Source organism: Rattus rattus, chromosome 15, assembly GCF_011064425.1.
Source record: "Rattus rattus isolate New Zealand chromosome 15, Rrattus_CSIRO_v1, whole genome shotgun sequence".
Classification (NCBI taxonomy): domain Eukaryota; kingdom Metazoa; phylum Chordata; class Mammalia; order Rodentia; family Muridae; genus Rattus; species Rattus rattus.
The window spans coordinates 54879315-55023493 of record NC_046168.1 but is presented as its reverse complement, the minus strand read 5'-3'; the positions used below and the strand labels follow the sequence as shown (position 1 = coordinate 55023493).

Genomic DNA, 144179 nt, shown 5'->3' with positions numbered 1-144179 from the left:
AACGTTCTCTCCAGGAGGGGTTGGTGCTCATGAGATTCAGGAGGTCAACAAACCTCACAGGTCTGGGGAAAGCCAAAGCTTGCAAGATTCACTGGGGCCGCTTTGCACAGCGACAGCTGCAGAAAACACCTGCTGGGCTGGGCGGGAGGCTGAGCAGCAGCTGCTGGGAGGGGACCCTCTGCTCTGACCTGTCACTGGCAGGAAAACAAGTGGAGCTGGAGATGATCATGCTAAACAGTGTCAGCCAGAAACATAAAAACAGTACCGTGTGCTCCCTGAGATATGCAGGGAACTGCCTGCAAGCTGTGCACTGTTCCAGATGTGTGGGGAGAGCTCCAGATGTGCAGCTCTCGGGAGTCCTGCTGGGGTGGGCTTTGCAGTGATGCAGCTGCTCTTGACTCATTTCTGGTCCTGTAACTAACCCCTCACCCACACTCCTGCAGGAACCCCAATAAAAACTCGATTCGCCAAGTTGGATTTTGACGCCCTCGTTACTTTGGTCGGCCATGGGTTTCCTTCCTGGGGTAAGAGTGTGTGTGTGTGTGTGTGTGTGTGTGTGTGTGTGTGTGTGTGTGTGTGTGTGTGTGTGTGCTGCATTGAATCTCCCTATGAAAAGTGTCTCATAACGAAGGGTAAGAGATAAACTGGGCCAGAGTCAATCGTAGGAGAGATGGCTCAGCAGTTAGGAGAACTGACTGCTCCACCAGAGGTCCTCAGTTCAATTCTTAGCCACCACATGGTGGCTCACAACTACTCTGATGCCCTCTTCTGGCACATAGGTATACATGCAGATAGAGTACTCACACATTAAATAATTGTTTTTTAAAAGAGTCAATTGTAGGAAAAGTGGCATTGACTTTTTATTTTACACTTTTCTGTTTGTTTTTGAGACAAGGTCTCTTACTATGTAAGCCTGGCTTGGAACTTGTGATGTAGGCCAGGCTGACCTCAAACTTGCAACGTTTCTGATGCTTCTGTCCCTGAGTGATGGTACTACAGACATGTGGATACATGCCAACACATTCTATAAACAAGCTCTTGCTTGGCCCTGCTAGCTTTTTTTTTTTTTTTTTTTTCTTTTTTTTTCGGAGCTGGGGACCAAACCCAGGGCCTTACACTTGCTAGGCAAGCGCTCTACCACTGAGCTAAATCCCCAACCCCGGCCCTGCTAGCTTTGAACTGTCCATGAGACGGACCTCAGCCTACCAAGTCCCAGGATTTAAAAAGACATGGCTCAGTGGTTAAGAGCTCTAACCGTTCTTCCAGAGGTCCTGAGTTCAAATCCCAGCAGCCACATGATGACTCACAACCACCTGTAATAGAATCTTATATCCTCTTCCAGTGTGTCTGAAGACAGCTACAGTGTGCTTATATATAATAAATAAAATTAAAATATTACAAAAATTATAAAAAAAATGGTTACTGCCTCAAACCTGTTTCCACTTTTGTGTCTTTATAAAGATCAAACAGTGTGGAGGCCGCAGAGATGGCTAATGATTGAGAATACTTGGTGCTATTCCAGAGGACGGGGGTTCAGCTGACTGAGGGCTCCCACAGTGGTACTCTCACAACTGCCTGCCTGGTGCATATACATGGTTCTCTCTCTCTCTCTCTCTCTCTCTCTCTCTCTCTCTCACACACACACACACACACACACACACACACACACACACTTAAATCTACTATAGTAAGCCTAACATTTATACACAACAAGATGTACCCAACTGAAGAGTACGGAGACACTGGCTGTTCTGCAGAGGACCTGGCTGCAGTTCGCAGCACCCAGGTCAGGCTGCTTACACGTGCCTGCATCTCCAGTTCCAGGGTATCCATCATACTTAGGGTTTCCAATTCCTGCGAAGAGACACTGTGACCCCAGAAACTCTTATAAGTGAGGCTGGTTTAAGTTTCAATGATTCGGTTCACTGTTATCATGGTGGGAAGCATGGTGTGCAGGCAGATATGGCGCTGAAGAGGTCGCTGAGGGTTCCACATCTGGATCTGCAGGCTGCAGGAACTGAGAGTGCACCATAGGGCCTGGCTTAAGTATTTGAAACCTCAAAGCCCACCCCCAGTGACACACTTCCTCCAACAAGGCCACACCTCCTAATGCCACTTCCCAAACGTTCAAATCTAAGAGTCTACAGGGCCATTGTTGTTTAAACCACGACAGCATCTGCCTCCCTCTTCTGGCCACCAGGAGCACCTGCTCCCACTCAGGTACACACATATACATACAATGGGGAGAGGGACCAGATCAATGAGTTTTAAGAAACACGCGCAGTTAATAAATACTCTTCTGAAATTTAGAACCTTCCTATCATAAGATACCCTCTCTGCCTGGATGGTGATTAGCAGAGTCGGTTTCTGGTTGCCGGTTGGCTGGAAGTTGCCTCCAGCTCCTTGCCACGCTGTTTTCTAAGCTGCAGCTCACAATATCACCGCCCACCGCTTGCCTTGACAGTCAGGGAGTTATTTCTCTGGCTTGGAGGCTTTGGAGGTTTTATAATCTATAGGACCAAGTTTGGCCATAATCTCTTCATATACTTTTCTCCTTCCCGACTTCACCCTTGATTAGGAATTGTATTTCTCTGGGCTGTGCCCTTCATTCTGTTCCTTCAGACTTTCTCTGTGTGCTTCGGTTTACGTCATTTCTTTTTTTTCTTTTTCTTTTTTTTTTTTTTTTCAGAGCTGGGGACCGAACCCAGGGCCTTGCATTTGCTAGGAAAGCGCCCTACCACTGAGCTAAATCCCCAACCCCAGAACCATGCTTTTCAACTCTTGAAGTTCCATTTTATTGTGTGTGTGTGTGTGTGTGTGTGTGTGTGTGTGTGTGTGTGTGTGTGTGTGTAAGACAGGGTCTCAATATGTGGACCAGGCTAACTTCAAACTCAAAGAGATCCAACTGCTCCTGCCCCTTAATGCTAGGATTAGCCCAGTGGTGGTAGTGGTGATACACGCATTAGATCCAAGTAGGAGTAGGGGACAGTAGCAAGCAAATCTCTGACTTTGAGACCAGCTTGGTCTCCAGGACTACCAGGGCTACATTGAAAAACCCTGTCTCCAAAACAACAACAACAACAACAACAACAACAACAACAACAACAGACAGAGAAGACAGAGGAGAGAGACAGAGACTGAGAGAGACCAAGAGGGGAGGAGGAAAGGCGTGTGTCCTACCCCAGCTTCCCATTTCTCATTATTGTGCTTTTCTCCGCCTTATGGTCATGTTTTCTGTCAAATCTGTAAGGATATTTTGGCAGGGTGTTTGTTTATGTGTATGTCTTTCCTGCATGTATGACTGTGGACTAACTTTGTGACTGGTGCCAGAAACCAGAACAGGCACAGTATCGTCTTAGTGGGTACAGAATGACACAGTTCCTGCTCCAGGTACAGGGACAACAGGTGTGGGTCTCCAACAGTGTAGAGAGCCGCTGTGTGCATAAGGCTTGGTAGTATAATAATGTACATGCTCTACATTACTCCTTTAAGGAATGTCCTCCTTGTTAATGTTAATGACTCCATGATAATCAGGCAGCAGGAGTCTAGCAGACAAAGGTGTGGCTAATGTCTTAGCAAAATGGTATATGCCTTAAGGTTGGGGGAAAAAACTCTAAGAACATGAAAATATATTTCTCGATTGTGCAAAAACTAAGGATGTGATATGAATCATGAGGGACTTCACAAATCTAAAGGAACAGAGGCAGCTACACTATGAGCCAGCTTGTTAAAAAGATACAAAGACGGGATGATACAAGTGCAGGCAGATTCCGGAGTTCAAGCCCGGGACAGAGTAAGGTTAGGCCCAGATGTGGTAGAAATGGTCATTTCAGGAGGCGGTCCCACCCTGCTAGCTTAGCAACTGTGCTTAGCAGAGGCATGCAGATTTCTGAATTCTTTTGCAATGTTAAAACAAAATGTGTGCTGGGTATCCGGATGCTCATTCATAGGATAACCAAAAGGGAACCAGAAGTAAATGACTGGATTGATATGTAAAATGAAAGACTGGGCTTAAGATCTGTAGGAGATGAGCTATCCAGAGGAGAGAACTGCTGGGAGAACTGTCTTAAGCAGAACACACACACACACACACACACACACAGAGAGAGAGAGAGAGAGAGAGAGAGAGAGAGAGAGAGAGAGAGAGAGAGAGAACTGCTGTGTGGAGAGCTCCAGAGAAAGCAGATCAGAGAGAAAGGAAGAAGATCAGAGGGAGAGAGGGAGAGAGGGAGAGAGGGGGAGAGAACGCAGAACAGAAAGCTGGAAAGCTCTCTCCAGCACAGCAAAGGCCTCAGGTTGGACCATGATGAGACTTTGAGCCGTTTGTTTCACCATTCCCAGACACGCTCTCCACACCAAGCCTGGCCCTCGCCAAAAGATTGTTAACAGCAGGTGATAGGAGCAGCACCTTGGCCTCTGCAAGAGAGTGCTTTTCATTGCAGAGCCAGTTCTCCAGCCCTGTTGACTAGGTTTTTTTTTTTTTTTTTTTTTTTTTGGTTCTTTTTTTCGGAGCTGGGGACCGAACCCAGGGCCTTGCGCTTCCTAGGTAAGCGCTCTACCCGCTGAGCTAAATCCCCAGCCCCGACTAGGTATTTTTTTTAAGTGCTTGCTCACTAATTTGTTTTCTGTAATATTTCTGAATCAATTTGAAATTGGCTGCTTTTTTTTTTTTTTGCCTCGGTTTTTCTTGTTTCTTATGGCTTTAGTAATTTTTCATCCTGTGACAGACATTGAGGATATCAATTAAGACTTTTTTGTTTCCTCTCTCTTAAAAATCTATTAAAAATTTCAGGGGGTACCTGTTGGGGTCAGAGGGAAATCCAGGGGAGCTGGCTTTCTCCCTCGACCATGCAGGTTCTGGGAACTGAAGTCAGGCTTTCAAGCTCAGTGACAAGCACCTCTCCCCACTGGGCCATCTGTGAAGCTTGTCTGTCTTTGCATAAGGTCTAAACTGACCCAAAATTTACTAGTCAGTCCAGGCTGAACTAGCAATCCTCCTGACCCAATTTACCATGTGCTGGGATTATAGGCCACCAATGGGTCCGAGGGTGTCCAAATTTTAGGGTACTCTTTTTTTTTTTAAAGATTTATTTAATATATATACATATATATTAAACATATATATATGTTTGAGTACACTGTAGCTGTCTTCAGACACACTAGAAGAGGGCATCTAATCTCACTACAGATGGTTGTGAGCCTGTCTTAGCTTTTCACCTGTGTCCACTTCAGTTAAACACTCCTTCCCGTGTTTGCCCAAGCAAAACACCAACTGACTTTCCAAAGAGCCCTTAAGTTTCCACTTCAACGCTCTCTCCTCTCTATGACTCTAATCCCCAAATTCCAATGATAAGCACCCCAAACTCCAACCTTCTCAGCAAACCTGCCATGCTCTTGGGTCTCTCCTTCCTATGCCAGAATCCAGGCACTGCTCTCCCCACCACATTCCTATGCCAGAATCCAGGCACTGCTCTCCCCACCACACTGCCTAAAGTCAATGCCCCAGTGCTGTGTTTCAGTTTAGTTTCCTTTGTTCTGTGTGTGTGCACACACATAAACATGCATGTGCACCCACTCACATGTTCATACGTGTACACTCACTCACACATGCTAGAGAACTAAGTCAGGTAAGTATCTTCCTCAATATTTCTGCACTCAGGTTTCTTGCTTGTTTGTTTGTCTGTTTGTTTAGCACAGGGTCTCTCCCTAACTCTGAAGCTTGCCAATTTGGCTGAACTGGCTGACCAAAATAAGGCGTGGTGAATTCTTTGTCTCTGCCTGCTCAGCTCTGGGATTGGAGGCGCCTACCACGACACCACTCTTTCTTTAGGAGAGTACTACAGATCACACTCAGGTCTCGACAGCCAGAGAACTAGAGCGGGGACCAGCTATCGATCGAAGTTTAAGGTGGAAGACCACACCAACTTTTAAAATTAAGGTCTCACTGTGCAGCCCTGGCTGAACTTTCTGTGCAGACCAAGCTGGCCTGGGGTTCAGAGATTCACCTGCCTCCGCCTCCCAGGTGCTACGACTACAGGTGTGCACCATCATGCCCAGCCGTGTATCCGTTTAAAGGTACTTTTCAGGTATATCTGGGTGAGGCTGGAGAGGGGGCTCAGAAGTTATAAACACTTGCTGTTCTTCCGGAAGACCTGAGTTCCCAGCACCCTGGTTGGTTAACTGGCAACTACCTATAACGCCATCTCTGAGAGCTCCTGTGCCTCTGGCCTCTGCAGGCATCTGCACACACAGATACACATACATATAAAAATAAGACCAGGGCTAGAGGATGGCTCTACCGTTAAGAGCATTTACTGCTCTTGTGGAGAACCTGCATTTGGTCTCTAGCACCCGGAACTGCCTCAAGTGCCACTCCAGGGGATCGAAAGGTTCCATGAACACCTGCACTCACACGTGCATATACTCACACATATTTACACACATAATCAATCAATCAAATCTCAAAAATTACAATCTTAAAAAAAAAAGATGTATCTAGGTGATGAGATTTATATTTCTTTGTGGCTAAAAGTAGAACCTAACCGGTCATGGTGGCTCATGGCAGTAAGAATGTTTGAGGCAGAGGCAGGAGGATCATTTCAAATTAGAGAACAGCATAATCTACAGAGTGACTATCTCAACCCTCCTCCCCTAAATAAGTTACTTATGCAAACAAAAAAGTATGGATGTTTTTAATGCAAAATCTGGATATTCCTGGTGGTGGTAATTTATCTTCATGGTTATATCCTGATGCTGGCAAAGTATTTCAGCTTGTCTGAGAGGTGTCCCTGTCTTGTCCAGGTTGAACCAGAAGAATGTGGTTCAGCAACGATGTTTCATGCATTTATATTCTGGGTTTTTGTTTTGCTTTGTTTGGTTTGAAACATGGTCTTGCTAGCTATTTAGCTCATACTAGCCTGGAACTTACTATACAGGCTGCCTTTGAACTCTCAGTAGTAGTCCTCTGTTGTTGTAAAAATATAAAAAATAAAAAAGTATTGGTGTCTTTTACCTGCTAGGTCTGCACCACGGTGTCCCAAGATATCTGCTAGATATCTTGGTGGAAACACATCCCAGCCACACACTTTCCTACACTCAAACCCTCACATAAAAGAACACACAACACAATAATCTTTGACCCAATTGGTAAGATATAATTGCCCACTCAAACATACAATGTCCAGTACCATCCATCCCTTAGGAACATTGATAACAACCTGTAAATACACAGAGCAGAATCTTAACATCACCTGCCATGGCTTCTCACCCTCTCCTCTGTCTCCTCCTTTCTCCTCTAGTCTCTTCCTCTTCCTTCAAACTTCTCTCCCCCGCCCCCATCCTTCCTTCTCCTCCAATGACAGGCCTCCTTCTATCCTGTACCTGCCCCTCACCTGTACTTGACAAATTCAATGGGGAGGTGGTTCTGGTGAAGTCACCAGAGTTCTGAGTATGTGACTAGGCAGCTGTCCTCGGGGCAGTGGAATTAGCATCAAAATACAGATAACTTCAGGGCTAACCACAACAGACCTCCTGCCTCTGCCTCCCACTTGCTGGGATTATACCAGTGCATAGTACATCACAACGTGTAGCTTTTAAAGCCACAGCAATTTGAAAGATGCCTACAAGGCTGCAGTTGTGGTCAGTGTTGAAGTAGTTAATCTTCCTTGTGTAAGAACAAAGCAAAAATATAAAACACATGTTACTTAAAATTCAGCTTAGCTTTATGGTGATTCAGAATTTGTTTAATTAGTATTTAGAACTGAACATTGTTTATAGCTATTGGTATTTCAATAGATGCTCAAATGTTTCGAACATTTAAAGTTTAATAAGCCTCAGTTCTTTGAAGGAAAACACTGAGGTAATTAAATTTTCAATTACTTGTTTTTTTTAGGGATCCATGCAATTAATAAAAGCTAAGGCATTTAAGGCTCATTTTAAAAGTTAGTCAATGCTTCATCAATTAGCCGAACACATACTGGGTAATTTTTAATACAAGAGGCTCACCTTAGGCAAAGCAGAAACCTCTTTATAAAGTACATGAGGAAAAAAAAGTGCACAGCCTTCACCAAAGAGCCCCTTCCGATCAGCTGAGACTGGGTGAGAAACAGGAAAACTGGCTTTGGGCCCCACTTATCTGCAGTGTACAAAAGAGCGTGTGGCTCAGGCTTTCCAAAAAACCATCCCAGACATTAATCCAGTCAGTATTTGCTTCTAATTATGTTCACATTTAAAACACTGATGCTACTGCTCCTTACAACCTGCCTGGTCTCGGCATTTCAGAGGTTCTTGTATTTGAGTTGAACTTTTAAACAAACAAAAGCCACAGAGGTATACAAATTGGATATAACCTTATTTCTGTTACTTTTGTTTCTTTCCACAAGGTCTCACTCTGGTATCTCAGGCTGGCGTGGACCCTGACCTCTACCCTCTGACCTCTGCCTCCTAAGACCACAAGCACCCGCTACCATGCCCAGTTTATGCTGTGCTGAGGATGGAACTGAGGGTTTCCTGCATGCTATGGAGATGCTCTACCAATTGATCTATATCCCTAGCCCTTGGATATAGTCTTATTTTAATTAAACACTAAATTTTAAAATACTAGAAGAGAAAATCTGCCACCCAAAGTCACCAAGAGCATCAGTGTTTCATAGATTCTTTTTTTTTTTTTTTTTAATATTTATTATGTATACATCATACAGCTTTCTGCCTGCATATATACCTGCAAGCCAGGAGAGGGCATCAGACCTCATCACAGATGGTTGTGAGCCACCATGTGATTGCTGGGATTTGAACTCAGGACCTCTGGAAGAGCAGTCGGTGCTCTTAACCACTGAGCCATCTCTCCAGCCCTGTTTCATAGATTCTTGAGACACAAATCTGTATTCATCAGGGTTCTCCAGAGAGAAAAATCTGTAAGATACACCATATATATGCGAGTATGTATGAGCCTACACACACACACACACACACACACACACACACACACACACACACACACAGTGGGGTGGAAGGTGAGGCATCCTTTGGAGTCCTGGGGTGTCTGGGTGTCAGATGGCAGACTATGCATTTCCAATGTCTTACATAAAATGTAACAGTGTTTACACATAATCTTTACATACCTCCCACACCTAGAGTCATTTCTAGGTTATTTATCCATTATAAATTCTTCCTAAAGGAGGAAGCAAAGGCGTGAAGCACAGGAAGAGAGAAGAGAAAATTATCTTAAAGTATGTTACACTGTTTTTCAGGACTAAGGGCATGAATTCCTTCAATCCAAGTAACCAGTGGTAAATCTGAGACCACACTGGGCCACACCAGACACATGGAAACATTCTGGAAATCTTAATATAGTATCTTAATTAAACGATTACAATTCCCGTGGACAGCCGGTGCTCTTTGTAATGAATTCACCAGTCACCTCCTCCTCTCTACCCTTTCCCTTCCTCGGGACCACAGATCAACACAGTCCCATTGCATGTAACCCTGTGCATAGCTACACATCGCTTTGGCGCCATCTAGGGCCCAAAACAAAACAAACAAACAAAAAAGACTTGGATCTTTGACTTTGAAGCTTCAGAGAACTTGGGGTTTAGGGGTTTTTTTGTTTTGTTTTGTTTTGTTTTGTTTTTGTTTTTTTGTTTTGTTTTTGAGAGTATGTTACATATGGACAACAGATAATAAATTAATTACAGTTAGACAGCTTTTAATGTACAGACTCTAGGGGTTTGGAGATCTGTCTGATCAGAAAGAATGTGTCTGCTGCTGAGGGAGACAAAGTAGAGAGTGACAAGAAAAAACTCTGGGACAGTTTTCTGTCTCACTATAGTGTTCCATAGGTCTGGTCATAGGTCTGGGTTTGTTTTTTCCAAGTATAATGGAAATCCACTAAAAGAATCCCAGCCAAAGAGTAACGACCTACAATGAAGAGTGGAGAGAGGCAACCTCAACTGGACAGATAAAAGACTACTGAGGTGTGGCAGGCAAGGGCTCAGCGGGCATCAGGATGAGGGCAGTAACGTGAGCTATTAAAGTTATAGACTTAGAATAAAGACCATTTGTTGATGTTTTCCTTCTGCAAGGAGCTGTGGGAGACCGGGAGTTCTCGTTTAGATATTGTTGCACTACCTCAGAGTCAGAGAGGTGGGAAAGGGATAGGTGATGACAAAAGAGGTTGAAAGTAGGAACTGAGCCATCAGCGACCATTACATTCTCCATACAGCACCTTCCTGAAACAAGGGTCCCATACCAAGCAGAGTGGGCTAGAAGTAGTTTGGAGTTTTCCTATATATGGATGGAAATGAAAGCACGGAGATATGTAAATCCATTTAGGCCCGTGCTGTATTTATAAGCTTGGTGTGTATTTATGAAGCCAGTTTCACAAGTCCATCCTAGTTTGTTTCAGTAAGTCCAACTGGAGCCCAAGGGTCCACTTTCATTATGAGGCAGTGCTTCTGATTCTCATGCAGGTGGTTCCGGCTCAGAGCGGAGAGGGGCTTAAACAACGGCCAGAGTGAGGAAGTAGCAATTTCCAGGCTAGCCTGCTTCCTCTGGAACGTGCAGGGGTTAGAAGGTAGAGAGGATGCCTAAGGGGAGGTTGTGTATTTTGGGTGTGTGGCATTATTGGCACTTCAAAGAGTAGTAGAAGAACTGGAGAGATGGTTTGGCAGTTTGGAAACACTGGCTGCTCTTCCAGAGGTGTCTAGGCTCAGTTTCCAGCACATGTATTGCAGCTTACAAACCAGTAACTCCAGACCCTGGGACTCCAATGCACTCTTCCGGCACTGAATACGGGTGGTGCACAGACATACACACAGATAAAACACTCATACGCACAAAATAATTTGTTTTTTTTTTTAAGGTAAAAGACACGAGGGTAGTGATTCTTATCTACCCACTGTAGTCGTCCGTCACCTGTGGAGCTTTAAAAAAAAATCAATAGAAAGGACCCATCCTGGATCCTTGAGTAGACGCCAGATGTCCGTATTTCCTTGGCTTTAATTTTATTCATCTTTCCCCGCCACCCCCTCCCTCCCAGTACCCACAGTATTGTTTTGCTGCTCGGTGCCTGCAATACGGTAAGCTTTCGATTCATGTTCACTGTTGTGGAAATATTGCTGGCAGTAGCAGACGACCCACACCGCAGGACACCATGGGATGTATTGTAAATTCACGAAACCCTCGTTTGAAAAGGATCACAGTCAATTCTTTTACTTCAAACGGATACCCTGAAGGAGAAGGGCCGGCGTAAGGCCGATGAGCTCTAGACTTGGTAATGGCAACTGAGAACCTAAATCTAGAATTCTACCTCCAGGCCAATGCTTTGTTCGTTTGTTTCACTATGTATCCTTTCTAGCTGGCCTGGCACTTGCTATGTACACCAGGCTGATTTCGAACTCACAGAGGCCAGCCTGTTTCTACCCCGGATGCTGACCCTTAACTCAAAAAACCTCATTTTGCACACTTCAAACTCACATCAACAAGCAGCCTAACCTGACCCTCAAAATCCGATTTCCTTATGTCACAAACCGACCGTGCAGCTCTAATTCAAAAAGTTCAAAGTCATTCCCAAATCGTCCACGGTTCTCCCCTTAATGTATCCTGCTTAATGATCACCACTTCAAAGCCAGCCTCCCCAAGGAAACCTAGAGCTACTGCGCTTGCGCCACTTCAGCGGCCGCCTCTGTCGCCATAGCAACTAGAGACTCGCGAATCTGCCTGTTGTAACAAGAGTTCCTGGTACAACCCTGGGTTTTGCTTGTTTGGGGTAGCTTTCCTTACCGCCTCCCGCGCCTGGTGCGTGAGTTTGAGAGTCTGGTAAGAAAGCTCCATTAGACAATGAGTCAGGGACCACGAAGAGAGAAGAGTAGCGGGCCACTAGCTGACTTGTGTCTGCTGGAAACCGGACGCTTAACCAGCCCGCCCCCGTCGGGATTGGCCAGGGCCCAGACGTCCCAACCAATCACCGGCCACAGACGGATTCTTCAACGAGTCAATCAAGGTTAGACTAAGCGTTTGATCCAGAGCGTCTGCGTGATCCCAGTCAATCTAAAGGCGGAGAGGGTATGATTAGTAGAACCGTTGCAGGTGGGCTTTGCGAGTGTTGGGGTTCTCCTAGTTCATACTGTACTTGACCTTGGGTCTGGGCAGCTGTTGAGGGGGTTGGCTACGCGTAAAGGTTTGGGAATTATCCGCAGGTTTTCTTCGAAATCGTGCCCCAGCCTGAAAGGCTACCAACACTGTGACTGTCAGGGACTTTAGGAACATGAGTCTTGCACCAGGTTCCCTCTTTCATCTGCCTTTGCTTCAGACCAATTTCCGCTAAGAGTGATAGAATTTCCTCTCCTGTTTTCTTATAAACTCATTTATGACTTAAGTGTTTCCCCCCTTTTTAAAAAGGTGTGTGTTTGTAGATGGGGCGGGGGGGTGGAGGGGGAGGCTGCCCACACAGGTCAGAAGAGGGCATGTTCCCCTGGAGCTGGAGTTGCAGGCAGTTGTGAGTTGCTATGTGAGTGAGTGCAGGGCCCTCTGGCAGAGCAAGAAGCACTCTTGGCCACACTGTCATCTTTCCAGCCCCGCTTGTTTCTTGCTTCCAACTTTCTGAGGCAGGATCTCGTCGTGCAGTACAGGCTGACCCGGCACCCGCTATTTGAACTAGACTGACCTCTCTAACTTGCTGTGATGCCCCTGCCTCTGCCTGCATAGTCCTGAGATCTGCAGGTGTGAGCCACTGTACTGTTAATCTTTTCCCCTTTGCCTTTCTGTGCCAGAACTTTAGTGTCCCATCATTTTAGTGTCTGCCTTCTTCATCCACTCTCTGGTCCAGATATAAAATACTTAAGTGTTCTCCATCTTAAAAAAAAAAAAAAAGTATAATCTTCTAACTGTTGTACTGAGTTACCTCTCAGTCACTGGGAACATTCTGGAAGGACTAGTCTTAATTTCTTCACTTCCCATTGGCTTCTCATCACGTACTACCCCTGTTCTTTTGAAGTACACATGAACTTCAATAACATTGTTTTACACTCTATCTTTTTGGGGGGTGGGGAGAAACAGGGTCTCACATGTGGCAATCCTTCTGTCTCAGCCTTCTGGGTGCTGGTATTACAGGCATGAGCAACCTCACCCAGCCTTCTGATTCAAACTTGTCACTGTTTAAGACTGTTGACCACTACGTAAGAAGTACTAACCTCTATAACTCATTAAGCATCTATAGCACACAGGTTCTATGCCATTTAGAGTCTGTCTTAGTCAGGGTTTCTATTCCTGCACAAACATCATGACCAAGAAGCAAGTTGGGGAGGAAAGGGTTTATTCAGCTTACACTTCCACATCGCTGTTCATCACCAAAGGAAGTCAGGACTGGAACTCAAGCAGGGCAGGAAGCAGGAGCTGACGCAGAGGCCATAGAAGGATGTTTCTTACTGGCTTGCTTCCCCTGGCTTGCTCAACTTGCCTTCTTATAGAACCCAAGACCACCAGTCCAGGGATGGCATCACCCACAATGGGCTGGGTCCTCCCCCCACCCCACCTCCAACACTAGTTGAGAAAATGCCTTACAGCTGGGTCTCACGAAGGCATTTCCACAGCTGAGGCTCCTTTTCTGTGATAACTTCAGCTTGTGTCAAGTTGACACGTAAAACCAGCCAGTACAGGGTCCTACCTCATTTTCTTATGCTGCATTTTGTTGCCCTGTGAAGAGACTATTATTTTTCAATATGTGAGTGTGTATGTATATGCCTGTGAGTGACTATGACGCCTGCAGCGGGAGTCCCCTGAAGGCCGAGTTACAGGTGATTGTGGGCTGTTGCTGTGGGGGCTGGAACCACTCCGGTCCGCTGCAGAGCAGGATGCGCTCTTAACCACTGAGCCATCTCTTCGGCCCTGAGTTAGAGTCCGAGGACCTTCTATGTGCGACGCTGTTTTAGACAAACAACAAAACAGTTGTCAGTGTAAACGAAATGACTTTTATTGGGAAAGGGTGCCATCTAGGACTTTGGTGTGTAGAAAGAAGCCAGTGCCTAACTTAAAGTGTCAAAGGACAGGCTGGTTCTCCTCTTAGGAGCTCAGGGGACTGGCGGCTAAAGAGGACAGCGATGTTCATTTCCCATTCAAAACCTCCTAGGGCCCACATCGCATTCTTAAATCTCTGCGTTCTGTAAACAGAACAACAAAGCTGTAACCGTACATCTGGATACAGCGTGTCTCATCCTTCTTTCAAGCACTGTTCAGAAGAAAGGACTCTCTCAAAACAGTATTGTCTGTCGGTAAGTCCGGTGGTCACCCAAGTGCTCCAGTGGGGAACTACAAGACCAATGTTGTTTTCAGGTCTGTCTTAGTTAGGGTCCTATTGCTGTGAACAGACACCATGACCAAGGCAACTCTTATAAAGGACAACATTTAATTGGGGCTGGCTTACAGGTTCAGAGGTTCAGTCCATTATCATCAAGGTGGGAGCACGGCAGCATCCAGGCAGGCATGGTGCAGGAGGAGCTGAGTTCTACATCCTCACCCAAAGGAAGCCAGGAACAGGCTGAGCATCCCCATGCAGCTAGGAGGAGGGCCTCCAAGCCCACCCCCACAGTGACACACTTCCTCCAACAAGGTCACACCTAATAGTGCCAAACATACGCAAACCGTCACAAGGTCTTTGAACAGACACGTAGTCTTCAGCCCGTGGGAAAAGGAGTAGCTTAACTTTCAAGTCACAAAGGCTCTAGTGGCATAGCCAGGTTCCATACCACCTTACCTTAAGGATCCGAGAAAGTAAAAAGAAAGCTATTGGGGTTTGCCATTCCAGAAACCATTAATGAGCTGAGTGTGGTGGTCCATGCTTAAAGTCCTAACATTCAGGAGGCCGAAGCAGGAGGTTCTCCATGGGTTCAAATCCAGCCCAGATAAGGAGGGTCAAGGGAGGAGAAAACAGAGGGTGAGGGAAGGAGAGGCAAAACGTAAGTCTCAGGAGGTGGGTGTGGTTCCACGTGACGTCAGTCCTAATACCGGGTAGTGTTGAGTACTTGAGGCAGGGCCTTTGAGTCTGAGACCAGCTTGTGTGACATTTTGAGTTTTGGGCCTTTCCAGACTACACAATAAGTAGTTTAGAAAGAAATTGAAGGGCTGGAGAGATAGCTCAGCGGTTAAGAGCACTGAATGCTCTTCCAGAGGTCCTGAGTTCGAATCCCAGCAACCACATGGTGGTGCACAACCATCTGTAATGGGATCTGATGCCCTTTTCTGGTGTGTCTGAAGAACAGCTACAGTGTACTTAATAAATAAATAAATCTAAAAAAAAAGAAGTTGAAAAGGAATAAAAACAACTGAAGAGAACTCTGAAGGGGCAAATGCCAAAGGACGGAGATCAGGAAGGAGGTTAGGAAACAGGCCCTGGTTGTTCTACAGTAAGATCTTACCAGCCCTTCTCTGCACATCCTTTTGTGGTGTCCTAGAGCACCTAGACCCCCACCTCACCCCTTATGGAATGAACAGCATATCAGTCTTATCTCAGTCCATGCTAAAGTGTATTTTAACTACATATATTTACTGTATTTTAGCTAGGGCCTGCTTTGGAAAAAGCAGCAGAGGCAGAAGAGTGATTCGTATCCTTTCCTGTGGGGAAGTTTTGTTTTAATTTTGTGGTGATCTAGGGCCTCGCACATGCTAGCAGTGAGCTGCCACCTCACTACAGCCTCAGTCCTCAGGACTTTCATGGGGCTCTTTACTATATAATCCAGACATTTTGGCCTTCTCTCTCTCTCTCTCTCTCTCTCTCTCTCTCTCTCTCTCTCTCTCTCTCTCTCTCTCTCTCTCTCTCTCTCTCTGACCCCTGCTTCTCTGTCTTCGGGTCTGCATAACTTTAATACGGTTTGAATTGGCTTATACTTTCTCAGAGGAGAAAACCTACCAGCAGTGTTGAGGCCTGCCCCCTGCCCAGCACAGCTGTAGCCATTTTGTTCCATGCCCACCGGCTATTTCATATGGTTGCTGTAATACTCCTGTGCCATTACATTAGTGTGTACTTCCATTGCCTCAGAAGAATAACTCAGAGCAGGGTCATGCTGACCACACACTCCCTTATGTTCTGTATGTTAATATTGAATTCTTCAACTGTAATCTTCATGTAGGTCCCAACGAATTAAAGGTTGCTATAAACCATTATGTCCAAAATGGCTTGAGTCAGGGCCAACCATGGGGCAGCAATTCTAGCACCTGCGTATGAGCTCATTGTGGTCTTTGCAGTTTTAGCCTTTATAAGCTGACATAGAAAATTATTTGGGGTCATAGCCTCAGCCCCGAATTCTGAGCTACAGCTCTTATTGACCAGCCGAAGGTGTGCATTCAATAATCCATCCCTAGCTGAATGGGATTGGTGTCCGTGTGGTTTGCGGGGCAACTTCTGAACCCCAACGAGTAGGGCTTCGGAAGTCCTGTCTAAAATGATCCAGGGTCAGGGTTGGACCTTGCCTGTCACTGCCCTGTTCTAGGAAGCACTGGTTTTCCTATGTTAAATGTGCAGCTGTTCAAGGATTAAATGGAACCAGGCAAGAGTCCAGTTTCATTAAAGACCGGTTTGGGGCCTGGTGTGCTGGTGCATGTTTTTAATCCCAACTCTTGGAAAGCATAGTCTGGTGGGTCTCTGTGACTCTGCAACCATCCAAGTTGGCCTAGCTAGTTCCAGGCCAGCCAGGGATATATTGCCAGGCTGTTTCAAAAAGCAGCAGCAACCAAGCAAGACACTGACTTAGGATGGGCATGGTGGCACATACCCTTAGTCTTGGCACTCAGGAAACAAGGGTAGGCAGAGCTCCGTGAGTTCAAGGCCGGCCAGGTCTACATAGTAAATTCCAGCTAGCCAGGACTACTACATAGAAAGAACTTGTCTCCAAATTTTTTATATCATCATCATCATCATCATCATCATCATCATCATCATCATCATCATCATCATTATCATCATTAGAATGGTTTATCAGCAAAACAAATAACCCTTGCTATATTAGCTTTAAAACCTGGCCTGGGGATGTAGCTCAGAAGAGTGCTGTCAGGGATAGCATGTACTAGCCCTGGGTTCAATTCCCTCACTGAGAAAAGGCGGGCCAGCTAGCCAGACATATTGACTATCTGCAATCCTAGCACCACTGGAGAGAGCCTAAGGCAGGAGGATCTTGATTTCAGGCCAGCCTTGACTATAAAAGCAGACCTGTGGTGCACACCTCTGATTCCCAATTCTTGAAAGTGCCAGAGGCAAGTGGGATCTGTGAGTTCAAAGCCAGCCTGGTCTTCAGAGTGTGTTACAGGACAGTCGAGGCTACACAGAGAAACCCTGTCTTGAAAACACAAAACCAAATTAAACATACAAACAAAAGAAATGGAAAATAAAAACAGATTTTGTAGAGGGCCGCAATAACATTCGCCACCACTAGATGGCGCTGGCTTCCACTGCGCCCCACGTGGAAGGCCAGGTCAGTCAAGATGGCGCTAGCCTTTACCGCGCAAGCCGGCTCCCTATGGGGAGATTTACTGTGTGCGCATGTGCAAGAGTGCCTTCATGCCAGGTCTTTGCCCATTTCCGGGGCGTACCTGATGAGGTCATGAGTAAACAACCAATCAGGTGTGGGTGCACACAGGGGGATAAATAGGCGCCTGGCGCAAGCGGGCTTCCACCATGAGAGAGGAATAGACAAGAATAAAAGTCACTCATAGTAAGAATTTCTATGTCTCGCGTGCTCCTTGCAAGGGAAGTCGTATGGGACATCTGGTGCCAAAACCCGGGATAAAAACATCGCCGGTGCCACGGGAAGCCTCCATTTCGTGGGAGAAATTCAGAAGTTATGAGTGGGGTAAGACCCTGAGAGACCATGGCTAGCCTTGATCTGCTCCAACTCTTACCACTGCGGATTGCGGGCAGGTGCCGAGGTTGCTCTGGCAACCTCGGGCTTTTTCTATTGACCTTTGAGTTTCTAGCTACCACCAAACGGCTTCAGAGGTCGCGTGGGAACTGCTCAGTTAAAACAACAAAGCGGAGAGTGTTGGAACTAAGAAAAGATGGTCAAAAACAGGGGTAGTGAAAAGTTACAACGAGAAAAGGAAGCTGATCGATCTCAAGTAACAGTCCCCTCCAATTGGAGGTAAAATATTGGGGAAAGAATGCCCGGTAGAGAAGGGAGGAGGTAAAAGGAACACAGTATGTTGGCAGAAAAACTTTGTCTTGGTGCTTATAAAGGTGTATTTTTAAGCTCCGGTGGCGGCTCTCGGGGAAGCACAAGGCGTCCGCGCTGACTCGACAGCTTTACAGAGTCATGCTGATCAGATTTGATCGAGGCAGACCGCCTGAAGATTTATTCAGGAGAATCAAATAAAAGGACATCTCAGTGCCCGTGACACAGCCTGATGGAGTTTATGTAATTGGGTTGTGAGTAAAATATTCAGGGCTGTGTTTCACTTCCATACCATTGGCAAATGTCGGTCGTGCCGCTCAGATAATATATCTTAGTATCTTACAGGAATTGGGTCTAAACACGTTGGTGGACTAGTCCAGGAATTGAGACGATCCATCGCCCATATCAACTCCACCCGAATGGATAGTCACCGTGAACACCATCTGGTTTTTTCCCTCTTTGTCTATTGTTTGTCTCTGGTGCACCAGGATGTCTCCATGTCTGTCAGTTTATGTCTGTGATTTTTGTTTCTCGTTGTTTAAATGTTTTATGTTTCATGTTCAAAAAAAAAAAATGGTAAAAACCTTATCTGCGGCCGTATACACCTTGACTTGTTTTTTAACTCGTTAAAAGGGAACAAATGAATAGAAAAAGGTTTCAATCAGGTCTTTAAAGCCCTGTGCCTAGAGCCAGGTGTCTAGATTAGCTGGAGGAGCTGCTTAGAAGCTGGCTAAGCGCCTACACGGGCTGATCTTAACGGTGCTAACAGCTTCTCAGCTTCTTTTGTACAAGAGTTGATAGCTGTTTCTCTTAGAAAAATCCCTGACTGGTTAATTGACTCAACAGGTGACAAGGTGCATCTCTTAAAATCATAGCTAGAAAGGTAAAAATGGTGTTTGGTATATATATTAAGATATGTGTAGCCACTTCAATTTTGTTTCTCATTGGTTTTAAATGTATAAATATGCTCTGCTTGCCTTGGTTGTGGACTATTGGCTTTCAAGTTATTGGATATGGTTAAAAAGGTATAATATTGGTAACAGAAAGTTGGCTTAAAACTATAATTTAGATGAAGTAATTCTAGATACACGTGACATTGGGCCACCCTAGTGAGACAGGTCTAAATTGAGGTAATGTTTTTATAAAATTCTTATGCTAGAAACCAGGCTTCTAAAAGAATTTAGGACATTGTCTCAAAAGGTATTGGAGACCGCGCCATTGTGCGTTCAAATGTAGAATTGATAGTCAAACTTTACAAATAATAGATAGACTTGTGGTGCCTTGGTGACTAGATTGTTGTTGGGGGTTGAGTTTTGCTTTCCATAGGTGTGGCTTGCCCTGAAGTTATCTGTATTCTAATGCTAATTTCCACTGCCCGGAGAACAGCTGCCTAGTCACATACTAAGAGCTCAGGTGACCTTGTGGTGGTGGTCTGCTGTTACAAGGTGAATTTAAGATTGTGATTAAGGATTGCCAGTGTTACATTGACTAACTCAAATTTATTTATAATTGAGGAAAAATCAAACAGGTAGAGATTGTATTGGATAGAGATTGTTACAAGATTTATAAAGGATTGATGAGGTTTTAGAACTTATGAGAACATTACAGCTTGTTTGCTTACTCCAACTGCCATTTCAAGATAGATTTAGAGGATTGTTTTTATACAGTTTGTTTACATCCTGGCGATTGTGAGTTTTTATTTTGTGAGCTTGCTTATAATTTTAGAGAGCCCATAGAGTGATATCATTAAAAGTGGCTAACAGCCTTATATTATATAATTTTGTTACTTCTTCAATGTAAAAGGTTAGAACCTTAAATCTTTCAGTGTATATGAAAAATTTTACTACAAACTTTTGCTCTCAAAATGAGCTTTAATATTTGGGGAGTAGCATGTTACACTACTCCAAAAAAGAATATTTGAAGCTAATGTTAAGCTTCTAAGGATGTTAATTGGCTAAGTACCTCACCTTACCAGAGGACTTAGGTCTTTGTTATGCACATTGGAGATAAAGCTTCAGCTGTTTTAGTACAGAGTTGTGGACTGGAGTCATAGAAGTATTTTAAAAAGAAACCTGGTGAAACATACCTTAGTCCAAACAACAATTTAATTGGTTATTACAAAATACTGATATTTGGCCTATTACTTATACAAATTTCAGACAAAATTGATAATTTTACTCTTTACATGCTTTTGTAGAATATTTATAGGTGGTTCATCTAATGAAAAGGCTACAGATATAATTAGATCACTTGCTTATTCTCTTGAGTTTCTGCTGCTTCAGCACAGATTATTAATTTCCATGCTTTAGCCGCTGTTTTTAAAATGTTAAAAATCAAGCTTTCACTTCATATACTGATAGCCATTGTGTGGTTTGTGGTTTACAATTGATTTCAATCACTTAATGCTTTATTGGAGACAGGTTTTCTACTTGAAATCAGTGAGTGATTCCAGTGTAAATTGTCTGACAACTCACTGTCCTTTCAGTGCTCTGGCTCAGAGAACTAAACAAAACCATAGACCCAGCTCTTTGAAAATGATAATGGAGTTGATAACACACCCTCACGAAAAGAGGAAGACTCCATTTGCTTACTTTCAACGCCCAGCCTCACCCTGCCAACTCAGATTTCTAAATAAGGCTAAATCTGGACCTTGTTTACAGGATTTGACATTTCTAATTAATGCTTATGTTTAGGTAAATAAAGTTTGTGAGGTGCTGGAGAGATGGCTTAGTGGTTAAGAGCACTAAATACTGTTCCTTTATAGGACATTTAAGAACTCAAACTGGATTGCCTAGACTCCTTAACTAGAGAGGACAGATACCAGACAGATTAGGCCTTACATATAAGAAAAATTAGTAAAAAATCTCATTCTTTATATATCCAAAACAATAATGCTGGAAACAATAATTTGGTATACAAGTCAAATTATAAATACAAGTGCTCAGTGTCCTCAATTTAATCCTTGAGGACTTATCTTAATAAACAATATTTTAACAATTTTAATAAATAAATAGGGGGAGATATCCCTGAATGCTAATAATACTCCTTTTATTTCAATTTTAAAAAAATTTGGATGCCAAAGTTTATGGCACCCTACAACTAGGCATACTTCTGCCTAGGTGAAATAGAGAGATCCACATATTGACATGATCCTGTCCAGATATTTTATATGGGGAAGAGGGAATGTTTGTGTTTTTTCTACAGGATGCTACAAGAGTGTGCCAGCTGCCTGGGTGGTTGCTGAGACTTGCTGATCCTGGTTACATGAAGATTCAGCTCTCGTGGTTCGGGTCCCTAGAGTCATTCCTCTGCCCTGAAAGGAAGACGGAAGATCCCCTTCACCTTTTGTCATCACAGAAATCTTGCCGTTGCTGCAGTCAGTGTTACCGCTGCATGTGTTCCCGTCCACTGTGGCCTACGCTCAGACTCTGTACACTGCTGCTTGCTGATTCCAGCTGTTACCCTGTCCCTTCATTTCCCTGGTGACTCTTGCTGCCTTAACTGGTAACTGGTGTTGTCATTTTACAGACTGTAGCTTCACAGAAAGCCACCTGTGTAAAGCTACAATGACTGGAGAACTCTGTCCTGGTCATACAGATCTCAGAAATTGGTTCCATTGTCTGCTGGTTGTTCCAGAGAAAAATGACTGATCCTGAACTGTCCTGGAAAAGACCTTGACACTTTCGCTGCTATTGTAGCAGCCATTACTGCTACAGACATTGTGTCTGCAGTGTCTAAATTATCCTCCCCTATTGTTAGACAAGTACAATGGGTGAACTTTCTAGAGTAGTTACTAACAATTGGAAATTCTAAATTTCATTATAGGAGTGGCTTGACCATGGCCCTTGGTGGCAACAGCTGAGGAGGACCAAATGAGGTGCCCACTACTTATCGGGAGTGGCTCTGTTTGATGCAGCCCTATGCTGTGGATCAGTATTCATACCATGGTTGGTTTGCAAACTCAGATCTCAACTATAATGTGACAAGGCCGTTATTCACTCAAGCACTTGTGGCCATTGTACAAAGGGCCTCCCCTGGAATTTTAGTTATCTTGCTCAGGATTTACTCTGTATCTGAGTTCCCTGCTCCTGCACCCCAGGGACCTGCGGGACCATTGCACTGGGAGGAGAGGGTCTCTCTCTTTAAATTCTGAGTTCTCTGCTCTTGCACCCCATAGATCTGTGGATCATTGCACTGGGATTGAGAGAGACTCAGTGATTTCCTTTGATCAGCCCTTGCACATCGCTGAGGTTTCCCCATTGCACGCGATAGGGTGATCATGATTTGTTATAAAATAATTGATTTGTTATAAAATAAATAAATAGGGGGAGATGTAGAGGGCCGCAATAACATTCGCCACCACTAGATGGCGCTGGCTTCCACTGCGCCCCCCACGTGGAAGGCCAGGTCAGTCAAGATGGGCTTAGCCTTTACGCAAAACCCGGCTCCCTATGGGGAGATTTACTGTGTGCGCATGTGCAAGAGTGCCTTCATGCCAGGTCTTTGCCCATTTCCGGGCGTTTGATGAGGTCATGAGTAAACAACCAATCAGGTGTGGGTGCGTACACGGGGGATAAATAGGCGCGCCTGGCGGCGCAAGCGGGGCTTCCACCATGAGAGAGGAATAGACAAGAATAAAAGTCACTCATAATAAGAATTTCTATGTCTCGCGTGCTCCTTGCCGGCGGGAAGTCGTGCGTGGGACAAGATTTTCCTGCTCTCTGTTTTTTCCAAGTCCTGACTTAGAAGTCCTGACTCAGAAAAATACCTCTTTCCCTCCCCACTTCCCCTCCCCTGCCCCTTTCCTTCTCATAATTTTTCTTTTAAAGACAAAGTCTTACCTTGTAGCTTTGGCTGGCCTGAAACTCACTACGTAGACTAGCCTGGCTTGAATTCATAGACACCCACTTGCCTCTGCCTCCCCGGTGCTGGGATTAGAAGCTAGAGCCACCGCGCTCAACCTTCTGCCTTTTTTTTTTTTTTTTTTTTTTAAATTTAAATCATGTCTGCTTTCCCTAATACTCTGAGTTTCTCTCTGTCTCTAAAACTATCCCCTCAGGGCCATGTGTGTTTATCCATAGTGTTGCTGCCCCCTCCATAGGTTAATTCAAACCATCTCTCTCTCTCTCTCTCTCTCTCTCTCTCTCTCTCTCTCTCTCTCTCTCTCTCTCTCTCTCCTCTGGGCTGCTTGCCTGACCCTAAAGTTTTTCTTTTAACCACTAATAAAATTGTCCTCAGGCTTAAAAAGGCGCATATGTTACTGGAGGGAGTGGATGTGTGGTTATTGGGATCGTTATTCCAGAGAGCACTGAACAACGCCGTTCAAAAAGGGCTGTGACCCGTAGCCTCAGCAGCTGTCCCCTTCACTCAGAAGTGTCCCTGCCATTTGTATGAGTCACTTTAAAGCTTCTTCCCAAACTCAGAAGACTAAAATGTTTCTCTCCTGGCTGACAGATGGGCTCTTCTCCCAAATGAATCAGCCCTGGCTGTAGCGTATGATCTCATAATAGAAATCGGACTGTGAGAGCCGATGGGAGGAAGAACAGCCCTAACCTAAAGTATCCGGCTCTAACGCTCAGAAATGCCCAGGACATAGCTGTCAGTGGGTCTCAGGCGCTGAGCCGGCTCGCCCCGCAGTCTGAGCCTTAGTGTTTGTGCTGTTGACTACTGCGGTGACCCTCCTTGCTCCCTCTCCTCTCCCTACCTCCCTCCTCACATCTGTTTTGACCTCTAGATGGAAGTCCGTGTCTTACACCTTCCCCCCTTTGAAGTGAAAAGAAAAGCATCCATTCATTTAGACAACATTTGTTTCATACTTGTTATAAACCCATGTTTTTGGCGAAGACACTTGGACAGGGTCTGCCTTCATGGAACTTATGTTCTAGTAGGGAACGGATGGCTAGGGTTATTATACCCACAATCCATGAATTCATATGATTTAAGATAGTTAATTTCGTAAAGAAAATAAAGCAGTTTTAAGAAGGAAGATATGCTCACGGAGTGAAAAGGTCAACGAAACTCTGGGCTCGAGGACTGTGGTAGGGAATTAGATTCTCCTTTTTAGAATGAGGTAGGTTTTTTTTCTTCTATTTTCTGTCCCCCAAATCCAAGACTGTGTTTCTCTGTGTAGCTCTGGCTGCCTTGGAACTCACTCTGTAAACCAGACTTGGCCTCTAACCCAGAGATCTGCCTGCCTTTGCCTCCCAAGTGCTGGGATTAAAGGTGTGCACCCCCTACAACCACCACACACACACACACACACACACACACACACACACACACACACACACACACACACTGATGTAGTTTTAAACAAGGGTATGTTGGATGTGATTTCCTGATAGAATATTATTCTGGCTATTGGGAATGGTTTTACTGGAACAATATAGAGAACAAGGAGAGAGTGGGCCTGGTAGCTTATGTCTATAAAACCAAAACTTGGGGGTTGGGGATTTAGCTCAGTGGTAGAGCGCTTGCCTAGCAAGTGCAAGGCCCTGGGTTCGGTCCCCAGCTCCAAAAAATAGAAAAGAAAAGAAAAGAAAAAAAAAACAAAAAACAAAAACCAAAACTTGGGAGACAGAGGCAGGAAAATAGTCTGTCTTGAGCCCAGCTTGGGCTACACAGTATTTGGGCTCCACCGAAACAACGGAGGGGTGGTAGGAGAGACTGGAGAGATCGCCCAAAAGTTAAGAGTGTTACAGCTCTTGCAGAACATCCTGGCTCAGTCCCCAACTCCCATATGTTGGTTCACAACCACCTGTAACTCCGACTCCAAGTCACCTGACATCCTCCTCTGGGCTTCTGCATGCACTTGCTGGGCATCGAGTCATAAAGGCACACACTACAAAAAATACATCTAAACAAACAAAAACAAGGCAAGAGGCAGACATGGTGGTGCACATGGTTAGGCTGGTAGTTGGGCTGGAGAGATGGCTCAGTGGGTAAGGAATCATGCTGCACTTACAGAGGATCCCAGTCCAGCCAGTGCTACATATTAAGACTCTGTCTCAAAAAACAAGTTGGGGTTTCTATTGTTTTGCTAAAGCACTAGGACTTTTGCAGTTTAGGGAGGGAAAGCTTTATTTCCTCTCGCAGCTTGTGTGTGTAGTCTATCATCCGGGGAATTCAGGGCAGGAACTCGGGAGAGGCTACGCCTACTGGCTTGATTCTCATGCCTTGACCATCTGCCCAGAATGGGCACCATGCACGACGGTCTGGGTGGCCCCTCAGCATCCCCACCCCAATTCACTAACCATGAAACCGCCCCATGGGCTTGCCCACGGGCAAGTCTCACAAAGACATTGTCTCAATTGTGCTTTCCTCTTAGCAGGCTGCTCCAGTTTGTGTCAAGTTAACAGAAAACCTACCAGGAAAGACACCTGCCATAAACCTGACAACCTGAGTTTGATCCCAACCCAATTGGTGAGTATTAGTTACTTTTCATTAATTAATTAATTAATTTATTAATTATATATGAGTGCACTGTTGCTGTCTTCAGACACACCAGAAGAGGGCATCAGATCCCATAACAGACGGTTGTGAGCCAACATGTAGTTGCTGGGATTTGAACTCCGGACCTCTGGAAGAGCAGTCAGTGCTCTTAACCACTGAGCCATCTCTCCAGCCCATTAGTTACTTTTCTATTCTTGTGGTGAAACACCACGACCAAGGTGACTCATAGAAGGAAGAGTTTATTTGACTTATGGTTCCAGAAAGACAAGAATCACGGCGGGGAAGAATGGAAGCAAGCACTGGCATGGCAGCAGTGGGGGCGCATACACTTGGAGTTTTCGTTCCTACTTGTGTAACTGTTTGGGAAGGATCAGGAGGTGTGGCCTTGTTGGGGGAGGGGCTTTGAGGTTTCAGAAGCTGACACCATTGGAAGTTAGCTCTCTTTGCCTCGAGCTTGTGGATCAGGAAGTAAGATCTCAGCTACTGCTCCAGCTCCACCCCTACTCGCCTGCTACTATGTTCCTGCCCATAGCACTCATTGACTCTCTCTCTGAAACTGTAAGCCCCAAATACACTCTTTTTATAAGTTACCTTGATCATGATGCCTGGTTATAGCAAAAGAAAGTAACTAAGTAAAAAATTGCACACAAATTTGTGTGTGTGTGTGTGTGTTTGTGTGTGTGTGTGAAGCAGAGGCCGAGGGCTCACAGTGAACTGCAAACATGAAGCAAAAAGAGAGAGAAAAATAAGATGAGTCTTTAAACTCTCAAATCCGGCCCCATGACGTACTTCCTCCACACCTCCTAAGCCTGTGGTGACCAAGTATTCAAATATCATAGGTAATGGAAGGCATTGATCATGCATTCAGAGCACCACATGATAGAAGGGGGACATCTACACCCACAAGTTGTCCTCTAACCTCTACATGTATGCTGTGTTATGTGGCCAGTCACGTCCACACAACATCAATAAAAGTGAAGTGCAAAATTTCAACATACACACATACCAAGGAGGTAGTGCCATGTGGATATTTGTGAGTTTAAGGCCAACCTAGTCAACATGGTTGGTTCCAGGCCAGAGCTACACAGTGAGACCCTGCCTTAAAAAATTGCACACAAATTTGTGTGTGTGTGTGTGTGTGTGTGTGTACTCCACAATATATAGTATGTATTATTCCACGTTATATATTGTGTAAACCCCAGTCTGACTTACAGATCTTATCCCCTTTCCTCAGTTACTCACTTCTCCACTTTTGATAATTATCTTTCATAATGTATGCTGCTGCTGAAATTCTACCACAAATGCATATGACCATGGATGTACAGAATTTGCATTGTTTTTAATTTTGCATGGATAGTTGGCAACTCTTACAACTTCCTTCCTTCCTTCCTTCCTTCCTTCCTTCCTTCCTTCCTTCCTTCCTTCCTTCATCTGAGACAAAGGTCTCACTATGTTGCTCCAGGTGGCCTGGAAACCACACTTACACCAGGCTGGCTTTGAATTTGCAGTGATCCTGTTGCCTTAGCCTTCCATGTCCTGGAATTAGAGAACCACCATTATACCCAGCCCAGTTTAGCAATGTTTCTGAGATTTGTCCACTCTTCTATATGGTTCTGACCTATTCGTTTTCTTGTTTTATAAATTGCGTTCTTTTCAGGAATCTACTGCATTCTAGCCGACCATTCACTGGATTCATGGGTTTATTGTCATTGTTATCAGCAGCAATGAAGCGCATATTCTACTGTATATTGCTTTATGTGCTTGTGTATCAATGAGTTCTGTAGGTGAGGGCTGTATTTATTCAGGTCGGAGCCCAAATTCTGATTGGTCCTAGGTGGAGATTATGGTTGTGGGATTTCTTAAGATTAACAAACCTCAGAACATACAGAACATAAGGGTATGTGGTCATCATGGCCCTGCTCTGAGTCAAGTTATTTTTTTTCTGTCAACAATATGAAATAGCTGGCAGGCATGGAACAAAATGGCTACAGCTATGCTAGAGGGGTAAGCCTCAATGTGATATATATATATATATATATATATTATACACACACACACACACACACACACACATATGTGTGTATCTAGATATATATATGTGTGTGTATACATATACATACATACATGAATGAATATTTTGCCTGGGGAAACGTCAGGTCGACAAACTACAGCCAAGCAGAGGAATCTCTGTTGTGACCTTAGATAACATCTGATGACACTATTAGGCTGTGAGTTGGTGCAACCCAATGGTCTGCTGAGGTAACACATTCCAAAAGGCGCCACCTGATAGGCACAGGATGTTAGACTTTAGACCTGCAATATCCCAACCCTTTCCACAATGGATGGTGCTCAAGGCTCATCAGTCCTGGAGATGGAATGCAGGTGGTCAGGTTTGCTGGCCAACGCCCTAGCCCATTGAGTCATTTAGTCATTCCCTATTATCCCTTCAAAACTACCTGTTCCTTGTTTTGTGTGTTATCACTTCACTCATTGGCTTCTCATTTTTGCATAAAAGCAGATTTACTGTTATCCTATTATGTTACTGAACCTATGCCAAAATTCTATCTTGGTTCTAGAATCTAGGTTTGGTTTTTTTTTTTTTTCTTTTCTTTTTTTTTTCCGGAGCTGGGGACAGAACCCAGGGCCTTACGCTTGCTAGGCAAGCACTCTACCACTGAGCTAAATCCCCAACTCCTAGAATCTAGGTCTTTAAACTTATAATCTCCATTTTTTTTTTTTTTATTTGTCTGCTTGAAGCTGGGTCTTCTTACTAGGCATGTCGGGATGACTTGGTACTTACAATCTGTCTAAGTCACTTTTCTATTGCTGTGATAAAATGCTATGACCAAAGTAACTTACAGAAGGATAGATTTATCTCATGGCGCTAGAGGGATAAGAGTCCATCACCATCGCAGCTGGGAATTGCAGCAGCTGGCGCTGAGAGCTGAGGGCCCATACCTCAAACCACAGACAGGAAACAGAAAGCAAACTAGGATGCTATATGTCTTTTGAAAGCTAAAAACCACACCCCTATACAAGCCCCATGACATACTTCTTCCAGTAAGGCCAAACCTCCTAACTCAACTCCTTACTCAAACAGTACTGCCAACTGGAAGCAAATGTCAAGTACCTGAGGACTGTGGAATCCATTTCATCTCTCCCCAAAACTGTCCTCTAGCTTCATCCTCAGGAGTGGGGATACTGCAGACCACTATGCCCACAGGCTGTAAATCTATCCATTTTATCATACTGATAAATCAGAGAAAAGGAAGAAATCTACAAGTGAATGCATCCAAGTTATGTAAAAAGAGGCATAGAAAAGATAAATAGGAAGATGACTTATCCCTTATTAAGAACAAATATTCTGCCAGGCAGTGATAGCACATGTCTTTAATCCCAGCACTTAGTAAGAGGAGGCAGGGAGTTGCACCATTCCAGAGGATTAGGAGGTATGGCTTTGTTGGAAGAAGTGTGTACTGGGGGTGGGCTCTGAGGTTTCAAGTCCTTAGTCTCTCAGCCTATGATCAGGATGTAGCTCTCAGCTATTGCTCCAGCACTGCCTGCATGCCACCCTGCTCCCTGCTTTGCTCACGGACCAAACTTCCCAAGGTTTGAAAGCAAGGCCCCACTCAAATGCTTTCTCTTATAACTGTCTGGGCCATGGCGTCTCCACAGCAATATCCCACTGACTAAGACAGAAGTTGGTACCAGGACTGAAGCATTACTGTAACAGGCCAGAGCATGCTGCTTGTTGGTAGAGTGTGGACTTTGGGACTTTACAGGGCTTAATGGGCCATCCTAGAAGGAACATGGAAGACACTGGTTCTGAGAACAATGTAGATTATGACCGGCCCACCTCAAGAGGTTTTGGAGGGAAAGAATATTAGCAAGTGGCCTAGAGATCATTCTTGATGTATTTTGACCAAAAAATGTGGCTGTTTTTGCCCTTATCCTAAAACTCTGCCTTCTGCTAAATTGAGTTTTGGATTAATGGCTTTGGCAGAAAAGATTTTAAGACAGCATAGTACTGACTGTGTCCCATGGCTATTAGTAACTATTCTTATGCAGATCTACAATGATGAAAAGGGGCAAGCTGGACCAAGACATCCAGGTGTAGTTTGGGAGGAAAAGGAGCACCAGGAAGTGTTATGGAGCTAATCCTGTGCTGAAGGAGATAAACAGTTAAAAAAAAAAAAAAAGCTTGATGCCAAATGAAATAAAGTGAGTTGTAACCTTGGAGCAAGACCTCACCCAGCTAACCTTCCAACGTGTGGGAAAGAATTAGAGAAAAACTTAAGTAGTAAAGGAAACCGTCAACGACAGAGAGCTGGTGAAAATGTAATTGATGGAAGGGACCAAGCTCCAGCAATCAGAAGAACCTGGCAGTTTCTGCGATGTGGTTATGGCTTTAGAGCCAAGGATGCAAGAAGGGGCTTGTGGACTCTGCATCCGAGGCTATGGCTTCTCCATCCGAGGCTATGGAAAGTTGCTGAGGCCAGGTGTGTGGCAGGAGTGTCCCTGCATGGAGGCCCAGAGAGGCCATTGTGTGAAGCCCTGAAAGTGAAGCCTGGATTGTGTTGGAGGCCCCAAAATAACTGCAGATGCCAGAGTAGTGGATATCTGCCAAGGAGAGCTAACAGGGTGGGAATCAGCCCGAGAGAAAGAAGTGTTATAGTCAACAAGGCTGAAAGGAGCCGGAGATCTGAAGAACACTTTACATAGGACATGGAGATGCAGAATCTGGAGTTTGCTGGGTTTTGGTTTTGCTTTGGTCCAGTATTTCCTCACTATGCTCTTTCCTCCCTTTTGGAATGGTGATACCTATCCTGTGCCACTGTGTATTGGAAGTAGGAGTTCTGATTTTGATCTTACAGGGGTTTTCAATAAGAGATACCTTGATTCTCAGAAGATACTTTGAACTTTTTTTTTTTTTTGAGGCTGTGATAGACTATGGGGACTATGAAGGTCAGTGAAAAGAACATGATGGTTTGAATAACTCCCATAGGCTTTTGTATTTGAATGCTTAGTGTCTAGAAGTGACACTATTTGAAAGGATTAGAAGGATTAGGAAGTGTAGCCTTCTCGGAGGGGAGGAAGTGTGTTGGTGAGATTAGGCTTCCAGGTTTCAAAAGCCCACACCCAGGTTTCTCAATCTGGATCAGGTTGTAGCTCTTAGCTACTGCTTCAGCACCTGACTGCATACTGCTTTGCTCCCCACCATAATTGGACCAAAACTGTTAAAGCAAGATCCCAATTAAATGCTTTCTCTTATAATAGTTGTCTTGGCCAAAGTGTTTCTCTTCACAGCAATACCAACCACTGTGACTAAGAAGTGGCACAGTGACTAAGACTCAGCGTTTTGTTTTTAAACTTAATTTGAGTCAGCTGTCCACATCCCACTCATTAAAGTTCAATTACTATTACACACGTATACCTTACTTCAGTTAGCTCTTGGGTAAAAGTTTAATGAGAGGCATTCTAGCCCTTAGGTGTTTTGGGGGGTGGTGTGGGGGGAAGGGATGGAGGCTAGGGACTAACAGAGTCTAGCTCAGAGCTTACTACTGAACTATGGCCTAACCTTATCAAGGCATTTGATTAGTATGTTGGAAGATCCTCGTGAGCTAGTGAGAACCGACGGATATAGAGTAGGAATTCTTTGCCCATGGATCCAACACTTTAAAACTCATACAAGTGCAATGTTCTCAGAATGACTGTAACTGGAAAAAAGACCTTAGGTAAGAGCAATATTAAACAGGGGTTCCATCAGTCTTATCAATGAAATCTGAACTGTGTGTGCCCAGTCAGTTTGACTCTGCATTGTCTGTCACGTTTTTGTTTTTTGTTTCATTCTCACACTGTACTCCAGGCTGGCCTCCACCTGGCCCATAAGAATTCCTGATCCTCCTGCTTCAACCCCCCAAGTCCAAGTATCCAGCTTATTTCTTCTTCTTTTCATTTTTTTAACCGAGTCTGGGAATATCAGCAATCCTCCTTCTGTCTCTCATCTCATTTTTTTCCTGCAGCTATCAGAATTTCCTGACTTTCCAATTTCATCAGGGTTCTCTGGGGTGCTCCTACTTCACTTTTCTCCTAATCTTACCCACAATCGTTTCAACTTTGCTGTCCAGGCCATTGGTAGTCCTTTCAAGGTCAGGAAAAATATCAGGCGAGGTGAAAAGTTAAGACATAAATTAAAAGGTCTTATCCAACTGGGCGTGGTGGCACACACTTTAATCCCGGCACTCAAAAGACTCAAGAGGCAGGTGAATCTCTCGGATTCAAAATTGGTCCACAAAAGAGTTCCAAGCTAGCTTGGGTTACATAGAGACTCCCTATCTCAACAAAAACACATAAAATAAAATTCGTAATCGCGATCACCATTAGCCTGGAACAACGGTTTCCACATCACCCATACTTGTATTATCCAACCACAGCTACTCTGGGGATGGCCCTGAGGCTGCTTCCTCTGTTCTCAGCCACCTTGGGTAGAGCACAGTGAGATTTCCGTGAGTCCTGTCAACTCTCTTCTCTCGGCCACTTCCTCAGCCAAGGCCGTCCTCCAAGTCCGGGGAGAACGCCACAGTTCCGGTAAGAGCCTCAGTAGCAGCCTGCGCTCCGGTGCAGGGAACAGGGAGCAGGGGCAGGAAGCGACGAGCAGGACTGGGCTCAGCAGGGACAGGCCACCACCGGAAGCGCGTGGGGGGCGCTCGGGCGGAAGACCGCGCGCGGTGGGCTGGGGGCGCCGCGAAGGGCGGGGCCTGTGCGCGCCGGGGGCGGGGCTCCAGCGCAGGTCACGTGAGGGGCCCGGTGGAGGTGGTGGAGGTGGTGGCGCGGCGGCGGCGGCGGCCGCGGCGTCTAGAGCGGCGCCCAGTGCAGGATGTTGCAGGAGACGGCGGCGGTGTCGTTGGCGGCAGCGGGCGGAGGAGCGGTGACGGCTGAGGCGCCCGCGGGCGGGATAAAATGGCGGATTTCGAGGAGTTGAGGGTGAGCGTCGCGGGGGGAGCGGAGGCCGCAGGGCGGGGGGAGGGGAGGCGGGAGCAGCGCGGCGCCGCCGGGGCGTGCGGCCGGTTGGCGGAGCCCTGTCGTCGGCGCTGCGCGGGGAGGGACAGCGCGGGCGAGGGCGGGCGGATGGCCGGGCGGCGGGCCGCACACCTGGCGGGCTGGACTCGGCCGGGCGCGTGCAGCGGCGTTCGCCTCAGCGGTGGCGACCCCGGAGCACTGTGTGAAAGACCGACCGCCTTCGGAAACGCGAAGTTGCGTTTAGGAATTTTCCTGTCCCTGCTGTGGTCTAGGCAGGTCTGTCACGAGATGAGGCCCCTTCTTCCCACCAGCGCTTTCTCCCTCAGCGTGGGGAGAAGCGCGGTCTTTTGGGAACACCGCCTTCGGTAGTCAGCCTTAGACCCAGGGACTTGGTTTGTAACCATGGTAAGAAATCTTCAAAGTCCGTGTTGTCACGTATGTAGTTTGTGCTCTCGAGGAGAAACTGTTTCTTAGCATGAGAACAAGCTCATAACTTTATTGTTGGTACCTTTGTAGTCGGGGTCTAACGTAGAGGCTGCTGGAGGTTACAAGGAGAAAAAAAATGTTTTCTCCTCTAGACAGATCATCTCACAGAAACCATATCCCAAACTAAACCAGGTATAGTGAGCTGCATTGAAGGCCGAATTACTGACGACATATGTGGGATGTTTACAGATAGAAACCGTGTGTGTGTGTGTGTGTGTGTGTGTGTGTGTGTGTGTGTGTGTGTTTTAAAGTGGAGACAAAGTATGGATTTGAAGTTAAATGAACTTGCAACCAGTTGAGGTACCCAGCCATGTTTGGCGTTTGGGTTACTTTAATCTGTTCTGCTTTCTAAGACCATTATTGTTTGTGGGAAAAGGATGTTGGCTGGCTGGACACCAACAAAAGAGTGAATGTGAAAGCTCGCTTAGGGCCTACCATTTTCCCTCCTGTTTCAGGAAAAGATGATTTTTCCCAATAAAAATTATACCGATGCATGTTGTATCCCTTATCAGTTTATACAGAGAACCATGACTGAAAAGGATATTTGCACTATATCGGTCTTAGTGTTTATTGGAGCTCCTGAAACAATCAGGCCTGAGCCTCACTTCAGTAAACTGAACACTGGAGGTATTTTTACATGCAGTATTACCTTAACTTTTGCACAGTAACAGATGTATATTTCCTCTCCCAAGGAAGGTAGCTTTTTTTTTTTTTTTTTTTTTTTTAATTTGGTTGGTGAAAACCTTTGTAGGGCTTGTATTAGACTTTTAGAAACGTTGCTGGTTAAAGAGAAGAATTAATCTTAATCACATAGGGTGGGAAAGGACATTAGTACTCAGATTGGAGTGAAACCAGGACCTCAAAAGGACCTTTCTGCTTTCTCTGTTTTGATTTGTGGCTCAACCTCATTTTCTCATCCCTAAATCATCTGGGTTTTGCATCTCTTTGTGCTTGGTAAAAGGTAATGTTGGCTTCCCCATTCATAGTTAAGTGACCAGCAGAGACTTGACCTCAGAGTTTCCAGAGGGAGGGAACGAAGGAAGGAAGGAAGGCAGGCAGGCAGGCAGGCAGGCTGAGTAGATGCTGGGAGAATTACCCACTATGTTTTGCTTAGGGCAGACCCATGTTAGTTTATATTTAAAGAACTTTATCCCAGTCTGAGTACAGGAAGTGATGATGACATATACTCATTTTAATATCACTTTATTACATGCCAGACTCTGCTTCAGATACTTCACATATACATTGCTAGTCTCCTAATTCTGTAAGGAAAATGAACATAGACAAACTTCATCTAGATTATAGTTTGAGAGGGGAAATGTTAAAATTTTAAACACTAGTTACTTGATTTCAGAGTCTTGAGTTCTTGAGTCCATGTTAGATTTCATTGTTCAAGTGCCTTTGGGACTAGGTGGGATTCCTAATTACTCTATTTATAGACTAAATTAAATGATAAATACTATCTTTTTGTATCATAAAAGTGGAAGAAAAATAGAACAGTGGACCCTCCTCCAAAAAAACCCAAAAAAACAAAAAACAAAACCCCACAGAAAACAAACAATCCAAACCAATGCCAAAAAACTATAATCAGAAAGAAAGAGAAGGGGAAGAAATATCCTGGACACTCAGAATGATGGTTTCTGGTACAGATTATATTCAGATGATCCCAGTGACAGTTAATTAAATTATAGAATCAGAAATTATGAACATTAGATTTTTGGTTATCTTGGCAGTGGAAGAAATGATAGATGAATTCTCGGATACTATAATTTAAGCTGTTGAGGATCAGTCTGTTGAGTAGTCAGCATGTCCCTGGTACTGTCTGCTCTAGAAGGATCTTTTGGAGAAAGATCATCCCCTCATTGCGGTTTAGTTATGTTCTTTCACTTTTTAGGCTTGGTGGGGTGGGGAAGGGAGGTGTCATTTGATAAGCGTGGTGGTTTGAATAGGTATGGCCTCCATAAGATTCATGTATTTGAGTGCTTGGCCTGTAGGGAGTTTAGGAGGTGTGGCCTTGTTGGAGTAGATGTGACCTTGTTGGAGGAAGTGTGTCGTTGTTGGGGCAAGCTCTGAGGTCTTCTATGCTCAGGTTCCGCCCAGTATGGAACACAGGCTCCTCTTGGCTGTCTTCAGATCGAGATGATGTCGGCTCCTCCAGCAACGTGTCTGCCTGCACACTGCCATGCTTCCCACCATGATGACAATGGACTAAATTTCTGAGACTGCAAGCCAGTCCCAGTTAAATGTTTTACTTTGTAAGAGTTGTCTTTGTCATGGTGTCTCATTCATCAGTGGAACCCTAACTAAGAAGACAGAAGTTGGTACCAGGGACTGGGGTATTGCCGTGATAGGCCTGATCATTTTTGTTTGGAGAAATGTGGGTTTTGAAATCTTGGATTAAGAAAAGTGTGGGATGCTCTAAGTGGGACTTAATAGGTCATACAAATAGATCCATGGAAGACATTTGTGCCGGGGCGATTCGAACACGGGGGCCTGGCTCATGAGGTTTCAGGGAAGAATTTTGGTATGTTGCCTAAAGATTGTTTTTGTGCTATTTTGGTGAAGAATGTGGCTGCTTTTTGCCCTTGTCTGAAGTCTGCCTAAGGCTAAGGTGAAGAGATTTAGATTAATTTATTGGTAAAGGAAAATCTCAAAACAGCCTAGTACAAACTTTGTACTGTTGTTCTCTCCCCTTCATCCTCCTTCCCCCTCTCCCATCCTCTATTTTCTGTTTTTTTTTTTTTTTTTTTCTTCCCTCAGTGTAACCAGCCCTGGCTGTCCATCCTCTCCTGGACTTGCTTTGTAGACTAGGCTGGTCTTAAACTCAAAGAGATCTGCCTGCCTCTGCCTCCTGAGTGCTGGGGTTAAAGATATGTGCCACCAAGCCCAGGTCTGTGGTTACCTCTTAAGAAGAGCCTTTTGATCAGACATAGCAAGCTGAGAAAGAAAAATACAAAATGTATGGTTCAAGGATTAAAGGGGCATCAGGAAATGGAATGGAACTAAATTTTGTGTTCAAGGAAATAACACATTAAAGATATTAGTTGAAATTAAGGGAATGGTGACCTCAGGCAAAATTCCACCCAGCTAAGCTTCTGTCTTGTGAAAAGAATGTTTCCCAAGGGACATTTCCACTTATTATAAGTTTACAAATGTTTGCAGTTGTGTGAGGGATAGTTTTATCACGTTAAACATTATTATGACTTGGTTATTTTCATCTGTATATAAGAAGATACGATTATATGTTGTCAGGTGGATTGTGTTGGCTATTTTCAGTTGTCAATTTGACTATCTGGAATGAGCTACAGTCTAGATATCAAGGGCATATCTAATCTTGAACTTGGAAGACCCAGGGTTTTGATGAGGATCATGAGGCAGAATGACACAAGCTTTTAATTCAGATCTTGAGGCATAGTGGCGATGCTTATTAAGTCCTATAATGGAAAGGAGTTAAAGAAAAAGTTTAGGCCCAAGTGGTGGTGGTACATTTTTTTTTTTTTTTTTGAGCTGGGGACCAACCCAGGGCCTTGCGCTTCCTAGGCAAAAGCTCTACCACTGAGCTAAATCCCCAACCCCCCACATTTTTAATCCTAGCACTTAAGAGACAGGCATTCAGATTTCTGAGTTCAAGGCCAGCCTGGTCTACAGAGCAAGTTCTAGAACAGCCAAGCTTAGGCATCAAAGGAAACCGGGGAAAACAGAAAGTTGTTCAGTCTGTATGTTCCAGGCCCACCAAGCAACCAGATTTGGTAGCTTTGGCCACGTGGTTCTGGCTTTAGAGTTAAGAAACATTCTTCTACAACCAAGGAAAGTTGCTGAGGCCACGTGTGTGGCAGGAGTGCCCCTTCATGGAGGCCCAGAGAAGCCATTGTGTGAAGCTGTGAAAGTGAAGCCTGGATTACCTTTTGAGACCTTCAGATGTTGGAGATGCCAGAATTGTGGGATACCTGTCAAGGAAAGCTGCTAACAGGCAGTGGAACCAGCACGAGAGAAAGAAGTGTGTTGTAGTCAACAAAGCTGAAAGGAGATGAAGATCTGAAGAGTGTGTTGACATCAGACATGGAGATGCAGATGGAGTTTGTCCAGCTGGTTTCAGTCTTGCTTTCCTTAAGTATTTGTCCTGGAACAGTAGTGTATATCCTGTGCCATGATACATTGGAAGTATGGGATCTGTTTTTTTATTTTTACTTTATAGGGGGTTACAGTTAAGCGATTGCATACATCTCTGAAGAGACTTTGAACTCTTAAACCTGTTTGAGACTGATAGACTATGGGGACTTTCAAAGTTGGACTAAATGTATTTTGCATTATATGGGTACAAGCCTATGGGGGATAGGAGTGGAATGTGGTGGTTTGAATAGATTCATGTATTTGAATGCTTGGCCCATAAGGAATGGCACTATTAGGTCTGGCACTGTTGGAGTAGGTGTGGTCTTGTTGGAGGAAGTGTGTCACTGTGGGTGTGGACTTTGAGGTTTCCTAGGCTTAGGCTCCACCCAGTATGGAATATAGTCTCCTTCTGGCTACTTTCAGATCAAGCTGTGGAACTCTTGGCTCCTCTAGCACCATGTCTGCCTGGACGCTTCTTTCTTGGTGCTTTCCACTGTGATGATAAGGATGAACCTCTGAACCTGTAAGCCAGCCCCAATGTCCTTTATAAGAGTTGCCTTGGCTGTAGTGTCTCTTCACAGCACTGGAAACCCTGAGACAAAAAAGCACCTGTAGAACCTTAAGGTGTTGCTCAATAAGATTTTTTTTTTCCCCAAGACTATGTGAGCAGCTCACAGAGAGACACTGTGGCCACATACTATGGCTGCTCTGTATTTTACCTTTAGGTCCCAAGTGACTACTAGATTACTAGTCTTGCTTTCTTCCATTCTTCTAAAAGAATATGATGCGTCTGGAGCTTTGGTCAGAATCCACTTGACTGTCCAATTCCAGGGTATTGGAATCATGGTACAAATTTGATTTTGGAAGCCATTCTAATGGGTTGAAGGAAAGGAAGAGGGGAATTCTTTAAGAAAGAAGGTGGCCTGTGTAGTCAAAGGTGATTATAATAGTATGGTTTGTATAAGAAGCTTTCCAGGGAAATAATTTGGTTTCCTAGATGCTTAACTTGTTAGATGTGAATTAACTTGCTACAAGATTGTTTTAGCTTCTGTTCTATTGCTCTGAAGAACCACAATGATCAAGGCAACACTTACAGAAGAAAACTTTTAATTTGGGAGCATGCTTGCAGTTTGAGACGGTTATCTCATCATCATGGCTGTGGGAAGCAACAGACGTGGGTTAGAGCAGTAGCTAAGGTTCTCAACCTTTGCAAGTAGTGTTGTGACCCTTTATACAGTTCTTCATGTTGTGGTGACCCCCAGCCATAAGACTATTTTCTTTTTTTTTAATGATTTATTTATTTATTGTATATGAGTACACTGTCGCTGTCTTCAGACACACCAGAAGAGGGAGTCAGATCCCATTACAGATGGTTGTGAGCCACCATGTGGTTGTGGGAATTGAACTCAGGACCTCTGGAGGAGCAGTCAGTGCTCTTAACCACTGAGCCATCTCTCCATTCCCATAAGACTATTTTCATTGCTACTTTATTACTACTTTTGCTATTGTTATGAATCTTAAATATCTCAGTTTTTCTGATGGTCTAAGGTCTTTCGAGCCCCAGGTTGAGAACCATTAAAGCTTTATATCCTGAGCCACAGTCAACAGGAAGACACATGGGCCTGGTCTGGACTTTTGAAATCTTAAAACCCACCCCCAGCCATACACTTCCTCCAATAAGGCTGCACCTCCTAATCTTTCTAAAAACATTCTTAAACAGTTCACCAAATGGGGAGCCAGGTATTTGGACATTACACTCTGGGGGACATTCTCATTCAAACTACCACAAAGATCAATGCTTGGTCTATCATTACCACTCTGATTTTCTTCCTGAACATAATCTCTGAGGGAGCTGAGTACTGGGTGAAGTCATGGAGGTAGAACAGTTGGGCTTCTGGAGTCAATTTAATATATCCAGTCATTCACTAGTTTTTTTCTCCTCTTGTTTTTCCTTGCTTTTTACACAGTTCTAGCATTGGGTTTCTGGTGGCAGTCATTATTCAAAAATTTTGTAGCGGTTCAATCTAGCCAATTCATTCTATTCTCTACACAGCAGTGGATGGAAGATCTGTTTGTAGTGACAATTCTGTTTATTTTCTTTTTCTTAAAAGACATCCCCTCCTTTATCTATTACCTTTCTTTCATGGATTGAGAACCAGATTTCTGTGTATCTCACAGAAAGAATAAAGATGGGTATGAGACTTTGGATGTGTATCGTAGTTGAGGGTAAACTAGAATCTGGAATATTTGTGGCATTGTAATTTCAAGTCAGTCAGCTCAGCTGGTTGCTGTCTAGCTCATAGCTATGTAGAGTTTGTCTAGCATACTTCATGCACTAGTTTTGATGAAAGTGTAGCCGGTGGGGTGTGGAAAGTAGAGGTGTTTTTTTGATACTAAGAAGCTCAGTAATTCTGAAACAGGTAATCTTCTGCCTAGAAGATCCAAGTGTTTGATCCCTTTATACCAACCAGGAATCTTCAGTTTTTACAACCTTAGGTACTACTAGGATAGAGGAAGAATGAGAAGTTAATGAGATGTCGAAGGTATAAGTCCTCATCTCCCCTCCACCAAACCACTACACAGGGGAAAACTAATGTATGTGCTGTATGACAGAATCCATGGTGTTTTCAGTGCTATTAGGAAACACAGTCTCCTAATAATACTTTGTTTAAATTGTCTATGAAGGCATGCCAAAGCGATATGTTAATTTAAAATGAAATTTTTATAAAACGACAATTTCCAGTTGTCAATGAACCATGATATTCTTGGATAGTAGTAAGTACTTTTGTGTTTGTTTGCTTCGTAGGTCTGTATGTTCCCTCCAGTAAACATGAATTAACTTTTCTGATGATGAAATGGCAGATTCCTGACATATCATCTGAACATTTTCCTCAACATTTTTGCTTTTGTTCCTGTGGGTTTGATGTCTCTGTCTCTATTTTTCCCCCTATCTCTCTCTTTGGTTTTCCAAAATACAGTTTCTTAGTGTAACAGTCTTGGCTGTCCTGGAACTACAGAAATCCACTGCCTCTGCCTTTTGAGTGCTGGGATTAATGGTGTATGCCAATATGCCTGGTTTGATGTTTGCTTTTTTAGTTAGTTTTAAATTGAGATAATTTACATACTGTAAAATTAAGCCACTGAAAGTATCGAATATGGTGCTCTTTTAGACTATTCACAAAGTCACACTAGTGTCATCACTGTCTAATTCAGGGACAGTTTTATTATTCCAAAAAAAGTCTTATATGCAGTAGTTCCTCAGGCCATAGCACCTATTCTGTCTGTGGGTTTACCTGTCATGAGCATTTCTTTCTTTTTTTTTTTTTTTCCCGGAGCTGGGGGCCGAACCCAGGGCCTTGCGCTTGCTAGGCAAGCGCTCTACCACTGAGCTAAATCCCCAACCCTGAGCATTTCTTATCAATGGAATCACACAACACTACTGGCCTTTTATGTTTGGCTCATTTTCATTTAGTATAATGTCCTCTGGATTAATTTGTGTTGTAGCAAATACCAGTAATCTGTTTCTTCTTGTTCCGTTGTGTGAATGTATTGTTTGGCATTGAGTTATTTTTACTTAATGGCTAGTACCAGTGTTAACTACGTGAGCATAAGTTTTATTTGGACATAGATTTTCAGTTCTCTTGAGTCCATATTTAGGAGTGGAATTGATGCATAATCTTCTATGGTTAACTTTTATTTATTTCTTTAATGCACTGTCTGGTGTAGTAGCACAGGCTGGTCTCAAACTCTCTGTGAAGACAAGGCTGGTCTTGAGCTCCTGGTCCTCTTGCCTCTAATTCCTGAGTATTGAGATTACAGGCATGGTCTGCCACTTTTGGCTTCTTTTCTTTCCTTTCCCTTCAGATATGGAATTATACTCAAGCATCACCTAACATCAGTCACTTTCTGATAAGTATATTGACAGGCAATTTCAGTTTTGTGCAGTTATCATAGGGTGTTGTTGTTTGGGCTATATCTGTCTATCTATCTTTCTTTCTTTTTTAAAATATTGTTCTGTTTTATTTATGTGTTTGTGTGTTTTACCTGCATGTACATCTGAACCCACAGACACTAGAAGATGGCATCAGAGCCTTTGGAACTAGAGTTACAGGTAGTTTGTTTTTTTTTTTTAAAGATTTATTCATTTATTATATATAAGTACACTGTAGCTGTCTTCAGACACTCCAGAAGAGGGCATCGGATCTCTTTACAGATGGTTGTGAGCCACCATGCGGTTGCTGGGATTTGAACTCAGGACCTCTGGAAGAGCAGTCGGGGCTCTTAACCGCTGAGCCATCTCTCCAGCCCGAGTTACAGGTAGTTTTAAGCCACCATGTAGAGTCTGGGAATTGGACCTATGTCTTTTGGAACAGCAGACAGTGCTTTTAATCATTGAAACATCTCTTCAGACCCCTTCCCTCCTTTCCTCCCTCCCTCCCTCCCTCCCTCCTTCCGTCCCTCCCTTCCTTCCTGGTACAGTCACATGTAGCTTGGACACTGTGTAGCTGAAGCTAGTTCTGAGCTCCTGATCTTATAGGTGTGTGTGAGACCACATTTGGCTTTATAGAATGTATTTACATAAATTTAGGTGGGATAGCCTAATACATAGTTATATAGTTGGGCTGTATGTCAAGTATTTACATATGCTATATGCAATAGTCTGTTGCTCCTAAGGCCATGGACAAAATAACAATTCAATTAAATCAAGCATAAAAGAAAATGAAGTAATAGAAAAACTGTGGCAAAGCAAGAGGTTGATGAGGCTGCTTGCAGGTATAACAGGATGTGTTGTTTGCAGTAAACTTCCTTTTTTAAAGTTTATTTATTTTATGTGTATGGGTGTTTTGTCTGTGTACCACTTGTGGGTATAGTGCTTGAGGAGGTCAGAAGTGTTAAATCCCCTAGGACTGGAGTTAGAGGGGTTGTGAGCCACCATGTGGGATGCTAGGAATCAAACTGGGGTCTCTCAGTGTTCTCAATTGTTAAGTCTTCTCTCCAGTGCCCTATTGTTTTTTGTTTGCCTGAACAGTGAAGTATGACAACTCTTTATATAGCATTTATGTTTTATTAGGGATAATTTTTTCAGGACTTGTAGGTGACATGAAAGTTTTGTTTGCAATACTCAATTTGTATCCTTTATGTAAAGAGACTTATTGATTCTACTGTGAGGCCTCACTAACCCTCAATTACTTTGATAAAGTAAATCATAGATGTTAATGTCATCTTGTTTCTAAATAGATGTGCTCATTTGTTTGTTTAGCTCAGAAGGGGAGAATTACTCTTTAAACAGCATGGTCAATCCCTGAGGGATACAGAATTGCAAGTGTCTTCTGGCATTATAGTGATTCCTTGTGTTTTGGTTTTGTGAAACGCATGCATGCGTGAGTGTGGTGGTGGCACAGCCTTTAATCAGCACTCAGGAGGTACACAGACAAGGCGATCTCTGAGTTTGACCCTAGCCTGGTCTACGTACTGAATTCCATGTTAGGGAGTAACAAACAACAAAAACAAACTCCTACATTTTGTTAATTCTTGCCATCTAACATTGTAATCTTCAGTTATTTAGGTCTTTTACAGTGCTTTTCAATGTTTTACAGTTTTAAATTAGACTGTTGTAAAAAATTAGCTTTAGTTCTAGGTTTATTATTTTGTCTTTAAAAAAATTTTTTTTACCTTTGATTAGACTTTGTGTAACCATTTTTTTTAATGATTAATTTTTGTATAGGAGTATACTGTCTTCAGATAAACCAGAAAAGGGCATTGAATCCCGTTACAGATGGTTGTGAGCCACCATGTGGTTGCTGGGAATTAAACTCAGGACCTCTGGAAGAGCAGTCAGTGCTCCTAACCACTGAGCCATCTCTCCAGCCCTTTTCTACTTCTCTGATCATTATGCTTGCCCCCTTTCTCGCTTTTCTTGCTTTAATGTGTGCTGGCTAAGATCTCCAGTCTAAATGGAAGCTGTTAAGGGGTTGGGGACACTTCTTGAGGTGGTTTCTGATTTTAAGAGTGTACTTTCAAAGTTTTACAGTTAAGTATGATGTTTGCTATAGGCTTATTATAGGTAATCTTTTCAAGTTAATGTTTCTAGGTTTGCTAATTATTTAAAATCATTAATGATACTGAATTTTAGTAAAGGCCTTTCCTATGTCTTTTGAAAAACCACTCTTTTGTAATCATTTTAGCATTATAGATGGGTATATTATTTCCAAACTAATTTTGTATTCAAAGTACAAATTTCATTTTGGTTATAGAATATGCCTTCCCTCTTCTAGAAAAGATCACATGACATTAGAATAATGTGTTTCATAAATATCTAATACAGTCTGCTGTACAATTGTTTTCATTGATGACTACTTTTCAGCTAATTGTTGCAGTTATTTTGTTTATAACTGTAATTTTCACCCCCACCCCAGAAATTTGTTCAGTTTCTTTTTCTTTTTTCTTTCCTTCCTTCCTTCCTTCCTTCCTCCCTTCCTTCCTTCCTTTCTTCCTTCCTTCCTTCATCTCCTTTTAAAAGTACCCTTATTATTTAAGCTTGTCGACTGCCCTGGCAGCAGTGACTTTTAATCTCAGCATTTGGGATCCAAAGGCAGGCAGATCTCTGAGTTTGAGGCCAGTCCAGTCTGCTCTACAGAGAGTTCTAGGATAGCCAGGACTCTACAGAGAATCCCTGATTTTTTTTTTTTTTTTTTTTTTGTTTGTTTTTTAAAAGCTTGGGAACTTTTTAAGACTTTTCAGAATATTGTTTTTGACTTTATGTTCTCTGAACGTATTGTTCTTCACCCCTGGTTTCTTATGTTGAGTGTCTTGTCATTATTTATTTTTCAGTATTTTATTATGTAAACATTTAAGACATTAAGACATGTAAACATTAAGGATGTCATGTGTGTGTGTCTGTGTCTGTGTCTGTCTGTCTGTCTGTCTGAGTAGGTACACATGTGCATGTGTTTGGAGGGCAGAGGATGGGTATCTTCCTTAGTTGCTTTCTACAGTATTCTTTGAGATTATATCTCATTGAATGTGGAGCTTATCTATTTGGCAGCATTGAGCTGCAGGGATCCCCTGTCCTCACCTCCCCAGCACTGAGATTACAGGTCTGTGCTCTGGTACCCGGCTTTTTTTTGTAGATGCTGGGAATCCGAGCTCAATTTCTCATGCTTGTGCCAGGAGGACTTTTACTGAGTAACTGAGCCGTTTTGCACATGAATGAATGTATGTAAGTACGCACGCATGTATGTCCCTCCCTTCTTCCCTCCCTCCCTCCCTCATCTCACAAACCTGTCTGTCCATCCATCCACCCATCTATGTAATGTGTATGGATGTTTTATCTGCATGTATATCTGCACATTTGTGCTTAGTATCCATGGAAGCCAGAAGAGGGCATCAGATTTGCTAGAACTAGAAGTAGGGTTACAGATGGTTGTGATCGACAGTGTAGGTGCTGGTAATTGAACCTGGGTTCTGTGCAAGAGCAGCAAGTGCTCTTAACCACTAAACCATCTTTCTAGCCATCATGAACTCCTGCTCTCCCTTCCCCCAAAGTATTTTTGAGGCAGGATCTTTTATACAGCCCAGGCTGGTCTTAACCTCACTTCTGCTCTGGCCTCTTGAATGCTGGAATTACAGGTGTGTGCCACACTTAGCTTTTAAATTTGGTTATTGATTTGTAATTGCACTATGCTGGTGACCATGGTCTATGTGATAACAATTCTTTTGAATTTGTTGAAATTATATGTAGTTAATTAAAAAAAAAACCCTCTTTCCTTCCCCAGTGGTAAAGATTGATTCAGGGCTTTGCACATGCTAGGGGTATCTGTAACTAAGCTCTATATCCAGTCCCTCATGCTTTGAGGCAGATTTTTGTTTTATTTCTTATGGTGGTCTGAAATTGCAGTCCCCTACTTTTAACTTTCTAAGTGCTGGGATTACAGTCACTGCCATTAGCCAGGTGCCCAAATGGTCACTTTAAAAACACTTGTTAGTATCAAGACAAAATACATACTTTCATTTTGTCTTATTGCTCTGATAAAACACTGTGACAAAGGCAGTTTATAGAAGGGAGAGTTTATTGGGGTCCTGTGATGGTAAGATTAAAAAAGAACGTTTTCTATCAGTTCCCAAGATCCGCTCGCTCTGTCTGCTACTCTGCCATTTCTTTCACACACTGTCCTCTTTAGCCTGGTAAATCAAAGTTCTGGAATCTTGTAATTTAACAATTAGATTTACATGTTAAATTCTCAATGCACAATTCCTAATTCACTGCCAATTGATAAAGGCATAAACAAGATAAAATCTAGACAAGATAAAATCAACCTTGTTCACCTAAATCTGAGCCACGCTCCTCTGTGGACTCCATCTTGATCTCCCTCCTTCCTCCTCACTTCAGCCTTACAAAAACTTTGTCCCCATTTCATTCTCTACTGTCCAATCATGTATCGCCTTGTCATCAACCTATAGGGGCTTATAATTTCAGAGTCAGAGTAAGGGACCATCATGGCAGGCAGTAGCATCGAGAATAGCAGCAGGCAGGCATGACATAGGGTCAGTAGCTGAGAGCTTAACATCTCGCTTGATCATAAATATAAGAGAGTGAGCTAACAGGGAATGACTACCTGCTAGTTAATTATGTGGTTCATATCTTGATTTTAATTTTTTTCCTTAGATTTATTTTATGTGTATGAGTATTTTACCTATATGTGTGTACCTGGTGTTCACAGTGGTCAGAAGGTAGTGGATGCTAGGAATCAGGGTCCTCTGCAAGGGTAACAAGTACTTTTAACCACTGAGCCATCTCCTCAGCTCTACCTCCCCCAACCTCCTGTGATGGTTTGTATAGGCTTGGCCCAGGGAGTGGCACTATTAGAAGGTGTGACCTTGTTGGAGGAAGTTTGTCACTGTGGGGGTGGGCTTGGAGGCCCTCCTCCTAGCTGCCTGGGGATGCTCAGTCTGTCCTGGCTTCCTTCTGGTGAAGATGTAGAACTCAATTCCTCCTGCACCGTGTCTGCCTGGATGCTGCCATGCTGCCATGCTCCTGCCTTCATAATGGACTGAACCTCCTAATCTGTAAGCCAGCCCCAATTAAATGTTGTCCTTTATAAGACTTACATTGGTCATGGTGTCTGTTCACTGCAATAGAACCCTAACTAAGACACTCCCCAAGACCAAGTTATGCCTGTCTTTTCCCAGGATGATTTATTTATGGAACACAATGTCTCATATATCTAGGGCTGGCCTTGAATTCGTATGACCAAAGATGATTTTGAATTGCTGATCCTTTCACCCCCCACCTCTGGAATGCTGGAATTGCGCGCATCAGTCACCAGGCCCAAATTCTGTGCAGTGTTTGGGAATCAACCCTAGGGCTTGGCTCATGTAAACAAGCATTCTACCAATCGAGCTACTTCCTGAGAAAATCCTCTCCCCCTGGAATGGCTTTATTTATTCTTTTTTTTTTTAATTTTATTTTTTTTTGCCTGTTCAGTTTTTTCTTAACATTCTATTGTTTTTGTTTTGTTTTTAAATTTAAGGTTATGGTTATTACATGAGTTTGAATCTGTTCTGCTGGGTGATTATCTTACTTGATTTTGAAAATTCCCTCTACGTGTGTGTGTGTGTGTGTGTGTGTGTGTGTGTGTGTGTGTGTGTGTGTGTGTGTGTGTGTACTACAGTGTTTTCTCTGGTTTCTCCTTACATAGGAATCCAGGACTCAAATTAGCCAGTCAGTCTCAATGCATGGTCTGTACATGGCAGCCCAAAGTTGGTAGCAGGAAACATTCTCCGTTGTTTTCAACTTTACTGATTGAGGCAGGGTCTCATAAAACCTAGTCTGCCAATGTGGCAGCAACCTGAGCAAGGGGCTCTGCCTCCACTTTCTGAGTGCCTTTTCTGGTCCCCACACACGTACGGAAAGCACGTTACTGGGAGCCGTATCTTCCCAGTCCCAGTGTTGACCTTTCATAATTAATTCTGAGTGCCATCTGCTCACATAATATGTGAAAAATAAGTTATTCCTTTTTATTGTTAGGTAAGTATTAGTTGTGGGTATGTATTTAGTGTAATTTTTTTTAGAAGATTTTGGTTATTATGAATAAAACTTTTTTGAAGATTCGTTTGTAATTCATGTGTGTGCACACATAAATTCTCATTTCTCTGCCCAGGAGCGTAATTGGTAATTGATGGGTCTTATGGTTGAAGTTGGCTTTTTTTTTTTTTTTTTTTTTTTTTTTTTAAAAGAGCTTGCTAGGGGTTGGGATTTAGCTCAGTGGTAGAGCACTTGCTAGGCAAGTGCAAGGCCTTGTTGGTCCCCAGCTCCGGAGGAAAAAAAAAAAAAAAAAAGAAAAGAAAAAGAACTTGCTAAACTGTTTTCCAGAGTTGCTTGCTGTAGCATTTTACCTTCCTACCAACAATGTATTGACTGATCTAAGTTCTCTGCCTCCTTGCCAGCATTTGGTGTTAACACTGTTTTTCATTTTAGCCATTCTGGTAGCTATCTAAGTGATATGCTAGTGAGGTTTTAATTTGCATTTCCCTGATGGCTAATTATGTTAATTTTCATGTGCCTGTTTGCCTATATATTCTCATTAATGAAATGTCTGTGTGTCATTTGAACCTTTTCTAAATGGATTGTTTCCTCCCTTTTTTTTCTGTTGAACAATAACAGGTTTAAGTATATTCTGGGGTTAGGGAAAAAAGTATATTCTGAATTCTAGTCCTCGATTAGCTATGTAGTTTGTATGGATTGTATCCAAGCCTGATGAGAAGCCTACCTTTTCATTGTTATGAAGGGTTTTGGTTTTTTTTTTTTTTTTTAAGATGTAACTTTTAATTTTGGTGGTCTAGTATGTCATTTTTCTTTTTGTTTCTTGGTTGTATCTAAGTAGTCTTCCTAAACTAGATACTGAAAATCCCCTTCCTGCCTTTAAAGAAAAGAGTCGTCTCTTAAAATACAGAAGCGATTCATTTGAAGCTATGGTTGTCTGATTGCTTCAGCATAATTTATTAAGCTTTTACATCTTTGTCAAATATTATTTGGGCTTATTTGTTAAGGTCTGTTTCTATTTCTGTTTTCTGTTCCATTGAACTACCTGCCTGTCCTTCACCTGACACCTTCTTGATTACTGAATCTGTATTGTGAAGCTGGGATAGATTGACTGATTGTGGTTTGGTGCTGAGGGTTGATTGAATACCTTGCCCATGCATACCTGGCTCTGTCACTGAGCTATATCCCCAGCCCTCTGCTCTTTTAAGAGAAAGATTATGGCAGTTCCTCTAGTTCTTTTGTCTTTTCTTTTTTTTTTTTTTTTTTTTTTTTTTTTCCCCGAGCTGGGGACCGAACCCAGGGCCTTGCGCTTTGCTAGGCAAGCGCTCTACCACTGAGCTAAATCCCAACCCCTCTTTTGTCTTTTCTATGTACAGTTTAGAGTAATATCGGTATGAGTCTACAAAACGTCCTGCTTGAAATTTGGATAGTTAACTGTGTTATCATATATTACAGTTTAGGGAAAGGTGGTTGAGGAAAAACTACATAAAGAGTACATTTGTGCCAGAGCATGACAAATACAGAGGCAGATGCTTGCAGCCAACCATTGAACTGAGAATGGGGTCCCCATTGGAGGAGTTAGAAAAGGATTGAAGGAGCTGAAGGGGTTTGCAACCCCATAAGAACAACAATACCAACCATCTAGAGCTAGGGACTAAACCACCATCCAAAGAGTACCCATGGAGAGACCCATGGCTCCAGCTGCATATGTAGCAGAGGATGGCCTTGTTGGGCACCAATGAGAGGAGAAGCCCTTGGTATTCACCCCCCCTCCCCCACCCCCCCCCAGTGTAAGGGAATGTCAGGGCGGGCAGGGGTGACAGGGTGGGTGGATGGTTGGGGGAACACCTTCATAGAAGAAGTGGAGGGTGGATGGGATAGGGATTCTATGGATGGGAAACCGGGAAAAGGGACATTTGAAATGTAAATAAAAAAAAAATCCAATAAAAATAGAAAATTAAAATAGAAAGAGGAAAAAAGAGAATACTTTTGTTTTGATCTTGGATTTTTTTCTTTGGTTTTTAGTTTAACATATAAATTCAGTATGCCTATTATATTTTTATGTAATTTTAATTTTTTAAGAGTGATTATAAGGCCTTTATTTTCTTGTATTACTCCACCAGATAGAACTTTCAACACATATTGAGCAAGTAATGAGCATAGTCAATTATGTTAGTTACTTTTCTGTTGTAGTGAGGAAACACCATGACCAAGGCAGTTTATAAAAGGAAACATTTACTTAGTGGCTTGCTTAATTTCAGAGGATTAGTCCATGATCATCATGGCGAGAAGCAGGCAGGCAGGCATGGTGCTAGATAAGTATCTAGGAGCTTTACATACTGATCCACAGGAATCAAGCAGAGAGAGGGGGAGAGAGAAGGGCAGGGAAGGAGAGGGAATGAGCGGGAATAGGGGAGAAGAGGAGAGAGAATAGGGGAGAGGAGAGGAAATAAGAATGAGAGATGAGAAAAGATGTTGCCTGGGCTTTTGCAACCTCAAAGACCACTTCCAGAGATATATTTCCTTCAAGAAGTCCACACCTTCTAATCCTTCCCAGTTTCATCAAGTGTGTGTGTGTGTGTGTGTGTGTGTGTGTACAGGCGCGCGCAGATAGTAATGGGGACATGGATGACACATGGGAGGGACATGAACATTCAAACATGAACCTACAGGGACCATTCTCATTCAAACCATATCTTGCCTCATTTCTAATATTTGGGGAGAATATTTACTTTACTATTATGTAATATATTAGGGCCCCACCATTGTAGATACTTTTGTCAAATGAGGACTTTCCTTCTATTCCTATTTTTAAGACAGAGTCTTGGGGTTGGGGATTTAGCTCAGTGGTAGAGCGCTTGCCTAGGAAGCGCAAGGCCCTGGGTTCGGTCCCCAGCTCCGAAAAAAAAAGAACCAAAAAAAAAAGGACAGAGTCTTGGCGGAATGGCCTCGTCTGCCATGCATATAGTCCAGGTTGCCTTGAGCTAGCAAGAATATCCCTGACTCAGCTTCAGCCTCTAGTACTGATTATAGGCCTTCACTACATACACACCCTCTTCCTCCTTAATCATGATTGGATTTTGACTTTGATAGTTCTTTGAGTTGATTATAGTCACGTGACTTAAAAAAAAAAAGCTGTTGGGGGCTGGAGAGCTGGCTCAGTGGTTAAGAGTACTTCCAGAGGTCCTGAGTTCAAATCCCAGCAACCACATGGTGACTCACAACCATCTGTAATGAGATCTGATGCCCTCTTCTGGTGTGTCTGAAGACAGCCACAGTGTACTTCTATAATAATAAATTTTTTTAAAAAAAAAAGCTGTTAAAGTGCTGTACAATTTCTTGAACCCATCCTTGCCTCCCTGGCATAATTTCACTTAGTGTGGTACATAATCTTTTCTACATATTACTGGACTTTATTTAATATTAGTCTATTAAAATTTTGTTTATATTGGTTTGTGGGACTTTTTTTTTTTTTTTAGAATTCTGTAAAATTGAGGTTGCATTTTTTTTAAATGAAATACGTACATATATGTTCCAGAGTATCTGTACCACATACATGTAGTATTTGAGGAGACCAGAAGAGGGCAGTTAGAGCTGTAGGTGATTGTGAGCCACCCAGTGTGGATTCTGGGAGCTAAACTTCAGTCTTTTGTAAGAGCAGCAGGTGTTCTTCATAGACCTCATTGTGTGTGTGTTGGGGGGAAGCGGCAGTTTTTGAGTTATGGCTTAAAAACTTGGTATGGTGACATCCCTTTAATCCCAGCATTTGGGGAGGCAGAGGGTCTTTGTTGAGTTGAAGACCAGTCTAGCTTACGTGACGATCTCCAGGCCAGTAAAACTACATAGTGAGCCCCACTCCCCTGCAGTCAAATAAATATTTTGGCAAATTAGAAGGATACTTAAACTATTTGTTTTGATAGTTTGTTTTGTAAGACATGGGTCTATTTTCTCTAAATTGCCACATTTACAGGTAGAGTTTTCCACCCTTGTGTTATTTTTTCTAATACAGGTTTTGTAGTGATTTTTCTTTTTTTTTTTTTTTTTTTTTTTTTTTTTTTTTTTTTTCCGAGCTGGGGACCGAACCCAGGGCCTTGCACTAGCTAGGCAAGCGCTTTCTACCACTGAGCTAAATCCCCAACCCTTGTAGTGAATTTTCTAATCTGGATTTTAATACAGTTTATTTGGGGATTATTAATATATTTCTATTATTTTTAATCTGTCATTTTAATCCTTTTTCTTTTATGCGGCCCTGGGCTTTAAATTTTGTCTGCCTGTGCTTATTTGTTGTGGGGTTGATTTTATTTATTTTTTCCTCTTTGTCATGTTTTTTTTTCTCACTTTACCATTTGTGAAGTTGCATACTTTTTTTTTTTTTGCTTCTTCATATTCTCTTGGTATCTTGAAAATTTGATGTGTTGGTCTGAAATTACTTTTGCTTTCTCACCTGTAGAGCACTTTTTTTTTTTTTTTTTGGTTCTTTTTCGAGCTGGGGACCCAACCCAGGGCCTTGCGCTTCTAGGTGCCACCACTGAGCTAAATCCCAGCCCCTGTAGAGGCATTTTTTTAAACTGCTTCCCACCCTGCCTGTCCAGCTTACTGTTACCTTTTCAGGGGTTTCTGAACCTCACCCATTTTTTTTCTTTTCAGTAAATATTTACTTAGGATAAACATTTTCCTTCCCTACTCAGGTTTGTTATTCTCCTTGCTCATTGTTCTGGCCTTGGTTTGATGATGGTCGGACACTACATTGAGCTTTATTAGCAGCCCAGTGGTCCAGCGATTGTAAAGTTCCTGTCCCAGCTTATTTTAGCTCAGCAGAGGCACTGACAACCTCTCAGACGTCCTAAACTGTTTTTTTTGTTTTGGTTTGGTTTTTTCCTGGTATGTTTTATTTTTGTCATGCTTTGGAATGCATGTCCTTACATCTCCGCAGAGTGTATTTTTTACATTTACCTTTTCAATGAATCATTCTCCCTTTAAAATTGCAAATCCTCTTTCTTTGTTGTCTCCTTTCTGTGTCTTTATTTACTTCACTTATCACTACTTACAAAATTTTTTTTTTAGTTACTCCAATTTGGATCTAGTAACATTTCCAGTTACTCATGAGTTGTTCTTTTGAAATTTAGAATTTTATCCTCTTGTAACTTTAGCTGGGAAGAATTAACTTACATTCAATACAGAATTTTACTTTCAATTTGATAGCATGTTCTTGGCCTTTAATTTATTTAGCATTTCTTTTACACTTCATGTGTTTTGTTTTTGGTTTTTGAGATAGCATCACTTTGTGTTCCAAATTGCCTGGGACTCTGCAGACTAGGGCGGTCGTGAACTCAGAATCGCCTTCCTATGTGCTGGGGTTAAAGGGACAGGTACTGCTCCTCATCTTAGTTGAGTTTTAGAGTGTAAAAGTTTCGAAATTTAGTCTTGTATTTTGAATTTGTGTTATTTAGATTCTCTCACTAAACATTTTTTCCTTAGTCACTTGAACATGTTCCTGTTTTTGTTTTGAGAGCAGGATCTTGTTCTGTAACCCAGATTGGTGTGAATTTAAATCCTGTAGTTTTAGTTTCCCCAGTGGTAAGATTATAACTGCGATACCATGTCCAGTTTATGCTTTACTGGGATAGGACCGTGACCTCCTGCTAAGCAAACACTGTATCAGCTAAGCTCCATTTCCAACTCCTGCATCAACAACTGTTGCTTTGTCTGTTATCCAGAGTCTTTGGAATAGCGTAATGACAAAGCAGTGTACATTCATGGGTTTTAGATCTGATCCAGGGTTCCATCTTTAATAGGATACTTGCTACTGATTGCTCATGTCACTTATGCTGACAAGGTTTTCATACCTAATTAAGTGATTTTATCTGAGTAAATAAAATTTTATCAGATGCTTTTCTGTCATTTATATACATCATATGATTTTCCTTCTTAAACTAGTCTTTCTTAAAAAGTGGTTTGCTTTTTATAAACTTCAGAATAATAGTTTGATTACTCATGCCCTCTAAAGCAAATCAGTAAGTTTTCTAAAGGAAATCCATGAGTTTTCTAAGTGCCATGAGCAAGTTTTATTATATGTTTGAATCCATTGTAAATTCTCTTCTCAGATTATTCTCAGATTATATCACTCTGGCTGAGAACTAGATTTTTTCTGTGTCCTTCATAAGACCTCAGTACTTTTGTATAATTACTTTGTTTTTTAGTATGATAAAATACTGTAAGCTAATCTTGTATAGTTTTAAACCAATGTTTATAATGCCTATAGTGAGCCATTTTCTCTGTAAGGAATGCGGATTTTTAAAAAAAATATGAATTGGTATTTTGACCAAAACTTTTTTTACTCTACCTTCAAACATACTAATATTTTTATTTATTTAAATTTAGATTTAAAGCAAAGTTTGGAAATTAATATTCTCTGTATGTCTTGTGCCATCTTTGACATGCTTAATAAACAGGGAAATATTGTTGCCTTTTCAAAAATGGTGAAAATATTTTACTTACTCTGACAAATTATTTGACTGTATCTGTCATATTGTATATTTCATGCATATTTAGTGCTGACTGTAATAATAAGATCATTGTTCTCCCTATACATACTAGAAAAGTGTTCTATCTACTGAGACATGTCTCAGCCCTGTATAACATCTTAACCAAGTAATTTACTTAAAATATGCTAAAGCTTCTATGGTTCCTGAATTAAACTATGTGGGGCATATTCAGGACTTCTCACAGTAACAGTGACGTGTTAATATTTATACGTTGTGTTGTGGTTATGAGTAAGATGCAGCTCGTTTCCCTGTAGCTGCAGTAGACGGATACTATTAAGGGTTTAAGGGTTTCTCGGTGATCGTCTCCCGATAGCTGTCTGTTAGCTTTCTATTGCTGCACTAGGGAGTGGGAGTCGTCATGTTAGAGATTTATTTTGACTCAGTTTCAGAGATTTCAGTGTCTGGTTCACTGATATCTTTCTTATGTCTTATTGTGAGGGAGACCATCATCTGAGGGAATGTGTGGGAGAGCTGAGCTGCTGGAAGGAAAGTGGACCCAATTTTAATAGTCTCTTCAGGGTTATGTCCACTCTCTCCTCACACTCTACTGACCTAACTTCCTTTCACTAGGCTTCCATCTCTTTTGTTCTGTCATGGGATTCCTGTCTGGGGTGAGTAGACATCTGTGTGTGTCTCTCCAGAAAAAGTTGTGTTCACATAACAACCCCTGCTTGCTGAAGTTTTGAGTAGCAGCAATTTACATAGTTCAACATTTTCCATGCTTTTTTTTTTTTAAATACAGAGGCCCTCTGACATATATATCCATTCCCCTGTAAGAATGAGATAATTACTGTGTGTGCTAAAATGTGCTGAATATTAACTTCACATTCTCTTGAACAGTCTAGGAAATAGACTTTCTTCTTTTCCTTTGAGGTTAGTTTGGCAGGATTTGTTCACTAAACTGCCTGGTCTGTGTAGTGAGTGGTTTTAGATGGGGGTGGGAGACAAATTATTACCACCTCCTCCTGGATCAGAAAACATAGCTTTTTTTTAGGAACACACTCTTATCTTTTTTTCCCCCCTTTTCAGACTGCATGCATGTAAGCAGTTGCTCTATGTCTAGCTTGCTCTGTTTTCTTTCTGTGTACATGTGTGCACATACAAGGGGTTTACTCAGTAGATGATATTCTTGCCTTGGAAACCGATGATACTCTTGCTTCAGCTTTCTCAATGTTGGGGTTTCAGGTGTGATCCACTATGCTTAAGAAGTCTTTATGTGTGTACTTTTTTATTCTTCAAGAAAGAGTGACTTTCATAGCCCACACTGCTTTCAAACTTGGCATCCTCCTGCTTCATTCTATAGATTGCTGAAATAGCAGGTATGTAGTACCATGCCCAGTTTCTTTCTTTCTTTCTTTTTTTTTCTTTTTCAGAGCTGGGGACCGAACCCAGGGTCTTGCGCTTGCTAGGCAAGTGCTCTATCATATTATTACTTTTTTGGAGACCAGGTCTCTCTGTGTATTCCTGGCTGTGTGCCACCATGCCTGGCGGCGGCATCATCATCATCATCATCATCAACATTGTGCATTTGTTTCCTCTTAAGTTTGATTTCATTTTGCTTTCTAGTTAATGTTTTTTGCTTTATCCTTTAATCCCACTCCACCCCCCAATTTGGTTGCTTTTGATACTTTTTGTTTCTTGAACTATTTTCTAAAGAACTGTGGGTTTTATAGATTTTAAAATTTAGTATGTTGGCTTTTAAAGGATTCATTTTTACTTTATGTGTATGAGTGTTTTGTTTCAGTGCATATTTATGTATCGTGTCCATGCACTGCCTGTGGAAGCCACTGGAACTGGAGTTACAGGTGGTTGAGAGCTGCCATGTGGCTGTTGAGAACCGAACCTGAGTTTTCTGCAAGAGCAAATGTGCTCATAACTGCTGAGCCATCTTCTAGCTCCTGTAGTATACTCTAGCTCCTGTAGTATACTTTAGCTCCTGTAGTACACTCTTTATTGCTTCTTTCTTTCTTTCTTTCTTTTTTTTTTTTTTGGTTCTTTTTTTCGGAGCTGGGGACCGAACCCAGGGCCTTGCGCTTCCTAGGCAAGTGCTCTACCACTGAGCTAAATCCCCATCCCCTATTGCTTCTTTCAATAGACGACATTGATTTTGTTTTTTGTTGACTTGAGATGAATTAAAATATTTTATTGTAAGCAAGAGATCTACTTAAAAGTCCTTCAGGTAAAAGCAGGCTTAATTATAGGGAATGATTTTATAAGGAATGGACTTTCCACAACCTCTGAAACAGACAGTGGTTAGGAGTGAGGACATCTGCATGATTTGCCATTATTCCTATCTATAAACACACACACACAGAGTAGTAACTAAAATAGGTAGCATTTAACAATACAATTTATCAGTTTCCCTGGCAATTAACAAAGTGGCTTCCCAGGTCCTGTCATACATCAGGACAGATTTGTATCCATTTTCTCTCTCTCTCTCTCTCTCTCTCTCTCTCTCTCTCTCTCTCTCTCTCTCGGAGCTGTTGTATCCATTTCTAACAAGTAGAATTTACCTAAATTTCAGACTTTTTTGTTTGCATCTTATGCTTAATTAAGGGTTGAGAAGCAATTTCAAGAAAACGCTGTATTGGTTTTACATGTAATTAGGATATTTTCCTATTTAATGAGGTATTTTCTAATGTAGTGGATCTAGCTTGCCTTCATATATATCACAGCTTTAAAGTTTTTTATAGTTTATGTTTAATTAGATGTGATACATATTGTATCCCTAATTTTAACTTTATAATTCATTATTGGTATTATTGGTTTTTTATTGTTACTTGCTTTTTGTTTTTGTTTGTTTGCTTTTTAAAGATTGAGACAGGATTTCTCTATGAAGCCCTGGAACTCTCTAAATAAACCAGGCTGGCCTTGAACTTGCACATATGTATCTGCTTTCTGCCCTTTTTTTTTTTTTTTTTTTAATATTGTATTGATGCTGTGGCCTTGTGAATAAGACCTTGCTATACCCCTAGCTCTGTGCATCTTTTAAAAAAAAAAAGGTCATGCCAGCATTTTTTGTTTTATAGAGAAATTCCTCTGTGTAGAGCAAGTAGAAGTTAAAGACATGAAAAGCCAGACTTTTGAGCCAGGAGAGTGGAATAGGAATAAGAACAAAACAGTAGCTTAAAAGATGATGCTAAAGATATAAACATCAACTATTGGTGAAGGAAAATAACCAAAATTTACTCTTGCCCTCTTGTCACCTCAGGTTAGCCTTACTCCTTAAGGGCTCTGATGACTTAACTGTACTTCCTTTTCAAAGTTCCTGGATGAAACTTGGTTTGAAAACTAAGTTTAGAAAAAAAATGTAGCATTTGCTTAAAAAAATTATTTTTTAATTACACAGATAATGTGTGTGGTTACCTGCATGCCAGTGCAGCTGACTTATAGAAATCAAAAGATCTCCTATGTGCTGCTTGATATGAGTGCTGGGAATTGAACTCTGATCGTCTGGAAGAACAGTCAAGTGTTCTTAACTACAGGGTTCTGAGTCTTGGTGACAGGGTTTGGCCTCTCATCTGTATATAGATTTTGCCTCCAGGTTTCCTATTGGGTATCCTTGACCTTTACACCACTGTCTTCAGAATTTGCAATGTAAATGTAAACGCGTGTACAGTTCAGAATCCTTTGACCCCACACTCTTATTTCTAAGCCCGTATATCTTTTCAGCTTGTGTATAGTATGTCTCCCTACTCCATTTCCACCCCCATGGAGTTAAGTCTTACAGGAAAGGAACCCAGGTGCCACATGTCTAACCGATGAGATAGGTAGGATAGAGAAATGCCAAGTCACAAGGAGAGGAGGGTCTCCTGAGAGTAGGTTTTGGAAAGTGACTCCATATCTCTTCCTTTCTCTTGGCAGATGATCTGCATGTGGCATAGGTAAATCTCAACTATGTTGTTTACCTCTTAAGTTCAGAATTGAAAGAAAATCACTCAGTAGCTAGACTTAAAAGGCATCACTTGCTGTAAATTACTTGCCAGATTTTATGGACTAGGCTAATGAGATATGCAGAGTAGAAATTGCTTATTATGTACAAATCAACAGAGTGGTATGAGAGTAATCTTAATTTTTAAGGGTAGTGACAACTGCTTTCCTTACTTTGTAAAGCTCTTATACTCATTTGGATAATAAGCTACATTTTTCTTTATCGTTTTGAAGTTGAACTGTTAAATAAAGGATATATGTGATTCTTAGTCTTAATATTTTTAAGCACCTTTTAAAAATTTGTTCTTTAATGCTTGAGTTGAGGTTAAAAAATGCATTGGCTTTAGATATCAGAGCTGGATTTTGTAGATTTTACTAAGCAGACTAGAATTAAATGTGTGACATAAAAGTCCAAAAGTTCATCTGTTTAGTTTTATAACAAATGCTATGTTGTATATTAGGAGGTCTTAGTTTTGAATAGACCATTTTCATTAAAGACTTTGTAGTGAAGAAGCAAATAGGGATTTATATTAGAGCGTAATCTGACGGTAAAGTGGCCAATAAGAACCAAGACAAGTTTCCAAAATGAAGAGAACTTAATTTGATTTAATGATATAAATCAAGTAGAAGTTCCAAGAGCAAATAGTTTCTGAATATTGTGTTCTCTGTGTTATGGTATATACAATAGTGATTACGACCAGGAAAACTCTGATTTTACAGTATATTGTAGATAGGATTTTTAAAAAAACATGCTCGATGGTGACATGTCTTTTTTCCTCCCCCTTTTTAGAATATGGTTTCTAGTTTTAGGGTTTCTGAATTACAAGTGTTACTGGGCTTTGCTGGACGGAATAAAAGTGGGCGCAAGCATGACCTCCTGATGAGGGCGTTGCATTTACTGAAGAGTGGCTGCAGCCCTGCGGTTCAGATTAAAATTCGAGAATTATACAGACGCCGATACCCACGGACACTTGAAGGACTTTCTGATCTATCCACAATCAAATCTTCAGTTTTCAGTTTGGATGGTAGCTCATCACCAGTAGAGCCTGACTTGGCCGTGGCTGGGATCCACTCGTTGCCTTCTACTTCCATTGCACCTCATTCACCATCATCTCCTGTCGCTTCTGTGCTGCTTCAAGACACTAAGCCCACGTTTGAGATGCAGCAACCATCTCCTCCCATTCCTCCTGTCCATCCTGACGTGCAGTTAAAAACGCTGCCCTTCTATGACGTCCTTGATGTTCTCATCAAGCCCACAAGTTTAGGTAAGTATTAAGAAAATTATTTTTAATTAAAATTTTTTAGAAGCGAATAAAATAACCTTCAACTATTGATTAGTGATTTGTTGTTAATACCTTAATGTTGATAGCCAGAGTTGGCAAGATGGTTCAGAGGGTAATAACGATGCTAGTGCCAGACCTGGTGACCTGAGTCCGTCCCCAAGACTCGTGTGCTGAGAGGGGAGCACCTGTTCCTGGAGCAAATCCTCTGCTCTTGCACACGGGTACCTCAGCATGCATAGTGCCACACATACGTTAAACGTATTTGTAAGAATTGTTAGTCAGGTGTGGTATACAGTGATTTAAGAGATTTGTAGATTTAGCAAGGCTACAGGGAGGCGAGCCTGGACTGCCTAGTAAACTTGAGGCTGACCTGGATTACATATTGATTCCTTATTTTAAAAGCAAAACAGACACCCTCTACCCCCTCCATCCCCCCCCCCAAAAAAAAAAAAAAGAAAAATTAAGGGACCAAGGAAGTGCTTTAGTGTGTAAAAGCAGCAGGACTGAGGACCTGAGTTTGAGTATCTAGAACCCATTAGACCCAGACTTGGGTAACACCTACAGGGAGGTGGGAAGTGGAGACAGAGAATCCCTGCAAGTTTAGTGTGAGAGTGACACACACATGACTGACATTGTGGTTTAATTTACATGCTCCTGCCTGAATTGGCAGGTGAATGTGGGTTCACACACGAACGTTTAAAATCAGAGTAAGTCATGCATGGTGGAACTCATGCCTATAGGACTTATGCCTATATTTCTAGTACTTGGGAAACTGAGGCAAGAGGGTTGCTGAGAATTGGGGCCAAACTGGGCTACATAATACTGGACCATCCAGGGTTAGGTAGGAAGACCCTGTCTCAAAAACAAAACAAGACAACAAAACCAAACAAACAACTACAAACTTAAGGTATTACTGCTAAACATTTAAATACATGAGTAAAAAGCTGTGATAAACACAACTGAAACTTAATTTTAAAATGTTCTATCATTTGAGTGTCTTTATTTTTCTAATTTGTAAGGATTGTGTCTGTGTGGTAGGGATATAGAGAAGGGCATAAAAAGCCAGTATAAAACTTAAACTGTTTTTTTTTTTTTTTTTTTCCTCGGAGCTGGGGACCGAACCCAGGGCCTTGCGCTTGCTAGGCAAGCGCTCTACCACTGAGCTAAATCCCTAGCCCCTTTTGTAGTCTTATTGTGTAGCTCAGGCTAGACTGGAATGCTGTCCTAGTGCCTCAGCCGTCCAAGAGCTGAGATTAGAGGGGTGTCTCAGCACCTAGCTAGCTTTTTTTCTTTCAAATTTGTGTCTTTTATCTCATTTTTCTGCACTTTTAATTCCTGTGGCTAGAACTACCTCCCATATTCTTTTTATGTCTTAAGGACTCAGATTGCTTTTGAGGGAATAAATTTAGGCCTTAATAATCTATCACCTTTGATAGTCTTATAGGTCCTAGCTTTTGTTTAATGTAGTTTTAAACTACTTCCCAACAAATAAACCTCTCAGCTGAAGAGCTGACTCCTTGGGTAATAGTGAGTACTGCTTTGGAGAAGACCCGGGTGAATTTCCAGCACCCACAGCAGGGGAGCTGTGAGCCTGTAACTCCAGTTCTGCACATGTCTACGCTCTCATATAAGCACATATACATCATTAAAAGAATAAATCTTAAAAATATACCTCTTATACATATTTTTTTCTAATGGCAAAGGGTGTTTGATAAATTTTACCATTTTTTATTATATCTTTATTCTTTTGTGCGTATGTGGGTGGTACAGTGTATTGTTCTGACTCAAAGAGTTGTCAAATGGGGCTGCCTAATGAGATTTGCACAGTCTGATTGTTGTCAGGCCAAGATGGCTACTTGGTAACCCATGTGGTTGAAGAGGTCTGACTTGCATAAATTGTTATCTGATGCGTGTGCTCTGTGTGTGTGTGTATGTGTGTGTGTACATGCATACAGATATATGTAGTAATAATAATAATGTCTAACCATAAAAACTCCACATTTTTGAAATTTTTAAATGAAAATTTTCTTATTGTTTACATTTTATTTTGAAATTAATATTAGAGGAAAGGTCTCTAATATTATGCCTCAGTGGGTCAAAAACAGTTGTCACCACACCTGTTTGATACTCATGTCCAGGTGATGGATGGAGAGAACTGCCTCCTGCATGTTGTCATTTGGGCTCTACAAGTGCTTTGCTGCATGTACACTCATTAAAATCAAACAAACCACTCTTTGTTTTGTTCTCTCTCTTTCTTTCTTCCTTCCTTCCCTTTTCCTTCCTTCTTTCTTTTCCTTCCTTTTCTTTTCCTTTCTTTCTTTCTCTTTCTTTCTTTCTTTCTTTCTTTCTTTCTTTCTTTCTTTCTTTCTTTTTTTCTTTTTCTTTTTTTCGGAGCTGGGGACCAAACCCAGGGCCTGGTGCTTTCCAGGCAAGTGCTCTACCACTGAGCTAAATCCCCAACCCCTAAACCACTCTTTGTAACAGAAGTCTGGGTGCAATGAGTGGCACATGCCTGTATTATTCCTAAGTAAAGGAAAGATGATCAGGAACCCAAAGTCATTCTTGGTTATAAAGTCTCAGGTCAACTTGAGCTGCCAAAGACCCACTCTGAAAACAAACATCCTGGCGGTGGTGGTGCCCACCTTTAACTCGGCATGTGGGAGGGAGGCAGAGCAGCTGGATCTCTGAACTGGAGGCCTGGTTTACAGACGCATTCCAAGGCAGCCTAACCCTGAGTCTGAAAACCAACCAACCAAAGCCCAGTGACAGGACAAGCACTGAGAAATGCTTAAGGTTTCTTTTCTTCATCATTCGTCCTTTCATTTTTACCTCTTCTTTTCTTCTTCTTCTTCTTTTTTTAAACAATACAAAAACAAGGCCTCACCGTGCAGCCCTAGCAGTTCTAGGTCTTGGTATGTGGATAAGACGAGCCTACAAAATTTCAGTGATCCACTTGCCTTTGCCTCACAAGTGTTGGGCTTAATGTGTATACCACTTTTCCTGGCTCATTCTTTACATTTTCATTCCCTTCTAGTTATTTGGTTAAGATAACTTATTTTCCCTCCCTCCTTCTCTCCCTCACTCCTTCCCTCCCTCCCTCTTTTAAAAATAATTTACATTATGTGTTGTAATAATATAAAAAAATAAAATGGGTATTGTTGTCTTTTACCCTACTAGGTCCTCGCAGTGGTGTCCCAAGATATCTGCTAGATATCTTGGCGGAAACACATCCCAGCACTTTCCTACACTCAAACCATCACATAAAAGAACACACAACACAGTACTTTTAGGTCCAATTGATAAGATATAATTGCCCACTTAAACATACAAAGCCCGGTACCATCCATCCCTTGAGAACATTAATAACAACCTGTAAATACACAGAGCAGAATCTTAACATCACCTGCCATGGCTTCTCACCCTCTCCTCGTCTCCTCTTCCTTCAAACTTCTCTCCCGCCCATCCTTCCTTCTCCTCCAATGACAGGCCTCCTTCTATCCTGTACCTGCCCCTCACCTGTACTTTACAAATTCAATGGGAGGTGGTTCTGGTGAAGTCACCTGAGTTCTGAGTCCTTGACTAGGCAGCTGTCCTTGGGGCAGTGGAATTAGCATCAAAATACAGATAACTTCAGGGCAAACCACAACAATTATGTTTTCTTCTGTGACTCATATACATGTTTTTCCTTCGGTATTAATTCAGAATTATGCTGTAGTTTGGATGTTGCATACTCTGTGTGTGTTTAAGGTTTGGTGTACCCTTTGGGCTTGTTAGCAGATGAGCTTGCAGTGGGCAGTTTTTAGGTTGTGGCACATGCTCAGCCCACTCATACCGCCTCTCCTTTCTTCTTTCCTCATCTCTCTCCTTTGCTACCTTCCTCCATCTCTCCCTGACTGGGGTGTGAGCAATTTTGCTCTAGTAGGTGACACCTACAGGTTCTGTGGTGCGACACCACATGTTCAAAGCAATTGGTTCAACCAGTCAGGCTATGAAACCTAAAATTCTGAAAACTTTTCTTTTTAGAATTGATTCAGGAACTTATTGTGAGGGATATTTAGTTAGCAACTTTAGTAAGCATATGTGATGTGAGGCCCCGTCAGGAATATGGCACAGAAGAGAAGTCTGTAGGATAGTCTTCAGGATAGTTATTACAGTAGAAATGTTTGACCACTTCTAAGGTGGGGCCAAGAGTAGAATCAACAATGTACCTCCACTCATTAACATCAACAGTGTAGGTGGTAAATTCCAGAACCTCATAGTTTTCTTTCCTTTCTGCTTTGTTCAGAAGTAGAAATGTTCTTTCTTTAACTGCCTGTGTAGCTTTTCTTTTACTAATTTCTGCAAGACTAAAGAAAAATAGTTTTTTTGTTTTGGTTTGAGACAGGCTTCTCTGTATAACCTTGGCTGTCTTAGAACTCAACTCTATAGACCAGCTGGGTATAGTGTGTATATCTATAACTGGGGAGGCTGAGGCAGAAGTATGGAGACTTCAAAGTCAGCCTAGGGTATATAGCAGGACACTTCAGAGAGGGTGTGAAAACTGGGACAGGGTCCTGGTAGCTCAGGGATCAAGACCTTCCCTAGCATGTTTGAGGCCTAGAACTGAATTTGATCCCTAGAACTGAAAAGGGGGCGGGGAGTAACAACTGAGTAAGAACTATAAATTGTGCTCAGATTTTACATCAGCCTAGTTAATGAGGAATTCAATTGCACTTTCTTATAGAGACTTGTGGGAGCTTGGGATGTCAAATATGTGTAGTTGGGATTATTGGAATTTATGTCAAGAAGAGAGCTCTAATTAATTATAGAAGTTGAAATTGTAGTGCATAATTGTAAGACCAAATAGTGAAGAACTGAGTAGACTGTAGGAGGCTTGAGAAGTATAGGTTTGTTAGGAAAAAGAGCTAAGGCAATTGCTAGTGGGGGACTGTGTAGAGTAGAATTTAGAGCCGGCTTACTCAGACCTGGGACACAGTAGCAGAGAAATTGGAAGGCATGGAGGAATGCTGAGGATAACTCACTTCACCCTGCTCTCATGGGAAGTTGGCAGAGAAGACATGGTGAGCAGAGCGATGTCACTTAGAATGGCAGCTGGGACAGGGAAGAAGAAGGTTTTAGGCAACAACAGGACTCAGTGTGGAAGGCAGAGAGCACTGAGGTCAAGGAAAGGGCTTGTGGTAATTCCACTGTGGGGTAGCTATCTTCCTCTTCTGTAACTCTGACTTAAATTCACTACTTTTCAGATATAAGAAATCTCAATTCTCTGGCCTTCAGTTAACCTTTGCAGTGGTGAATAGTAATATAGCGATGATGTCTGTTAGGTTTAACCAAATAATCAAAATTGGACTAGCTTGATAATATAAAATGGCTTTATTTCTCTGTTAACAATTGTATATAAGTGGAACTTTGTACATTTTTATAAAGATTTTAAGTTTTAACATCCCCTAGTATTTTAAGAAATATTTTTTCTCCCAATTTCATTTTTACTTTCATAAAATGCATGTGACATCAAAGTGTCTATAGACTCCCATTGCCAGTCCATCTCTGTCTCCTTTCAACTTGTAAAACTGAAACTCGGAGCCCATAAAACTATAATTCCCCACTTCTTCTCCCTTAGCTTCTAGCAACCGCAGTTCTATTTTCTGTCTCTGATATTGACTCAGCTAAGTCTTTGTTGTAAATGAAATCACAGAATACAGTTTTTTGCTGTTGAGCTTGTTTCACAGTTAAGATAATATCCTCCATACTTGTCTTGGCATAGTACGTATCATTTCCCCCTCCTTAAAACTGAACATTACTATGTATTTTTGCCTTTTGCATGTGTCTGTTTTGGAAATTTGGTTGCTTTCACATTTTAGCTGTTGTGAATGATACTTCTATGAACATGAATATAAATATCTCATTATCTTTTTGGATCATATAGTGATTGTTTTTAAGAATTATTTATTTTATGTATATGAGTATACTAGCTGTCTTCAACCACATCAGAAGAGGACATTGGATGGTTGCGAGCTACGATGTGGTTGCTGGGAATTGAACTCATGACCTCTGTAAGTAAGAACAGTCAGTGCTCTTAACCACTGAGCCATCTCTCCAGCTCCCAATAGTGATTGTTTTTAAGTTTTAAGCAACTATCATGCTGTCTACCACAACTGCAATGTCTTATATTGCTATGAACAGTACACAGCTTTGCAGGGGAATTTTCCCACACCCATGCCAAAATGTTCTGGGTTTGGGGATAGTGCTTTATTTTGGATAGTAGCCAACCTAATGTGTATAAAGTAATACTGAATTGGAATTTTCATTGGAGTCCTCTAATTATGAATTATATCGACTGCTTTTTCATGTGATCATTAGTCATTATGTATATTGTTTAGAGAGAAGTCTTTATACATTCTTTTGCCCAGTTTTCATTTGGGTTTACTTTTACATTTTTTTTTTTTTTTTTTTGGTTCTTTTTTTTTTTTGGAGCTGGGGACCGAACCCAGGGCCTTGCGCTTCCTAGGCAAGCGCTCTACCACTGAGCTAAATCCCCAACCCCTACTTTACACTTTTTTCTTTTTTTTCTTTTCTTTCTTTTTTTTTTTTTTTTTTTTTTTTTTTTAGGATTTGTTTTATGCATGTGAGTATGCTCTCGTTGTCTGCACACACACTAGAAGAGGGCTTTGGATCCTATTACAGATGGTTGTGAGCCACCATGTGGTTGCTGGGAATTGAACTCAGGACCTCTAGAGGGAAGCACACTCAGTGCTCTTAACCACTGAGCCATCTTCTAGCCTACTTTCAACACTTTTTTTTTTTTTTTTTTTTTTTTTTCTTCTTTTTTTCGGAGCTGGGGACCGAACCCAGGGCCTTGCGTTTGCTAGGCAAACGCTCTACCACTGAGCTAAATCCCCAACCCCTCAACACTTTTTTATTGTTGATTTTAGGAGGACTTCCCACCTCTGTTCTCTAGCTCCCATTCATGTTTGATTTAGAGAAACAGTGTAATAAGGATAAGGGGGAAGTATTCTTAGATGGCATTGCCGTGATTGACGGGGTGTGGAAGCCAAGCACAGTCTTAGATGATGCACTTACCATTAACTTTATGAGCCTTAAGTCTGCCTATCAACTTTACATTTTTAAAAAATTTATTTTGTGTATATAAAAGTGCTTGTCTTCATGTCTTATACCACATGCATGCCTGTTGTTCATAGTGGACAGAAAAAGATTGAGTACCCTGGAATTGGCATGCTAGATAGTTGTGAGCCTCTGTTTAGGTGCTGGAAATTTAACTCAGGCCCTTTGGAAAAGCTATCTCTGGTCTGCAATGATACTAGTTATTCTATCTTTACAACCACTTCTAGCCTGTGTACGACTTGTAGGGAGGAATCTTGAATACAAGCCAGCTTACTGCAAGGTCAACAGAGGACGGGAGGGGATAGTGTATCAGACCTCATTTTTGTTAAAGAATATTTAACAAGGCATGTCAAAATGCCAACTTTTACCTAAATATTTTACCAAGCCAGAGTCATTATTATCAAGTAGGTGGTATTATCAAGTAGTGTGTCTATCAGAATATAGCTTATTTGCCTTGAAATACTTTATTTTACTTAATTATTTTGAGACAGGGTCATACTAAGAAGCCCTGGCTGACTTGGTAGCACGTAAACTAACAGAAATCTGTCTGCTTCTGCCTTCTGAGTGCTGTGACTGAAAATGTGTACTGTTGTGACTGGCCCAGATTTTCAAGTTTTTTGAGTGCGTGTTGGTATCCTTAAAGTCAGAAGATGTTGGATCTTCTGGAGCTGGAGTTACAGGTGTTGCCAGCCATCTGATGTAGGTGTTAAAAGTTTAACTTTGGTCCTTGGTCTCTGTAGGAACATCAAGCCCTCTTAACCCCTGAGTCATCTTTTCAACCCTTCATTCTCTTTTATTTCCTCCTCCTCCTCCCTCCCTCCCTTCCCCTCCCTCCCTCCTCCTCCCCTCCTCCTCCCTCCCTCCCTCCCTCCTCCCTCCCTCCCTCCCTCCCCCTCCCTCCCCCTCCTCCCTCCCTCCCTTCCTAGCAAGGACTGAAATGTAGACATCAGAACTAAAATTTATCCGTATAATTTCTGTTCTCAGAAAGCTTTCACGTGTGTTAACAGTCATAAAATGTAGAGAAAAGAGTTCCCATATTATTGAGAAAGAAAGATTTAGAAGGTTTATGTCAGTTTCATTTTTGTGTGTGTTCCTCATTTTTACTTTGTTCCTTTTGGGGCACTCTGTATTTGTGTTGGATATTTTCAGATTGATTTATGGCTAAAAAAACACAACGCTCACACTATTAAACAAGACTGAAAACACTGTGCATTCACTTGGTTGCTTGGTTTGTGCTAGAGATGGGGTCTAGGGTCTCGTGCCAGCCATTCTAGTCCTGAGCTATATATGGCCCAACTACCTTGTCACTTGTATCTCACAGTATGGGCTATTGTATTATGTTTGATGGTTACACTGTCATGGGTGAGCTTAGTCATTGACAGGGAACTAGGAAGCCATACAAGGGGAAGGGATGAAAGGACAAACGAGCCAAGGATGAGGAAATAGGAAATAGCATTATGTTTCTATGAAACATCATCCTGCAATAAAGTGCCCATGCTTTTTACTCAAGGCGTTAATATTTTTCTTGATTTGATGTGACCGACAAAGAGGGCTTTCTGATGTTAGACATTTAGCTATCTTGTTGCTCATGATCTTGGATATGGATATTGTAGTAATAACATAGCTTGCTCTTGGGCGATACTGCAGTACTTTACAATCTCTACTCTCCCTTCCTCCCTCCCTGCTGTCAGTAGGTCCTTATTTTTGAGACAAGATCTCTGTAGCATTAAGCTTATTATTATACAGTCCAGGCTGGCTTTGAACTCACGATCCCCTTGCCTCACCCTTTTGAGAGCTAAGAGTACAGGCTTGTGCCACAATGCCTGTAATGAGCATCAGAACATCAGTATTAATGATTTGCAGTTCTTCGTGATGTTTTCAATACATTTTAGCTTTTAATAATATAGTTTAGCAGGATAACTTTATAAGATAATTTTTTTTATAACTAGGTTATCTTTTATAAGCAATAATTAGTATTTATAAAATTTACCTAAAGTTCCGAAATTTTTGGACTTTCTTTTGTGTGCTCCGGGTACTTAAATATAAAGCACTAAAATAAGAAAGATGCTAAGAATATGAATTTTTAAATTTTTATTTATTGTTATTTATTTTATGTCCATTGGTGTTTTACCTGCTAGTGTATCTGTGTGAAGGTGTCAGAACTCCTGGAACTGGAGTTATAGACAGTGGTGAGCTGCCATGTGGGTGCTGGTTATTGAATCTGGGAAGAGCTGTCAATGCTGTTAGCTCCTCTCTCCAGCCCTCAGAAAACATGCATTTCGTGGATGGCAATACTGTGAGGGAATGTTTCTGACGCTCATGAGATAGTCCAGAATGAAATGTCATCTTGAATGGTTATATTATATTCTGATATCACAGTATAGTTCATGTTTTAGAATACTAAATGATTATTTAAAATTAAGCTCATTTGGATAACTATACTCAAAATTGTAGATAAATACAGTTTCATACAATCCTAGAGTTTTAGAGTATTAATTACATTTAACCTTGAACATTTCAGGCCGTAGCAAAAACTTCCTCGTTATTGCAGGTGCTTCTTTGTTACTGAATACATTTTTTTCCCTCCTCAGTTCAAAGCAGTATTCAGCGGTTTCAAGAGAAGTTTTTTATTTTTGCTTTGACACCCCAGCAAGTTAGAGAGATATGCATTTCAAGGTAAGAGGAATGTTTCAAATGTATTTTTCCTTGAAGGTTATGTGTTTGCCTTACAGAGTTTAAACAGAATAGATTAGGTGACTTAGACAGAAACTTGTTTTCAAAATTCTAGCATTCTGTCAAAGATCATAAGCTTTGTTACTCCTAAAGCCTTTCCTTACGGCTTACACACTTTGCTGTGCCACACATGACTTTTCCTGTTGCAGTGCATTTCAGTTATGCCACATGCTACTGTCATGACAACCGTGACTCGTAACTTAGGAGTTTCTTTAAGAATTTTAATTGCATGTATAAAAGCAATTACAAGTACAGTCACATGTGGTTAAAGTTTCCATGTATAAACTTTGGGGGCCCATAGTCCACTCTCTATAAAAGTTGAACTAATCTTTTTTCCTTTCTTTCTTTCCTTCCTTCCTTCTACTTTTTTTAAAATACATCCATTTGTGTGTGTAGGGGGTGTCAAATGTCATGGTGCAGTTGTCATGTTAGAGAATATTGAAAATTCGGGAACTAGATATCTTCTATGTGGCTTCAGGGATCCAACTCACCAGGCCATTAGCTTAGTTAGTATCCATTGCTCTTAGCACTGAGCTGTGTTGCCATGCCCACCTGTGCTGTTTCTTAAGGAATAATAGTTAAACAAAGATAAGTCATATAATAAATACTGTGTACTCGGAAAAAGTTACAGTCTTTGAATTAAACCTCAAGAATCTTTTTAAGTTTCTTTTTAGATATATTTGCCAATATTTTTTGTTTTTCTGGCGCTTGTAATTAAACTTTGGACCTTCTGTGTGCTGTGCAAGTACTCCTATCACCTGCAGTGTTTCAGCTGAAAGTTTTATTTTAAATAGGGCAGCATAATACAAAGTGTGAGAATGTGGCATGTCGATGGATGCATCCCTTGTGCTCCAGAGGTAGAGGTGAGAGGATCAGCAGTTAAAGGTCAGCTTTGGCTACCTAAAATTAGTTTCAAAGTGAACATGAATTTGATAGTACTCCAAAGATAAAATAACTGTAAACAGACATTTTGAGACTAAATGGGAATAACTTAATGATTATTCTTGGTAACTGGGCTAGGAATGGTGGCACTTGTCTTTAATCCCAGCATTCAAGAAGCAGCTGGCATAGGCAGATCACCGTGAGTTGAAGGCCAACTTGGTTTATAAACTGAGACCTTGTCTCAAAAAGAAAAGTACTAGCTAGCTTATTTCAACTTGACATAGGCTAGAGCCATTTTGGAAGAGGAGACTTCAGTTGAGCAAATGCTGGCACTAGGTTGGCCTCTGAGTAAGGCTGCTGCTGTCTTAGAGTTTTGCTTCTGTAGTGAAACACCAAGACCAAGGCAGTTTATAAAAGGAAGCATTTAATGGGGCTAGTTTACAGAGAATTGGTCAGTGGTCACTGGAGTAGAGACTGTAGCCTGATCTGCTGACCGAGAAGAGGTGGGGAGGGAGACAGAGATGTAGACGGGCCTGGCGTGGCCTTTTGAAACTTCAAAATTTATCCTTAGTGACACACTTCTTCCAAGGCCACACCAACTCTTGACAGTGCCACACCTCTAATTGGTCCTAAATTATTCCTCTAAATAGGGAAAAAGTATTCAAACTGGAACCTGTGGGGCCATTCTTATTCAAATAAGCATACCTATAGGCCATTTTCTTGTCTGTCCATTGCTTCCGGGCAGCCCAGCTCTCTTGATGATGTCACCCCTGTGTGCTGTTACTGGTTACTGTAAGAAAGTTAGCTGAGCAAGCCAGTAAGCACTTCTCCATGGCCTCTGCATCAGCTCTTGCCTCCAGGTTCCTGCACTGTTCAATTCATGTCCTGACTTCCTTCAGCAGTGGAGTATTGTTACATAAGTGCTGTAAGCTAAAATACCTCCTCTCCCCCAAATTGTTATGGTTCTGGTGTTTATCACTGCAATAGAAACTCAAGGTTAGCTGTGTATCCTCCTCCCTGGCCAAAATGATTAATAGATAACACCACAAACAGGAGAAATACTGTTACTCTTTGCAGTTTGGATGTAGAAGAGGAGTTCTAGTGTCATTGAACTTAGGTAAAAGAAGAAACTCAAAGTCATTTTATTACTCTGTAAAAAATGAATTTGTGAGGTAAGAAGGAAAGGTAGTAAGTTGTAGTATGATCAGTTTTGGGTGCTGGAAAGATGACTCCATGGTTCAGAGCCTGGATGCAGACGACTCAAGTGGTCTCTAGTGCTCACCAGGTTCATAGCCATCTGTGATCCAGTGCCGGGTGCTGGTGCCCTCTTCTAGCCTTTTCCAGTCTTTATTATGTGAGTGTGCACTGTCAAGCTTCTAAGTGAGTATATTCAGATAATATGTCAGGAATTCTTAGCACTTAGCATTTGAAAGTGTGTCTAATATTGTATGGAAAAGACTCTGAGACATGACTGTAGATTTTTTTGAATAATCATGCTGTTTTATTAAAATTATATATCCTAAAAACCTCAAGATTTTATAATTTATAGTTTGAGGTTCCACAGAATAATGTTTACATAAAAAAACTGGTTTGTAATAGTCTTGGGATATAATAAGTCAACAAAGAACACAAAAGTAAAAATTATTTTAAACAAAAATTTGTATCAATTATCTAGTGATAAGTCCTTGTTTGAGGTTAACATTGAGTGATTTGTATAAGGCATAGTATTAATGACATAATGACTTTCTACAACTGATTGCAGTCTTTTTAGGGAGCCGAATTATTTAATTGAAGTGTCCATTGGCAGTTTAGTCACACAAATGAATTGATGTCTTGGTCGTCTTAGAAAACTACCGAATTAGTATGTGGGCCTTTGAAGGAGGGAAGTGAAGAAGATGTAGATTGGGAAATACATATTTCAAGGTGCATTTAATTTTCTGTGTGCATGCGGTTGTGTGGAAGTCCATGTGCTTGGGGAGGCTGCTGAACATCTCACCACCACCAGAGCTCACCCACTCCTGTGATGCAGTCCTCTCTGATCCTGAACTTAGGCTTGCAGCCAACAAGCTCCGTGTTCTTCCTGTTGCCTTCTGCTCTCAATCCTTTCCTCCTGTGCTGGAGTTACAGTTATGATTACACCTGGCATTTTATGTTGTGAGGCAAGCCCTCTTTTTCCCTCAGCCATCTCTCTAGCCCTAAATAATTAATTTAAATAAAAACTTTTAATAATGTCCTGAAGATAGATGATAGTGGTGGTGGTTACCCACTATGAATGTACTTACTGCTTTAGATGGTTCGTTGAGCTTAATAATTTCATGTATGTTTATCCCAAGTATAAAGTTATACCAAGTAATGCTGTTTTCCGTTGCTTTGAAAAGAAATGTGTGTAGGTTGCTGTATGTAGAAGCCAGTGGTTGGCATCAGGTCGTTAGTTTGTCCACCTTATGTTGAGGCAGGGTCTCACAGACAGTTGAGCTAGCCAGTTTGTTCTGGACAATTCCTGTCTGCATCTCCTGATTGCTGGGATTGTAGGTGAGTTGCAACTCCTGCTATTTAATTATAAGAGTGCTGAGGATTTGAATTGTGGTCTTCATGAATTTTATAAATTGAACCATCTCTCTAGCTCCCACTCAGAAGTTAGTTAATTCTGTCATAAAGTTGTATCTGACCAATGTTCAGATTTTTTAAGTTGTCAAGTAAGGGCTGCATGCTACTTTTAACTTAATATGGTGAATTAGTTTTTGTTGTTACTGTATTTCACACACACACACACACACACACACACACACACACACACTCTCTCTCTCTCTCTCTCTCTCTCTCTCTCTCTCTCTTTCTCTCTCTCTCTCTCCTTCGTTCATTTGTTCGTTCGTGACAGTTCCTCTATGTAGCCTTGACTGGCCTGGAACTTACTTTGTAGCCCAGGCTGATCTCAAATGTAGAGATTTGCCTGCCTCTGTCTCTGCCTTTGCCTCTGCCTCTGCCTCACCTCCAGAGCATTGGGAAAAATGTGTGTGGCCACCATCCAGCTTTGTTACTGTTTTTAAATTGTGTGTATGGATGTGTGTCAGTGTGTCCATGGAGGCTAAAAGAGGGGTCAGATCCAATGGAACTGGAATTACAGGATTTATAGAAAGGTTTTATAGAAAAGTTGTAAAAAATAATGCATATGCCCTTTACTCAGCTTCCTTTAATATTAACTATCATAAGCATTGTATAACCTGAAATTAACATTGGTATAATGGACTTCATTTCTGGATCCAGGCCCAAATTATGTTTAATTGTGAAACTATCTTAGGTTTCTTTGACTCAGTGACTATTTTCTTCATCTCTTCATGAGATTCATCATTCTGTACACTTTGTTTTAGAATAGCTGTCAGAGAACAGCTTGCAGGAGTTGGTTGCTTGCTTCTGCTATGGGGGACCCTGGGGTCATTTTCAGATTGTTAGGCTTGCTAGCACCTACAGAGCTGTTTTGCTGGCCCTGGGTATTTTACCTTGATTAGATTATGTGTGTCTGACCCAAACATCTTGTTATATGTTCTTTTTGGAGAATGTCGTGTACTACGTAGTATTTTTGTTTTACTTTTGGTCATGCTAACATATCATTTGGCTCATCTGTCTGTTAGGTTGTAATGTCCCTGGTCTTTGCCCATTATTATTAGTGACTGTCTTGGGGGAAATACTATGAGACTTGGCATATATTTTTCTCCTCAAACCCTTGGAATCTCCTTAAACTTTTGCAAACCCTCTGCAATCTTGCACCTTCCAGTTTCTATTTGGGTTAGTCTTCTACAAAGAACTGTTAACTGGCCTCCTTTCATTTATTTGTGTAATTGTAGATTGATAGATAAATCGTGGGTTGTGACCAGTGCTATAGGAATTTATTTTAGTTATCTTTCACATTAGATCCTAGAAGCTTAAATTTTTTTTTTGTTGTTGTTGTTGCTGTTATCTTACTTAATGGTACTTTATTTTGTTGTTTTGTTTTGTTGTGTTTGGTCTTTTGAGATAAGGTCTTCCTGTATAGTCCAAACTGGCCTTGAACTTGTTTCTTTCCCTCAGCCTTATTTTATGTGTATGGGTGTTCTGCCTGAGTGTATGTATGTCAGTGTGCTGTGCGATGTTATCTAGAGAGACCGGAGGTCCCCTGTGACAAGAGTTACAATTGAAAGATGACATGCACGCTGGGAATTAAAACTTGGAAGAGCAGTCGGTGTTCCTGATCAGTGAACCATCTTTTCAGCTCCATGACATGACTTTTCAAACAAACAAATGGAAACGGTAGTGAGGAGTGGTAGTAGATGATCTCTCTGTGTGCGGCCAGCCTGGGCTTCAGTAACCCCAGAACAGCCAGGATAGAGACCCTGGAGAGGAGGAAGGGGGGGAAGAGAGAGAAAGATTATGTCTAAAATTGACCCCCTCCCCAAATTTACCTGTCTGTCCTGTTTTTCTATTCATTTATTCACTTAGCATATATCTACTGACTCTGCTCTAGTCCAAATAATACTCAGTGTAACAAAGATACAAAATTGAAACATTAAACTGACTTCCAAGAGTTTCTCCATTTCCCTGTCATCTGTGGAGTCTGTTAAGCAGATGCCGTGTACTATTACTCTCCCTTTCATTAAGTGTGCAGTGTCTGTTTGCTGTGTGGGGTTGATTTTTCTTCTTACCTCAACACGTAGACCATGACTGTCCAGTTCTGCCTTTGAGATCTGTGGTGTTTAGAAACACTTCAGTTGTAAGTATGCTACTTTAACATACTTATTTGTGTCCCTGAGCAAGTAACTCAGTCTCTGAATCTTACTTAACCCGTATTTGTAAAATAGTTATCACTCCATCTGATGGGGTAACTTAACCCTGTAACTTAATGTTAGTGTTATGTTAAACCTGTTCTATTTTCCTAACTCCGAGTGTCACCAACCATTCAGGAACACTTCTGAAAGCTGGCCTCTGTCCTGGAATCACCCTTATTTACCTACACCCATGGATTCTCAGAAGTCATTGGGTCTTACAGATTCTTTTTTTGAAGATTTATTTTTATATTTTATGTGTGAGTACACTGTAGTTGTCTTCAGACACAGGAGGGGTCATCCGATCTCATTACAGATGGTTGTGAGTCACCATGTGGTTCCTGGGAATTGAATTCAAGACCTTTGAAAGTTCAATCAGTGCTTTTAACCACTGAGCCATCTTTCTAGCCCAGATCTTACCAGATTTAACACATGAAGAAACTGAATACAGAAAGGTTGAGTCATTTGTACAAGGTCCTAGAACTTGGGGTTAGAGAGTCCCTGTGCCTTCCCAGAAACTACAGAATGTGAAGCAGTGAGCATGGTGAAGGCTAAACTTGCTTTTTCAGGTCTCTCATGTTTGGACTACTGTGTAGTAGTTTCTCTGGTATACTCCAACACTTAGAACAACGGTTAAGAGTGATCTTGCGTTTTTATCTAATGGAATTCCAGGCATATGCTGCCCTGTGTGCTGGCTACGCTGGTGTGGGGTTTTGTTTGTTTGTTTGTTTTTGGTTGGTCATTTTGACCCAAGGTAGAGTCATCTGAAGGGAGAGAACCTCAATGAAGAAGATGCCATTGTAAGATCAGGCTTTAGGCAAGTGTGTAGAGCATTTTCTTAATTTGTGACTCTTCACTGCCCTTTGCATCAGCCTCCAGGTTCTTGCCCGGTGTTAATTTCTGCCTTGACTTCCCTCAGTGGAGTATGCTTCAGGATATGTAAATTAATAAATGCCTTACTTCCTAAGTTGCTTCTGGTTGTGGTGTTTGATCATAGCAACAGTAGCCCTAAGACATCTAGCAAGGAAGATGGTTCTTGATTTGTAATGTACATCCATTTGACCTGGCGATTGGGGTTTTATTTTATTTTATTTTATTTTTTGTTAATAATGTGCATGTGCATTTTGGATCCTCTGGGGTTGGATCTTCAGATGGATGCTGGGAATTGAACACTGGTCTTCCGGAAGAGCGATATATGCTGTTAACCATTGAGCTATCTCTCCAGCTGCTAGAGATCTTGTTAAAATGCAGATTCTTGGCTCTTTTTTTTTTTTTTCCTTTTTTCGGAGCTGGGGACCGAACCCAGGGCCTTGCGCTTGCTAGGCAAGCGCTCTACCACTGAGCTAAATCCCCAGCCCTAAAATGCAGATTCTAATTGTATACATCTGGCACACATCTGACATTCTGTGTGTCTAATCATCTCCTAAAAAAATAACAATTTTTCTTAGGTGTAGACTCCATTTTGAGACCTAAAAAAAGTCTAGAACTCACAGAAGGTCCTGTGTCTTGTAGTTGGATAGATGGTTATAAAATTGCTCTTATTATCATGTTGGAATTGTAAGTTTACAGTTCTGTGTCACAGTCACCTGTGCAGCTCTAAAAACTATGACATTTACTCAAACCAATAAGAACTACCCGATGAGGAAACTTTATAATAAAAAGAGTCTCCACGTGATTAGAATGTTCAGTCAAGGTGAAGACCAACTAAGCATGGAATTAATTCATTAAACTCCTTAGGATCCTAGAATGCTCCTCTTCATGTTAATTAAATTCGTTATGTATAGAAGCAAGTGCTGTATCACTGAAGTTCCTATGAACTGAAAAAATTCCTTAAAACGACATGAAGAATTAGTAAAAGTTTAATGGAGGTTATAAATTTTTTTGGTTAGTGTCATTTAACATTCAAAAAAATTGTGTGTGTGTGTGTGTGTGTGTGTGTGTGTGTGTGTGTGTGTGTGTGTGTGTACAATCATCTGTGACCTCACCAATGGCATACTGAAGTGGCGCCCTGAGGACAGTGTTAGTTACCTTCCTCTGTAGTCTCTACCTTGTTCATTGAGAACAGGGTCTGTGAGCCTGAAGTTGTTAGTCTGGCTAGGCAGCAAAACTCAGGTATTTCCCAGCTCCATAAATCCTGCCCCCTGCAGGGCCCAGGGGCTTGGGGGTGGGGGTGGGGTGGGAGTGTAGTTGCTCCCTGTTAAACAGCACCCAGCCTTTTCAAGGGTGCTTGGAGTTGGAGCCACTGAGTCATGTCCTCAGCTCCTGCTCTGTAAAAATTTCTTGTATTTTCTTAACTTTTTCCCCCTTGCCAACAGGGATTTTTTGCCAGGTGGCAGGAGAGACTACACAGTCCAAGTCCAGCTGCGGTGAGTTTGGTATTTTCCTACTTCCTATTTGTTGTGTGCATTTGAGTTTTAAGACATTTAAGAATGTTTTGATACCCTAACTTTTTTTTCTTTTTTTAATACAGACTTTGCTTGGCAGAGACCAGTTGCCCTCAAGAAGATAACTATCCCAATAGTTTGTGTATAAAAGTAAATGGGAAACTCTTTCCTTTGCCTGTAAGTTGCTACATAGTTACCAGATTTTTGTGTAAGTTTAGTATAAACACTGACAAAGGATAGAAACCATAACAACTTAGTACGGATGAATTATTTAGTCACCTCTACAGAGGTCATAGAAACTTCTTTCAGAAGTAAATGGCTGATTTGGGGAAGATAGAAAGGATGAATCTGAAACAGTTTATTGTAGAATTCTGTTTTGGTTGTCTCTTGGATCATGTCTAACAGGTAACACTCGAGTACACAAACCATGCTGTGGTGAATCTCTGAATGGCTGGGTTTGGCCTATAGAATCTATCAAGGAAGACAGAAATAGCAACAGAATCCAGGACTGTAACCTCGGCCTTGGTGGTTTCACACACGTGGGGCCCAGGAGCAAATATTTGGTTGGCAGCTGTTGTCCAACAGTGAGGCAGCTCCTAGAATAGATAGAGTATGAACATATTTAGCCTATTCAGGCCTGAGATAACCACAGTCCTCACATTGTTAGGTCTTAGAATAGCACTTAAGCTGTTGAACTGTACTATATTGGTTCCCACTGAGGTCTGGAATACACCACTAAATTAGTGTGGTTGTGTAGAAGCCACAGGACTTTAGTTCACAAGTGGAAGACAAGCCTCTTTATTAAGTATTACAAAACAGAAGTTGTACATTTGTTCTAATTGAAGTGTTTCATGATTCCTGGTATTTCAAGTTGCCATTTCAGCAAAAGCTTCTATAGAGACAGGGAAGCTGTTTGATACTCCTGCTAGGCTTGAGACTTAGATTGGTTATGTGAGCAGTACATTTGAGCAGCTGAACAAGTCACACACTGCAACCCATTAATCTAGGCTCTCTGAGAACCAAGTGTTTGTAAATGTTCATGACTCAGGCTACCCTGTAACCTAGGAAACTGAACCTTCCTTTGTTGTTAGGCACATCATTTGCCTTATTCGTGGGACTTACAAACCTGAAAAACGACTTGTCCCATGAATTAAAAAAATGCTTTTAAAAAAGGTGTGTGTGTGTGTGTGTGTGTGTGTGTGTGTGTGTGTGTGTGTGTGTGTGTGTGTAGTATATGCATAGGAGTGCCATGGTGAACATGTGGAGGTCAGACAATTTTGAGGACTCAATAACACTTCATCTTTATATGGGTTCTAGGGATTGAACTTTGGATAACTATCTTGAATGTCGAGCTCCTTTACCTCAATGAATTATTTACTGGCCTGCTCAAGGAGTGTCAGCACTGATGTTTTACCTACTGGCTCTTCTGGAGGTAGATGTTTGAGACATTGAAGTCTGAGATAGTCCTTTGAAGACAGTAAGGGAGATGAGAGGGTCTGGGCCCATATGGTCAGGGAGGATTGTTTGTATTACATAATGGGTTGGGCATAGTGGAACACACCTGGAACACCAGCACGTGACAGGCTGAGGCAGAAGGATCTAAGGTTCAAAGCCAGTCTGGACTATATTGTGAGACTGTCTCAAAAGCAGGTAGGATGTTGTGCCTCTTGGATTTCTGACTTTAACCAATAAGAGCCAAAAGAGCCATCTTGAGTATATTGCACAAACATCTGAACCAGGGAAGGGAGTTTCTCTACTTGAACTGAAGGCTGCTGGTTGGGTGGGTGCTTTGATGTTTGAAAAGGAAGCCTAGCAACATCACAAATCACATGATGATTCTATGCACACTTTATGTGATTTTTTTTTTTGTCCTACATTTTTTTCCTGCTTAATATGTGCTAAGATTCATTTGATTCCCATTTCTCCTTATCTCTTTTACTGTGCTTGAAGAAAGGTACAACTGTGGAGGCTTTTGGAATATTTACAGACTCACTTTCAACCTGCCCAGTGTTATATGACTTTGCCATTGATGGAGTTGGCTTGCAGTGCACCAGATCCATCCTAACCTCGTTGACATTGTTAGTAGTAACTATGATGGCTGTGTAACGTATCTGTGAGCTCCACAAAACTCTAAATAACCCCACCATTACCTTGCTTCCCTTAGTATTTTAATGGATGTGGCTGCTTCACTTTGACAGGTTTCAGTTTGTTACTCATCTAGACATTTTGAGACAAAGAAGATGAGATGTTTGAGTGCCTCCTCTCTAACATTGTTAGACAATCTGTGCTCGTTGTGCCCTAAAGCACCAAGAACCCTCAAGCATTTACCTTTGGCTGTTTGTGAAGATAGGAGTTCTGTGTAAAGCCTCCTTTGTCTTAGGACGCTGGCACTCCACTTGAGACAGGATTGGTTACAAGAAGGAGAATGCGAGTGCTGGGAGAAAGGCAAAGACGTATTTCAGAGATGGAAAGCAAGAAGGGGCTTGCCATTTTGCATCAACTCTAGAAAGTGGCTTCTTACCTCAAGCTTATGAAAACTTTTTCTTGTTATTTTTGAGACCTGGCTGGCCTGGCACTTCTATCTATGTAGACCTGGCTGTCCTAGTTAAAATTCCTCTTGCCTATCTCCTGAGCTACAGATGTGTGCCACCATACCTGAGAAATCTTATGGAACAGATGGCATAAACTCATATGCAGCTAATGAAAAACTTCTCAGAGTATCTGTTAGTCCCCAGTTACTAGTCACTGGGATAATGAAATATACTGTCTTCATTTGCACCTAGCCGGATGCTGAAGTTGATGACAATCATCTAAGTGTGTGCTATAGCCTCAGGAAAGGTGCAGTGGGTCTTCAGGGGTTGAACTGAGCTCTGTAGCTAGTGGGACTTCATTGTAATTGTAAAGAAAGCACTAAGAGGCCACAGAGGATTTTGACTTGTTCTTGCCCATGATCTCAGTTTGCTGAAAACAGGTATGATCTTCATATGATTATGGAATCTCCCATGGTAAATCTGAATTTAACTTGTTTTTGACCTAGCATAAGTCTTTTCATGTGTGACTGTATTAAAAAATCCACTCATTGTGGACCCATTACAGATGGCTACTGTATTGGATGTACAAAGTAAATGGAATAGGAAACAGTATTAATTGCTTTGACAGTAGCACATGTGCCCTTGAACTCCCATATATCAAGTAAGTGATGAAAACCAGCCTTACTTTACCCATTTCAAGATGATTTTCCCTTCCTTCCTTCCTTCCTTCCTCCCTTCCTTCCTTTCTTTTCTTTTCTTTTCTTTTCTTTTCTTTTCTTTTTAAAATATGTGTTGTGTGTATGTATGTTGTACTTGTGTTCACATTTTGGTGTCTGTATTACGTGCATGCTTGTAGAGGCCTGAAGTTAATGCCACATGTTCCTGCTGGTCTAGCTATCCAGTTTGCTGTGGGAATCTTGTCTTTGCTTCTTGAGCATTAGAAGCCATGCTAGCCTGGCTTTTTCCTGTGTTCTGGGGTTCAGAATTAATGTTTTAATTTTTAAATTTGTGTGTGTGGGGGGCATGTCTAGGTGCCTGTGTGTGTGCATGCCAAAGATTGACATTGGGTTATCTTCCTCTGTGTTTTCTCTATCTCATTTTTTTTTTTTTAAAGACAGTCTTTTGCTGAACCTAAAACTTACCAAAGATCTTAGTTTCTTTTCCTGTTGCTGTTATAAAAAATCCTGATGAAAGCAACTTAAGGGAGAGAGTTCCCTTTCATGGGAAATCTTACTGTAGAAAATGCAGAGTGAAGAAATCCTTGGATTGTTCAACCCATGAAAACGGGGCACATAGCCTTCCTTTGCGTCTAGGTGTGGTACCATAGAAAGGACACAGCATTCCGTATGAAATGTTTGTTTCCAAAAATTCAAACCCAAGGGTTAGAGCGATGACTCCGTGGTTAAGGGCACTTGATGCTCTTGAAGAAGATCTGGGTTTAGTTTTCAGCACTCACTCACAAGGGCTTGTAATTCCAGTTCCAGACTCTAACACCCTCTTCTTTCTTCTGCCTGCATTCATGCACACACATACATATACACATACACATTTTAAAAGGAAAAAGACTAAGGAAATAGAAGCTGAGCCTACTGCACCGTGGAAGAGAGGAAGGCCTGTTGGGGATTGAGCCATAGTCTTGTTCATGCTCAGCAAATGCCATAAAAGCAAATGCCTAAACACTGTAGGACGTTTATTGCTTTCTCTGCTCTTGTCTCTTCTACCTTCCACACTGTTGAAATGCATTGTGACTCGGATTCCAACTACAGTTGACATTCAGCTATAGCATGAGTTATTTTTCTTTCATTTTGGCAGACCCTAAGCTGCTGTTTGTATTTGGTTAATCTTCCAATAGATAAAGCAAAAGCAGAATTACATTTAGGGTCCAAAACAGAGAAAGACAAAGGTTTGCATTTATAATTGCTTAAATGCTGGTACTCATATTTCTGTGTATGTTGCTCAGTAAGTGTCATCACTCTCCTCCTAATGCTTGAGGACAGAACTCAACTGAATTGGAAGCTGGTTTGCTTGGGCTGCCTGGATGGCCATTCAGCTCTTGGGATCCACCTGTCTCTGCCTTCTGGTACTGGAGCTACAGGCCTCTGTAGCCCAGCTTTCTCTGTGGCTGCTGGGGAGTTGAGCTCATGTCCTCACTGAGCCATCTCCCAAGCTCCTAAAGTAAGAGGATCTAATTTTGAGTTTCCCATTTCTTCTCTGCCTCAGATGGACCAGCTTAAATGGGCATGCCTCTCAAACATAAAGACTCATACCACTGCTGTCCATGTTATAATGCAAATTCTATATGCCCGAGGTTTTTAATGATATTTGGAATTTTGTTGATAGGCTTAGATAACAAACTATCATTTGGATACATCCCCCTATCAAGAGAATGGCAGAGAGGATGTACTCCAGTTCCAGTTGACTCGGGTGTGTTCTGTAGCTCTGCTTATGTACTAGTGCTGAACTTTACCTTTTGTAAGTTATATAGTTCAACACTGCTGAAATCAGTCATAACATTTGCTGATGATCAGGTGTTAGCTGTGATGTTTGGCCATTGCCTGTATGTGGGTAACTTTGATACTGTTTCTACTGGCCTGACTGGGTAGCTCAGCTTTTAAGCCAACAGATAATTTTAAGGATGTTTTGAAAATGAAACATGGATGTTGGCTGTTTGAAAACTTTTCACTTATAATTATTGGGAGATCCCAGACTATATTAGGATTAACACATGCAATTAAGGTTGTCTTTGACCTCAACGAAATCTAAAATGTGTTAGTAGAATGAGGTGTGGTTTTAAGAAGTATTGTAAAGTTTTTCCATATTCAAGGATAAAAAAGTAAGTGCTAGTGATAAAATGAAAAGTTGTTCAGAGAATATTTCTGCTAAAAAAGAATATGCTAGGCTGTCTGTGGTAGTGCAAATATTTAAATCCTAATGTGGCAGAAGGCGGATCTCTGAATTCGAAGCCATCCTGGTTTACAGAGTTTCAGACCCAGGCCTATTTAAATAAAGAGACCGGCGGGGGTTGGGGGGGCAAGAATATGATAGTCAATTCATTGTGCTTATATTTCCTTGGTATGTGAAAATGAGTAATGATACAATAGTGTTTTAGGGAAAGTTCTAAATTGCACATCAGTAGTGAAACATACTGGGTATTTAATATGTAGGTGTTACTGCAGCTAAGCAAGTTTACTTTCTTAAAGATATACTATTTTGCTTTTGAAATTCACAATCTTTTGGTAATTGAGAATTATAAATACTATAATAAAAAGTGACTATGTTTCCAATTTAAAGCAGAGTCAAGCCAATTTAATACCTACTGAAATAATGTCTTTTAAAGAACTTATTAACTTGAAGTTTTTTGGTTTGTTTTTGTTTTTGTTGTTTGGTTTGTTTTGAGACAGAGATATACTATATATCCTAGCCGACCTGGTTCTCAGAGTTGTATCTGCCTCTTGAAAGCTTACGGCTTTGTTTAGTTTTATTTTTAACATTTCGTTTCATTTGTGTTTTGGTGTGTTTACATGCATGGTCCAGAGCACGCAGCCTGGTGCTTTAAAGCTGATGCTCCAGGTGGTCGGGAGTGCTGCCTGTGTGGGATTCAACTTGGAATCTCAGGAAGAGAGCAGCAAGCACCAACTGCTGGGCCATCTTTCCAGTTCCTTAGTCCGGTTTTAGTGATTATAGTTTCTCTTTCAGATGCGGCAATAGAAAACATTTTTAACTACTCACAAGATTTTAATGAGCCCGTTAAAGTTCATTGGTGAATCCCTCTTTAATTCCCACAGAGTTGCTCACTACTCCTTCCCACTCATTCCTGTGCATGTGCTCTGAGTGGGGCTTCCTAAAGATGAGCTTTGACTGAGCTGTCAGTTTATCGTTAGAGATTGGTTTTCTGTAAAAAGATTCATTGCTAATATAAGATGTCAACATTAATTAATTTAAGTGGTGGAATAAATAGAATTTTATTTTTCTGGTGTATTTATATCTGAGATAATGGAAATAACAGTGCAACAAAAATTAGGCAAGATCCTGTTTACATCTGGGAGCAAAATGTTTAAATCCTACAGAGCCTTTAAACTTACCTTTATGATCATAGGGCTATGCACCACCACCTAAAAATGGGATCGAGCAGAAGCGCCCTGGACGCCCCCTGAATATTACATCTTTAGTCAGATTGTCTTCAGCTGTGCCAAATCAGATTTCTATTTCTTGGGCATCTGAAATTGGAAAGGTAAGAACTTTTTCTTGGATAGTATGAAAGTGTCTGCATTGGGAGTTGATTTCATTTCTTAGGCTGATAGCTTTGTGCAGTGAAGCTGTGAGAAAACACCTGACAGAAGCAACTTTAATGAAGAACAGCTAATTTCAGTTCCAGGTTCAAGGACTCTATGTAGTCCATCGTGATGGAGAGCATGCTGGCAAGCAACTGCTTGCTCTGTATCTCAACAAAGCAGTGCTGCCACCTAGAGACCAATTCTAGACACACGAGCTGTGAGAGATATTGCAAAACTATTTCCTTTGGTTTCCTAACTATAACTTCTAAAAAGCTGTTTTCTATGCAGTGATGTTAATGGCAGATTACTTTTAATCTTTCATGAATTTTGTCTTTATTTTGCAGTGAAAAAATGTGTATGTTTACATTTCTTCAAATAGTGGTCGAATTTTAACTTTAGTGTTTTAGGTAGTATTTTTATAAACTGAAAACCTCAAGTATTTATGAAGACGATCAAACAGTGCTTTATTGGTCTTTGTGGGAAGTGGTTAACTGTATTCATGTTGTAATTAAAAATAATATATTAATAACCTGTTCGGGGTTGGGGATTTAGCTCAGTGGTAGGCGCTTGCCTAGGAAGCGCAAGGCCCTGGGTTCGGTCCCCAGCTCGAAAAAAAAAGAACCAAAAAAAAAAAAAAAAAAATAACCTGTTCATAGCCAGGTGTGGTGGTGCACACCCTTGTTCCCATCACTCAGAGGCAGAGGGAGGTAGGTCTCTAGCCTGATTGACAAAGCAAATTCCAGACCAACCAAGGCCTGTCTAAAATAACAAAAGAAACAGAAGCCTTAAAAACACAAACTCAGGGTTGGGGATTTAGCTCAGTGGTAGAGCTCTTGCCTAGCAAGGGCAAGGCCCTGGGTTCGGTCCTCAGCTCCAAAAAAAAAACAAAAAAAACAAAAAAAACCCCAAAAACCCAAAAACACACAAATTCTGTTTTTGCCTTTAAATAAACAACTCATGGTTCAGATATGATCCAGGGCATCTCATAAGATAGTCAGAATAGCTTTCTTAGATCTTCAGGTCGATTAACAGGACTTTCTACTGATGCTTGGTCTCAAAATGAAAGCTAACAGTTAAGATATTGACTGAAGGGGTTAGGGATTTAGCTCAGTGGTAGAGCGCTTGCCTAGGAAGTGCAAGGCCCTGGGTTCGGTCCCCAGCTCCGAAAAAAAGAACCAAAAGGAAAAAAAAAAAGATATTGACTGAAGCAGAAAGTTTATATTGAAATCATTTTTTTATCCAGTAAATAAATGGAAATATTTGTGAATATCAACTGTCATAGTCCTATTTCATGGAAGTAAAACATAATCCTGTTTGAAATTGAGGTAGATGTTTATGGTAGGGTTTTTAGAATTTGTTTTGTTTTAGCCACAGGGATGGTTTACATTTTTAAATGAATGGCTGTGGTCATTGTAGGCACCTTAGTTGTGTTGTAGAATAGAAATACTTTTTTCTTTTGTAATAAGGTCTGATCAGCAGACCTAAAATTTAGGCAGTATTGTTGGAATTTGGATACTTACAAGGCTGTCAGAGTATTTAGAAGTGTTTGATTCAGTGGCTGCTGAGCGGTCTCCATTGTGGAGTTGAGTGAGTGTGTGCAGGGAGGAGGTCGAGCAGCCTCTGTCAGTGGTCGGCAGGGCCTCTATAATACCTGAGTGTGGGTCTGGATATGGACACTCTCTGGCCTTGGTCTTTAGTTTTGTAATTTGTTTCTTGTGTTTTAGTTGTCCTTCCATTTAGGAAGTGGAATTAATTTTTATTAGACTTATTTTAGAAAAAAGAAGCTGGTATAGGCTTTATTTTATGATGTGATTTGCTCTAGGCCATGTAACATGTAGTCTCATCAGAAAGAATTAGAAGTTTGACACTCTAAACTTGAAGGGTTAATTTTAGAGCAGAGTCATTTGAACTTCATTTGTGCAGTGTGAACCATTTCCACATGAAACTAGGAAAGCAAGCGTTGTTACATGAGTAACTAAAACCAGGGACTATTCTCACAGTGACTCCCAAGCTACTCTCTTGACTAAATTAAAAAATATAATCCACAAAAGCACTTGTCCCCACTATTTATTTACCATACAAATGGATGTTTTAAAATAACAAGTGGTTGAAAATGATTTCATATTGAGAAAACCATTTTCTTACTCAAATGCTTAGTTGATGTTTCTGTCCCAGTTGCCAGCACTCCTTTGGAAGTTGTTTGAGTGTTACTTTCAGAGCCTAGGTTTCTTCCCTTTATATTTTCTGTAAGTAAATAAACCAACCAACCAAAACCCCATTATGTGGTCTTTATAATGGCTTTTCTTTCTTTGTAGAATTACTCCATGTCTGTGTATCTTGTACGACAGCTTACATCAGCCATGTTATTACAGAGATTAAAAATGAAAGGTATTAGAAATCCTGATCATTCCAGAGCACTCAGTAAGTAATGTTTGTAAGACTAAGCATATGACACACTTTGGTGGAGGGAAATGCTTTGATATGTAGCAATATACGATAATTTTAATCACTTTTACTTATATATATGTTTACCACATACATGCATATATGGGTACATATATACACATATACATATAATAGTTATGTATAGTTTAACATATTTTATAATGTATATATTACAATGTTATTAACATTTTACTGATATGCATTGCTGTTATGTAATATTCATAATTATGTAACTATAAATAGCTGGGGCACATGACATATTTGTTACCCAGTGGAAGAAATCTTTGCCACATTGTTTTCAGTTGTTAGAGGAAATAAAGAATGTATCTTTTCTGTTTATACATTTAATATCGTTGGAAACAACCAGGTCAGCCCAGTAAAACATAAGGAGAGTAAGAAGTAACATATTAGAGCTCAAGGCCTCGCTCCACTCCATCTTCTTCTCCCAGCTGTTGTGTTAAATTCCAAAACAAACTTTTGTTTTTAATTTTTCTTTTTCAGTGGCTTTAGTGTTAAAAAGAAATCTTAAAAAATCCATTAAATATATGATATAGAGTTTGTTGATAATTCTTTAATAATGGGAATGTGGTTTATTACATTAATGTTTAACATTTTGTGCTTCTTTGCCTATTCAAAGGAGGGTAGGAACTTTTAAACTGTTTTCTGTAATTCTGCTCTAATATTACTGTTAACTTTAAAGTTTATTAATACCATTTTGTTCTTTTTAAAGTTAAAGAAAAACTTACTGCAGATCCTGATAGTGAAATTGCTACAACTAGTCTTCGCGTGTCCTTGATGTGCCCTGTAAGTAAAGTGACAAAACACTCAAGCCAGTTTTGCTTCTCGTAAGTGACTAAGTGTCTTGTAAGAGTAAGGGTGGGGGTGAGTGGAAGAGTATTGTGACGGAATTCTAAACCTCTGTCTCTTCCATTCAGACATCTTCATGAGTAAGTGTTAAGGGGTTTCCCTGTGTAACAGCTCTGGCTGTCCTGGATTTCCCTTTGTAGACAGCTTGGCCTCGAGCTCACAGAGATCTTCCTGCGTCTGACTCCTCAGTGCTGGAATTAAAGGCCAGCACCACTGCACCCTCCTTGTTTTTTTGTGTATTTAATTATTCTGAAGAAAGAATGCACAGAGTTGTTACAGAAGAGCAGAAAGCCTTAGGGTCAGAAAACTGTGGTAACCGATGCTGTGAAGTAATGCAGTTAAGAGGCTTTATCAGAGCGCATGTGATACTGTACATAGCAGTGACATTACTGAAGCCTCAGATGAATGCTAATTGATGGTTTGGCCTAGTGAGTTATGATGTATGGGCTGTCTCTGCAGTATACTTTTAAATTACACAAAATTTTTATCTCATATATTCTTACGTAGAGACATGGGAGAGAAATCATTCCCAGATCTGATATCCTTCTGTGCGATGTGTGGTTGGCACTGAGCTAACTGAGAGAAAGCAGACAATCTAGTTAGAGAACACAACCCATGAAAAAGTGGCAGACTCTGCCTAGTGACAGGTGTGGAGGGATGTCAGGGACAGTGGGTGGAAGCTTCTTTACGTTAGGTTCCTGGAAGAAAGGAACTTTATGAGGAAAGCTATGAATCATGAATTCCTAATGTAGCTTTGGATGACATTTGATGATTGCCACCAATATAAAATGTGGTTTTTTTTTTTTTTTTTAAATTGAGAGAAAGTAATATCAGGTGTGTGTGTGTGTGTGGTGGGGGGAGGGTTGGGAAAGAAAATATTTTTGAGTTTCCATAATGTGTAAATGTTTCAACAAACCCTGAGTGAGGCATAGTTTTTATTTTGCAAATTAAGTAACTGAGGTTGTATAACCCTAATCACAGGGCCACTAGTAGAACAGGAATAAAACTTTTCTTCTGATAATTTTGTTTCCAACAGTTGTTGCCAGATTGGGTTAAAATACCGATACACCGAGCTTTAGTAGACCTGCTGTTTAGCTATTTTATTTTATTTATTTATTATATATAAGTACACTGTGTGGCCTTTATTTAGTTACCTTTATGCAGCTTTTTTTCCCCCAAAACATCATTAATTTTTTGTGTGTGCTTGGAGCTTGCCTCTTAGGCTAGTCTGTCTGGTCCGTGAGCCTAGGGATGTGCCTGCCCCCTGAGTCCCAGCACTGTTCACATGTGTACCACCACCACAACAGGGTTGGTTGGTTTCAACCTCTGCACTACATGTTGTTTGCTTACCCTCAAGTATCTTAATATATTAGTAGTTATACTTTTTCTTATTTTACTTTCTGTAGACATTTTGTTGAGTGAGTTAGTGTAAGTTATTCAACTTATTTTAATGGCTTGTTTCCACACACTTATAGTGTAAAGGAGCAAACTCATTTATCCTGATGTAAAATTCCTGAATTGAATATTACTATGTCAGTATGGTTTAAATCTTAGAATATAGGATCCTTCAATGAAGGAAAAATACAGAAATGCTTAAAGATACACATTGCATTTTCTGTTGATTTGGAGTTAAATTTTGTAAATGGCCACTAACTTTTTTTTTTCTTTTTTTCGGAGCTGGGGACCAAACCCAGGGCCTTGCACTTGCTAGGCAAGCGCTCTACCACTGAGCTAAATCCCCAACCCTGGTCACTAACTTTTAAGAACCCTTTCTGCATCCCTTGTTTTATCTTTGCCCCCTTTTTAGCCCATGAACACTGAGGACAGTCTATAAGCTGGTATTGAGCTAGCTAGCATTGGTGGTGGTGGTGGTGGGTCCCAGGATTAGACACTGATACTGCCATTGTTGATATAAATAGCAATATTTCCTATAAGTGACATACACAGGGAGGTTTTAAGAATTATGAAAAGAGGGCTGGAGAAATGGCTCAGTGGTTAAGAGCACTGACTGCTCTTCAGAGGTCCTGAGTTCAAATCCCAGCAACCATGGTGGCTCACAACCATCTGTAATGAAATCTGATGCCCTCTTCTGGTGTGTCTGAAGACAGCTACAGTGTGCTTATATACATTAAATAAATCTTTAAAAAAAAAAAAAGAATTATGAAAAGAAATGACCTGGCCTAATGCGGGTATGGGTGTCAGTAGGTCTCTTCTTTAATAATTATGCATAACAATATAAATATAACTATATAAAAACATACTAGAATTTGACAGATTTGATTATATAATAAAACGTTTTCATGAATATTTTAAGTTTATATCCCATACAAGGCTCTTTTTTTAATATAAAGAACTCTTATAAATAAGTTTAGTGACTGAAAAATGATTAAGGGTATGTGTAGAGAGTTCGTAGAGACACAAATTAACTATAGAGTAGAAGAACAGAGTTTCAAGTTTCTCTGAAAATGAAAGAAATGTAGTTAAGAACTGCCTTGAAATATTTCTCACCAACCAGATTGGGAAAAAGCAAACATTCATTAACTGCGGGGATAATGGTGGAGTTGGAATAAAGAACATTAGCACATTAAGTACACAAATTACAGATCAATAGACTTCTCTGGTTAAGGGAGTTTATCAGTGTTCAAAGACCATAAATATTTCCCTTTGACTTCTCCAAAATTTCATTTTGAGGTACTTATTTAATAACATTGTAATGTTGCAAGATTGGAAGTAATGTAATTACCTGTTATCAGTGATAAACCATGATGTCTTTGTATCATAGTAGCTTTTAAAACATTTACTTTTTAAATGTGTGTGTGTGTGTGTGTGTGTGTGTGTGTATCTGCCTTTGGACTTAGACATTACTGAAGTGAAACGATGTTTCAAAACTCTTGAAACCACCCATAACTAAAAAGATAAACAGTCTTCATGAGAGTAAATTTAGGCTGAAACTTTTCTTTTTTTTTTAGGCTGAAGCTTTTTATTTTGAACATCTTGTTTGACTTGTTAAGACTCTAATGAGTGTCTCTGTTCTCCTGTAGGCTATCTTGTCCTATTTGAACTCATTTCCTGTTCTATTCTCTGTTCTGCAGTTAGGAAAAATGAGGCTGACAATCCCGTGCCGCGCAGTGACGTGTACACATCTGCAGTGCTTTGATGCTGCCCTGTATCTTCAGATGAATGAGAAGAAGCCCACCTGGATTTGTCCTGTTTGTGACAAAAAGGCTGCCTATGAGAGTCTGATACTAGATGGGTAAGTGTAACCGTGGGCAAGTAGTTAGACAAAGAAATAGAATAAGTGGAGGAAAACTAACAGACCACCTGCTGATATGAGGTGGGCCACCGTTTTTTAAGTCATCACGCAGGAGACAGAGGCAGGTAGATCTGAGTTTAAGTCTAGTTTTATACACACACACACACACACACACACACACACACACACACACACACCCCTTATGTGTACATTGTAAGTGCGGTCATATTACATAGGTGCTAAGTTTAAAGCCGTAGTTTATGTGTAGGTTATTCTGGCTCAGTGTGTTCTCAGTGTGACTTGTTACATTGTTTATTTAGAATGGGATGATTGTATGAACTGATTAAATAAGTTAGGTCTTCTGTTTAGTGAAGATTTTATTTTTAATTAGGGATGTATATGTGTGCCTGAGTATGCACGTGTGCAGCGGTGGCCCCTGATTTCTATATCTGTCCTTTGTGCTCATCCCCCACCCTCCCATCCATCTCTTTAAAGGAATTATTTAGTCTTAAAAGATTTAATCATTGAGGTTCCAATGGTCTTACGTCTAGCACCGTTGCCTTTTCTTGGGTGTATACTGCTTTCTTGTTTCATCTTTGACATTTATGTACTTTACAGGCTTTTTATGGAAATTCTCAATGACTGTTCTGATGTGGATGAGATCAAATTCCAGGAAGATGGTTCCTGGTGTCCCATGAGACCTAAGAAAGAAGCTATGAAAGTAACCAGCCAGCCCTGTACAAAAGTAGAAAGTATGTACTGAATGTCAGGAGCACTCAGAGAAGTGCACATTATGAAGTACAAACTCTTAACTTAACCACCAGGAGCATATTCAGAATTTAGTTTGCTAACTTTAGGCCATCTCTCCTTCCTCGTTTTCTTAAGGAATGTGCAAATCTATACCATCCTTCAAACTTTTAAATGGTGTTTCATGTACAAAACGAGTAAGTAAATAAATATAGATAGCATGAAGATAGCCTGGAGCTCAGATCCTGAGTTACCCGTAAAGGCTGGGGCCCTGGGTGGCCTTTGTGTCATCTTGGTGCTCTAGAGGCAGACAGGGATCCCAGGGGGCACAGTGTTCTCTACCTGTGGGTGCTGACCCCCTTGAGTGTGGAATGACCTTTTCACAGTGGTTGGCTAAGACCATTGGGAAACACAGATACATACAGTACAAATCATAGTAAAATTTTAGTTAGGAAATAGCAACAAAAGTAATTTTATGTTTGCGGGTTACCATAACATGAAGAATTGAATTAAAAGTGTCCCAGCAGTAAGAAGGTTGAGAACCACTAAACTAGACTTAAGTAATGAAGTCGGTTCAGTGAGACCTTTAAGTGTTGAGCAGTTGAGAACGATGCTTGCTACTAACCTGTCCTTCACAAGCATGCCCACATCTGTGCAGACATATATGCATGTATGTGTACTATGTAAACACACTTGAGAAACAGAAAGAGTAGTAATTGTTTTGTATATCTTTATACAACCCAGTGTGGTTGGAGAGACTGTATATATCATTTATTAATACGTGTGGAGGCTGGTCATGAATTAGCTGTTACTGAGCGGATTCTTCCATTTGTTGGTGGAGGGATTCTGTAGCTTTAGTTTCCCAGTGTGTGTATTTGCTTTTGGCTCCTCGCTCTTATCTACTCTTAGGGACATGCTAAAGGAGTCTGGTAAGCAGGAATCCATGTGCACATGCAACCTCTGGACTCCTTTCATTAGACTTGCTTCTGGCTCTGTTGAATTTCAAAAAAGCAATAACAGATTTTCTGAGTAAGAAGGGTAAATAAAGACTTTCCAGAATGTTACTTATTCTTTTGTGATCGTCACAGAACTCTTGGGGGTCACATTGCCAGGGTTGCCCACATTAGTGTAAAAAGTGTGGGCAGGTATGGTTTTATTGATTAATGTTTGATGATTTTTTCCCCAATGAAATAGCATTCATTTTTGATAGATTATAGAGAGTAATATCACATAATATGGTAAATGCGTTGCTTATATAAACAGAATGAGTGATGACTAACGATGATTCATGATAATAACTTAGTTTACCAGTTTGGGGCTTTTATATGATCACTGCAGTTGAAATGTCTGATTCTAACTCAGTGGTGCTGTATATTTTTATACCGAAACCACATCCTCTTGAGAATAGATGTCTCTGACTTAATACTGCCACATGTGTATGATGACAATGCAGAGCTGGTCACATTCTATACTGTTGTCCCATGGCATAAGACCAGTTGCCTAACCCTCATGTTCTGTCTGTATAATGATTGCAAACTTAGAAAGACAGCATGAGTAGCCCCAGGTTCTGAACAAACCCACTGATAGCACGGGAGAGAACGTGCTGTGAAGGAGACTTCTGACCTCTGTCAGGAATAGTCCTGGCAGTCCTCACTTAATGTTGAGCAGACAGGTTAGGGACTTGGACTTTGTCCCTGCTAGAGAAAAATGATTTTCTTAGCTGTGTATTATTAGGTATATACACAGACATTTAAGACTTCTATAGCTAGTTTTTGTTATATCTTCTTATCTTTTTTTTTAATCTGCATCCAGGTTCAAGTGTCTTTAGTAAACCTTGTTCAGTGACTGTAGCCAGTGATGCAAGCAAGAAGAAGATTGATGTTATTGATCTAACAATAGAGAGCTCTTCTGATGAAGAGGAAGACCCTCCTGCCAAAAGGAAATGCATCTTTATGTCAGAAACACAAAGCAGTCCAACCAAAGGGTTTGTCCATTTATAGTTCACTACTGTTATTGCACTTAGAACACGTTGTTCTTGGCATGGTTTTGAAATATCTGTCTGAGAAGTAACTATAGAAAGCATTTTTCCTTTGCTTTGGTACAGTTGAAGTATTTTCAAGTCAGCACATTATTTACAGATCAAATTTTGCTGAAAATATTCAACCTGTTCGGGAAGTGGGAGTTTAAGTATTTTTACCTATGTTACATTCTTGAACCTCAGTCCAGTGTACTGCAGTTGATGTAGTGGAATGGAGACATCGGAGGCTTCTGAGGACAGGTCATCTCTGGCACTTTTGTGTACTTGTTAGGTGATTTGGGTTATAATCCTTGACTTTGAACCACTTTTTGTATTTTAAGATGAGGTAAAATACTGCCTGCTTCATAGGATCACTGCTAAGTTTTGATGAGATTATTATAGAAGAACTTGGCCACCATGCCAGGAACGTGATAGATAGTTCCTTAATGAAAATCTGTCTTCTTTCCTTTCTACTTTACAGAGCAAAATATGGGCAAAGTAGAAAGTACCATGTACTTTCTATGACTTATACAGGGATGCTTTGGACCTTTACAACAAGACAGATTGGACAGATCCTTTTCGCAGAGAGATCTTGACACCCATGAATTGTTGTGACAGACCGTGTTACTTTCTCAGAGCTGTATGTGCTAGTCTCATCTCTGTCCTCAGTCTATTTAGTATTTTCTTAGACATTCTTTTTTTTTTTTCTTTTTTTCGGAGCTGGGGACCGAACCCAGTAGACATTCTTTTTTAATAATACAAATTGCCCATTTCAGGTATATATCATGAAGTTATTTGTTCACCATTCCAAGTCAGTATTAGCATATTTTCAACGTGAAAAAACGCACATAATCACTTGTTTGTTATCCTGCATCTCCTAGATGTAGTCAGCATAGCTTTTTATTACGTCTCTGAATTTGACTGTTCTGGACATTGTATATAAGTGAATTATATTGAGTATACTTTAGATTCCTTTTTATAATTCTTTATAGGTACTTTGAAATGAGTTTTAATAGACTTAAAACTTTTGAGCTTCTTTCTGAACTATTAAGGCATTTACTCTTCTAAGCCAGGTGTGGTAGCTAAAACCTGTGATATCAGTGCTTCAGTGACTGACACAAGTCCATCGCCATGAGCCAACGACCAGCCTTAGGCTCCTGTTAGACAACAACAACTAAAATAAAGTACTTTTATTCCATATGTGATTTATCTATCACAGTATGAGTATGGAGTTAAATTTTCTGTCACCTATTTTATTAGAATAATTTTTTATTATTATTATGCCAGAAAGTGAGAAAAGTACTTTATGTTTTTTCCCTATATGCTGATTATTGTTGTTTTGGGGCAGTTCGTTTAATACTTCTGAAAGTGAAATGATAAACAAATGAATATACAATTTTGAAGTGCTTATGAAGTCTAGAATCAAGATTCTACATTTTTACTTTATAATTTTAAATATAATTATATGTTTTAGAATTACAACATATAATAAATAGAGAGTTTCAAACCTTTTCTAATCAGTTTTTGTCTGAGAAATTTTTGTGTGATCCCAGGAATATGAACTAAGTATACAAATTGGACATTTACTGATAACAAATCATAAGCTTTTAGAAGCAGTGTTTTATTACACCAGACAGCTTTACTTATTAAAAGTGGAAATACTGCATTCTAATGAAATAGTTGTGCCTATTTCACATAAAAGGATTAAGTGGATGTCTAAGGAGATGGCTCAGTGAGTAAAGTGATTTCCCTACAAGAGGGTGTGGCATCTGAATTTAGGCCCTCACCACCCATATAAAAGTCTGACCTGTGCATCTGTGACCCCAGTGGTGATTCTGGAGGAGTAGACAGGCAGATCGCAGAGGCTTGGTACCATCTAGTCTAGCGGAAGGAAGCAGTGAGCTCCAGGTTCAGTGATAGAGCCTGTCTTAAAAATTAAGATAGACGGTGATTGAGAACATGCCCTGATGACCACTTCTGCCTCCATACACCCACACCACACACACACACACACACACACACACACACACACTCACACACTCACACACTAAATTTGGATAAAAGTTTGATGTTGCTGGATATAGAACATATTAGTGCTAAAATACCCATTTACATAAATATGTAGTACAAAATTATATAAGTATGTTAAAGAATACCAGAAATTGTAGGGAATTTTTCCCTAATCTTACTCATTTATTGATTTTTTTTTTAAATGAACAACCTAAAATGAACAACTCTAAAAGAAATATTTGAAGCCAAACATTGTAATGCAGTACTACTCAAAGATATTTTAATTTGATACTTACATACTGAAGAATAGTGCTATAATTAAATACTATATAATAGTGATTTAATTAAATACTTTATTCCTAGTACATATGTACAGTAGAAACATACATGGCAGGTCACAATAGGGATGAATTTGAGCCAAGGTATTTAAGGTGGCATCAGTTAGCATAGTGTAACTACATGTGCATTGCAAGATGTGCACAGTCTGTTAAGATCTAAGGTTTAAATGAAGTCACCAGATGCAGTGTTGTGGGTTAGTGTTGCCAGAAACACCTTGAATTTATTACGCGTTCAATCACAAATTAAATTTCAGTTGTTACTCAGAACCTTTTTCTGTTAATCCATTGGGGACATTACCCATAGTTCCAGGAACCGTTTTAGAACATGAGGAAAATTGAGTCGCAGGTCTCAACTTTCATTTCATTTCATTTCATTTCCTGTGTGGCTGAGAATTACATAGTGATGCTGACTCCAACTGAAGTAACTGTATACAGTCTTAGAGTCTGTCATACTACAAAGTCTATGTGTGTCCTTCACTCTCTGTTAACCCATCCATGAGTTTGAGATAAAAGGGGAGGAGTAGCACATAGATTATGTGACAAAAGTTCAGAATGACTGTAGCATGCAGAAGGCTAAAGAGTTTATACTTTAGTTACATACCAAGAAGATCGATATTAAAACTTCATCTAGATTGAAAAGAAAACACTTAACACTGCTAAGTATAAGGTGGAAATTGTAATGATATCAAGAATACTTGAAGGTTTTTATTCTGAAAGCCTTCATAAATTTTAGCACTTGGCTGTTTCCATAAAGTTGAAATAATCTTTCATACCTGAATCACATTTGCACAACAAACAAAATGAATATTATAGAGATATAGATGGGAATCTGAAGATCAATTTTAGGTTAGCAGTTATTAATAAAGTGACATTCAGTACAGCTAAGTAGACTTCATTCTGCAAGTTCTTTAGTATTGGAAACTACATTGATAAAATGATTTTGCCATAAGGACAATTATCTAGTTATCCTAACTGATGCTTTGAAAGTATTCAATAAATGTCTTCTGTCAGAAATTTTAATGTCTTTTAAACGTCTGAATTTACTAAATGGTAATGGGCTCACTGCTTAAAACTAGTTTGAATTAGACTACATCAGAAGCATGGTGTCTTGCATTCATACCATATCACTTTTGTCCCATTGAGGGTATGTGTACGTAATATTTTAGCCAGTGCTTATGATTGCGGAATGCCTGTGGTACAGTCCAAAGGAACAAGCAGGAAAGTGAGTAGTGGAGCTTAGAGTGTGATGGATGATTGGGTGTCAGAACTGATGGTATTAATTAAGCCAAGGAAAGGGACAGTCACAATTATTCTGATTCTTTTTTTTTTTTTTTTCGGAGCTGGGGACCGAACCCAGGGCCTTGCGCTTCCTAGGCAAGCGCTCTACCACTGAGCTAAATCCCCAACCCTATTCTGATTCTTAAAATATTAACTGGCTCAATTTTTTTCTTCTTTGTATGACATTTAATAAAGTTTGGACCAATAGAAGAAAGATAAATGGGAAAACTTACTGACCACTGTTTGATGTTTTGTGTTAAAAATCTCATTTTCTTAGAGCTGGAGGAAATGGCTTAGTGGTTTAGAGTCCCTTATTGCTGTACAGAGGACCTGGGTTCTGTTCTCACACTGTCCACAGCTCCACTTCCAGCTATCGTGATGGCCTCTTCTGGCCCCCGTGGGCACCAGCAGGTGTGCGGTATATGTAAATGCAAGCAGCACACTCAAACACTTGAAGTAATCCCTTAACATTTTTAAGTCTTTTTCTGTTAAGTCAGAGTAGATGCCATCTGTCAGAATGCCATGGTGTCAGCTTCTGCTGGGTTGACACCTTGTTCCCTGCCAGCTCTTCTGCTTTTAGTGCTTTCTTTCTCATCATTTATTTTACTTATATCACAATGTCTGGAAGTTTTAGATTTTTAACTGTTGTTTTTAGGGAGCATAAGCAAATAAGAATAAAGAATGAGAAATCAGAAAATGTCCTGTAACTTAGACAACAAGAATTCTATGAGCCATTCAGTTTTAAGAGGTATATCTTAGTTTAGTAAAAATTATAAATACTTTTTCAGAGAACCAAGAAGCAAGTGAAGCACTTCTCACTTAGAGAGAATTACTGTCACCATTTTGCTAGTAATCTGACCAGAGCCCTTTAGTGCAGCTTTATAAGTCCTGTCTGAAGAAACTTACACCATATAAGCATGTAGAGAACTTTTAAACTAACTTTCTATTGGCTCCTTCTCAGCTCTTAAGAGCCTAATGGCTGGCTGCTCTGTGGTTGTTGATGACTCATTTTCAGACAACCTAGATCTAGACCACGTATGATTTCTATTATCTCTGGTATAAAACATGACCTAAAATTCTAGTGCTTGCTCTATAGCAGCATTCTGGCAGTTTACTTTTATATCATAATATAAACTTACGAAAATTTAGAACAAGCACATTTGCTTAATATGTACATATACTTGTATGTGTATATGAATGCTATGAGGAATTAACACATTTTAAATGTTAAAAATTAATTTTATTAAATTTTAGCATCTATTCCTTGAAGGTGACATACCCATTTTTATTTCTAATGTATGTCTATAAATACATGTTGCTCCTGGGTTTTGTTTTTGTATTTTGATACAGAGTCTCATGTAGTATAGTCTTTTTTTTTTAAATAAAGATTTATTTATTCATTTCATGTATGCAAGTACACTGTCACTGTCTTCAGATACACCAGAAGAGGGCATCAGATCTCATTACAGATGGTTGTGAGCCACCATGTGGTTGCTGGGAATTGAACTCGGGACCTCTGGGAGAGCAGCCAGTGCTCTTAACCACTGAGCCATCTCTCCAGGACATAGTACACAGTTTTATTTCAAATATTGATATATTTGTTTGATATATCGCTAGCCAAGGATGACTTTTTACTCTTGGGACTACAGGCCTGTCTATCCTGCCTAGCTAACAAGTTGGATTTGTAATGATAGTTGCAGAAGTCAAGCAATAGGAATTAATCAGCACTGAATTCTTTACATTAACTGTCTTGACCAAGCCAGCTCAGTCAGTCAACAGGTTCTCCAGTGCAGGAGCAAGGATTAAAAAGAAAAAAGACAGTTAGACAACATTGTAGCATGACCCCAGCCTGTTCTGAGGCTGAGGTGGGTTTATTTTCCCCTAGTCTGCTTTTACGCCATTTAAATTACATGCAAGTAATAAGGCCAGTTCTGGGTTAAGGAACAAGCAAGGCAATAAACAAAGTCCTGTGATCACTGTTTCTAGGGCTCATCAGGATGACCAAGATACCTGAGCCAACTTCCCTGTCCTGGCTCAAAGTCAGATTCTTGCCTGAAGCCTACTTCTTTATTCTAGCCTCAAATCAGATTCCTGCCTGAGCTAACTTCCTTGTCCTGGCCCAATATCAAATTCCTGCCTAGCGGCCTCAAAAGCTCTCCACACCATCTTTAATGAGATTGTAATGATTTACTAATAGGGGTGCCCATCAGGCTTTCGTATTTTTGTAAATTTTAACTCAGTCTTTTTTTTTGGCACCAGAGAAATGGAATAGGTATACATTAATTAGGTGTTACTGTAGAGATGTACCCTAGGGAATAACTAGGGCATAGTTACATTCAAATCAAAACAAGCCAGTCTCAGTGTCAAACATCTGAGATTCATGATAAGGTGCTAAAGGCTTTCACTTTTCCAGCTCTGTCCTCTACAGCACACACAACTTGTTTCATAAACTCAGACCTCCCTGCTCCATATCCAGGCTGTTCTTGACCGTTATTGCTTGGTACCAGCATCTGCTGGGCTTTTCCATTGCAATTGTGCTGTGCCTTCAACAGCCTGGCTACCCATGCTACGTGGTGCCAGACGGCTCTCAGTGGCACCTTTTTGCCTCCTGGATAGGTTAGGAAGTTCAACTGCAAGCATGAGATGTAGTCTCAACCCCCTGGACAAGAGCTGATTCTGAGAAAATAACTCCCAGATTTGTGTTCCTTGGTTGTGTTGGTGTGTTCCTAACCACTGTAATTTCTCAGCAATGGATTTTCCAGCCCAGATGTCTCATGCAGCCTGGTCTGGTCTATCACTGCAATAACATGGTACCTGGTAACAAAACACCATGATTAAAAGTATCTTGGGAAGACAAGGGTTTGTTTCAGCTTGCAGTTCTCTAGTACAGTCCACTGTAGAAAATCAGAACAGAGAAGGTAGGAACTGAAGCAGAGCAGCATCCATCCACAGAGAAGCAGTGCTTCCTGCATGAGGTCCATGGTATAAGCCACGAGCAGCAGCTTTTGTAGAAACCAGGATCACCCAGGGAAGGCGTTACCCACAGTGGGCCTGTCCATCCCATAGCAATCACTAGTGAAGAAAATGGCCCACTGGACAGTGTGATGGAAGCTTAGGTGAGCTTCTCTCTCCCCAAGTCACCCTAGTTTGTGTCATGTGGACAAACACTAACCAGCACACCAGGTTTGTGTATTTCCTATCCTCCGACCTTAGTCGACTTTAATACTTACGCTCTGGCCTTGCGTTAGTGGGCAGTGCAGGCAGCGTGTACTGCAGACAGCTTGGTTTCCGCCTTTCCAGGGTCTTACGTCTCACAAATGCTGTGAGCAACAGCCAGGCAGTCTTAGTGTCTTCATAGAACGAGTGACACAGCTAAGTTTAGAACGATTCTAGAGTCTAACTGGATTCTGATTACTTAAGATTTGACATTAAATCAAGATTATAGAAATGTTTGTTAAATTTAGACTGAAGAATTCCGTGCAGGCATGATGAAGTGTGCTTCAGGCGTGGCAGTGATATCTTCATGCCATGTTTACCTTCCTAGTTCTGCCTTGGCTCCATGGCTCTTGGAGTTTCTAAGGAAGTTGTGGTTTCCTCTTCCTAGTTTTTCCCTTCTCCATGACCCCCCCCCCCAGCCAACCCCCTCCCCCTTTCCTTTGTTTGTTTGGAAAAGAGTTGACCTTGAACTTTTCTGATGTCTCTGCCTTTCAGATGCTACTAGTGCTAGGATTACAGACTTTTTCACCAAGTCTAGTTTTGTGTGGTGTTGGGGTTGAAGCCAAGACTTCATACCTGCCAGGCAGGCACTCTACCTACTGTGGTACATCCCTGGCCCAGGGAATTGTGCTGTCTTCATCCTCATACTGGTTTTCTTCAGTGTTGGCCTCTTTGAGCTTGGTGTTGATTGGCAGCTGTGGGATGCTAATTTGAATATTTATTTTGCTCTCTTTCTGTATTTCATTACTTGTCGCTAAGATATTCATTCCCAATGTAAGCAGTCCATAATGTTCCTTGAATACCCGCAAATATTTGTTGCAAAGTTCTAGTTGTTTCCCTAAGCTAAGAAAAAAGTCAGATAAGCATGAGTGTGAAACCTCTCTTTAAACCTAGCCTTTCAAGCGTATGGTCAGTGTTTAAGTTATGTTGCTTCTTGGAATTATAGTCTTAATTATATAGTATTCATGCATTATTTTTATATAAAACCATAAGGTCCTTGCTGTGTGCTGCTTGATCTGTATTTGTAGTAGCATGACTAGCCCATTTCAAAGGTATAAGCCCCCTTAGAAGGGTAGGTAGTATGTCACTGTAGCTAGCATTGTTATTTGTGAATACCGTACAGATTTTAAATCCCGGGGATTGGTTATCTTGCCTTAATTCGTGGTTGTATGGTTGTATCACCAGACCGACTAGCTTTAGGATTGGTTAGTTTTGCTGAGATCATTTCTGTAGTTCACATTGGATTTGTAATCGAAGAGACTGAGTTGGTGTTAGCAGCTTCATACAAGTGTTCTTATTCTAAACCAACCCTCCTCCCTCCTCCCTCCTCCCCTCCTTCCTTTCTTTCTTTCTTTCTTTCTTTCTTTCTTTTCTTTCTTCCTTCCTTCCTTCCTTCCTTCCTTCCTTCCTTTCTTCCTTCCTTTCCCTTCTTCCTTCCTTCCTTCTTTTCTCTTTCTCTTTCTTTTCTTTCTTTCCTTTCTTTCCTTCCTTTCTTTCTCTCTCTCTTTCTCTCTTCTCTTCTCTTCTCTTCTCTTCTCTTCTCTTCTCTTCTCTTCTCTTCTCTTCTCTTCTCTTCTCTTCTCTTCTCTTCTCTTCTCTTCTCTTTTCTTTTCTTTTCTTTTCTTTTCTTTTCTTTTCTTTTCTTTTCTTTTCTTTTCTTTTCTTTTGACAGAATCTCACTATGTAGTCCTGACTGCTGTGGAACTCATGTAAATCATGCTGTTAGGAAATGCTGGGATTAAAAGCATGTACCATCGTCCCTAGCAGTAACAGCCTTCTTTTTAAGTCTCAAATTTCTTTATACATAAATTATTATTATCCATATATGTGTGTGCTTATGTGTGTACACACACTATGTGTACATTAGCATAAAATATAAATAATGTATAATAATTTTATTTATGGATTAAAGTATTCCTTTACAGCAGTGGTTCCCAAGCTTGCTAATGCTGTGACCCTTTAATACAATTCCTCACATTGTGGTAACCCCCAACTGTAAAATTGTTTTTTGTTGTTACTTTGTAACTGTAGTTTTACTACTGTTATGAAATTATATTAAATGCCTAATATGCAGGATGTCTGGATATGTGACCCTTGTGAAAGTGTCACGACCCAGAGGTTGGAAACTGCTGCTTTACGTATATTTTAATTCTACCTTGCTTCTGTCTGTTCCAACAGCTAGTGTTGAAAAACCAGATGCATTCATGTTAGAATGAAGGCTGTTAGGGAAGATTAGAGTAGATCTAGAGGTTGCATAGTGAGTGGCTGCCATACATTTGCACTGAGACTTACTGACCATACATCTGAGAATGCCCAGTGGTTCAGCTCTTCTCTCCTGTGAACTAACAGCCAGACTATTTGTAATTTCCCATACTATTTAAAACAGGGTTCTCATGTATCAGCCATCTTCTGTAAGGGTGCCCAGTGTGACTTCAGTTGATCCTGCTGCTATTCCACCTTCATTAACAGACTACTCAGTACCATTCCACCACACGCCAGTGTCGAGCATGTCATCAGATTTGCCAGGTACGTGAGTACTGTGTTTGTTTTAGTTGCACTCTTTTTAATCTTAATCATTAGAATAAATGTATTTAATTTTGAATGCAAACGCTGAAAGAAATTTCCAGGCTTCATATAGAAGTATTACTGTCTTAGCATTCCATATTCTGTTGTTTTAATTTTAATAAGTGAGAATTAACAGATTCTGATAATAGGAGATTGAATTGTAGAAAATTTGCACTTAGGCTTTTCTGGAAGCTTCATTGCTATGGGACAGTTTCTTCAGAAGTCTTTCTGTTTTCTTTTCATATTTTTTGTCAATCCAAGTCTGAGCAATGTGGGAACCAGTACATCTTGTATTCTTAACTTCTACCTACGAATCATTTTAATTTAATACATTGCCCTCCTGTTTTCTGGAAGTTGATTTTGATCTACAGCTTACTTTTATTCCTGCCCTTAATTAAGATCATAAGCACAGTGCTTATGCTTTGAATAAACTATATTCTTTTAAAAGTAATTGGTAGTTATATTATCTATTTGAATAAAATGTAGTGGAAAAGAGTAGACTAAAAATAATACCCACTGAAAATGTCTTAAAACACACACACACACACACACACACACACACACACACACTTAAGAGTAGCATATGTTTGTTTCAGGTATGATTTGTGATTTTGTATTTTTCACCTTCTTTGTGACACCAACTAACACCAGTCAGAACATTCATCGCATATTCATTGTATGCAAGGATTCTACTAAGGGGTAGAAGCCAGAGCTCATTGTCTCAGGGCACAGTTCTCAATAGTCATGTGTTGTAACCTTGTCTAAGTTGTTGAGTAAATGATCATCATCTTCATATGTGTTAGAAATAAATATTTCTAAAGGATTTACTTAGGACTGTCAGTTAAAAGTCTTGGGAAAAAGATAGTGAGCATTTCTTTTTACCAAAGTGATTATTTAGCAGTAATTGAGGAAAAAAAGACTGAGTCATTAGTCCTATTAAGTATTCAAACTATGAGAATCTGACTTTTTTAATTTAGGAGAATGCATATTCTGATTTAGAGTATAAATGAAAGGGGTTTTGTTTTGTTTTGTTTTGTATCATTCTTTTTGTGTGTTGTGTGTCTTAAATGTGCCTGAACTTTGTGTTTTATAAAGTTAATTTAAGCTTATAGAAATCATGCTCATGTTTATGGTAATTAATGGTCAATATAAACCAATATTCTGGTTGTTTAAATATTAAAAAACTTTTAGTAGTTGATAAATAGAATAGAGCCAGTTTTACTCATAAAAAATTACTAGATATTAAAATTTACATAGCAATTAGATACCTAAGAAGTTTGATGTTTAGTTCTGTTTTATTGTCATGCACTTTTTGATCATTAGTGATTGGGTATATAATTTTTATGTAAGTAGTCATAATGTGCAGTTTTAGAATTGATAAATTCTAATAGTTTTAGAGTAAAACTTGAAGTAGAATACCAAGAATGGAGAGAAGACAGTTTTCATAGATTCTAATATTCTTTTTAAACATCATAAATCTGAATCTTCTGAATCTGCAGGAGAACAAAGAAGAAATGATATTAATAACGAAGTGCAGCTTGGAACATCTTCTGATACTGTGCAACAGTGAATGCAAAATAAAACATAATTTGTATTTATGGAGTGGAAAAGAGCTTGATTCTTTCAAGAAAAAAATATATGTCTGCCTTATTACTGTTAGTGCCATATTGTCAGGTGTGAATGGTGCTTAAAAGTTGTATGATTAAAATTTCAAAGTGCTAAAACCTTTACACTCTTAACTACGTAGCATTTATGCTCTGTGAAGTTTATGGCTCAAGTGAGGAAACAGTGTGTGGTTGCCAATAAGGGGATGAAAAGCAAACAGTCCATTAGCATCTAGAATTTAAAGTTACAGCTTAATTAATGTTTATTAAAACACCCAACTCTATTAGATTTCTAATAGCATCTTTTTTTTTTTAAGTGAAAAAGTCAGTGCATTTTTAATTGAAATACTTGAGGGCCAGAATAACCCCTATCAATATGCTGTCACAGTTGAAACAGAAAATAATTTTGCTAACAGCAAGGGAGTAAAATTTTATTATTGATGAAACTATTTCATAGCAAAATAGTGTACTTAAATGGCAAAATGGTGGTGGTGGTCTGCTCTTTGATTAGGAATGACTTTGAAACACATGGAAATGTTTTTTATTGAGGAATAGTCACATTTAAGTTGTTTGGATTTTGTGAGGTGCTGGAAAGACAATCTAATATTACAACCACTCTTTACAAAAATGTTTATACATCTTAAATAGGGCATTGTGTAGTTAGTAGTATGTGTAGTTATCCGTGGGCAAGATATCAAACCAAATAGATCAAAAACAAGTAAAACTTTTCTAAATAGATTTTATGTTTGCTGGGACACATGAGTTGTCTGGCAAAGAGAGTCACAGTACATCTGCAAAGTTGGGTTGGAATAGCTAATATTGGAAGACCTTGGCCCTCAGTGTACATTCTGTAATAATAGAGTGCAGTTGGAATATTTTATCAAACTTACATGACGTGGCAGCAGTTGGACATTGGGACGAATCAGCACTCTCAAATGAGTTGTTTGAATCTGTGGCACAGCGTCTGAAATGGTAATGCTTTCTTTAGCTTTTATTTAGTTTATTCTTAAAATAGAATGAGTAACATTATATATGGTGAGCTAGACATGGCGACTTCTGCATATGAGCCCTGTACTTAGGAAGCAGGGGCAGGAGGTCTAGTGAGTTCAATGTGTCAGCCTGTGCTATGGAGTAAAACCCTGCCTGACAAAATCAAACCAAACCAACAACAAAAACTATTAAAAAGCAGGAGCTGACTCTATGAGATGACTTCCTAGTTAAGAGCATTGGCTATTCCTGCAGAGGACTGAGTTCATTTTATGGAACCACATGACAGCTCACCAGCACCTTTAACTGCAGCTCTGTGGGATCCAGTCTCCTCTCTGACAACTGTGGGTATCTGTACACATGTGCACTGAGTGCACACGCACACGCATGCATACTAAAAATGTCTTTAAAAAGTAGAAACACTTTGTAAAAATGAACAAAAAAAGTTAAATCACTTAGGGCGAAACAACAATCAATAAAATCAACCCAGTTCATTAAATGATATTCCAATAAATCTCGATGTTTTCATCCGTGATGGAACTTTTGACTAGAACAGATTTGAATTGCTATTTAAAGCAGGCAGACTGATTGAATAACTTAAAGTGTTGTCCTCATTTAAATGTTACTTTCTGGTTATCATTTTAATGGTAAACATTGCAGCAGTGGGTTATGACTTACTTCGTTCATCAGATTAAACTGCTAGATCATGTAGCTAGAGCAGATTATACCAACAAGTCTTTAGAAACTTTCAGTCATTCCTCCCAAATCGCGGGGGTTATAGTTTGTATGATGATAAGAGTTTAAAATACACTCATTTGTAAATAAGGAAATAATGATACTTTAAATTTTTTAGTTAAATTATTTATAGTTTTTATTGAATGTGCCCATTATCTTTCTTACTAATCTCTATTTTCATAGTGATAAAGTATTAGACTTTGACTCCACGTGGTTGCTATATTAAATGGCAGCATATAAAAGCTCATGGGAGCAGGGCAGTGATGGTACACGCCTTTAGTCCCAGCGCTTGGGAGACAGAGGTATGTGGATCTCTGGGTTGAGGCCAGCGTGGTCTAGAGTAAGTTCCAGGACACACAGGCCAGGGCTACACAGAGTAACCTGTCTCAAGAAAACAAAAACCAACCAAGCCAACAAAGCACTGGAAAGAGAAAAAAAGCATCCGTGTTAGGTATAAAGGTTGTTCCAGGCATGAAACCATGAACATTTTGGGGATCAAACAGACTTTGGCCTTTTGGTTTGTTTGTCAACAGGATGATCCCACTGTGTAGCCCTGGCTAGCCTGGAACTCAGCGAGATCTGCCTGTCTCTGCATCCCGTGTGCTGGGCATCATCGCCCTAGTTTAATGGCCTGTACTCAGGATTTGGTTCTTTTTTTAATGTCTTAAAATGATTTAAAGTCATTTGGTCACACAGGGAAGTCTTTAGAAGTTGACTTTGAAGATTTTTGCTAGATTTTTCAGATGTGAGGTTTTTAGTATACCTTATTGTTACTTGAGTACTTAACTTGAAGAAAATCTTTTTCACATTTCTATTTTCAAAATGTAGGTGTAGAATCTGAGTTTCTTTGTTTAGGCCATTGTAGTAGCTGAGAACCTATTAACTATAAAAGTAGCTCGTTGGTGAATGGCGGTTCCCAAGCGCTTGCTTTGTGCAGAGCTCTGTAGAACTCTTCGATGTGGGAATGGGCAGATAGCTAGCTCCTGATGTAGTAAATATCTGTTAAAGAATTGGCATTTTTAGATGGATGTGTATTTCTTTAAAATAAATATAAAGTATCTTAAGAACCTAAGTATGTTGTTTTCTTAATGGTCCAAAGATAATTATGATTTTTGCTGCTTTTTACTCTAAGTGATATAAGAAAAAGATTTGGTTTAATAGTCTGACTCTGAAACTTTCGGCCTGCTGCTTCTGAGTTGCTGGAAAGCAGTTTTTCTCAGTTGTTTGGTCAAAAAAATTTATTGATCTTTGGGTTTTAGATGCATTAATATAACCAGCTATGATTATAGAACTTCACTGTGGCAGAGAAACGAACATTTACTACACATGTTTCTTGGCTTATAAATGCAGAATGATCTTGGGAAATAATTTCTTGTCTCCAAAATATGAGACAACTATTAACAAAGCATTTTTGTTTTAGGTTTGGATTTTCTTTCCCTTATTCCAGTTGATCCCCAGGTATGTATCCTGAATTTAAGCAACTAATTTGTATTTGATTATTGATTATGTCACACTAACTAAATATGACCAGTTGCATAAAATCAGGACAGTAAACTCCCATGCGGCGAGAAAGGAAGTGCTGTGTAAACACCACAGTTTTATTGGCAGGAGTCACGTCACTTGTTTATCGTTCTTATTACTGAACTTTCTGTTCACGGATACAATCAGTTGGTGTTTCTTACAAATATTTGAGTGATTAGAATGAGTGAAAGCAATACTTTATTAAGTGCATAGAAGCTAAGATTTACACACTAAACCATTTACATAAAACCATCAACTAAAGCTCGTCCAGTTTGGATCACTGACTGAGAATGGATCATTGTTTGAAAGACAGAGTCAGAGTCAGACTTTGAAAAGGCTTCAAGTGAAGGTTGCAGTATTGCTGTTTTCAATCAAAGAAAAGAAATTCTAGGCGAATCCCCAAGTTCCAATCTTAAGACTGCGTGATGAGCATGGATTTCGTGACAGTCTTTAACAGCAGAGGCAAACCCAGAAAGCAACAGGGCAAGGTGGAGCAACAAAAGAAAGTACTTGAGGCACAGATGTGGCACCTAGGGAGAGGGGGAAGAACTGCCCTGTCTCATCAGCTTCAGAACTGACTGACCACAGGGGCAGTGGGAGCCTCTTATGTCAGTATCGATGACTCACAGACAGCACAGGACATTTGAGCCCAAGATCTGTGCGGACTAAGCATTTTCTTCTCACCTTAACTTGACTTTGCTCTATGAGTGAGCTTTTACAGGGGAGGGACATATTTTTCTAGAATGTTAAGCAATTCAAGCTTAAGAGAATACTTTAATGTGAACAGTGCTTTGAAAGAAAAAAAATCTTGGACCCCATGGTTTTTATTTTATAGTTTTATTTAACATGCTTAGAGGGAGGCTGATTTATTTGGTAACTTGGTAGGAGGGTAAGAATGGTCCCTTCTGTTAACTGTAGAATCCATAGGTTTCTCCTCTGCATCTTCACATTGCCCCGTAATCCCTACTAGAATAGTACAGATGTACACCCAAGGAATCTAGAGTAAAAAGTAAATGGCGGCAACCCAAGTCTAAGTCTCAGGACGGGGTCCATTAGCAACACTTAGCATTTTTATAGATTAACGCTCTGTCACAGGCAAAACCAAGCATGGATGGTAGCAGATGAAAATGGAATTATCTAGGCCTTCCTCAGTTTTGCTATAGTTGACTTGATTTTAGAGAAAAATGTTTTAACATTTGACAATTTCACTGTCAGACATTCTTATGAATATCTGTTGAATTTCTTTATGTGTAGCATTAACTGGTCCAAAAACCCAGAAACTTTATTTGTTGAAAGTCAGCCTCAGTTGGACATAGTGGATCGAACCTTTAATCCCAGCACTTGGAGGCAGAGACAGGCAGATCTCTGTGAGTTCAAGGTCAGACTGGTCTACACAGTGCCTTCCAGGACAGCCAGGGCTACATGGTGAGACCCTGTCTTTAAAAAAAAAAAACAAAAAAACAAAAGTCAACCAATCAATAAAAAGGCAACTCAATCCTTTTCTTCTTTTAATGCACCCTGGAAACCATGTAATATGAGCAGCTCAGATTTTAATTACAGTCCGTAGTTCATTGTCTCTACGAAGAGTCTAAATGAGATTATAGGATAGATAACATTAGGTGTCCCTACTGATTTTTTTTCCCCTGAGGTCTAACTGAATACATTTAGTACCACGAGATAGTACATGTGCTAAAGTCAGTGCACTTGTGTCATGTATAACATCCTATAGTGAAAGATAAAATTCCATTTAGCTCTTAGATTAATGCCTTATCATTGTTAGATTACCACACTCAGGTTTCTATTTGTATGTGAATCACCCAGATGGAAGGAGACTTAAAATAAAAATATTTGGAGAGGGATGTTAAGAAACATTATAAAAAATACTAAATTTGTGTTTATGATAGTCTGAAAATCCCATGATAATTACCTGCCTTATGCCCTCCAATTCAGAATGAATGTTGACATTATTCTAAGTGTTGTGTATTTGTTTCCAGAGGAATCTAATGCTATCTTTCAGCTTGTTACTCTTATTATTGCTCACAAAGGGTCTGTTTGAGTCTAAATTTGAAAAATCACTTAATTTTGTTTTAATTATTAAGTAGTTTTTGAGGTTAACTTGAGTCATAATTTGTGGGTGGGATCAGTATTTAACATTAAATTATTTCAGTTATTTTTGACATTTTCCTTGTGTATATGGTCAATAAACAAGTTCCACACATTTAAGACAATTAAGATGTGTGTTATTCAGCAAAGAATGTAAAATGTCTAAGTCCATTCTGTCTTCCACTTAAATAGGAAATCTGCTATTTTTAAATCCTACCAGGGTTTAACTTTTGGCTGTGCATATCTAACAATTTCTAGTCTCTTTATTTAAAACCAGTGTAGCCTCTTCCTCATCAGCATCATTGTTTGTTTCAAGCAGTACTGTCCTCCTATGTTTTTGGATAGTCTCACCTCACCCTTAACAGCAAGCAGTACGTCTGTCACCACCACCAGCCCCCATGAAAGCAGTACTCACGTTAGTTCATCCAGCAGCAGGAGTGAGACAGGGGTCATAACCAGCAGTGGGAGTAACATTCCTGACGTCATCTCTTTGGACTAAAGGCGGACATACTTGATTCTGGGAATCATTCATCAAAACTCTTTCTTGGATGTCTAGTCCATGGAAGCTAATCTTTGCAACTTAATATTTATTGAAATGTCAAATGGATCCTTTGCTTTCTGAGAGATGAACATGGATGACTCCAGCAGGAGCCAGATGACATGCAAGGAGGACTCTCCTCACGCTGTCCATGAGCATCGGATACGATGAGCATCGGATACGGTTCATCCAAGCGGTTGTCTCTGGAGCAGTTGACTTCAGGTCCTACCCTATGGATGGAGTCTACACACCAGGCAACCTTTTATTACAATAAACAGCAATAAAGTTGTGTAAATAGTTAAACTTTTCTAATTAAAGATGTAATCACTGATATAGACTAACAGCAACTTCTGTTTAATCCAGTATGAAGGAAAGAGAGATGGGAGAAGTCTTGTTTCCTGAGTGAATACTTTCTATGGAGATCTGTTCTATTTTGTTGAAGTAATGAAGTTTGAATAACTGGCCAGAATTTGGGTTCTACTTTTCTTCTTCAGGTTTTCTGTTCTTCATGATCCCATCAAAGCAGATGATCTTTGTACTGTGCATTTCCCTCTTGTCGTTCACGCTTTGACGTTTGCTGATGTGTGCCGAGTGAAGTGTGGATTTGGTTACCCTTTATAATGATTATGTTCAAGAATACTGCCCAGATTTTGTTCTGATATAAAGTGTTATTTTGGGTTACTGTACATTCTTGTAGAATTTTCTACAGATTTGAGACTTTTTTTTCCCGGAAAGTCAACCCTTTGAGTAAAATGTGCTTGAGTTAAGATGTGGCTAGAATACTGGTACGATTTTCTTTACAATATTCAGAAATATTTAATGTTGGGAAACACCAGAACATACCTAGGAGAGGTGGAAATAACTGATTTCCTCCTAAAAATTTAACTGATTTCATATATTTTATAGGATAATACAGTATACTGTCTTGGTTGGAACTCCACATTTTAATGGCACTGATACACAAATTATATTTAAGGTCTCTGATCATAATCCTTACCAATGTAATTTCAATTTCAGCAGTGACTTTCAAGTTTAAAGAAAAAAGTCAATGGTAAATGATAGAGGGTAGTATTAGATCTCACTTTCCTAAACGTCTTTTTGAAAGCGCCACACACACACACACACACACACACACACACACACACACACACACACACACACACACACACACACACACACACACACACACACACGATTATATTTGAAATGAAATGAGGACAAGTGCCCAAAGTCCCACTTGATGCTGCCTTTAAAACATACCACTCATGTGGCTATGCCAGGTTTACTTATCACTTGCTTCCTTTAGGTTCCTTAATTTTTAGTTTTCTAGAATTTAGTATTTTCCTGATGCCTAGTGTTCTCTGCCTTTGCTCTATCGACTTAAAGCTTTTTTTTTTTTTTTTTTTTTTTTAAAGTGGCTACTCTTAACTTCTCAAATGTGTTTTAACATAATGACTCTACTTCTACTCCAGGGACATGGTCCCCACTTCAGCATTGGTGGGGTTCTATTGTACTGCCTCAAGCTTTCATGGCCTTTGTGCACCTTTTGTATAAATGCCTATGCAGTTGTCCACGCTGTTCCTACTCAGCCTTCAGCTCCTCATTTTAATGATCTTTCCTTTTGGTAGGGCTTCAGAGACATCAAAGATATGAGAAGCAAAGCCAGCCCCTGTGACCACAGCGGGCACTGCATTGTGGCCCCTGGCTTGCTTGACCTTAGCCAGTCCAGATAAAGATTCCTTCCTCTAGGATGTTACGTTGTTACTGCTTTAGGTACTGATGCAGTTTCTGTTGCCTGTGTAACCAGAAAAATAACCTGGCTTCTGTGGTATGGTGTGTTCATAAAGAAGTGGTGCAGTCTGTTTACCCAGTAGAGTCTCAAAGGATCACTGAAGTCCTTTAAGTACTGAAGGTTGGAGTAGACATTATTTCCTTAGCTCTCATAACATGCCTCTGCTTTTGTAGTTGTACTACATATGTCAATTAGCTCGTCAACAGTTCATGAAATTACAAAAGAGTCACTTTAGATGACTGGCGCCTTTGAAATAGATGTAAGTGTTTAATATTAAATTGGGGTTACTTTGCAGCTATCTTTGAAGGTCTGTACTTTTATTTCTGCACTTGGCTGTGTATTTACATGGTTGTTGCAAAGCCATTCTTTCCTCAATGTCACATTTTATGAAGATCCTGATAAGCACAGTCTCTGTAATGCGGATATCTGTTTAACCAGATAGACTAGAATAAAGAGGTCATCTTGGTGTTACTTAGATGGCAGCCACCTCCCATTATCTGAGTATCTACACCCAGCGAGCGGTGGCTAATGCTTACAGTCACTTGGCCAACCAGGTTTGCATCTTCCCCCCCCCCCCAAACATAGACACTGAAGGGTTTCCTTGCTTTATTAATTCCAGGCAGTGTAGCTGCACAGAGCTCCACTCATGACAACGGCTTTTACTACCTAGCTTTCTGATCAATACTTGGCCTCTGTTCTAGGACAATTGTAAAGGCAAGTGAGATAGGTCTGTTTTAGAACACTGATGCACACATGATGCTTAGGTAAGGGGTAATGAGTGTGATCCAGCCTGTCATAACCCTTATATCAAACACGCTTCCATTAGAGTAGTAGGAATGAGTTGGAAGGAAGGTGTTGAACTTTAAACAGTCATGTTGAATGGAGTTAGATAGCCTATTTTGACTTCTAATGTGTCTTCAATCAGTCCTGGACACTCACCTTTGTCTTTTGCAAATAAAGACATTTCATTAGTTGCGTTTGTGTTTGTAAGTAAGGTTGGTTTTCATAAAAGTTTTAAGTTGCCTTTGCTTATTTAAAAGGAGAAAAGTACGCTAGTAACTTTTTTCTTGCAAGTTTGCCTCCAGTTCTATGGAAAATCATAATTTATTTCCCACATTATTTTCATCTTAAAAATAAAAATCAGTGCCCATTTAATTTGAGTCTGATAGTGATTTTAGTAGCTCTGGGTCCAGGTAGTGTGGGAGTGGGGAGTAGCCATTTAGAGGCTGTGGGTTGAGCCGTTATGGGTATACTTCATGCACTGTGATGAAGCTTGTGGGGACGGTCTCAGAGACTGCTGCTCTTGGTGGGCGACTGTCGTAGCTGCCTGCTGTTGGAGCTGCATCATGACTTACAAAAGCAGCAGGTACAGGCCCATCAGAACCTAGTATCTTATCCCTCAGCCAATGAGACGAATACTGGTATGCTTTCTGACACACAGGGTGAATGAATACTGACCTAGGGAGTCTGATGTAAACTAACTGAAGAAAAGAGTCCTTCCTCTCAAGGTGATGCTGATTTGTGGTGTTTAGGAGGGGAGTAGGACTGCAGACGAGGACTGGTTCAGATGGTGACCACAGTAACTGAAGGTTCTGTCCTGCTCTTGTCATCGGGAGGGTTATGTTTGCTGATGTTGGCAGGCACAGTGCAAGTCATTTATGGGAGACAGTTCAGTGTAACCTGTCTTGCCAACCATTTTGCCTTTTCTCTGTTACTCTATTCTTTCTCTCCTTAACCAGCCTTGCTACATTTTACCTCTCTCCTGTAATCACTTTCTTGCTTCATGGTACCAAGCAGTACCACCCAGAACGCTTCAGCCCCACAGTTTATTCACTAGTATTTTTTATTCTCTTTACTCAAGAGGTAGTTGCTGACCTGCTGTTGTAAAGTCTGCCTCTAGGAGGGGAGGCATAACTGAATGGCCTTGTGAAATAACACTGAAGAGCTTCCTATGGATACTATATTAATTCCTTTCTGTTGTTTTGTTAAAATACCTCCAACAGAAAGCAAGCTAAGAAAGAAAGGATTTATTGTGCTTTAAATTTACAAAATAAATACAGTCATCTTGGCCAGAAAGTCACAGAGACATTTCATCTGAGCACAGGAAATAGGGCAAGGGCTACGAAACCTCAAAGCTGGCAATGAATGCTCTTTCTCCAACAGTGCTCCACCTCAAAGTCTGTAACCTTTCCTACCAGCATCAAGGAAGAAGGCTAAACATTCAAATAGATGAGCATGAGAGACAGTTTTTCAAACTACAATGAACTGTAACAATTTGTTGTAAACGTATGTCATTTTCTCTACATTAAAAATAGGGAGATAGGGGTTGGGGATTTAGCTCAGTGGCGCAAGGCCCTGGGTTCGGTCCCCAGCTCCGAAAAAAAGAAAAAAAAAAAGGGAGATAGTCAAAATGACTTGTCTAATATCGTGCATCTAAGTACTGATTGGTTTTTAACATCTGTTCAGGGGCCTTGCTAGATATTTTCCTTGGGTTTCTTTCCCCCCTCACTAGTGCAGAAATTTAAATCCCATGGCCTCTGAACCTTCGCTCCAACGCTGAGCTACACTCCTATTTCCTCATATCAGTAAGCACTTCTGTAGTATCTTTTTTTTTTTAAGATTTTTTTTTAAAGATTTATTTATTTTATGTACAGCATTCTGCCTGCATATGTGACTGCAGGCCAGAAGAGGGCACCAGGTCTCATTACAGATGGTTGTGAGCCACCATGTGGTTGCTGGGAATTGAACTCATGACCTCTGGAAGAGCAGTCAGTCCTCTTAACCGCTGAGCCATCCCTCCAGCCCGTAGTATCTTTATCCTGTTTATATTCTGCTAATGGTGGCTATGCTACTGTCAGCCTCTGCTAAACTGCAAGCTCCGTGACAGCACAGTGGCTTTGCTTGTATCCCACAGTAACAGTATGCCATGCTTGGTTGGTATACCATATTTGCTAATGAAGAAACAGTGGTAACCATTTGTACTTGGCTTGGGTGGAGTATGGAAATTTAATACTTGTTGAATATTCATGTAGCAGCAGACATTTACCAGAAGAAAGTGCAAACAAAACAAGCCAAAAACAAAAAAACAAAAAACAACACCACCACCACCAACAAAAACCCAAATAACCCAAAAGGCAAACATATTTAGAGTGGGTAGCAAAAGTGTGGTTAGTTGGAGGGAAGGTAGCTTGTATAAATAAAATTTATTTACTTACTTATTTTTAGCCTTGGCAAACTGACCCACTCTTAGACTCAGGACTTTAAATAGAAACAAGAATTGAACCTGATGACCCTAGATATTATTAGACAAGATATAGATATGCTGTCATTCGACAGGCTGAAAGGACACCAAACTGAATGGCACCACCCTCCTGATTTCTCCATCACACTATGCATACCCTCACCACGTTCTAGCACCAACTCGTTAACCTGTCTTAGGTGTCTGTTTCAAAGGTTTGTGTACATTGAGTCAGAATATGTGGTGATTAATGGCAACTTTAGTTTAGCCTAAGGATCACCCAAGCTGTAGTAAGTGTATGTGCTTTGTTTTTTTCTTAAATATATATATGTGTGTGTGTGTGTGTGTGTGTGTTTCCCTATAATCTCATCATAGACATTTGAGCTATCTCCTATGCTTGCTGTTAGGAATAGCGTTGCTATGCTCATCCATGAACACAGTATCGTGCACATGTGTTACTGGGTTGATATATGTGTGTGTCTGTGGAGACCAGAGTATAGGAGCAGTGTACCTTGTTTTCTCTTACCCTCTTGTCTTCTCTCCCCTTGTTTCCTCCCCTCTCCCTCCTTTCTGATACAAGGTCTCCCACTGGAACCCAGGGCTCAAGGATTAGTCAAAGACAGCTGGCAAAGTCCTAAGAAACTACCCGCATTTCTGCCACCTCTCCAGTGCTGGAATTACAAGCACACACTACCATATCTGGCTTTTTACATGGATGCTGGGAATTGAACTCAGGTCTAATAAGCTAGTCAGTTGTATGTATTCTTTGGGAAAGTGTATTCAGATCCATTGCCCACATTTTTATTGGGCTATTTGTCTTACTGCATTGTACCAGTTGTGTTTGTTATTTAATATGTATATTTTTTTTCAGTCTGAGGAGTATCTTTTCAGTTCCTTGATACCCTTGAAATACATGTTTTACATTTTGATAGGATCTAGTTTATTTTTTTCCCATGCTGCTTATGCTTTTGGTTTCATGGTTCAGATTCCAGTACCAAATCCAAGGTAGTTTTGCTGGCTAACTCTTGTGTTAACACAAGGCAGTGTTACCTGGGATGAAGGAACATTAATGAAGAAAAAGTCTCAGTATGATTGATCTGTAGGCAAGTCTGTTGAACATTTTTTTTGATTGATGATTTATGGTGGTTACCCTGGCCCACTGTGAGTGGTGTCACTCCTGGGCAGGTAGTTCTGGGTTTCATAAGAAAGCAGGCTGTGCAAACCATCAATAGCAAGTCAGTAAACAGAATTCCTTCGTGGATTCTACTGCTGTTCCTGCGTCCAGGTTCTACCCTTGATTTCCTGTCCTGACTACCCTCTATGATGGACTCTTATCCTGTACTGTAGGCTGAAATAAGCCCTTTCTTCCCCAAGTTGCTTTTGATCATGGTGTTTATCATAGCAGTTGAAACCCTGAGTAGTACAATAATGAAATTAATTGTATTTCTTGAAAGAATTTTTTAATTTTATCTTAAATTTGCAACTGATCCATTATGAGTTAACTTTTTTGAATTTTTTAGTTTATTGAAAATATTACTTTCACATATATCTTGATTACAGTTTCTCCTCTACTCCTCCCTTTCTCTATTTTCTCTCCTCACTTCCCTTACCCCTGGATCTACTTTTCTGTCTCTCATTAGAAGAGCAAACTCATACGCAATAACAACTAAACATAGCAGAATAAAATATGATATAAAACAAAGACCATCACATTGTGGTTAGACAAAGCAACCCAACAGAAAAAGAACTCCAAGAGCAGGCACAAGAGTCAGAGACCCACTCAAAGGCTAAGCTGAAAGTGTATGCTCTATAAATCAGAATATGTGTATGGTATTGCTATGCTGTGTACTGTGTACCAGCCTATCTGGGTTCGAAGGATGCCTCTGTCACTTGGGATTTTTGCCAAGTTAGTTACTGTGACTCTGGTTCCTTGTGTAAAATGGGGTTTATAGAATCTTTGTTTCTTGATTAGGGTTACTATTGCTGTGATGAAACACCATGACCAAAGAAACTTGGGGGAAGGAAAGGGTTTGACTTATATTTCCACATCACGGTTTGTCAAAAGGAAGTCAGGACAGAAACAGGAACCCCGAAGCAGGAGCTGGCACAGAGACCATGGAGAGGGGTGCTGCTTACTGACTTGCTTCCCCTGGCTTGCTCAGCCTGCTTTCTTATAGAATCTAGGAACCAGCCCAGGGGTGGCACCATCTACGATGTGCTGGGCCCTCCTCAATCACAAATTAAGAAAATGCCCTACAGGCTTGCCTACAGCCTTATCTTATTGAGGCATTTTCTTAATTAGAATCCTTCTTCTCACATGACAATATCTTGTATCAAGCTGACATAAAGCTATCCAGCACACCGGGCCTTGTCGTTTTTGAGAATGGGATGGAAAGGTGTGTAACAATATTCAGTTCGTATTCAGCAACTGTAAAGGCTGTTCTCTTAACTTGTGAAGTGACCAACAGATAATGGATTATAAGGTCTGTGTTGTAATAAATGGTGCTCATTTACCTAGCCCTCAAGTTAGCCCACACATTATTTTCTACTTTCATGAGGGCTATGAATGCATCTGAACTGAAAAAGTAGTGAAGCAGCAAAATCTGATAAAATTAACAGATCCAATGTGTGAAAGTATATGTCAGTTGTACTCATGTGAACCTAGAATTTAAAAGTAACTGGTTCTAAACTGCTTATTAGTGTGATACAATATCAATTTATATTTTTCATGTAATAAACTTACTATATTTTACTAATTTTTATTTTTACCAGGTTCTACTTTAATTGCTTTAGGAACTTGACTTTAAACCACCAATTGTTTTTCCTTACTCATATGCTCAATTCCTCAGAGCGTAGGATGAAAGAGAGGTTTTGGAATTACTATGCAAACAAGTCACAGCGCTAGAGGCATTTCTCAGGAATTATTTAGCTAGTCCATTCTGAGGGCTGAGATCCCAGACCAAGGGAAAAGGAGCAAGCTAGGTGAGCACGGCATTCGCTCCTCATCCTTCCTTTCCTGATTGCAGATGCAGTGTGGCCAGCGGTTGATTTGGCCTCCATGCCTACTCTGATAATGATGACATATACCCTGGAAATAAAAACCAGAATAAGCCCTTCCTTCCTTAAGTTGCTCTAACTTTTCTAAGAGAAAAAAAAATTCACCAAGGTGTTGATACAAAAATTTCTTATGCAAGATACTTGGAGAATTCAATGAGTAGTTGGATAAAGGCTATTAATGCTCTTGACAGTTGGTAAGTGAACTAATTAGTCAAGATTAGCATAAAATGCCTTTTTTTCTATTGATACATTATGGAGTTTAAAATGGGGAGAATATTTTAAAATTTTCATTCTCATTTCTAAAGCTGATAAGGAGAAATTTTGAGCAATTATCATCCAACCTAGTTTAAATACTGTTCCTGTGTGTGTTGTTTCTTTGTGTATGTGTGTTCTGTATGACTTTTTTCTTGTGCATTTGTACAAGGAAGCCATAAAAGAGCATCAGATCCCCCGGAACTGGAGTTAGAGCTGGTTGTATCTTTCACATGGTTGTTAGGAACTGATTGTAGGTCCTCTGTAAGAGAAGCAAGCGCTTTTAGCCTCTGGGCCAACTCCTCTACCTCTTTACAGAGTCTCATGTAGCCCACACTGACATCGAACTCACTAAGTAGTTGATGCTACCCTTGAGCTCCTGATCATCCTACTTCTGCCTATACCAGGTGTTGAGATTCCTGGTTCCTCTCACCACGTTCTGCTGAACCGCATTAGTTACTCAGCAGAACACCCCTTCCTTTGTGTATCTTCATGTGTGGGTGCATGTGGTGGCCCACTTCTATGTCAGGTGTCCTCAGTATCTTACCACACTCTTGAGATAGAATCGGTTATTGCACCTTAAGCTTGGGTTCACCTGGTTGGACAAGCAAGCCCCAAGGATCTCCTGTCTCTGCCTCCCAGCTCTGGCATGATAGCTACATGCCAGCATACCACTCTCTATTTGGATGCTGGAGGTCTGAGCTTGGGTCCTGCTTGCGTGGGAGGCAGGCACGCCAATAACAGCTGTCCCCCCAGCCTGATACTCGAGTTTATTCTTGAAGTATTTGCCAGAATTCATCATAGCTGTACCAGTAAAAAAAAAAACAAAACCCATGATAATCTCTCTTACGGTATGAACAAACTAGGAAAAGAATGGCAAAGTCCCAAGGTATTTAAAACTTAGGTGCTAGAGTTCTAATTCCGTGGGTTGAAAATGAAATAACATGAGGGCTGGAGGGATAGCTTAGCAGTCACAAGCTTTTGCTGCCCTAACAGGGCTTAGGTTTGATTCCCTGCACTACATACAGACTCACAACTATCTAACTTCAGTTTCAGGGCCCCACCTTCTAGCATTTGGACACCAAGCATGCATGTGGGACACATGCAAGCAAAATACTCAGTTATGTAAAATTAAAAATCTTTTTAAAAAATTGTAACAGCAAATGAAGTCATTTAGGAAATTAGAAAATATCTTGGGCGATACACAACAAAGTAGTGCCTTCGTTTTTACTTTTGAGGTAAGATCCTCTGTGTAATTATGTATTTGTGATCCTACTCTCCCCTTCGAGTGCTAGGATTATAGCCACCATAGCCAGCTAAATTCATGCCTTTTAAAACAAACAAATTAGTTGGGCATAGTGTCTTTTTTTTTTTTTTCAATTGTGTTTCTTCTTCATTTTATTTGATTTGTTTATTTAGTTATTAATTTTTTAGTTAGAATCTACTTTCTGTCCTAGATTACAGCTGTTTCTTAGACATGGGTGCTCAAAATATTTTTCCAAATCCTTTGTTCATTTCTTGTTTGTTTTTAATAGGGCATAGTGTCTTAAACAGTTAATCCCGGTATTCAAGAGATGTAGGTAGGGATATTGTCATGTGTTCAAGGATAGCTGGGCTACAGAGCAATCCATTTTCAGAAAGGACAGAGCAAAAGAAGTAGCAAATTGAGACATTACAAGAAAAAAAAAGGGCTGAACTACATACATATAATACAAAACTCATTGAAAATATACAGTATGGAAAAATTATAGTGTAAGTTCAGTTACAAAACAAAGGGGGCTTTATGAGTTAATGTGAGCAGCTAAGTGTTCTTAAAAAACAAACAGAAAAGATATTCTTTCAAAACCCAGCATTGGCTTGTGCTTTGTTAGAGACCTGATAATCACTTGGTCCTTGTATGGGGCCACCTAGGAAAAAACCCCAGAAGCTACAGAACAGAGCATTCAATAGCTAGGCTTTAGGCAAAGGTTACACTTGCAAAAGGGCCGTAATGGACACGCAGGCAAACACCAAGCTGGTACATCTAGTCTTGGTCCATTGGGGTTTCACGGAGAGGAGTGTGAAGACTACATCCTGTCTGTTTGGTAGTTGGAATAAGAACGGCCCAGAAAGACTCATATTTGAATGCTTAGGAATGGCATTAGGAGTGAAGTCTTATTGGACAAAGTGCCACTGGGGAGTGTGAGTTGGGGGCACTTTGGATTTCAAGTGCTCAGGCTACACTCTGCATGTGTCTCCCTGCTGCCTGTGAATCTGGATGTAGAACTCTCAGCCACATCTGCAGTACCATCTCTACCTGGGAGCTGCCATACTTCTCACCATGATGATTATGGACTAAATCTGAAATGTAAGCAAGTCCCAATGAAATGTTTCTCTTTATAAGAGTTGGCTAGGGTCCTGGTGTCTCTCCAAAGCCATGGAAATCCTATGACAGCCCAGGATGATACGAGTCTTGGCTTTGAGGACTGGGCCCCTGCTAACTAAAAAGGGGTGGTTGCATTACTGAGTTTAACATAGTGATCAAGGCTTCAGACTCAGGTGTTTGAGATTTTAGGTTCTTTACCAATTTTTAGTTTTGTCTGGTTCGACTCCTTATTCTTTCTTGAGTTAATCTTCATAACTGTTGTTTATGGGTAAAGCAATTTACTTCACCCAAAGCCAAACAAATAAAACTCAGAATGATTAAAAGATCCAGGTAAGTTTAACAGTTTGAATAAATAAAATTTAAAATCTCAAGTTAGAAAGCCTTTAGATCCAGAGAGGTTCAAGCAGTTCGACCGGTTCATAAACAATCTTTGTTCATTTGAAATAAATTTGTGTACACATTGATCTGTTTGTGTGTGTTCTTTTGTGTTTCATTAGAAATCAATACAGTTCACATTCTACCACCACACTGACTGTGGTTTTCAAGTACGGTAGAAATAAATTACAGCAAAATGCATGCACAGGGAAAGAAACCCTTATCCTGGAATCTGGCCAAGAATCTGCAGGTTTAACACACGGCTGCCTACAGAGATAGTGCTTATGTTTGTAAAGACATCTTCAGTATGGGTGCTAAAACAGCTTACTTAAGGCTGTAGCATTTGTGGCCATGCCACTTCTCAGCTCATCTCCATAAGTCTAGCCAGTACACCTCAGAAATAAACAAGACCCACGATTTACTTACAAAGTAAAGGAAGTTCTTTAAGAAAAATTGAATTAGCCAATGGTGCTTTCCCCTTAATTTTTAAACTTTACTTAACATTTAAGTTTTACTGAACCTTTAAACTTTGTAAATTGAGTCTTTGGGGAAGATAGCTTAGCCAGAACCGTGTGTGTGACCACCAGTGGCTGTGTACTCTGATGCCTGCACTGGAGTCTAAGCCATATATTAGCTTTTAGTCTCTGTAGTCTTGCTAATTTTGATTCATCCTGAAATCCTTTTCTTCTGTATAGTTGAGGACCTGGCTATGGCTGGGTGGAGGTCCCCACAAAGGAAGAATGTATTGAGTTGTGACTTTCCACTACTGGTGACACTTCTACAACATGTTTTAGCGGCTGTTCAAGCTGTTGCCCTCTTTTTTTCTAATATTGGATTTAAAAAATTAAGATTACAACAACTTTACTGTGACTTCCATTACTCAGCAGTAGCTGAAAATTCCCACCTTGTTCTTGCTTGCAATTCCTTGTGTTATGTCTTTGTTTTGTGTCTTTGGTGACATTTGTTATTTCAAGTAAGACCTTGTAAGTATGTAGGAGAAGGGCATCATGTATAGGGCCCAGAAATTGCCTTGTAGAGCATTGCCACAGAAACCTGTGGCTGATAACAAGGTCTAAATGTCAGAATTCTGCCTTGGTATTTTAGTGCATGACAATTTGATCAAATCTCGTCTTCTCATTGACTGCAATTATACAGCCTACATATGCACTGCACATTATATTTTTCTCTTTACTGCATAAACATTGTAGCTTTTCTCTTCCCTGCTCCTCCTCTTTACCTCCCTCCCTCTCTGAAATCACCAAATGCTTGAGGGATGTGGCCCAAAAGGAATTTTATTCACTTGTAGGAAAGCAAGATGGTATAGTCACTTTGGTTTGGTAGTTTCTTTGAAAATTGAGCATTTTCTTGCCATATGACATAGCCACCACTTTCCTTAGTGTTTATGCAAATTAGTTTAAAAAGTACATGTTGCAAAAACTCCATCTGGAGATTTACAGAGGCTTTGTTAGAAATTGTCAACACTTGAAAGCAGCCAAGGTTTCCTTAGTAGTTGAATGGTACATGGTATGTCTGGTCTGAGCATGTTCATTCAAAAAAGAAAAGGAGGCATCTATTAAAAAAAAAAAAAGAGGGCTCTATAAAAATAGCAAAGTGTTTAAGTATAGTTGCTACACAACCAACATTTGGATCCCATCACTCAGATAATAAGGTGGGCGTGGTCTGTACACCCATCACACTGCTGGAGCCTGGAGACTTGAGGGTTTTTGGGATGCTGTCTGCCAGCCTCGCTAAAAGTTTGAGCTCCAAAAGAGCCCCTGCCCCAAAGGAATATCCTACATCAGCAGCCCTCAGTCTCTTGACCCCTTTGGGCTTTGCATACCAGATGTTCTGCATATCAGACGTCTACATTATGATTCGTAACAGGAGCAAAATTACAGTTATGACGTAATGTGTGCTGCTTGGGAGTCACCACATCATGAGGATCTATGTGAAAGGGTTGCTGCATTAGGAAAGTTGAGAGCCACAATATCTCTGGCTTCTAAGCATGTGAACAGCCTCACACATCTATACATACATGTACACATATATGACACACAAAAATGAGTAAAGAAGACAAGACAACAAGAAAAGGCATTTAACACCAGGCCCCTCATGACAAGCTTGATCTGATCCCTCGGACCACACAGTGGAAAGAGGACCAACTCCTTCAATTGTCTTCTGAGTCAGTCCTGCATGTGCACTGTGGCATGCTGCTTACTAGCCCCATACTCTGTGCACAGACAAAACAAAGCAGGGAGTGCCCCTATGTTTTTGTTATTAAGCAGAAAGTTTCCTTAGATCAATGTCTTAAATAGCTAAGCAGGTATACTGAGTTTTAAAATAAAACCTTATTTGATAGACATTAGAGTAAAATAAAAGAGTGAGCTAGAAATTGGAAGAAAATATATATAAAAGTTCTACTTTCCTCCAAAAATATGTAAAATACAATGTGTAGGTAGATATAAAAGAGACTGGATATAGTGGTGCATGCCTTTTATCTCAGCACTTGAAAGGCAGAAGATAGGTCTCTGCGAGCTTGAGGCCAGCCTTGTCTTATAGGCTAGCTAGGACTACATGGTGAGACCCTGTCTCAAAACAACACACACACACACACACACCAAGTCCAAATATATTCAGGACTACAGGTCCTTTTGACAGCAGTCAAAAGTCTACATTTCCTTTTCAGACAAATTAATTTTCTTTAAGGATCCATTATCACATGCAGGATCGCTTCTCAACCAAATAATTGATTCTGAGGAGGGGAATGTACAGTATACCAGTAAGCTATCTGAAGCCTCCAGGTGAGTCATCTTAGAGTCGACACCCTGTGAACTTAGAAGCCACCTGTCCTCATACTTAATGACCCAAGTAACCAAGTGCTTATTTTAACCTTAAAAAGCTCGAAGGAAAGATTCTGTGGTTACAGCTAGGGAGATAACAAACTGAAAATCATCTGAAACATTCTTCCCAGAGGAACAGCACTAGAGGGAAAAACAAAACAACATTGGAGGTTTAAAAAATGAGAGAAGTCTGGTCCAACAAGAACTGGTAAATCAGATAGGGGACAAAGTGCACAGTTACTTAGGCCAGTCTTGGACTCCAGAGGAGCAACTAGAATATATAAAGAGGATGAGTCGCAGTGTAGAACAAGAAAAGGAAAGCCTAGGACAGGCCCAGCTTCAAAGGGAAAGGGAAGGATCCCATGAAGTTGTGTACCAAACTCAGAATGCTCAGTGTCCTAGAAGACTCTTACACTGACAACGCTCAGCAAACCAATGAGGACAAGATCAAATAGCACCAAAAAACAAAGCTGAGCTTCAAACTAGCTACTCCATGGAAAGGAGACATTGGGAGGAAGAAAAAAAAAATGATACTGCCTCAGCCAATTTTATTCAAAGAGCCCTGTCTTTTGAGTGTAAAAACTTGGCCAGTGCAAGCTGTGCTATGAAGGCACATTTGCCAACCCTTCTGGGACAATATACTCTTGTTGCCCACGTACCCTTTCAAAACCTAGACCTAACTGCAGTAACTGAGCCTACAAGCTGCCCAAAGCAAATTCCCGGTGCAAAGCTGTGCCTTGAAACACATAAAAAATCTGAATGTCTTTGAGAATCTTGTTTAACATACTTTGATAATATTCCTCCCAACTCTTCTCAAATCCATACCCCTTTTTCTACCCATCCAACTTTCTGTTCTTTGTCTTTTTAAACCCATTGAGACCAGTTTGTGCTGCCCAAATATTCTTGGATGTGTGGTCTTCCACTGGAGTGTGGTTAATTCATTAGGGACTGCACTCTTAGAGGAATCTGACTCTCCCTTCCAGCAGCTATCTGTTGCAGATAGCTCCTTAGCTAGGGTTGGGATTCTGTCCCCAACACCTCTCACTATGCTGCGATTTGGTCTATCTTGGGCTTGCACAGGTGTTGTCATGCCTCTGAACTCATATGCTAGTGTCCTGTATCTAGAAGACAGTTTTCTGGTAGTCATCCATGCCCTGCCCTGACACTTAACTCTTTTAGGTCTCTTCTTCCACAGTGACCCCCTAAGCACAGGTGTGTGTGTGTGTGTGTGTGTGTGTGTGTGTGTGTGTGTGAGAGAGAGAGAGAGAGAGAGAGAGAGAGAGAGAGAGAGAGAGAGAGAGAGAGAGAGTGTGTGTGTGTGTGTGTGTGTGTGTGTGTGTGTGTGTGTGTTGTGTTCCACTTAGGGCTGAGCATTCCACAGTCTCATTTCCAGTATCTTTGACTAGTTCTGAGTGTTCCTGTTAACCACCATCTATTGCAAATAAAATTTTCTCTGATGAGGTAAGATGCTATAAGACTAATGCTAAGTCATTAGGACACAGTTTAAAATGTTCATTTAGAAGAATAATAGGTTCTCCTCTAGGACCTATGTCTAGCCATAGTTTTTTGTTTTGTTTTGTTTTGTTTTTTTCCCAAATAATAGTGTTGGGTGTGGGTTTCATACTGTGCAGCAGGTCTTTAACCAGAAGGTCGTTGCTTACTCCCATGCTATTTAAGTGACCAGCAGGCACTCTTGTCAGTCCAGTTAGTTTTATTACTTCCAGGGTCCATAGCCAAATTTGACAGATGATTTCTTTTCTCCTCTGGTAATTGTGTAGCAACTTCAGCACTGTGGAAGGTGGCCAGTAGTGAAGAAGCTTTGGGTCAGTACCAGCTTGATTTCTTGTGTTCTATGACTCAAACTATGTGATGACTTTGGCATCAGTCTTACCATCAAGGTCTAGGGTAACCAGGAGCATTAGCAATAGCCTGTAACATTTGGAGGTCTGTAAGACCATATGAGACTTTACAGGCCAGCAATTCCAAAAGAAGTAATCCATTCCTGGCACTGGGCTTTTTAATAACCTGTGATATCTAGAAGCGGTACCATATTGTAGGGCAACTCAATTTTAACTTTGTGTGTGTGTGTGTGTGTGTGTGTGTGTGTGTGTGTGTGTGTGTGTGTGTGTGTGTTGTGTGAAGCTTCTACAGTGGTAGATTTCTAAATGACCTTTTGAAAAGGATGTTAATATTCTTTGTCCCTTCCTGCATTGTCTCCTCTGTTCTTGTCTCCTCTGTTCTGTGTCCTCTCCAACCCCAATCTCACCCTTCCTGTTTCATTGAGTTTTCAGGGAGGGGATGGGGATATAACACCTTGGTGTAAAAGGTTCAAAGAAAAATCCATTTGCATTTGGACTTTAAATGGCAACACAAGATGAGCTAGGCAAAGCAAGCTTGGAACATGAGAGCTACTGAAGTAAATGATGCAAACTGGAAGCCAATCAGTCTGAGATGACATAGAAAGTTGAGAGCAATTACTCAAGAGAGTGTAAAGTGGGGCTGGGAATGTAGCTCAGCTACTAACAGAGTGCTTCTCAAGAATGCACAAAACTGGGGTTGGGGATTTAGCCCTGGGTTCGGTCCCCAGCTCCGATAAAAAAAAAAAATTCACAAAACTGGGTTCCATCCCCAGCACTGCGCAAACTGAGGTGGAGTGCACGCCTGTAGTTCCAGCACTAACCAAGTGCGGAGTGCATGCCTGAAGTCTTAGCGTTAGGAAGGTGGATGCGAAAAATCAGAAGGGAACAGTCATTAGCTACATATGAATTCAAGTTCAGCTTGGGCTAAGTGAGACCCTGTCTCACAAAAAGAAAGAGTAATGTAGGGATGGAAGGAAGAAAAGGAGGAGGAGGAGGAGGAGGAGGAGGAGGAGGAGGGGGGGGAGGGGGAGGAGGAGGAGGGGGAGGAGGAGGGGGGGAGGAGGAGGGGGAGGGGGAGGAGGAGGGGAGGAGGAGGAGGAGGAGGAGGAGATGATCTAGATGAGATAAGATAGCAACCTCGAAAGATCAAATCTCTGTAAAACTGGAAGTTACCTGTTTACGATTAATATCTGCTTACCCACTGAGCCCCAAGTAATGACTGCGGTTCATTCTGTTCTTTTCTTCTTACCGAGCAAAGCTCCTAACTTCGTCACATTTTTCGAGGCACTGTTGCCTTGCCACTCTTAAGCTAAATCTAAGCAGTTGGACTGACTGACAACATTCAAACTCCAGTTAAATCTGAGGCACAGCTTCTGTTCTTCATTTAGCCTGGGACCCAAGAGTCACACTAAGTGAAAGGGCATCCTCAAAGGTCTTTGAACTTTCTGGAGCTGCCTCTATCTGTTTTAAAAGTTGAGTGGTTTTTGTTTTTGTTTGTTTCTTTTAAGGAGAAGAATCCAACGACTATGCAGTTTTATGGCACTGCCTCTGGTTCTTGCTGCTGGTTTTGAAATGGGGTTTTACCATAGCTCAGGCCTGCAACTCATGTTATAGTCCAGGCTGGCCTCACACTTCCAACTTTCCTGTTTCAGTCTTCCAGGTGCTGGGATTATGGGTGTGTGTGATCCACACCTAACTTTTTTTTTTTTTTAAGATTAAGGTCACTTGTAGCCCAGGCTGGCCCCACACTTACTCTGTAGCTGAAGGTGAACTAGAACTTCTAACCCTCAGGTCTCCACTTACCAAGCACAGGAATTACAGACAGGTACCATCACTTGTAGGTTGTAAACAAGCCTTTAACCTAGGTTATATGTGACCAAGTGAGAACAGAGTTGTTAAGCTTTAGACGATAATGACCCAGTGGTAGTAGCTTTCTCTGTTCTTCCTACTCTCTTTTACACATAGTTTTGTTTTTTAACATTTGGATTTATTTTGTCTTACTTCCACTTAATCTTTGCTGACCTTTATTCTTTGCATTATATATAATATTAACCAATGCAGATTGGCAATGTTAACTTCTAGGAACAAAGAGATAGTATTTTTATAAGAACATTTATGAAGAAGTCAGGCATAACCTCATCTATCAAAAATATTAGGTGAATATGGTGTATTTCTATTATTTTGTATTTTAAAGTCTGTGACATCTCAACAAATGGGTAACTTAGAGGCATATGGAATGGGTCTGTGTGTATGTGGGCATCATGTATGTGCTTGCATCGTGCGTTTCGAAAGCTATGTCAACGTCAGGTGTCCTCAGGCTCTATACCCTGGGTTTTTGTTTTTTTGCTTTATTAAAAAACAAAAAGCAAAACCACCACAGCACATAGAAGTTTTGCTTAGGTCTAACACACCTTAATTTGCATCAGTTTGACATTGCTACTCATTTTGCAGAATACACAGGTACAGTTTGCTTACAGGGAAATGGTCGATTCCTTCTATAACTGATTTTTCGTACAGTGGGATGCCCCCTGCCTCTACCTCCCTAGTTGTGTCTTTACCTTAGATTTCAGGCCAGTGTATGGTGGGGACCACCTCCTCTCAAAGTTCATATTGAAGTCTGTGTGGTCCTCAGGCTGCTGTGGCAGCAGAGACACACCCCTGTCAACAGCTGGGCTGAATGTCATGGGGCTCATAGGATGGGGCAATAAAGGTACACACAAAGAAAACACAAGGGCCAAGAATCCAGAAGGCAAATTATTGGCACAGTGACCCCAAATGAATACTGCATGACTTCCACAAGAATAAAGTCAAACAAGGCTGACAAGAAGGAGGGAGCCAGCGAGTAGCATGCATATTTCTACTGTGTTGTCTTCAAATATTCTAAAGTTATAAATAAGCAAACTCCTGCAGAAAGTATAAGTCAAGGCACGTTCTGCATATCGACCTCCCAATCTGGAAGTCATCCGTGATGGCATGGAGGTGATCCTGTATAACTCCTGACAGTGAAGCTGCAAGAGAGCAGGGATGGCACTGGGGGCCAGTGAAAGACACAGGAGCAGATGCTGGTAACAAGGTCATGCCTGGCCTGAAGCCTGAGGACACCGTGGACCTGGGAGGAAGGACGCGTGCTGTTCGTTTTTAGACAGCGTCTCTAATTGGCCTTGAGCCAGCCAGCAGGCCACACAGATTTCTCTCCACCTCAGAGCTACAAGTTTGGGCCACCAGGCCTGGCTATTTTTTGTGAGAATTGGCCATGGAACTCAAGTTTCTTAGGCTTGAGTAGCAAGCACTTACAAACTAAGTTCTCTCTCTCCCTAGGACCCATTAATTAATTTTTATAGCAATTTTAAAAGCCCGTTTTTGTTAAAACACATGGGGCTATCCACCGAAAAGGGTAATTTTTACTTTGTGTAAATTGCATACGGTAATAAAGGAGGAAAATAATAACATTTTAATAGATTCAGGATAAGAAACTCATTTAAAAAAACAAACAAATACCCATTCATGATACTCTCAGCAAACGAGATATAGATGGGAACTTCCTCAAGTTGGTAAAGAATACCCGTGAAAAGATGATAGCTAGACTCATAACCAATGTAAGATGCCATGTGTTTGTTCCCCAAAATGTTAGTAGCGAAATGACAATGGCTTCCATTCTTCAACAGCTTTCTTTCTTTCTTTCTTTCTTTCTTTCTTTCTTTCTTTCTTTCTTTCTTTCTTTATTTATTTATTTATTTATTATATATGAGTACACTGTAGCTGTCTTCAGACACACCAGAAGAGGGCATCGGATCTCATTACAGATGGTCGTGAGCCACCATGTGGTTGCTGGGAATTGAACTCAGGACCTCTGGAAGAGCAGTCAGTGCTCTTAACCGCTGAGCCATCTCTCCAGCCCCTTCAACAGCTTTATGTCCAATCAAAGTTCTGTAAGACAGCAAATGGAAGGAGGCAAGAAAAAGGGGGCTCTAAAGGAGGAATGTTTAACTCTGTTATGCAGATGATATGACTGTTTATGTAGAAAACCTTAAACAAGAAACCTTCAGGACTAATAAGTGAACTGCATTAACAAATGTGTGTTTACATTTATTTCTGTATACTGGCAAGGAGTTATTGGGGAAAGTGGAGTTCGGAAGATGCCCTATTTGAATAGCAACTTCTCATACTGGAAAGCATGGAGTGGTGAAATTTGGGTTTCTAAAGCATTCTCCAATAATAGGAGCCGGAGCTCTTTGGAAATATGGCAGATTCCAGAATGGAAGCAGGAAACGTATGAGCTAGAATTATCTCAGCACTGAAAAGGCAAGCAGGGCTATGCTAAGCTGGGCAGGAAGGCACACACCTCTCATCCTAGCACTGAGAACGCAGCGGCAGGAGGATCAGGAGTTCCAGATGGCTCTGTCTTAAAACAAAACAAAAGGGAGCGCCAAAACAAAATGGAAAAGCGTGTTGGTGAAGGTGTGCCAACGTGACCTAGGAGACGCCTCCTCCCTTTAGCAGTGCAGACAGGCGTAAGCTGGAGTAGGTACAGTAAGATCAGTAAATTAGTAGTAGACTGTAACTCAAACTTTATAAACACGGGAGTCCATACTTAGCCACACAAATGATTAATGAGGCGGTCAGTGGAAGATGAGACAATTCTTCATGCAGACTTCCAGATAGTTTATGTAGTTATAAAACCCTGGAAGGTGTGGGACATACAGATTCCTCTGGAAGGTTGTGCAGAGTGAATCCTCCCCAAGAACACAGTATGGAAAGGGTAAGAAGAAAGTCTCCCTAGAGGAACGCTTTCCCGGGTGATCAAGGTCAGAGTTAACAGTAATTAGTAGTGTTGCTTTCACATGCCCTCCACACGATGAAAGCCGCACCTTATCGCACTGAATGTCCTGCAGAACCGGGAGGGAGGCTTCTGAGAGGTCTCCACCGAAAGGCGTTCTGCCACAATGTCTGCCCAGCTCCTCCAGGCTTTTGAAGTCCTCCAACAGGGGACTGAAGAGGTTCTTGAGGAGACATGAGGACTCATGAGTCCTGGATGAGATCTCAGAACTTAAGGTCAGCGTTGAGTAAATCCTGGACGGTAGATGACAGCAGCATGTTAATGTTGGTTCATTCATTTTGACAGGCACAGCATATGAATCTGAGTTGTGATGGGAAACTGCAAAAAAAAAAAAAAAAAAAAAAAAAAAAAGGTGGGAATTCCCTGCACTCTCTTACTATTTTACATAAAAGTGTTCAAAAAATTAGGCCAGGGGTGTATCTCGGTTGGTAGAGTGCTTGTCTAGTATTCATGAAGTCCTGGGTTTGAGCCCCGACACTGCTTTAAAAGCTATGATTGTGAATAGCTGCAATTTCAGCGCTCGAGACATTGAAGCAGGAGACGGAGAATTCAAGGCCAGCTTCACCTATGTCTCAAGTCTGAAGCCAGCCTGAGATACAAGTGAATAAATAAGTAAGAAGCCATCATTTGAGAGAAATTAAAGAAGATATGAATACGTGGATGGATAAGATAGGTAGACAGACAGACAGACAGACACACACACACACATTCTAATCCTATCGTTTTAAAGACAATATCGATATGGATAAGATTTGACATTGTTAAACGAAATTCCAAGAATTCTATCAGACTCTACAAATTGATAAAATGATTCCGAAATAATCTCAAAGACTAAAGTTGAAGGATATATACTTGCAGATTTCAAGACATACTAGAAAGCTATATTTAGAAACTATTATTGCATATCAGTAGTTGAGTAGATCATTCAAATTAAACTTCAAATTCAGAAATAAATTCATATATGTAGTAACTTGGTTTTCAACCAAGTGCCAGTGTTGTGTGTGTGTGTGTGTGTGTGTGTGTGTGTGTGTGTGTGTGTGTATCATCAGATGGTATTGGAAGAAGGTGGATATTCTTTTTTTAGTTTTTCTTTTCTTTTTTTAAGAATTATTTATTTTATTTATATGAGTACACTGTAGCTATCACAAACACACCAGAAGAGGGCATCAAATCCCATTACAGATGTGGTTGCTGGGAATTGAACTCAGGACCTCTGGAAGAGCAGTCAGTGCTCTTAACCGCTGAGCCATCTCTCTCCAGCAACCTCTGCCTTACACCACACATCTGCAAAAGGTAAGTATGTAAAACTTCTCAAAGAAAACACCGGAGATGTATTTGCAATACTCTAGGAAACTTCTTAGGACACAAACATTCCAAGGAATAATAATAATAAAAAAGATAGACTTGACTTTATCAAAATGAACATTCTCTTATAATTAAAAACAGCATTAAAAATTAAACTATGTACCATCTTCTGGGAGGAAATTGTACAAGTCACATATATTTGATAAAAGTGCTCCTATCACCAATCAGCTATCAGCAATCTATTATCTAATGTCTGCCTTCTGTCCTTTTATCACGTGTTGTCTGTCTACAACTAGAAATCAATAATGAAATGGAATTAGAGGCATCATGATGTGGGAAAAGTACTCAAGCACGTGTCTCATAAAGGGAAATGCGAGAATGTCTGGTGAGCATGAGCAGATGCGCTCCAGCTTCCTCTTCCTCACAGATTTGTCAGCTACTGAATAACGTAAGTGAGGAAGCTGAATCGCTCAGTGTATTAGGGTTTTCTGAGAAACAGAATGAATAGGTCAGTGTGTGTGTGTGTGTGTGTGAGAGAGAGAGAGAGAGAGATCACAGAGATCTCTGTGTGTGTGTGAGAGAGATCACACAGATCTCTCTGTGTGTGTGTGTGAGAGAGAGAGATCACACAGAGATCTGTGTGTGTGTGTGTGTGTGTGTGTGTGTGTGTGTGTGTGTTCGCACATGTAGCTGTTGTGATTGGGAAATCCAGAAGAGCCCTTGGATTCCTTGCAGCTTGAGTTAAAGGTGGTTATGAGCTTCTAGAATGGGTGCTGGGAACAGAACTCAAGTTCTCTGCAGGAGTAGCACCCACTCTTAACTGCTGATTCATCTCTCCAGTTCCTTGATGAAGGATTTAAAGACACGAGATTGGCATTTACGGAGAACAAACTTCAGGGCAGGTATTGGCCCTAGAGGTTGGGAGAGGTCCGGAGTTCTTAGATCAGACCAGACATCATCAGGCCAATAGGCAGCTAAGTCAAGGGCAAGCCAAGTTAAGCTGCTGGGGGGGGATGGGCAAAGGAAACTGATGTAAGATAGTCATGAATTCAGAAGAGCCTTAGCCCTGGAGCCAGTGCTGGAAAGGCCCTCAAATACCTTTACACATAAGGTATCTGAGGCTCAGAGAGGGAATACAACTTGCCCATGCCACACAGCAAGCTGACAATTTGTCCAACAGAATGTCTGCGCTGCCTCTGCATTGCCTCTGTCCATGCATTTTTCTCTTGCACTCATAGCTCAGCTTGTCCTCAGGAGTGTCCAGTATCACCTGGGTGGAATCCCCAGGTTTCCTCACTCAGCGTTACCTCGGACTGAGAGTGGGCAGCCCATGATGAGCCAAGCTACACACTGTCTGCGCTCAGCCCTAGTCCTGGAGCAGTAACCCTCTTCATGTGGCTGGAAGGCTGACCCCGAGAAGCGTTATTCTAATCAAGCACATTGGAGAAAGTGACTGCGAACATGAGAGGAGCTGTTAAAAGATGTGTGTGCTGATGCAATGGGGTAAAAGACAAGTGAAGAGTCACATTCGTTACTTTCGCTTCCTTTTATAGCAACCTTCAAGTCTGACTTTTCACACAAGGCTCCTAGTGGTTTCTTGGTTCATGGCCGCATTAGATCCACTGGGAGCAAGGGGGACGGAGACTAGGCCTGGGGGCTAAAGAAGACAGCCTCCTGGTGGGCAGTGCCAGAGGCTGTGCAGGAGACTTGAGTGGACTTCAAATGCCCAATCCCTTCTTCCTCTCTACTTACCTTCATACCTCAGTCAGGAACAACCAGGAATGCCAGGGGCATCCAGTAAGAATGTAGGCACTGTCCCCTCAGCTCAATGACGCTACACAGTGGCTTTCCCTTCTTGGAGGTGGACTGTGTGCCAGCATGGCGCTCCTGCAAGCCTGGGGACTTCATGGGGACTGACCTGTCATCCAAGGGGGCCAAGCTGATGGAATGTGATGCTGAGCTTTCTACAGGGAATTGTCTTTGTCCAGTCACCCATCTGAGGAAAGGTGTGAGGCTGATGGAGAACAGAGGCACCTTCTTACCTAGGGAAGGCCCTGGTTTAGAATCAGGCTTTCCTGAGCATGTATGAAGCTGTCATGTCTCAGCTCTCAGGTCCATTTTGCTCATTGCATGGTGGCTCTGTGCTGGTGCAGAAACAGCCCACCTTTGCTCACCTTAGCAGGGATGGAGCTTTGACGGACAAAAGGGAAGCTCAAGGCTGGAGGCAGAGAGGGAAAGACAAGACTCCTGGCATTCCCTGAACAACAGTGCAGAAAAGCAATGGGATGCCTGGATGGACAGCCATGTTGCATGCAAAAGAGTTATGAGGGCTTGGCTCAGGAATGTCAGAGAGCCACGGAATTGTCTGCCTCTAGCTGGGAGCAACACGGGAGCAGCACTCACGGTGAAGTCATCATGGATGCAGACCGGCCATGCCAGTTCAATGCTCAGTGCAGCCTCTGCTTTTCCTTCTTTAATATGGGCCAGTAGTGAACAAAAGCAGGTGGCCATGAGTCTGAGCTCTGGGGTGAGGTGGGAGAAGACATTTGAATGAAGGGCCCCTGAACAGGAGGGGGAACTGACAGAAGGAGCTTGTCTTTGTGCTCTCTTTCCTCCATTGTGTAGCTGTTACCGAGTCCTAGGCCAGGGGGGACACTGGAGTTTTCATGTGTCAGATATAGTGACAGTTCTATGTTCATGAGATCATCTGACTAAATGGATTAGCCCAGGGAGCATTCGGCCATTCCTTATGCACAGGGAGGGAGACCTTGACTCTGCGGTGAACACTTCACAGCTCATGGAGTTGTGATGGGAGGAAAACTGCACAGCAGCTCAAGAGGCTGCCTCGCCAACAAGCAGACTCAGGTGGTGCCTCCCTTCCCTTAGCCAGCCTTCCCCAAAGAGGGCAAGGAGCCTTCTCTTCTGGATGTATTCCTCGGGTCTCTCTGTCCAGAGTTAAGAAATTGTTGGTTTGTATTTCTAACACAAGCAGAGACCTGACCTCCATCTAAACAAATAATCTGAGCATCTCAGACAGGGGTGAGGAGCTGTCCTCTGAACCCTCAAAACACACCTGTGTGTTCCTGTCCCAGAGTCGCTGCCCCGTATGCTTGTTAAGTGACAGCATGCTTTTCCCTGGTTTTACTGATGCGGCCAGCGTGGGGCTGACTGGTTTCCGGCCTCCACACCCCACAAATGCTACTTTCAGCCCCAGACTGGCCCTGCCCTAACTGCTCATGCTGCCGTTGGCTCTGGGGCTCTACCTTCTCCTGTCCCCCAGTGTCCCACATATTCCCCGCATGGCCGGCTAAGCCGTCGTCTGCCTCTGTAACTAGTATTAGGTGCCACTGCAACCCAATCAAGCCAGAGGATTTGGTTTTTATTAGCCAGTGTCATAAGGCTGGCATTTGTATGTCTGTTTAGGAAACATCCTAGCAAGGCTCACATAAATATTAATGAAGGTAATCTCTTAAAGGGACCAGCACTCTGGCCCAAACTTGCATTCAGATGTCCATAGGACTGTAGGTAATTCCGAATCCTTCCCTTGGTCTCGTCACCTATGGGTCACACTCAGCAGCACCAGAGCCCAAAAACAGCTTCCAGTCTGTCAGGACTAGGGTTTGAGACCAGACCAGACCTCTTCATGAGAATCACAGAGGCAACCTGTGGACCAAGCTCAGTGACTTCCCACACAGGGATTTAGAGGTCCTCAGAGCGTGCAGTGAAACTTCAGTGGCTACGTGTGAAGCACCTTCCTCCCTGTCCCCTCGGAAACAGTCAGCACGGTGGTTCCCCGGGACAGTGCTCAGAGACCATTAGGGAGATACTGGGTCTTATCAGATCTTCAACACTAGTGAGTGCTGCAGGCGTGAGAGAGGCTCTTGGAAGGCAGGCTCTAAAGTACACGCTCTTTCCACTGTATTTCCTGAGGCGGCCCAGGGTGCAGCACAGAAGGCCCAGGGCCTGGAAGCGTAGCGCAGATGAAAGGGTTCAATATGGCACCTAAACCTGAGGGAAGACAAGGGGCTTCAGGTGCTGGTGGTTTCTCTCCGTCATCGTTCTTTCCCTTACATGCCATCTTCATGTTGTGATTATTCACAGAGAGCTACGCATCATGACTGATGTGCTCTTTGGAGCGTATGTTCTCCTTTTTACAAAGGTTACGAAGAAAAGAGTCATCAAGTCCTACTGTAATTTCGAGCATCCAATTATTGAGTCCTAGTGTATTTTAAATTCACACTCAGCTATGCAGCCCTCATTTGCATCTATGTAAATGATATCTGTTAAGAGTCTGAAGATGCTCAGGTAAAATACCAAAGTTCCTCAAGTCTAGTGTTAACTGATTCACACAGACAGCCAGTCGGTGGCAGCGCCAGACTTGGCACCTGTCCTGCCCAGGGCCCATATGTCACAGCAGGCTTCTGACCTGGCCGAGAAGGTGGGATGGCGAGACTCACAGCAGGCAAGTTTTGGTGGAAGAAAATCAGCCATGATTTGGGCTGGAGAGAGATCCCTGAGGAGTCAGAGAGACCTGAGAGCTTGAATGTGAAGCTGGCGGGGACATGGGAGAGCAGTGGGCACCTGGGCAATGTCACACGTCTGCTGAGTGTCCAGTAGTGAGAGGATGTCCCCATCTAAGGTCACAGCAAAGGCTGGCTGACCAGAGAAGAGCCTGCACTTAGAAAGCAGTTAGAGTTTTACATTTGGTCCTGACAAACTACTTTTATTCCTGCACCACAGTTCTCAGTGCTTCCCAGGCTCTGGGACACCACTGGGCCACTGCCTTCAGTCTTGTCACAGCCTTCAGAGTCGAACATCAAGGCATTCGGTCAACAAAGAATTTGCTTGCACTGTAGCCAAGGAGGCCGCGCTGGCTTATTACCTCACCGTGAGCTTGCTGATTATAACCACACATGTGAGAGTCTCTCAATCTCTTTCTGCACCTCCTCAATTTACTTCCCAGAGTCACAAGTGTACGCCACACCTAATGTGCTAATTAATTTCTCTGTGGCTCCTGTTCTGCTGCTTGACGCTGGCCTTCAGGACTTATTGTCTCCCAGGGGGAAGGTGGAGTCAAGTCAAACGACCTAATGAACACTTGCTCTGGTGACCAGAGACAAGTATTATGAAACTGTAGGTCGATCTGTTGGGTTGATAGTGAATAATAGGTTCATATGTTATGGTTTATCAAGCTTTTGTGGAGACGATGTATAAACCAAGGAAAGGCCTTTTGTAGTGTCCAGGCTGGGTCTGTGCACAGGGTCTGCATATCCCATTGTGGGGTAGAGTCAGCCACACAGCCCATGGGTCAGCTGCATTTGTGGGTTGGCCATGTTTCCACATCATAGCAACTCAGTGGAACACTGGCTATAGAAACCATGTTTCATGAAATGTGTGACACTTACAGCCTGGCCTTTCTGAAATCTTACTGGTTCCTGATATTCTTCACTGTTCACTTGGCTGGTGAGGATGAGTCAGGGTAAACTCATATCCCAGCACGACTGTCAAACCGATGACTACACACGTCACAGACAGGTTCTCAGGCAGAACGCATCCGTCTCCAGTATTAGCTCGTAGGAGGCAAGACATTTTCTGAACAGCAAACTCTACCCCCATTCCCGTTAATTCTGTTAGAAAATCAAGTACATGTTCCATGGGAAAACCAAGCCCAGTAGACTGCATTGAAAATGTTTGAGGCCGTGATCAGGATGTCACTTGTATGTATATTCCTTTACATCTCCAGGAACAAAACTCGAATGGGATACAGTGTTGACCACGTTCTCAGCTTCAGTCTCTCCATCAAGGCCTTCGATGAAACCTCTCAGAGTCTCTTCCAAGAGGGGGGATTGGAAAAGCAGAGAAGAGCATGGGCTTGTACCAGCAACCTGGAGGACAGAGTCCCAGGAGGCAGGGACAGTGCACAGTAAACACGAGCTCTAGCAAATGGATAATTCAGAGGGCCATCCCTAGCCATGCTTAACCTACTAGCACGAATCTCAGATGATCTGAGTGATGAGACACTTAATAAGGTGACAGCTTTTACAAAACAGTGATCACATTTCACTACTCTTCTCCTGCTTCTTCTTGTGCAGTGCCGCCTACTGATAGGGAGAGGGAATGAATGCCAGGAGTGGGGCCCAATGCCTGAAGGACTATAAGGCTAAGAGCCTTCCACGTCTCAGTCAGGGCTCGGTCAGCTCTAAGCATGAATAGCTAAGATGCAGTTTTGCAGTACTCCATGGATGGAGTCCCAGCTCCCAAGGCTCTGCCTCTGGCCCACTGACCAACCTCGTCCCTGAGGTACGTGCAAGGAGCCAGCAACGCCACGCCTCCTGCCGGGGCCTGTGCTCACCTTGTACTCTCACCCAGAGCATCTAGGCCCATTGTCTGCACCTGACTGACCATCCTTTCCCATCCTGTGCAGGCCCGGTCGCTTCCTCCAGACACCTTCTTTGCAGTCCATCCCACCACTCCTCCCAGCCACTCCCACTGGTTTATCCTATAAGAATTGTCCACTTGGCTTCCTCTAAATCTGCTGTGAAGGCACAAACTAATGCTGTATTTCCTTCCCAGGACACAGTCTTCAAGATGAGTGGAGGTCGGACCTTCAATTTAACTCCCACATCATCTAAGTGAGACCCAAATGTCCTTATCCCACAGTGAGCTGTGTGTACCTGGCTAGCCACGGGAGTGTGGCAAACTTGAAGTGGGCCAGAGCCTCTGCACTCTGAGGTGTTCGCTGACTGCTGGAAGGTAGGAAGGAGGAGCTTATGGGACTGGAGGTGGCACAGCAGGAAGGTTCAGGATTCGAAATGATGTATACATACTTCATAGGGGCAATGAACAAGGGGTAGAAATTATAGCGCCAGTACACAAAGCTAAGTGACTAAATATCAAGATGGATAATGTAAAACCCAGCACCCGCCGTGAACTCAGGTTGTTTCCCAGCTCTGTAGATTATAAGGCTGGAACTGGACCATGTGTGCTCACATGGTAACAGATGCTTTCGTCACAAACGCTGTCCTGAATCAGAGAGCAGCCCTCAGAGGCCCGACTCGTTAACACAAATGTAAAGAGGCACAAGAAAGGCACACGCTTATCACACATTCCTTGAACACATGCGTGGAATGCCACTTACATAATCTGGCAGGCTATGGTCGGGCTGCATGAATAAAAGCCAGCTTCTAGAAGCCCACAGAAACTGCTAAGTTCCTTCCTCTTTTCAAGCTGTTCTGTTTTATGCGGGAGACAATGCTCTCAGCATGAGTAACTCCCATCAGTTATCAGTAATTTTGCAGATTGTGCCAGTGTTGACATTTGTTCCTGGCTTAATTGTGCATGAGTGTGTGTTTTAAACAATGATGCAGCTGTCCCCGTTCCTGGCAATTACAATATAAAATGGTGCTCACCGAATCTGGCACTGCGATCCCTTGGCTGCCTGTTTACTCTTTTGTTTGTTAAGTCCTTCCAACTGTTTGCTGCAAGGCTACGATCACGATCAGAGCATAAGTTTGGCCTAAGGTATCATCCAGCTCTGCGTTGCCAGTAGCATCAACTGATTTCAAAGTTGTTCATTTCATGACCTTAGGTCTCTGATTCCACTCGACTAAGACAAGTCTAGAGGGTTAAATATAACTCTTTGATCTGATCTGAAGAAATGGGATTTCAAATGCAGTGTCAGCAGATGTGTGCTAGATTATCTGTGGCCTTTCGCAGAGTGTCAAGTGACGTGACATCCCTCACGTGTTGTCACAAAGCCCCAACTGTGCCCATCGCCTGCACCGACCTAGTTTCCTGCAGATCCACCCAAATAACCGGAGTAAGGACCTCGGAGGCTGTTGTCTGTCAGTAATCCTGGTGCTTTTCTTTTCCCTGTTAGCTTAGAAGGCTGATGCCCACGTCACTTCCTTTGGTGATGGCAAGACAAAATAAGTATCTACTTGAAAATATGTCTGTTTTGGAAAACCATTTGGCAGTAGTCACCAAAGCTGAACACTCACTGTCTGAGTGAACAATTTCTTCTCCAAGTGCAGATGCCCAATTGACACGCACGCACGCACACACACATCCATCAAAGAGAAGGTTTGGAACGCCTCACCGCAGCAGCTGCCAGATGTCCGTCAACAGTAGAATGATGGATAGCATGTAGTAGTATGTTAGTATAACGCATGCCTAACAGGCACCCTGGCTCCTATCTCGGCCCCAAAAACAGGAAGCAAAAGGGCATGCTGCAATGCCATGCATCAGGAAGATTGCACAGACTCTAGCTTCACACTGCACACAGGTTTGGTTCCGTCGGGAAGGGGCCACACAGTTAGTATCTGGAGCAGCACAGGTGTAGTTTCAAGCTGTGTAGCTGGGGTCTCTCTCTTTTTTAAATTTTATGCTTTTTAAAACGATTTATGTGCATTGGTGCTTTGACTGCATGTGTTTCTGTGTGAGAGTGTTGGATCCCCTGGAATTGGGGTTACAGTTGTGGGCTGCCATGTTGGGAATTGAGCCCGTGTCCTTTAGAAGAACAACCATTGTTCTTAACTGCTCTGCCATCCTGCCAGCCCCATGGGACCTTTTTTTTTTTTTTTTTTTTTTTTAAATGTATCTCAAAGATGAAAATCAAGGTCACAGCAGCTGGCGCTCAGGACCCTCTCTGAAGCTTCTTCAGGTTCTTTCAAGAATCTGCTCTTTTTGTGTGGTTGTTGGCTCTTGGCCAGGAGCCGATCTCTGCTCCGAGAGGACATTTGAATCCTTTGCCAAGAGATTTACTCTATCTTCAAAGCCATCTGCAAGCGCTCTCTTGAATCAATCCGTTTAATGATTCAAATCACCTCCAAGGAAGAGCGGGTTCTCTTCAAGGACCGGTGATTAGGGCCACAGAGAACAACCTACTGATTCCAGTTTGATCATTTACAGAAACCCTGTGCTCAGCAGCTCCTGTGCTAACACTCAAGACAGTGACTGAGGAGAGCAACTGAGGAAAGGTGTGCCCTCCCCTCTCCCCGACATAAACAGTGACATGGGTGGATTTCACAGTTGACTGTGAATGGCGGTGACACATTTACATTTACATGAACAGCAAATACGTTGGTTTGGTATTGGAAGTCAGAGGTGTCTCTGTGAGGTGGCTCAGTGGGGAGAAGCCCTGGCTATGCAAACCTGATGCCTAGAGTTGGGTGTGCAGAGGCCATAAAGGGGCATGAGGAGACGCAGGGGGGTGACGAAGACTCCAACCCATATTTCGGTCACATCACTGTGCTCAGCTTAGGAAAATGCAGCAAGTTATACATTGGTGGTCCACACTTTTTTGGTAAATGTACTGGACTTTGATTAAAAGCCTCGTGGAATAATTTGGATTCATTACTGTAAAACGGGTTTATTCATTTCTCCAGGGAAGCTTACATCCAAGGACGGTTCTCAGAACGGTACCTACTGGTGAGGGAGGATGAACGGACGAGAAAGGAGACAAGGTGACAGGCAGTACTGGAGGGAGGAGTTAGCCGGGGTTAGCCCTTCTATATATCTCCTCCATATGGTTAAACAGCGACAGATCGGAAAACCAATTTAGTTTCCTAGAACTGAAGTGGAACCCGATTCCCAGTGCTTGTCCCTCCTGCTGGGCGATGTTTATCCATCACCTGACTTTTTTCTTTTTTTAAATTGTTTTCCTTATTACATCCCACTCACCGCCCTCCTTCCGTTCACCGCCTCCCACAACCTAGCATTCTTTAATGCACCATGCCCTGTTTATGCATACAGAGGGCCAGCCACAGGCCAAGGGTTAACTTTTTAACCCTTCCTTCTCCTCCCTGTTCTGCTCTCTAACTAAACTGCCTCTAGTTTAGAAGCAGACAGTGGGTTCTGGTTTCTAGAGTAGAGATACCCTCCACAGCTGACTAAGAAGCTTGCATAGTCACTGAGAGGCTCATTCTTGAGGAGGCTGAGGCAGGAGGATGATCACAGATGGGAAGCAACAGAGCTACAGAGCAAGACCCTGTGGCAAGAAGAGAAAACAAACAAACACAGGTCTTGAAGAAACGGAGAGTGACACTCCGAACCTGCGTCTTGGGACACACAGACTGGCTCCCACTCGCATGTGCAGGTCCTCTGAAGTTCAAGCACTTCGTGCTAGATGAACCGCTCTAGCAACTTGTGCTTTGCCCCTCCCAATTGGAGAGCTGTGCTGGAAGACAGGAGGTGAAAGTTCATTAGCGTATGTGACAACCGCGTGTGGATTCTACGCTAATCATATAGTGGCGAGCCCTCCGATCTGGATTATCCACTGACTGGCTAAAAAGCCTACTCACAGATGGGTACGCTGGATAGAAAGCTTCCCAGGTTCTGCAAAGATGGTACTTAGTATTTCAGCCCCGTGAATGCACACAAGTTGCTATTATTGCTGGCTCCCTAATTATAGCTAAATTGCTAAATGTCAAGGTTGAAGGGGTTGGAATGTGGGCATTTCCTACCAAAAACATTCTTTTTCTTGCTGCGACTCGGGTTTTGTCAAGTTCGAAGTGGGAAGCAGCCCTGACTCTGGAACCTCTGGAGTGGCTAGGAGGTCCTGGGAAGGGCGCCCTAGTTAGTGGATCGCTGCACAAGACCGACTCCCAAGCCTATGCAGTATCGCGAGCCAGAATAGGAGTGGCCTTCTTCAGGTAAGGATCTCTGTGATAGCACGGCTTTCCCATTGCATCTCCGGGGACGTTTCCCCCAGCTTACACTGAAGCACAGAATGCTCACTGATGAACCCAATGACTTCTTACAGCTTTGGGCAACCATAGTACCCGAAGGCGGACTGCTGTTGACCTACGGTCTATGAATAGTTCCAAGGATGAGACAAAGTCCCAGTGTCTAGATGACAACAGGGTTATTGACAAAAGGCCGCGAGTTGCAGATGATGGGATGGTGAGAGGGTAGAGGCCCGTGGCGGCGGGTGCGCGGTGGGGTGGGGTGGGGGACGGGACGGCTGACCCTGAATTTCTGCTCAGCCAGAGTTGGGAGTCAAGGCCCCAGGGACAGTCTTTCAGTCCATTAGCATGCAGGGGCCGCGCGCGCCGTCCTTGAAGGGCTGCCCGGCTGACCTTGCTCCGCTTTCACGGAGGATTCTCCAGCAGCGCACGAGGACGCGGCTGCCGCGGTGACTCAGTGACCTGCGCACCGCATGCAAATGCTCGTCTCGCCGAGGTTGCTCTGCGGTCTGCGCTCCTCTGAACCCCACGATTCCAACCTGGCCCTTTATGCTATTCCACTCTCCCTCCCCCACGGCCCAGCGTCCTGTGGTTGCGTCGCCCACCTCGCCTCCGCAGCATCGAAGGCCAACCTTCGCACTCCCAGGCTGCGGGCTCGGGGAGCAGACGCGCTGTCCCCCGGCCGGCCCCACGCGCACGGCGCCCCGAATCCCGAGCCAGCCCAGAGTGGGCGGCGCGTCGGGCTGGGTCTCGGCCCAGCCTCGCCGGCCCGGATCCCCATTGGTCGTCACCTCGGCGGGAGGGCGGTCCGGTCCCCGCACCTGCCGTCGCCCCTCCACGGGCAGATTGGCGGCTGCGGGACACCGGCGCCCAGAAGCCGCAGCACGAGAGGGCAGGCCTGAGGCTCATCCGACCTCCACGCGGCGAGCCCTGTCCTTTTGCTGCCGCGGCCGCGACTGCGCCCACGGGAAACTTTGCCCCACCAAGTCCTCTGCCCTCCTGGCCACGCCGTGGCAGTTCGCCTAAGGGCCCCCGGGGCCCCCCGCACAACGCGCGTGATTGCCGCCCCGCCCCGCACAGTGCGTCCGCGGCGCCCGGCCGCCAGGATGCGCTACGCAGACCCCTCGGCCAACAGGGATTTGTTGGGGAACCGAACTTTGCTCTTCATCTTCATCTGCGCCTTCGCCTTGGTGACCTTGCTCCAGCAGATCCTGTACAGCAAGAGCTACATCAAGAGGTAAGAAAGTCTGAGGGGTGGGATACACCGCGTCCGGAGGTAGCCTTCCCGCGGTCTGCCCTTAGCCCGGACACCTCCGTGTTCTATGGCATCTCTGCTGCCAGCCAGAGGACAGCGCCAGCTGCGTCGCCTGTCCTGGTGCAGTTATGGAGACGTGTGTGTGTGTGTGTGTGTGTGTGTGTGTGTGTGTGTGTGTGTGTGTGTGTGTGTGTGTGTGTGTGTACGCGCGCGCGCGCGTGTGTGTGTGAGAACGTGGGCAGCAGCTTGGAATGCCAACCAGCAAAGCTGACCATAAATACATGTGTGTGCCCAACGCTGTGCTGTCCCCAAAACCTACACTTCCGTGGTCATTTGCAGCAGACGGAAAGAAAAAG

The 144179-nt window shown here is 41.5% G+C and overlaps 3 protein-coding genes and 1 pseudogene across 11 annotated transcripts in view; 2 read left to right on the top strand and 2 right to left on the bottom strand.

Moving 5' to 3' along the window:
* The window catches only part of Katnal2 (katanin catalytic subunit A1 like 2), a 73144-nt gene extending 61311 nt beyond the window's left edge, over nucleotides 1-11833 (bottom strand). The window contains exon 1 of the mRNA XM_032885698.1: nucleotides 11779-11833. Coding sequence (XP_032741589.1) covers nucleotides 11779-11829 — 51 coding nt within the window. The 5' untranslated portion in view covers nucleotides 11830-11833. The remainder of the gene's footprint in view (nucleotides 1-11778) is intronic.
* A 20340-nt stretch (nucleotides 11834-32173) lies between these two features.
* Pias2 (protein inhibitor of activated STAT 2) lies at nucleotides 32174-119115 on the top strand. Of its 9 annotated transcripts, none has more exons than XM_032885802.1 (14): nucleotides 32174-32588; nucleotides 58528-59002; nucleotides 68731-68815; nucleotides 76866-76916; nucleotides 77021-77111; nucleotides 83562-83696; nucleotides 86055-86160; nucleotides 86915-86988; nucleotides 90144-90304; nucleotides 90923-91056; nucleotides 92864-93035; nucleotides 102380-102436; nucleotides 107222-107259; nucleotides 115574-119115. In XM_032885802.1, exons 1-13 carry the CDS (start codon nucleotides 32565-32567, stop codon nucleotides 107250-107252), a joined length of 1596 nt encoding a protein of 531 aa, XP_032741693.1. In that variant the 5' UTR covers nucleotides 32174-32564; the 3' UTR covers nucleotides 107253-107259; nucleotides 115574-119115. The 9 variants fall into 9 exon arrangements, with proteins under 9 accessions (XP_032741693.1, XP_032741690.1, XP_032741685.1 ...); XM_032885799.1 differs by having other exon boundaries at nucleotides 102297-102436; XM_032885794.1 differs by lacking the exon at nucleotides 115574-119115 and adding an exon at nucleotides 109742-110736 and having other exon boundaries at nucleotides 102297-102436.
* Nucleotides 119116-142470: 23355 nt separating this feature from the next.
* LOC116884384 lies at nucleotides 142471-143609 on the bottom strand (annotated as a pseudogene).
* Nucleotides 143572-144179, top strand: part of St8sia5 (ST8 alpha-N-acetyl-neuraminide alpha-2,8-sialyltransferase 5) — a 61812-nt gene continuing 61204 nt past the window's right edge. Inside the window, exon 1 of the mRNA XM_032885518.1 lies at nucleotides 143572-143805. Coding sequence (XP_032741409.1) covers nucleotides 143675-143805 — 131 coding nt within the window. The 5' untranslated portion in view covers nucleotides 143572-143674. The remainder of the gene's footprint in view (nucleotides 143806-144179) is intronic.

Excerpts from the sequence above, each read along its gene's own strand:
- Pias2 (XM_032885794.1), top strand. The coding sequence starts at position 32,565 with ATGGCGGATTTCGAGGAGTTGAGG. Across the intron at positions 83,697-86,054 it reads GGGCATCTGAAATTGGAAAG|AATTACTCCATGTCTGTGTA; the intron begins GTAAGAACTTTT and ends CTTTCTTTGTAG. Across the intron at positions 107,260-109,741 it reads TTATTCCAGTTGATCCCCAG|CAGTACTGTCCTCCTATGTT; the intron begins GTATGTATCCTG and ends GTTTGTTTCAAG.